Here is a 144,179-nt window from a genome sequence, read left to right as displayed (position 1 = left end):
TTTACATAAAAATTTCCTTTAAACTGCAATTGTGTTTAAATTTAAATTTCCTTTAAATTGCAATTAAACAGCCAATTGTGTTGGCCTCTCTTTTCAGACAAAACCTCTATCAGAACAATAAAAATTGAAACAGATCCTTAAGCTGGTATAATCTAAAATAACTTCTCTAGCTGCTAGATTTTCTCTAGACAGATTCTGGCACTTCAATTGAGCAGGAAGCTTTGCTTTTACGATTAGTTCAGAAAACATATTTTGTAGACAAGTATACAATACTTATTTTAAAAGATATAGCTATGATCATCTGGTGTAGTTCTGGTAGTCCCCCGTGAAGCCTTGAGAGACATTTAGTCTGTTTCAAACACACCATATCCTCCTAAGGTGCCAGAAAACTTAACTTTGGTTGTTATTAAAAATCACTCATTCTCAAATATCCAATTGCTCCATCTCAAGTACTCAGTCTCAAATACTAAAATGGAGGCAAATATTACTGGTTTTAGTTTTTCCTGGTTGAAACTGAGGTTTGTACCCCTGTTATAATTCTTTGAACACATGTTAATTATTTGCATTTAGAAGTCATGCATGTGTTGATGTGGCTTTCATGTGAAACAGTGAAAGAAAACAAGTCACAGGTCCTTTATTTTGCTGAAAAGATGAAATTGACATTCAGCTATAATCAGACAACACTGATTTAATATCTTCACTCTATTTCCAATTTCACCAAACTTAACTGAGTTCCTGGCTGCTGCAAAGCAGCTGCATAATCTGAATAACTACAATGTTCAAAGGACTGATAGGTGCTGAAAAAAGTTCTCCCCCATGAAAGAAATGCTTTTGCTATCTGAATGACCAGTTTCTCTGCAAGTCCCACCCAAAAATATCCTGGATGTGCTTTGTACCTAACATCTGACTCACACTACATTTTCACCTTGGTAAAAATACAAGATCAAAAGAGCAAAGCCAAGGGGTATAATTTTCTCCTCCTTTGTCACATCCCAAAATGTTAAGTACACGTTCTTTTCCTGCAATCCTCATACAAAAGGATAAAATGAAGAGCAGTGAACTTCAGTCTACTAAATGTCACCCCAAAATAGGTAATTACCACATGAACATTAAACTGATGCACTCCTCTCCTTACAAGGTTCCTTTTTACAAGCTAAAGATATTACCAGAACTTAATTGATGTAAAAATGAAATCTCTTGGAGCTGCAATTTCAAAGACCTCCAAAACTTCACCTACCAGCTTATTCAACACAGAGTTGATAAACCTGGGCCAAAATCAACCTTTAAAAATATTCACACTAAGCACATGGACACAGAGCATGTGCTTGAGCCAGAATTGCATGCAGAACTTTGAATTCATGCCTATGCAAACAACCTCCATGGGTCACTTCTCAGGCAGTAACTGCTGGTCTGTCCCTCTGTGGAAAGGTTTTACTGCATCCATCTGTGTCCTTGCCCTTGAGCTTCCTGGTGAAGCACAGATACCTGAGTATCCGTGTGTTACAGGCTGGAAGCAAATCAAATGGCAGCAACAGGCATCAGCTGAGTAGTTCAAATCAAAAGCTACAGGCAAATTTAGACTGCACATGAACTTAGCACTTGGTTCATTCACTCTGGGGAAAACAGCCATGCATTTCAGGTTTTCTGCAAGATTTATCTCTAAAAATCAGAGTTATGTAGAGAATCTGATTTAGTGTCTCTTCCAATAAGTACTTAACAGAGAATCTCTTTTCTGTGATAGCTCCTTCATCAGCACATTCCTAAAGTACAGGAAAGGGAGAGAAACCCCTGGGAGCTGACAGGGATCACAAGAATGGTTTCATTCATGTTACACCAGGACAGCCACGAGAGAAGACTTAAAATTAGGTATCAAAGGAGAAAAACTAGAAAGCACTCCAGTCCAGAGAGGCTAAAGCTTGAATCCATGGTACCATTATTTTAGTTCAGGATGTCCTGGCCAGTTTTCTTCCTAGATGAACTGACACAAAAGTCATTTTTCTGCTTATGTAGCACGTAAAGCAGAGTTCATATAAAAATACACTGATGTTGAAAGGCTGAACAAACCCTGGCATGTTTGAGACAATGTTCTACATTCACTTTCAAATATCCATCTACACCCTTCCAAACTAAAGCTGCTAATGTGAACTATGAATGAAAAGTTACTTTTGTTTTTTTTCTAGAGGAATTGAAGTCTGAGAAGTTACTTCAAAAGGAAGCAAACATTTCAAAAGCTATACAAGCACTATGATTTTAAGGTAATGTCATTGTTGATCAGTCCAGGTAAACTCCACATTAACATGGAGATGTCAAATATGAAAATATACTACTACTATCTTTCCAAAAGATCTCTGATAGAGCCATATCCTTCCATGGACTCAGGAGTGTCTTTGCTGCTCCATACTCAAAAGCCACAGTCTATAAAATATTTTCCAAAACCCACAGCCTTCCACTTAGCTACAAATTTTCCTTAACAAGTCACTGTGAACACCTCTGTGCTCACAGTGATAAATGTGTTTCCTTGTTTCCTCACTGCAGGTTCCATGTAGGAAACATCACCAACACAGCACAAAGCTGTGAAGGAGGCATGTCACAAAGCTACAGCTTCCAACAGCTTTCAACACAGAAATGAGCTTTCATATTTCTATTCCAATTTGATGGTTCTTTTCTCAGTTTGTGCCAAAAGACAATCCTCATCCAGGCCAGCAGGCCAGCCCAAATGGCACTGCTGAGCTCACACAGGCTTGATGCACAAAGCTACCAAGTCTGACATGAGTTACTGTCCCTGTTCCACAGACTTCCCCTCTACCAGAGCAGCCAGGGGAAAAATAACAGGGCTCCAATCTGCTTGGAAGGGTTTTATTTTTTCACTCCTCAGTATTCATCACTCAAGCATTCATTTGATACAATCACAGTCATCATGCTAAATTGACAGAAAACTGATTTATTCCCATAGCAGGAAGATTCAAAAGCAGGAAGCAGCACAACATACAATTCAACAGCAGCATGTAACTCCTGCACCCAACATTTTATGGAGAGAGTTGTGTCTCATGTGACCTCCCTCCCAGCTGCTGCAGTGCTCCCCTCTCCAAGCTCTCTGTGGGCTCCTGGGCCTCCATTCCCTTCCATCTGCTCAAGCCTGGAAGTTTACCCTGCACCAGCACAGCTCTCAGGAGCAGCAGTTCCACACAGACCAAGTTTTACTGCTGCTTTTCAGCTTCTGAGCCACAACTCATTGACTGGTTCATCTGAGAATACCTTGCCAGTTCCTTACCTGATTCTGCTTGAGGAGAAGAGCAGCAGCAAAAAGGGTCACAACTAGCACTGTTCAGGATGCACTTTTTATATGCTGAAATAGGTTTTGCAAGAACGAGTACAGATGGAAAACAAAAAATCCCTGCTCCAGGATGCTGGCAAGGAAAATTGTTCCTTCTACCAACATGTTGGCAAGGAATTTTTTTTCTTTTTTTCCCCCCTTCTCACACCAACACTTTCATATTGGAAATTCTCCCTACAACAGGATGCTGGCCAGACTAACACAAGCCACAAGCATCCTAAAGCTGCCCTTTTTTTTTTATTTGCCTGACAGTAACACTGAAATCTTCCAATATCATCTTCACTGACTGCATTAAACATCAATAAGAATTACTTTCAATACATGAATTTTTTCCTCTCTCACTATAATCCTTATAGAGACAAATTCTTAGGTATATGAGCTGTTCTACCATGAGGTTAGGAGATAGCTACATTTTGTTTTGTGCTTGTGCAGAGAGATTAATTTTGTACAGGGTCTGTCACTGACATCCTGTCTGTTCAGATTAACTTTCCTGCTTAATCCAGATCCCAAACTCAATTTTGAAGCAAGAACATTCTGAGCTTTGCTGCTAACATGCTACAAGCCACTAGATCAGAGAAAAACAACCTCCACTTTACAATGTACTTGAAATAAAGGAGGATTTGTTAGAGCTTCCTCTCTCACTACTCAGACATCACCTGGCACAGCAGATACAGCTTCTAGTTTGTAGTCCATGCTTCCTGTAACATTAGACAAGCCACAGCTTCAAAATCTCCACAGTCACATTATCACATCCCTTAGTGTGCTGTACATCTCTTCACAGCAGGGTTTGTTGGGTTATTTTCAGTAACAACTGAGTGACTTTTAGGCTGCAGACACAGGTCCAGAGCCTTCTGCCTGTGACAATGCTAACTGATATCTGCTTTATAGGCCTTGCACACTGCAACATCCACCAAGGCCTCCTCTGACTTCAGACAAGAATCATGGTGATTTTAGCAGCAGCATTTCACAATCAAGGTCCTGCACAAACAGCTATTCCTGCAAGATGAAAGCAGCCTCCCTGGACAGGGAGTAACTGGCTCCCTGTAAAGTTAGTGCTCTATGCCCTTCAGATTAGGAAAACTGCACATTTGTTTTCATTATGGGAAATAAACTGATTAGCAGATGGCTATTCATTTTCCCCCCTCTGTCAACTCTAATAAAATATAAATGGAAAACATAAATAGAAATCTTACTTCAATTAACATTCAAAGAGCACTCAAAAAAATCAAAATTCCTGAACATTAAGTGCATGGTTTTTTGTAAATGAAGTAAATTAATCTTTTAGAAAGGAAGTTTGCTTTTACACTTGACTGATTAAAACACATTGATCTCCAAGCTTAAAAAGATGACTGAAGATTCACTTAGCCATTGGACCCACTCAGCTAGATTTTACCAACTGAGTGAATATTCTTCAGGCTACACAAGTGCACTTTCTTGACTTTTTTTTACCTTAGTACCTTTATCAACATGGCAAACCACAAAAGGGTGTTAAAGGATAAAAATGTCAAGCAAGAAAGTCCCACTTTCAGCTTGCCACACTCTCTTCAGGGCCAAGTCAGAAGCTTTTGCCTAGACCTTGGTTTCACATTTATGTAGCATGCAGTGGAATGTGCTTTTGAAATAGCCAGGAAAGAGCTTGTGCAGGAGACACTCAGGTGTGTGCTGCAACAAGAGTCAGAGATGATTTGCCTTTCTAAATTTGTTGTTCCATGTCTTCCATCTCCCACAATTTCTCTGCCTGCTCTTCTTTGATTATAAAAACTTATTTGGGGCTCCTCACGACAGACCAGGGAGGTCTCAGCTCCCAAGGGCCTTCCCAAGGGCAGCATGATGTGAAAACAAATAGCTCTGCAGGGGATTTACAGGACTAGAAAAATACATAGAAAGTATTTTCTCTGTAAGCTGTTGGTCAGAAATCACTGCAAAGGACAAAAATCACCATTACACTGGTGCCCTTTCCTCCAGAACCAGCAGATGCTACTTTAATGACAATGTGATCCAGCCTTGCTATAAAATTGTATGAAAAAAACCCACAGCATTTCAGTGCATTTGTGTTCTCACAAAATTCATGCCTTCTTGATCCCCAGCTATCACCTACCCAAACTACCATCAGCAAATACATTCTCCCAGACTCAGAGAGATTAGGGAAAGTGTAGGCTACAATAATTTCCTTCTCTTCCTAAACCCAGCAGCAGCCCATCAGGCTCCAACAGACCAACGAAAAAAGTATAAAAAAATCACTGTACTGCAGTAGCAAATACAGATTCAGACCAAATAGGAGGCCTGTGGAGCAAGGCACATAGTCCATCAGTGCCCACCTCTCACTGGGAATTTGCCTCTGGTCAAGAAAACACTTTAACATATGTGTAAGACACATTGCAATCACTGAGCCCTAAAATTATTAAATGCTTTCCTGAACAATAGCTTAAAGAAGAAATAAAATATTCTCCTCTGTTTTCATAGTTTATTTCAGAAAAGGCTTCCTTGGTTAAATAAATACTGTTTGTGTTATAACTATTTGACTCATGGATTGAATTCCCTGCCATATGGAGTTTCCCCAAAGAACACCTGGAAATTATGAAATAAGAATTTGTCTAAATGGCCATTTCAAGTCTTGCAGCAAGGCAAGTTTCTCTCAAAAACACATGATAAATTGGTATCTGTACAATCTAGTCAGCTATTAAAAACACATTCTGTATATAAGAATATTGTGTATCTAGGCATTTCATTCCAACCCCAAGGTCTGGAAAGGAGCTGGACATGAAGTCCACAGGACCTGCCACTTCCCCTCATTCCCAGTGTGTTCCTGGCCTTATTCCTCTGATTCCCTGCTTGGTAATGCTATCACAGTGTCCCAGCTGGCAAACCCACACATCTGTTTTTCAAAGCCAGAGTTGCCTGCCATTCTCAAAGTGCTCAGCTCCGACCTCAGCTGGAGCTCCAGAGCTCTCCAGGAATTACAGAACTAAGGAAGGTTTTCCACCTTAACCCCATGACCATCCCCTGAGTGGTGCCTAAAGCAGGCAGGTCAGAGGAATCTCAGAGTCTGCATCACTCAGCCACAGGAAGAAGTGCCTGGTTATGGGACCTGGCTCAAAGTCCATACTGCCAAGTTTTTTCCTCATCATATAATGCAAACCCTCCAGGGCTGCTTTATCACCACAAGACACCCTGCAACTTGCATGGCTTCTAAACTTTTACAACTTCTTAGTTATTTCACCTCAAAAGAAAGCGTTAAAGCATTTTAAAGCCAAGAGATTGGAGTTTTACTGCATGAAATGAATTCAACCAAACACTGCAACCCAGTGGAAGATCCAGACCTCTTTAAATGAGCCCCTACAGCAGATAATGCCTTTTTAATCAGTATGATGCTCTGATAAATTGACTCTTATTTCCTAGCAGGGGGAATAAAGGAGCAACTGACTTGATGCTTGCTTGAAACAAAGTATTTTGAGATAGAATCTATTTGTGTTCGTAAATGCCAGAAAGCCTAATTTAGAAACACAGGCAATTCCTTTCTATTTCAGCTCCATAAATCTGTTTGTCTAATCCTGGGATATTTTGATGGATTTTATGATAGCCCATGTGCATATCATTCCACTTGCCTCCACAGCAAAATTTGGTTGAGTACACAAAACATATAGCAACTTGTTGGGCTGAGTAATAGTAATAATCCATCTAATCACAGTCAATTCAGCTGCTGGTTGCTTATGGGCATCCTTTACACATTAATTTAAAGACTGAATAAGCAAGATCAGAGCAGCTATTTAACAAAAGCATGCTCATAAAGCTCCTCTAAGCACCCAACACTCATTTTCAGAGGCTTGTGATCTGGGAGCATGCTTTTAAAACAAGTTTACCAGCTTTAACCTTTCTGCCTGTCATCAGAAACCCTCACAAGTCAGGCAAATTTTATTTCATTTCTTACTAAATGATACACATTTCTGAACACTAATTTGGGCATCAAGAAAAAGGACATGTATACACAAACAATGTAGTGGGGTTTTTGCTTTGTGGTTTGACTTTTTTCTTAAATAAAACACATATTGTGTCCAGTCTCCAGTCTCAACCTGCATTATTTTCAGTCAAAATTACCCCAGTGAGGTAGCACAGAAGGTCTAGGGAGCACCATCAGTCTTTCATTAAGAAATATTTTTTGTTTAAATACCTTTGAGCAGGAAAACCACACATATTGAGTGGCTGAGGTTTTGGCCCATAATGAGTGCCCACTTTGTCAGCTGTTTTCAGGTGCCACAGAGGTGAATGGCAGCAGAGGCCACCATCTCAGAACAATTCATGACCCACTCAAATAGGTCACCACTGCAAATCCCCACTGTTTAAACCTGCTGATTTGTGTGCCTTACATTGTCACAACAGGGGAAAAAAAGCAGTGCATGATTTTGTGGCTTTAAGGGTGGATGTGCAAGAACTAAGGGTCCAATTCCCCCAAACAGGGGAGTACTGTATTTGCAGGGACTCCCATGGCAGGGAGGAATGATGAATCTGACTCCATGTTCTCAGAAGGCTAATTTATTACTTTATAATGCTATATTAATGAACACCATACTATACTAAAGAATACAGAAAGGATACTTCCTCAATGCTAAAAAGTTAATAAGTTAATAATGAAAACTTGACTCTGGAAAGAGTCTCGACACAGCTTGGCCAGAGAGTCAAAACAACTCACACCAGAATCCAATTAAACAATCACCTGTGGGTAAACAATCTCCAAACACATTCCACATGTGAGCACAACACAGGAGAAGCAAATGAGATCAGAATTGTTTTCCTTTTCACTGAGGCTTCTCACTTCCCAGGAGAAAAATCCTGGACGAAGGAATTTTTTCAGAGAATGTGAATGCTACAGGGTGGACATTCCCATGTGAAACAAGCACTCCCTGTATGGTGTGTCAGGAGGAGCTATTGCAAAGCACAGTTACTAAACATGAGTCCAGATTTATGCCCAACCTTTTGCCACAGGCAAAGCTACTGAGATCAATTGCCTTGCCCCCAAGACAACAAAACAGCAGTTTGGCTCCAGGAGAAAGTGCACTCATTTCTTCAACTCTAAAGATATTAGAAATGAAACATCAGAAGTCCCCTCTTCCTTTCCAAGGGGAACATCAATAATAAATCAGAAGTGGGCTCTGTGAACACTTGAGTGGATCTATGAGGGCCTAAGAAACACCACCCACTGAGAAAGAAATCCCAGCATGTGAGAGAAAACAATTCTTTCCAAGTTTTTCCTGGTTTTTTGCTTTAAAGGCTGAGACAGTGAGTGCAGACAAAAATTACAAGAATGAAACCAGATACAGTGCAAAAACTGAGTGGAAGTGTCGGGGACCACAGAGGACTCTGTGTGACAGCAGCTCTTCTGCAGAGTGGCTGTAACAATCCCAGCAAAATGCCATTCAAGGATCAGGCCTTTTTGTGAGAGAACTGTTCTGATCAGTGAATTGTTTCCCTGCTGACCACAATACCATCACAGCAGGTGGTTCAGGAAATCAGAGATCAATGGGAGCCATGGTGTTAAATCACTGATGGAAGCAGGGTAGGGTAGGTATGCATCACAGATGGAAGCAGGGTAGGGTAGGTATGCATCACTTGTTCAGCTCCAACATCACATGCAGAAACTAAATTTCAAGATTTCAGTTGGAAGTTGCAGCTGTATGCATGACTTTCCTCTTCCAACTGGAAAAGAGATACTAGAAAAACTCCTAGCTCCTCATAGAATGTTACCTTCTTTTAAAAACACTTCTTTACACATGCCTAGGGATGTGTTAAGTTCTTGACTATACTTCAAGTTAATATAAGCTTGGCTTGTCACTGTAGCATCCAAACTGTTGGTTTATAGAGCAGGAAAGTTTCTGGGCCATGAACTCTGCTGCAACTGCCTACAAAAATTCAGAGTCTAGTTATAATAAATTAAAATTTATCACCTTTTGATCAGTAGAGATACCATTATTACATCATTGCTATGCTATATTGCAACTGGGTTTCTCAAGGAGGCTGATTAATCACCACAAGCTTCATAATATTCCAGTTACTATTACTGTAGCAGAAGTAAACAGAGATTGAGAAACCAAGTATCTTGCCTTCAGATCCTTTAAATAGTCTGTGGCAGATTCAAAGTGTTCTTTATAGCAAAGTAAAGGAAGGCAGTTTAATAGCTAAGCACCAGATTGATACTTGGGAGATCTGAAGTCACTTCTTTCCCATACACCTTTTGTTTTGTGTCTGGCATGCTTCCAAATATCTCCAGGTTCATCCTTAGTACAAGTGGGTGAAACTAATTAAGCAGGAGTTAGATAAATATAGAAAGAGTCAAAGAGACCCAGCCACACACAGCCAAGCCAGTACTGTTTGTGCAGTAATGTTGTTTTTCATATATAAGAAGGGAAAAAATATTCCTCTTTTAATTGCCAACTGCTTAGTCCTAGACAATAGGAACTAAAGCACAGGTTAATCCAAGGAGATTACACACCACCCCCAGTGCAGGTACACAAAGCAGCTTATTCCACCTCGCCTTTCACAGCACAAAATGACTTCACATCAAGGCAGTGTGGGAGCCCCACGAATGTGGGCAAGTTTGTGCTAGTGCACTGCAACTTCACATCATGACTTGCTGCTTGTGCCTCTCAGTGCCATGTGGACTGTCCTACACCCCTTGGTGAGTGTGCAGCTGCCTCAGCAGCAGAGGCATTGGGACACACAAGGAAATACACAGAAGGCTCTGCAGGAGGATTTGTAAATGCTGGTGGGACTCAGCTGACCTCTGCCAGCAGGGAGAAGCTTCAGGATAAATGTTCATTCCTGTGTGCTTCAGCAGCAGTGCCACCAGCCCACCTCACACTAAAGGGGGAAAGAAACTACAGAAGCAGAAATATGGATCTTATTTAGTCTTATTGAATTAAAGATGTGAAAGTAGAGACATAACAGAGGGACCTTGGCTTTGACTCCACAATTCCTTCAGTTCCGTGCTATCAATAGACTTATTCAAAAAACTTGCTAAATAGAGAACACACCTCATGCGTGTGGGTTCCTAATGCACTGTTTTGGTTTCAGCCTGTCTTTGATACCTTCCCAGGGCTGCTGCAGCATATATAACACATTAGCTTCAACCTTTTCATTCAATCAGCTGTCAAATACATACCAGACATTGAAATACCTTTCCCTCTCTACAAGAAAAATTTAAGATTAATAAAAAAGACCCCTGGGTCAGGCTTAGGAAAAAGGTACAGGAAAGATTTGGCTTTTCAGGCTTTCCTGTAGATGCAGGAAAGCTTCTTCTGCAGCTCTCCCAGTATCACTAATTCTGTTCATCCCAGGGGAATTACATTTGATAGCATATTTAGTTCACAGGACTAGCACAGTTACATTAAACAGAGGCTGCTGATGAAACATTACATCTCCCTCCCCCTGGCACTCCATTTGCTGTGATGTAAAAGGCAGACACCCCATAGAGAAATTAATCAGAAAGGGGAATGAATCTAAAGAGTCAAAATTAAAGACCCCATGACATCTGCATCCATCTACTACATCCAGATAAAACAGTGTCCCAAAACTCAAGGATGTATTAGATCCTTCCAAGAGATGGAAGGGGTTACAGAATTCAGCATATTATCATCAATATAAATTATAGTTATTTTAATTGAAAGACTTCTCTTTGCTCAGCGCTGAAGCTCCACAGAGAACACAAGATCTTTTAGAAGAACACTTGTTTTTCTCTGCAAACTGATTAAAAAGACTTCAAGTTAAAAGACAGCTCATATAGAAGCAGTATCAGTCTAACTTCAGTAAAACCACACTCCTTTACCATCAAAAAGGATACAGCCTAAGTATCTACATTTCTCCCATAATGGGAAATCTCAGAAAGTATCTGTGTTCAAAAAAAAAAAACAAACTACAAACCAACAAAACAACCATAATTATGTGTCCTCATATCCCAGTTCTTCCCCATTTGGTCTAATGCTCTCATGCTCTCAAAGCTTTTCAACACTAAAACTATTCCAACATAAGGAATACCTAAAACAGTTTTAAGGACATCCTGATTTCCCTTTATCCCTTAACCAGATACTCATCTGTCACAATCCCTACAAAGGCATTTGCAGAATCAAATGTTGCCCTATAAGGGAAGGATTCTAAACACCTCAAGTAACAAATTTGGCTGAAATAGATTAACCTGGATAGAATGTGAAAGAAGCAACCTTGGCTTTAAGCACACATGAACTACCATACCCTTTGTAGGCTTGAACTACTAGAACAGAGAATGGATTTAACCAGCTGGGAAAATCACAAGATGTGGACAAAAGTGAATGGATTATGCAGCCTCTTTTAAACCACCATGTAGGTGAGCAGGTTTTGTTTGCAACACCCTAACTAAATGCCAGGGTTTGAATTTGTGATTCATGAGCAAAATTATATGCAAGAAGAACCTCATGAACTCTTGCAGACAGTACCATGTTTATGAAGCAATGCTCAGATTAGAGCTTCTTCACAAAGGAATTTAGTAGAGCAGGGTTTAAAATGCTACTTTCAAATCTGTTAGGCTTTATTCAGGTAGACCTCAGCTTGAAGTGTGGAGCAGGGAGAAAAAGACCCTTAAATTAATCACATCTCTTCACAACACAGGATACAGAGTAAATATATCATTTTTCCTGTAAAGTTATATCACTTCAGGTGTTTGCAGATGAATAAAACTGAATCAACCACACAAGCCTACTTATTTTACAAAAATCACAACTTAACTTCATTTTAAATTGAAGATCACTTATTCTAGAGACACATAGCAACCTTAAATCACTTTAAGGGAGACAGTAAAAATGCCTGGAGGAGAAGAATTATAAGTATAAAACTGCTTCTATTCTCAAAACACCAGTATTACTCTAATCTTGGCAGTGCTGGGTCAGAGTTCAGAACTGGGCCTTGAAAGATTATTAAACAAGTATTAAAGTAGAAGAGGACTATACTGCACATTGTTGCTAAGTCTTATAGCTTTTGTCTCTCAAATGCTGTTTCTTTGCAGGAAGTGGCTGCACAGCAGAAGATAGGAAATTGTAAGTTTAGTCAGAGCTGACTTTCAAACCACATCATCATTTATTCAGAATGAAAACACCTTCTTACCCCCTGCTGTTGCAGACTGCTGAGATGAGTAGAGTACAATGATCTCCTCTTCAGAAAGGATGGTAACATCAGACTGAGGGTGGGAAGAGACTCCTCACACACTAAACAATCTGGTTCTCAGCCACACTCCAGTGAAAAATTTTTTTAAATTGTACCATGGCAGGGACTGCAAGCAAATAGCAAGACAGATAGTGCTCCCATTAGTTGCTATCCATTCAACCCCACTACTTGACAGTAACAGCTTAGGTGAACTAAGCAGGACTGTGCCATTCTCACTTTATCTCTCCAAATTCTCCTGTTTCCTTCACTTTCACAACAGTTTCCTTACCTTTCTGCCACTGCATATGCAAAAGAAAGAAAAACTCACTGGCTGTCCAGGCCCTGTGTTTTTCAGAAGAGCCCCTCTGAGCTTAAACACCCCCTGGAATCATAGAATATGCTGAGTGGGAAGGGACCCATCAGTATCATTGGTTCCAACTCCAGCCCAGTGCCCAAGCAGTCTCTGGTAACAACACCACAGACATTTCATTTAACGGATTCCTCTAGATCATAAAATCATTTAGATTGGAAAAAACCTTTAAGATCATTCAGTCCAGCCATTACCCACCACTGCCAAGCCATGTCCTTAAGCACAACATCCACACATCTTTTAAATACCTCCAGGGGTGGTTACTCCACCATTTCCCTCAGTAGCCTCTTCCAATGCTTGACAACCCTTTCCATGAAGAAATATTTCCTAATATCCAGTCTAAACCTTCCCTGGCATAACTTGTGGCAGTCTCCTCTCATCCTATTGCTTGCTGGTTGGGAGAAGAGGCCACCTTGCTACACCCTCCTTTCAGGCAGTTGAGGAGGGTGATAAGGTCCTCCCTGAGCCTCCTTTTCTCCAGGATAAACACCCTCAGCTGCTCCTCATTACAGTGGTACTCCAGACCCTTGTCCAGCTCCACTGCCCTTCTCTGGACTTGTTCCAGCACCTCAATGTCTTCATTGAAATAAGGAGCCCAGAACTGGACACAGAACTTGGGGTGTGGCCTCACCAGTGCCGAGGACAGGGGGACAATCACTGACCTGGTTCTGTGGCCACACTCTTCCCAGTACAGGCCAGGATGCCACTGGCCTCTTTGGCTCCCTGCACACACTGCTGGCTCATGCCAACAGCACCCCAGATCCATCTTCCAGCCACTCTTGTCCCCAGCCTGTAGCACTGCAGGGGTTGCTGTGACCCAAAGACAGGACCTGGCACCTCACACATCTGGCCTTGGGCCCATCAACCCAGCCTGTCCAGAGCCCTCTGCAGAGCCTCCCTACCCTCCAGCAGATCAACACTCCCAACCAACTGGGTGTCATCAACAAACTGACTGAGGACGCCCTCAATCCCCTCATCCTGAACATTGATAAAATGTTAAAGAGAACTGGATCTCCACTTACTAATAGATGAGACACTTGAGAGCAAAAATTCCTTTTAGCATTAATAGACTTCCAACACCACCACCAATAGAATAGCAAACCACATGAAAGCACCATGACTGTGACCAAGACTGTCCCAGAACTTAATTTTTCAAAGTGATGAAATACATCTCGGGCTGTGCAACACCTGTGAGACCAAGGTATCCTTTCTACCACTGCAGGGACAGCAATGTGCTTCCTGGATACATCAAAGAAAAGAAGAAGTCAAAAATAGTGCTCAAGTAACATCATTTAGTAAAAAAATATTTTTGCTACAACTTCTGGGAGTTAAGAAATATTCCAGATACATCCATACAACATACAAATGTTATTAGGCTGTCTCTGCAAAAGCTAGGAGGGGAAAGGATGAGAACACTTGTAACAAATGTTCATGACATATTAAGCCAAGATTATTATCTATGCTTAAATATTCTTTGGAGGATGTTGGTTTATTTACCTTATGAAAGGCTTCCATGGACTAGATCTTAGTTCAGATCAGCACCACACATGAGAACACTCTGCAAAACATTAACTAAAGCAAGCTAGAAGCTTTCATATGTTTCTGAATTGTGTAATGCCAGGTTTTTCTAAGTTAACTCTCACTGGCTTACTCTTGCTATTTCCCTTGATTATTCTCCACTACAGTCTTACAAACCAATAGGAATGATTTCATTTCTATGTTCAGTACTATGGTTTTCTCTCTTTTTATGTTACCATCACAAGGATAGTGGGAGGAGAGCTATTCTCTCTATATTTAAAATGAGGTTCTGGTGCCATGGGCACTTGCTGAATTGAAATGCTTTTTGCACTTGGCACATTAAGCCATTCCCTAATACAGCAGCAAACAATAATTAAGATAAAGACTTAGGTATATGAATAACTTTCACTGTGCATTATACTTCACTCAAGGGTTAATAATCTGCCCAGGGTTTGGGTCTGTGTGAAATGTCAGGATTTATCTGAAGCTATAAGGGGGGGGGGGGGGGGAGTCTGTCCTAGCTTTCAACACCAGCAAATAAAACACTTTATTTTAACAAGATCACAAAGCAGAGCAATGCAATCTTGTTGCTACCACAATTTTCTGAGTAAATGTGTGTCTATATATGTATAATAAAATTAATCATTTTGTCCATATCAACTTTCTTCAGGAATGTGACAATATCCAATTGTAAAAATATCAGTGAATTCCTACCTGAGGCAAGTTGAGGAGAATTCAGATTTGTTAGTGTTTCAGTGATAAGCACACTTTTCTCAGAAGCACATTTTTGTCCTGTAAATAACATTTCTGTATTTGATTCAAAACATCTGGGCAGGTCCAGGCAATATTAGACTGGAAGCTGTGGGAAATGCTGTATCTTCCAACAGCCAGAGTGAGGAACAAGGAGACAAGACATACTTGCCCAACTAACTTGTATGCCTTTGCTTTTCCTCAGTTTACCCTCAATAGTACTCTCCTAATAATAGCTTGCTTTAATATTTGCAAAACATACTGAATGCATGCCAGAAGGCTTGACATACATGAGAAAAGGCTTAACTGAAAACTTCTCCTCAGACTAAATGCTTCAGTTCAAATTAGCAATTTGCATTAGAATACTTCACACACACTTCAGGCTAAGCTGTATTCCAAACTAACATAACTTTTAGCACTATGACGAGAATAAGAGGACTCCAGTAGGAAGTACACACATCAGCACTTTCTTCTCCCTTTAAGCACAGTGCAGGCTTTGAAATAGCAACAAATAAGAGCAGGTGTATTTTGTAAACAAATTTCTATATCAACTTTCAAGACTACCCTGCAAAAGTGGTTAAAATATTCATCTTTGTTATTGTAAAGAGTAACATAAACAAACAATTATTCCCTTTTTTTTTTTTTTGCAAAGATATTAGGTTGATCAATTAGGCCTATTGCAGAAAGGCTTGAATTAGTCTGATTAGTCTCAGCTACTTAAATTCAGAAGCAGATGCCTCACTTTGCAAGAGCGGTGATTAAAGGCTGCATTCACAAAAAAAATTGGATTACGCACACTTAAGACAATACCTACCATTTTTCAGCTCTCCCCCTCACAGCAGATGGCCCATACAATTACTGACTTCAAAAAATTCTCACTAGAACTCCTCCAAGGCTCCCTTCACTTTTTGAGACAAAGGTATGTGCAAGTCAAGACTTTTTTCAAATGTTCTCCTCATATTAAGATTTATCACGCAGGTCAAGAAAACCATTCACAAAGGGCTGTAAGTCAAAACACAGTGCCCACACGTCAGAAGAGTCACCCATATGGCTACTAGCGGCAAGGGAGAGGCAGAATAATAACATAAGAGCCTTGGCAGCAAATAAAATCCACATCTCACCCTCCTAGCACTCCAGCCAGCAGAAGCAAGTGAGAAAGCCAGGACTGAGAGATACAAAATGGCTCATTATCTACCCCAGAAGGCACAGCACTGCCAAGCTGCTCTTTATCAAGTCCTTAACAGGTGTAAAATTAGCACTTGTTATTAAAGACAATGGAGTTACATGTATTGCCAGCAGCTGAAGAAATGTGCTAGAATTGTTTTCACCTCCAGTTAATTCGGTACCATTCAATAATGTGCACGAAGCCCGTAAATTAGAGAAGTGCCTCCTGGAGCATGGCAGGGAGCTAAGACTGTGTGAGCATCCTTTCTGAAACACAGGTGATTTCCTGAATGAAGAAATGAGGACCAAATCCCCTTTTCATCAATACTGATGTAATTTCAAACATTTACCTGAGTGTACTCTCAGGTAAACCTGTGCCAGTATAATCTGTAACCAGAATCTGGAGCTGTCAGAAATCCTTGTAAGCAAATGCCAGGACAGTGCTGTTTTCAGCTTTTCTAATCCCACAGAGCACAGAACGACTGGCTGCACTGATATTCTCTCTTCTCAGCTACTTACAGTTCATTCCTGGGAATAAAGCAGAGAAAGGTGTTATTTACTGAGAATAGCAAAACCCTATTCCAGATGTATCTCATTATAGGCAGATCTCATTATAGGCAGATGACCTCAGGTTTAGGACAAGATGTCACTGAATCACTCAGGACTGTGTAGCTTCATTGTGTATTTTTCTGTTCTAATACCATGCTCAGCTCTGAAAGCAAATTATTTAGAAAAATACTGCACATAAGAATGCATCTAACTGCTGATCCCTATTATTCAATAGCACTGCACATCTCACCACTCTCCCTCTTTCTGCAGTAACTGGGAGAAGGGTTGGCCAACATCAAACAAATCTGATCAAGGACAGAAATCTTAGTGATAATTACATTCCCACAGGGTTTCATGAAAACTGGCAGTGAGATAGAGAAGGAAATTAACTCCTCCACCAAGGGGAGGCAAGTCAGGCATCTCACTATCCCTGTGGCAGCAAATTGGCCAGGCAGCCAGCACACAATTTGCTCTGCACTAGCCAAGGCACACGTTACCTTTTGTCTGCTGGGACTGGCACTGGGAGCATGTCAGGAGATCAACTTTAGTGGGAGGGGGTTTTTAGTCCATAAGAAACCATGCTATTCATGCTACATCTGCTCCTCCTGCCAGATACCATGCACAGCCTGAAGTGCAAGCCATAGGACAAAGCTCTCTTGCTTTAAGATTAATATTGAGACTATTACTGGTGTGTGGGAATGGTGCTGGTCTAGTGCAGAACAGTCAACTCAGAGAGAGTCACTAATAGGCACAGGGTCTCTTCTGCTCTACTGTTCTGCAGTTTTTCTACTGTCATTTCATGATGAAGTCAGAACATGTCTGAAACACCCAATATAAAAAGCAAACTGTGTTTCTATTCAAAGTCTGCTGGACAAGTTCAGGTTTGGACAAAATGGGTGCCTGTTTGCTAAGGTATGAAACATCTTACCACCGTCCTTGGTTCATCATGCATCTTAGAGGAGGGAAAAATCAACATAAAGCAAATAAAAAGAGCAGTTTCTTTTTATACAGAGCAAATCTCCAGCTCTTGTTGGATTGATAGGTGTGGTGAGTCACCAGCACATTGCCAGGGCTGTCAAGTTGTCACTTTAGCTGGCTGAAGTACAAAGCTGAGTCCTTCCACATGGTCACCACTCCCTCTCTGCGTGCAAATAAAGACTACAGCCTTTTCACTCCTTTTTCCAAATGCACAGGGAAATCTGTTATTTCTTCATCAGTCTCGCATCCCCCGGGCAATGGGAGTGCTCATCATCTGATGCATGTAAATGCTAACAAAACTCCCATCTTGACATTAAATGGCTTAAAACCTATAAAATGGCAAATGCAGCGTAGTAATGACAAAACCTGGCAGGTTTCAGGTGGCCTACAGGGTTCTGCCATGCTGGCACTGACATCTGTGACATTGCTAAACTAGCCCCGGGACTTCCCAAAGACCAGGAACTAGCAGGAGAGCTTGAGTTATGGTCTGGTTGCCACAGACATTTCTGCCAACCAGTGGAGCTGCTCAGTCATGCACTGACCCTCCCCAGCCTACATGGGTGCACTTCAGAAAGGAAAAGGAGCAGCAGGTTCCTTGGAAGAGTTCGTGCCAGTGTGCTGCAGGCTGGCAAAACTCATCACTCATTCACTCTGATAAGATGATAGCACAGCAAAGGCAAGGCTGATGCAACACACCTTTGTAAACACAGCACCATGCTGGCTTTCTTGAAGCATTGCCACATTTCAAACCTGCATGCAAACAGCAGAACTACTGCAGCGTGTTGCTGGGGGTAGGCTGCAGCTAAACCACCCCCTGCAAAGCAACACAAGTGACAGCCACTCGAAATGCATGCAACAACTTGCACTGGTCCTCGAGTGCTGCCAGCAGCCTTGCACCTCAGTTACCATCAGCTGGAGAACTATTAACCAGCTGCATCCGTGAAAAGAGCAGGGAGAGGCTTTTGCCAGGGAGAGGGAGGCAGGGCCCTAGTGCTTCCAAGGGTCCCAGTGAGTTTGCACACAGTGCTCTCAGCCTGCTGTGCTCCTTTCCAGCCTGATTATTAACACTGCTAATGGGGAGAGGCCTTGGAGGACAAGGACTGTAGAGCTGCATGCCTGGTGCACACAGAGCCAAGATTCCTGGCCATATTCCCAACATATACAGACCTACCTACTACATTAATGGATTTTATAACATCAGTGATTCAAACAGCACATGCACACTGTGGAGGTGTTAATTTTACAAAAATATTCAATCCTATATTAACAATTTACACACCTCAAAAGGGATCTTTAGTTGCTATGGTAAGCTGGTCAGTGTATTGTCAGTATATTGGAAGACCTTCCTTACCTAGAGCTGGATAGATTTCCTAGTTCTCATTTTGGAGGAAAAATAAGAGAGACATGTCATTGAAATTTAATGCTTTAATGCTGTTTCAAATCTTGCTTTGTGTTGGGTCACCTGTCTTTCAAGGACAACCCCATTAAGAAACTTCAGTACCATTGCACAACACCTAATAGTACACTGCATTTACAACAGGATTATTAGTAAAGAAAAGCAGGAAGAAAAGGGAGAGAGAGTTTAGATACTAAAGAGCAAATCAGAGACCAAGTGAGGCATCCAAAGAGGAAACCAAGAACTGACACTCAAACACTTAAAAACTGGGAAAAGGAGAAAACAGGGAAATATGGTGTTTGCAAAAGTGTTTAAAAAATTTCTACATCAAATCTATATATGGGGGGTTTGCAAATAATTTAGTTGGTATGGGCTGAGCAGAAATGTGACCAAGGATATAAACAGGGGACTCCACTCCCCTCCTTTGTGCTTGCCCAGAATGAACAGCTTTGCAAAGAAGGGCACAATCCATGTACTGGCATTTTCTTCCATTATGGATGTATTTGTATACATCATTACATTTTCCTCCTTCTGTTTCTCTCCCCAAAAGCCAAATCAAAGCTCTCCCTCATTTCCTGTTGCATAAGTAACTAACATTATCCTCACTTTGAAAACTGAGCAGTTTGAAAGTGGCAGCCCATTGGAGCCTGTCTGTAGGGTTTCAGCTGCCACAGCTGAATGTTTTTCTCTGTATTCAGCAAAGGACATTGGAAGAGACATATTTTTAAGAACTTTTATGGGCTCAATTTGAAGGCAAACACAGTAGTCCACTTTGTCCTTCCCTCTCGTTCCCTGTCTATTTAGGCTAAAAAATTGTGTTTGTACAGCACTTAGCCCCATGAGACTGAAGCCTTTAGGTACAAATGTAACTCATTTAAATGGTAATATACAGCAAAATGAGTGGCACTCTTCAAAACAAGCAGCATTTGTAAGTGTATCTCTGCCAGGTGCTGACAAATGGAGGGTCATGGTTGGAGGCAAAGGGAACGGTCTCAGTGAGACAATATTTAAAAGTCAGTTTTTCCAGTCAAAGACCAAACTCTAAAATGTCTGCTTATTTCTCTACTGCCTATGCCCTGAAGCACTGTGCCTGCCTCCCAGAGAGCAGCACACGAGGACTCCAAAGGTATTTCCTATACAAGGTCAGATCAATTAAAATGTGCTTTAAATAGAGTCATGTGAGCCATGTGCAGGAACTCCACAGCCTCATTAGATCCCTGACACCCTGAAGGGCAGAGTCTGAGACAATCTGCTGACCTCAAGTAGGAAAGCCAGATAACAAGGAGGCAGGACCTGCTTTTTCCCTACCCTGGGAATGAAGGCGTTGCTCCCTCTGGTCATCTAATATTGCTTTAACACCAGAGATGCTAGGAGTTAACTAGTGACCTGGTTCTTTTCCTACTGAAGTCAGCAGCAGATCTCCAAAACCTAGTCTTTCAAAAGTGAGGGCAAGCTCTTTTAGCTGTCCCAGCAAGACAAGCAGGAAAGGAGCTGCTGCTGTCCTTTTCCAGACCTGATAGGAAGCTCCTGAAAAAATGTTTACATTAAAGAAATAAATGAAGCAAAACCTTGGCAGAGTGAAGTTGTAATGGTTCATGCCAGGGCCTGAGCTGTCCACTTGGAAGACAAAGCAAACAAAACCTGTCTCAGAGAGACCTCCTTACAATCAAGATTTGAAAGGTCCTAGTCTCAAGAGAGAATATTAATATAAAAGTGCAGCAAGTGAATTATGCCTCTAAATAAGTGCTGATGCAGTGGAGAGATGGCAGAAATGTTATTTGTGTCTGCTGTAAGAGCACCCCTTTACTCTCCACCCCACAGTGAGATGCAGTCCAGTGATACCTGCCCTTCTGTCTCATATGGGGGTCCCAGGAAAATACTATAACCAGGAATGACCTGTCTCAATCTAAATTCAGAAGCAAAAGACATATAAACAAGGTTAAAGGGAGTGCATCACCTGGGTCCCTGTGTGGGTTGCCCTTGGCTCCATGCTGCAGCTGTCCCACCCACCCTCTCCTTGTGGGGAGGCTCTTGGGAAGGGAAACAAGGAGTGAAGCCATTGGCTTCCCTGGAAGCTACTCTGAGGTCACCCTCATTCCTAACACACCCATCATCCAGCAGCTCCCCTCAGGTGTGATCATAAATCTCTGAGCATTTACACTGTCAAGGGTTATGTCTTATTCTGTGTATTCCACAAGCATATTTCTGCAAGTCAAATTCTGCATGAAGCCATGAGATGCTGCATACAGGAACAGCCTGGAAGGCAGTTTCTGCTTTCTAATTTGCACTTGTGATATCATTGCACATCAATATCCTTCCTTTCTCCTAAACACCACTGATAAATAAAATGGTTTTAGTAGGATTTTCATCTGGTGAAAGTCAGGGTAGCTCTGCTGAACCACTGCTAAAGGAATTTACACCATCTGAAGCCCTGGGGCAAAAAAAAATATCCAAGTCAATGGGACGTAAGCCAAAATTGGAGTGTTTTGCTGGATGCGGACCAGATTTACTTGCTTGCTTAAACAGGTGCCTAAGTGGTGTAGTGAACTGGGTCCCAAATATGAAAGCATTTTTTATTTATGTCCACTTCTGCCAGCTTGGACATCTGATACAGAGGTCATCTTATAGCTAACATTTTTGTCTTAAACCCTGCCTATAGCCACACTATAGAACAGCTGCCTGTGGAGTTATGTTCCACACATAACTTTAAAAATAAAATGCAAGTGACTGGAAAACATGGGTTTATAACTAGAAAGAGAATACAAGGGTACCTGGAAATAGAAATAAATGTAACATTTTCTGCGTGCTGAGAAAAGAACTCACAATCTTATATTTCTACTGCATTCTCTTTTAGTACTGATGTTTCAACTTTTCAACAGTTACAGTGTCCTAGAAGTGCCTTAGCTGGAACTGGTTAGACCAGAAGCACTGCATGGGAAAAGGGTTTACACATACATTAAACAAGTTTTTGTCTACAGAGCATCTTATTTCTCTATAGGGAATCTATGTTTGCACTAACTGCAAGTCCAAACACTTAAAACAATATCCCCAGCTGAAATCCCATCTCCCAGGAATAGTTTTATGTATTGAGCCATGATCATTGAATGGAAAAAGTCAAAAGTAAGCTAGGAGTCCATGTGCAGAACACAAGTTCCTCCTCGCTTTCTCCAGTCCCGGTCACCAGATGAGAGTCCTGCCTTCTCACTTGATTTCTATCCCTGTCCATACTTCATCTCCTCCTGAAACAGGCCTGACCATGTGGGGACATCTCCTCTCCTTGTCCCTCACACAGAGGTATGCTCACCTCTGGCCTCCTTGTGAAACCTAGCGAGATGTGAAGTTTGAGGAAAAGGGAATTTGTATCCCTGAAGTTTAAGCTTTGAATCACCATTGCACTGGTTCCAAAAAACCCAGCAGCTGTTAATACTATTTTTTCCCTTTTGTTGAGAAATATGTGTGATGTGAGCTGCTTGATAAACTGGGCCATCAAGGAACCTAGAAAGTGTTGCCCCAGAAAAGAGAAGGTGAGGGATTTCATGGGAAGAACTGCAGGCAAAGGAGAAAGAATTCCAGTGTGAACTATCCCTGCCAAAAGTTATTCAGGTTGCTCTCCAAAGCCAGTGGATTTATAAAGTTTTATTTGACACCATAACAAGTTCAACACAATCAGGTGTTTAAGTGTGCAAGTTAATGGCTATTTGAAACCATCAAATTTAAATAGACAAGGAATGAAATAACGCACCCAGTTTAATTTTGAAATTATTATTGGTAATCTGATATAATTAAGTCTTTGTAAAATAGACTCAAATAACGAACCAAGCGTATATACGTGTAAGTTTTAGCTGGACAGAAGTGCAACAGCTGAAACAGTAAGATAAAAGATTATCTCAGGTCTTGAGATATGAAAGAAAATTTGCTACCTCCAACTACCAATAAAGAATTGTATTTGCATAGGGAAAACTTTGTATTTCATCCATCATAAGTGCCTCGCCTTATTTTGCATCTCAGGCTTGCTTTGTGCCACCAAGCCAGAGGCTAAATGCATTCAATATGCATATTATTGCCATGTTGACATGAAACTCAGTAGCCCTGAAATGTCTCATTTGTTTCTTTGTGGCAAACATAACCATAGTTAGAAAAGGAGAAAATAGCAAAGGATGGAAGTCTGATCACCAAACGCTATACAGGGGAATATTTAAACAAATTATCAGGTTTATCAAAACTGGGATGGATGATTAGCAGCTTGATTTTTATTTCAGAAGACGGTAATATTGCCAGGATGGGGGAGAAACAATGAAGACCTCCAAGGAGAGGATGAGGTGGCTGGCAAATAAATAGAAGAAACAAAACCCCTTGGGTCCATTTAAGATGGTGTTAGAGGCTACCTTGAAGAAGAATGTGTGCCCAGCCTTGCTGTGCCCAGGGCTCAGAGGTCCCACAGGTCACCTTATCCTGCCACAGCCCCACTGAGATGTGCATCTCCAGAGGACAGAGCAATGGCACCAGTGCAGAACCAAATGCCAAGTGCAGAGCTCCTCATCAATACATTCTCTTTTTGCCATCATGTTTGTGGAGGTTTTCGCTTTTGCTTATAAATATTTGTTCCTCAGCATGCTGCTCTTTTTTTTAATTTTGGTTGCTTTTATTTATCTAATCCTTGCTCTGAAAAGCCCACAATGTATTGAATCACTACATGGTTTTGATTCTATATTTGAAGAACTGTGACTTTCTGCCCACAGAAATTAAATTTAGATGGAATTTACAAGTTAGTAAATATAGCTGGTATTCAAGGGTATCAGCAAAGGGATCCTCCAGAAATTCTAGATGCCATATTCCCTTGCATACAACCAGACACAGTGCAAAATATCAGTAAAGAAACATGGTGCACTCTTTTCCAGGGATAAATCAGAGGGATAGAGAAGGGCACTCTTTTTAACCCATGCAGTCAAAAAGCTATTTAAGCATCAAACTCCTGCTCTGACTCTCCCACTTCTCCAGCTGCAGAATGAGGAGGAAGGAATTTACCCCACCTCACAGGCCTCTTGTGAGGGTAAGCAAACAGTGCATGGATGCCATGCTGTTAGGGCTACCTAAGGAGAGAAAAAGAGGAGGGGAAAACTTCCCACAGATCTGCCTTTTGGCCAAATGGCTGGAAAACAGAGATGGTGTCACCAGAAGCACAAGCTTTACATGAACCCTGCCTGGAGGCTCCAGCCAGCACCAGGAGCTGAGGACCAGGCACAGCTGCTGTCCAGCCAGGGAGCAAACACAGAAGTGCCACAGAGAAATGAATGTAGCAGGTTGCCATGATGGACCTGTGGGGCCCAGGGCTTGATTCCACTTCCTAATATTCTTGTGGTTTCAGACCCATCTTTAATTGCTTTTTCTCATCAGGGAAAACAAGTATGTGAGCCGCATGTCTTTGTTCTGTAAACTATCAAGTGCTAAGAGAGTGTAAGTATTATCACTGCTATTTATTTCACCCTTTGGTGTTTTGTCTCTCTTTCCTGATTGGTTTACGAATGTCAGAGCTCTGTTCCCAGTTACACACCTCTTGGGCAAAGGGACAATGCAATTTAACACGGTGTACCAGAGACCATCCTCCCTCTTCTGAATACTAAAATCACATACACAGCAAAAAGCACTCGTAACAATAGATGTATCTTTTATTCACAGATAAAAACTGAAGCAAGCTGTTATAATACATATTTATACAAAGGATTTGAAAAAACCATAAAAAGGAAGATGATTAGAAAATATGATTCATTATGAAATGTGGTATTACATACACTATTAAACCTTTTCAAAAGTATTTGTTTGGCAACAATTTATCAATAGTTTCCACACTTAAGTGGCCTCCTTCAAAAAAGCACAAATCTCATGCAGCATGTATAAACTTGATCCTGAGGGTTTGCCTTCCTTAGAAAAACTGTAAAAAGATATACTATTTGTCTTAAAAGTTCAAAATGCAAATGCTATATTTATAGTCAAAACTATATAAAAATATGGACCTAACTTAACATTTACAAAAACTTTTTGCTCCTTTTTTTTTTTTGCTTGTTTTATGGTTTTGGTAATAAACATAATTCTCAATTCCTGCAGTCAGAGAGGAAAAAAGAAAACCAAAACAAACCACAGTGCCCTTTGTAGACTTCCTCACATTAAGTTTACGACTCCAAAAAAGACCAGGTCTGTGAAAAGTGAGGTTAGTAACCAAGGAAGTAGGTAAGCAGTTAATATATATCTATATATGTATATATAAAATGGAAAACAAACATTTATTTTGATCTGGAAAAGTAATAATACAAAACCTGAAGGTAAAACAATCATTTCAAAATGCCATAATACTCCTTCTCAATAGATAAATGTTCATAAAAATATCTTGAACCCTAACCAAGAAAACAATTATAATACAATTTTAATTCTGCTACATAAAACAGCTTTTCTATGAAACAAGAAGGCAAGTTCAGGTATGAAAACATAATTTACTTATTGCTTTTGCTACAATGTTGTTTGTTTTTACATATAGTCATAAATACACTATACAGTATAAAATATTTCGTAGGAATACATTTTGTGGTCTGCTTAGGTTTGCTGGCTTTAATTCTAGCACCAAATACAAAAATGAAAATCAAATGAACTTTAAAGGCACTTCCATTTCATGTTTGTTTGTTTGTTAATTAAAACCAGGGTTTGTACTAAATTTCTTCACTTCCCTCTGGTAGAAGCAATTCTTGTTCCTACTTTTACCTTTGTACAGCTCAGGTCACGTTGAGGCACCAAATGATTTATTAACATTCCCACTCCTCAGCTGTTTCTTTCTCTTACAACATTCATTGTTGCTTTTTAGTCTTCACCTTTCCTCCTTCACTTCCCAGCTACTTTATCCATTTACTTCTTCATGTCAGACGTCCCAGCCTCACTTCCTTCAGTCCCTTGAGAAACCTCTCCTCAAACCTCCACCTCCCGCACGGCATCCTGCGCATCGCTTATCCCGATGTCGAAACACGTCACTATCATGATGTGTGACTTGCACAGGTTAACACACTGCTCCAGCTCCTCTGTCACTTGTTCCAGTGCCTCTAGGTACTCCTGTGACTCCTTATCAAGATCAGGATCCACTTCAACTGTCAGACAAAAGAAGTACTGAGTAAGAGAAACAGCTTACAATAAAACATTATTCTATCACATAGCAGCCAACATGGTAAAATTTAGTTTCTCTTGAACTAAGACTTTTTTCCCCCCTTTTTTCAGCAGATATGAAACTCTACCATGAGGCTTCAGTTATGCACAACACTAAGTCTGGGAACAAAACTCATGCCTCAATTTCCCAGCTATAATATGGATATATGGAAAGATTTTTTTCCTTCTTTGGAAAGAATAATAAAAGAATAATAAAAATTACATTTAATATTAACAGCCCCATTTTAATGTTCTCTTCTGGTTTGTTTGGATGGGGTTTTTTTGTTCAAATAGCATATTACAGAAACATAAATTGAGTCACAGAGTATTTTAGGACTCAATTCAGCAAAATACCTTAGCAAGTGATTAAGTTTTTTCAGTGGGATTGCTGACATGCTGAAAATCTGTTAGAGGCTGATCATATTGCTGTTTTTGCAAAATACTTACAGTCTTCTTTCCACTTATTTGGATCCATCATCAACCTGCACTTTGTCTCTTCCAACTCTTCCTTCAAAAATTCGTGCTTTGCCTTTATTTCTCTGATTCTCTGCTGGCGCCTCTCCAGTATCTTCAGCTTGGTATGGAAATACATCAGACCCTTTTAAGACACAGAAAGACCATTCCATGAATTTTCCTGTTGTGAGCCAGCCTGTAACAGCCTGACAAAAATTGCTCCCAGTTCACTACTTGTAAGAGTGAGCAGGTGGGTAGTTTTATTTGGTTGTGGGGTTGGTGGGGTTTTTATGGGTTTTTGGGGGATCTTTTTATTTGAAGTTTACATTAATGGATTCTAATCTTGAGGAACTGCAAGCTACATCACTTGAGCATTTGTTGCACTTCTCTGAATTAGCAAACATCTCTTAATACATTCTGAAGTTACTACTGTTTGTAAATAATTCTTTTTTCCAGTAGTGAAAATGATAAACACAGCCTAATGATAATGTCAGAGTTATAGTTAATACTAAAACATGAATTCTTATTTTCTAAAAAGCATTCCTACCTTCTCAACATCCTGGAAAGGCTATTACAAAAGAAAGGGGAAAAAGGCATCAGTAGAACATAGAATTCTGGTCCCTAAAATAGAATTAGCTGAAGTGTTTTCCAATTACAAGTCAAACTCAGTGTATCCCTGATTTAATAGAATCCTATCATTTACATAAAGAGTTAATGACCCTATGGTTGAGGGAGACTGTAAGGTTCCACCAGCCAGGCTAGGATTATGAAGTCTTCTCATAACGTATTCATTGGTAACTTCCATTTACACCATCAGTCATGTTAGACACAATTAATTTTAGACAGGAATCATTTTCATTTTCTGTGTTAAGGGTACCCCAACATATGAATTGTAAAATTAATAATTATAGTACTTTAATTGCACTCAATTTCCTGAACACCATTCTGGCATTCAAGCAAGGAGTTTGTCTGTATATTGTAATTTAAGTTGTCTACAGTTGTAAAATATGTGCTGACCTCAGTTTCCTCTTGTCTGTGTCGCTGTAATCGTTCCACATCATCAATCTCATAAACTTTAATTTCAAATGGCTCTTTCAAAGTGCCTGGCAAAGGTGGTAGATCAACCCATTGGCCAGTGACACTGGGTTTTCTTCCTAAGGAGGCAGCATCTGGCAATGGAGCAGGAATCAGTCTGCGACGCTGGAGACCTAAAACACAAAAACAAACATTCCTCAGGCTCTAGGAGACTAACACACTGCAGAACATACTGCAGTGAATTAAAGAAAGATCTAGGTTCTCAGTATACTTAGGAAGAAATGCTTTTCTTGATCTTTTCCTTTTAGTAAAATACCCTCAGACTGCTAATTGAATTACTGCCTTGACAAAGTAGGTTTCACTTGGTTCCCAGATGGAAGCAACAGCAGTTCCTCTCCCAAAGCAGATGTCTGAACATCAGTTCTTTATACTCTCCTTGCAGAAATATTTTTCCTGGATTTATTTTTCTTTGGTGGACTACAATGGTATTCATTACCTTGCAAAGGCAGTGAAATAGTGAATAATCTAAAACTAATACTGATAATGACTTACTTATCTGAAAATCTTCTGCTCCCCCAGTTAAAGCCAAGCAAGGCTATCTAAGATCCCTGTCACTGCACTACATCTTTGCAAAGCTCAAACAGTTCCCTCCAAAACTACTGCTGCTATTTTAGGGTGCTAAATACCATCAGTTTTCAGTGATTTTGTGGGATTGAGAGACATTCAGAAGGCATCAACCAAGCTGCAACTTGAGCACTCCAATGTTAAGACATCTCACACCTTTGCACCAGCACCCAGAAGCTCAGTGCATAACAAACCTCACCAGTTCTGGAAGCCTTCAAGAGTGCTCCCAGATTTTCCAAGAAAATTATACTGCTCTATTATCCTTCTGCTAGGGTTCCAGTTTCATGAAGCAGAGACTGACTTATATCCTTCAGAAATGCTGATGCTTTTGATTGCAAGAGTTGGCACTCTGGTGCCCAGCATTTTTTTGGTGATTATTCTCTCACCATTCTCCAAAAATCTGACCTTTACAGTACATGACTCAAGCATGAGTACATGCATAGAGCTGCTCAGGCAACATTAACAAGCCTGCAGCCCAATCCTTAAGAGGAGGGCTGAAGGCCACCAGCAACAAGCTGGAATGACACAAGGCAGCAGTAAATTTAAGCTGGCTTTAGGTGGCTGGTGACAATAAATTTAGTAGTTAATTGCCTCCTCTTATTAAAAAATAACTCAGAGGTTAAGATTCTTGTTTCTTCTGCTCTTACCAAAGGGAGCACATCAAACAGACAAGGCAGCTCTGCACAAAGGACAATGCTGCCAAAATAACTTCTGGGCTAAGACCTCTACAGGAGATGTGAGCACAAGTCAAGGCTGTCAGATAGGCCCTGTCATGAACTCCAACATCAAATTTGAAAACAAAATCCCAGCAGGCACCCCCAAAGCAAAACACCTCCACTGATATCCCAAAAGTCACCTGCTTTACATATTCTTAAGAAAAACATCTCTCATTCTTAATTGCATCCTTGCTGATTTCTAAGTAACAAGAACAAAACAGGAATGTTTTCAAAAGGGGAAGACTTGATTCCACTTCTACAAAACCATTCTCACAACCCCAATGCATTCAGCCTGAATCACCACTACTGTCCTGTGGGACAAAGGCACACACTGTAACCCTGACCCTGTAACTGCTGACAGGAGATCCCTCTGAGGAGGACACCAAACAGATGTGGTCAAACACATGCAATAACCAGGCAAACTTCATCTCCTTCCACTGTACAAGCCAGGGCCAACATCATTTCTCCATTACAGGATAAGGAGACAGGTTTACAGTGACATACATAGGAGTAGGATGTGTCCTTAAATCCAGAGACTCCAACATAGTCAGGTGTTACATAAGTCACTCCAAGAATATCTAATAATGTGAAAAGATTACAATTTTTTTAGAACAATAATAGGTCTGAAGCAAACATTTCTCGTAAGAAATATTTGATGCACTTCCTGGCAAACTGCATTTCATGCATAAAACACATTATTTTCTCAAAGTCTACAGCACTCCAAAAAAGTAATACATAATTTACTGATGTAGAGCAATTACAACTGGAAAAAGAAATAGTTTGTCATTTTTAAAGACTTTATAAGTATTTCCTGGGGCAAAAACAAATACAAATCCATCAGTGGGTAATGCCTTCTCAATATGTGTGCAACTTACACAGCTGTTAATATTGATTTGTGGGAAAGGTTTAAGAGGCAGATATGCTATAGAAAGAGAAGAGCAGCAAATGTTACACTAAGTTTCCAAAATGATTTATCACTTGCTGAAGCAACTCAGTTTCCTTGACCAGAAAGCCCCACGAGATCAACTTCATTCATTTGGTTTTACTGCCAGAACTGAGCATCATTGGTATCTACAGGGATTGCAGTAATTGCCATGTTCCAATCAGAAATTCAGACCCAGCACATTGCTGATATGAGTTCCTCCTATATTCCCAGCAGCCAATATGCCCAGGCTGCTGAAGGAGGCTGCTGGTCATGATCTACATGGCACTGGTTGCCACTGGTTCATTACAATACCACAGGATCTCAACCTAGATCTGAGAAATAACACTGTAACACCAACCACATGAGCCAGATTTTGAAGCTGACTACAAATACACTTGGACTGCAGCTGCCCTCACATGAGCACCAGCAGTGAGAGCAGTAAGAAAAGGCATGAGAGGGAAGGAAAGGGGACCTGGCCCCCATATGCCCACCTTTACTTGGTGTGGTCAGACACAGTGAGCCAAAGTTGCCTCTTCTAAGCAACTCTCCCAGTCAGTTTCCTACTGTGTATAGTATCCACACACACAGCCTAAAATTTCTTAATCTATACTATTAGAGTGCAATTTAATAGTGTTGTGCTTAGCTAGTAGCATTAACCTAAGAGTCACTGCATCTTACACATACACCCTACTGCTCTAAGCCTTACCTTTGGGTAATCTAACGCACATTTAGCAATCCTCATTAATTCACATACACTCTTCCCCCCTCCTGGCCTATTCCTTTGTTTCTAAATTACAGTCCTAGCCTGTCTCTCTGGCATTCCCTCACAGACACCTAGCAGCAGAGCTCCTCCTCTCCTCTCTTCACTGCCCTTCTCTCACCAGTTTTCCAGGATCACTCGATCCTCACAGGAACTCATCAGCACTCAGCCAGCACCTCACTTTTCCCAACCCACCCATAACACCCTCCTGTTTGGGCCACCCTGGCCCTGGCCCTGCTGAGGGAGGAAGGAATGTCCCCCACCTGCCGGCAGCCACCCGCTGCCTCCTCCCTCGCAGGGAGGCTGCCGGCACCCCGGGGCACCCACACCTCTCCTGCCCTCTCCACCACAGCACCTGTGTCACACCTGCAGCTTTGAAGTAAAATAAATGACAAGTAGCTGCTGTCACAGCAATACACATGCACACACAAGCGCATGCAGCCAGTCCACCTCCCTGCTTTGAGCTTCCTCCAAGCCTCCTCTCCTCTCTGTCAGAGATGCCACAAAACGCCTCCATCCTCAGGATGCAGTGCAGCACCAGCGAACACCTGGCACCAGCAAACACCTTCATGTCTCACCTGTTGACCGTTTCTTGGGGGATTTAAGGCTCCTCATCCGGCCCGGGGAGGACATCCCGCTCTCGCTCATGGAGTCGTGTGCCGAGGAGGCGCTGCCGGTGGCCTCGCTGTCCCGGATCATGCTCTCATAGCCGCTGCTGCCCCCGCTGTGGTAGAAGAGAGCCGTCCTCCCCATGGCTGGCGGCAGCTCCCCGCTCAGCACGCTGCTGTTGTCGCTGCCGTGCCCGCTGCTGTAGCGCTGCGGCCGCCGCGGTGCCGTGATCTTGCTGTAGGGGGACGGCAGCACCGGCATCTGCGACTTCTCGTCGCTGAGGTTGATGCCGCTGTCATTGCCGCTGTCAGAGTCGGTGGAACCTCGGAAGTGTCCTGCCTTGGCAGAGCCGCCCGACACCAGCTCGTTCACGCGGCTGTTGGCGGCCCTCATGGCCTGCTTGGTGCCCATGATGGTGCCGCGGCCGGGCTTGCCGCTGACGGGCTGCACAGAACGGGGGGCTGCCTTCCCACCAGGGGCCAGGCCAGAGCCCTTCCCCGCAGGCTGTGCCAGGGACTTCACAGAGGAGCTGAGAGACTTTGACCCACTGGCAGAGAGGCCCCGGGTTTTATTCCCATTGGCTTGCACCTTCTGGTTAGCTGTAGGTTTGGCCTGATTGTTTTTACCAGGTGCAGGGGCGGGGAAGGGCAGTGGTAAACCCATACTGGAAGCAACAGGAGGGACCCCCAGCCTGGGGACAGAGCGCCCTGCACGGCTGCTGCCAGTGCTCCCGCTGTCCCTCACCATGCTTGCTTTGGATCCAACTGATGTCAGGCTGTCACACCTCTCCAGAGACATGTGGCTCCCGTATCGGTGCACAGTTTCACTCTTTGACGCCTTCACCTTTAAGCTGGACGTCATCTTGGGCAAAGAGTGGTCACCCTTAAAGTTCATTTTGCAGCTGGCGCTTTCACTAAAGTAAGAGCCAGCTTTCAACCGCAAATCTGCTTCGTCTTCAGCCTTTGGCATGGCAGCTCTGGCAAAGTCCAGGCCGGAAGCTTTCCCCCCACCGTTACCCAGACCAACAGGTTTCTGCTCCAGGCTCGATTTACGCACAGGAGGTGTTGGAGGTGTTGGCCCACTTGGTCTGGGCAACATGGTTGATTTCTGTGGTGCGTTCTTCTTTCCTAGGGATGATTTCAAGCTACCAGTGGCCAGGGGAGCATCCGAATTCCCTCGGGTCACACACTCTGGCAAAGTACTGTTAGCGTGTGACACTGGCGTCACTCCCAGTGTGGTGGCTCCTCTCTTCAGCTGTGGCATCTTCATGGCAATTTCTGACTTCTTGGCAGCTCCGCTGGAGGATTTGCAGGCCATTTCACAACCATCCACAACCCTCTGCGAGCAGGCGAGCATAGTCTGTGACTTTGTTGGCCTGGACGCTGTGCCAAAACCCTGGGCAGCTTTTTCTGGCTGCTTTTCAGTACCAAACGTGTGAGGTTTTGGAGACAGCAGCGACTCTGCAGGTTTTGCTTCCAAGTGATAATCGGTGCGTAACAGCCAAGGATCTTCAAATATACCATGTGGATTCTGCAGCTCTTTATAGCTGAGGACAGTATTATTGTGGATTGGAGAAGAGGTAGTTTTTGTTTTCCTAGGAAGACTAGAGTGTATTGTTTCTATCACAGGCGCATCACGAGAATTACTAAATTTGATTTTTACTGGCTGATCAGTGACACAAAAAGCACTTTTTATCTGAGATGCTTTGGTAGTTTCAGAGGTTTGAGGGCTTTTACTGATGCCTGAGGAAAGCTTGCTCGAACTCAAGCTCTCACTCTCCAGCTCAGAGAAGCAAAATCCACTGTCATTCAGAGCACTTTTCAGGGGGACACATAAATGGGATGAGTCCAAGTTGAAGGGTTCCTCGGACTTATTACAGTTGTAAGATGACTGTGCGACAAAACTGTCACTAGACTGGGCTCCATCACTTTCAATTGTACAAATGCTGACTTCACTAAGCCATGAACTGATGGAGGAACGTCTGCTGCTGGTAAAGGGATCCTTAGCAAAGGGCACAACAATATCAATATTTACACCAGTAGAAGTCTCCTGTGAGGTATAAGCATCAAACTCATCATTTATGCTGCTGATAATACTGACCGGCCTCGAACCCGATGCAAGGGCCTGAAGGGAGCAGTCACTGTTAAAGCTAATGATACTGGAAGGTCTCCCATTATCCATAATTCCACTGATAGAGAGCTCTTCCACCACTGTGAAAACAAGCTCATCCTCTCCATTCAGCTCAACAGGCTGCTGCAAAGTCACTGTGGTGGTCAGTATATCCCGATCAAAACATTTCCCTCTGAAAGCTGACCTGAAGCTGTGTACCTCTATCGCACCTGACTGACTCTGGGTGTTGCTACCAACAAGGAATGTGCTTCCTAGAGGGTTTTGCTCAGGTTTGTTTCCCATCTGTTTGCTCATTCCCACAGGAGGAGTCCGAACTGCATTGCTATTGTCTGGCTCCAAATTCTCAGCTTTGGAGCTTGGGGAGTGTTCTCTCTGCTGTGGAGGGGGAGGTGCTGGGCTTGGCAAGGGCCTCTTCACATACAAGGACTTTTCCTTAGTGACACATTCAGCTGTGGCCTTATTATGCTCTGGATTCCTCAAGGGGTTACACCTTGAAGTCTGCAGGGAATCAGTGATTGTCTCTCTCTCCCCCTCTAGGATAGAGTCTATTATTTTGTTGTCAGCTCTGCTCTGCAGCTTGGAAATCTCTGCTTTCAAGTGAGGTGTGCTATTTTCTTGACAGTTGCCATTGCCACCCCTTGGTGTAACAGCCTGGAAAGGAAGGTTATATCCTTTTTTGGGAGATGCAGTTTCTTGTGGAATCGGTTTCTTAAATCCTCCAGAAGGAGAGGATACTTTTTCCTTTATCAACTTAGACTGCGCATTCTCTGTACTTCCAGGAACAGGACTACAATTGGACCCAACAGAGATTTCTCCACAAGCAAATTTCATGGGTTCCTCACTTCCATCAATGCACTCTAACCTTTCCTGCAGTTCAGCAAAAGTGTTGCATTTGAAATGGTCCTTGTCAGAACTCCTACTAATAGCAGAATTGTCTTTGTTTCTCTTCTTATTTAGGGACGGGATAATAGGAACAAACTCTGGTGGGCCTTCGTTATCTGTCAATTCCCTGTCGGACAAAGCTGCACCGTTGGGGCCAACATAGATGACAGTATCACAAGACTGTTCACTGCTGGAGGAATAATCAGGATCACTGGATATATTCAGGACAGGAAGGTCAGGGTCAAGGGCAACAGTTCGTGGGTGGAATGGTCGCAAATGGGGCGGTCTCCGGACGTGTCCTTCTTCACACGAACTCTCTCCTCCAGACGAGCTGGATGCATACTGCAAATGACAAGTAACAGTAAATTTATTAGTAGCAATTCATAAATAAGCATATACGTGTACAGAAATTGATTAAAAGGTCAGGTTGCAATATAATCTGTGCTTTGTGTATACTATCACAGCTACATCTAGTGGGAAAATATCAGAGGGAGGATAAATTAAAGTAACATGCTACATAGATTTTACTGTATTAGTAATAATATAACAATCACACCTTTTCAGATAATTTCCAATAAATATTATGCATTATCTTTCTCCTCAATAGTTTTCTGTTCCTCCTCTATTGATTTTTAATTAATACTGATAGAAGCTTTTGAGATAGTTCCACATGTAAGCAAAGAAAGAATACGTGTTTGAAACAAAAAGAAGGGAATTTCAGGATTAAGGATAGGGGGCAGGATGATGGCTCAGTGCCAAGTCATTTGTCAGTTCCTCTCCTGAGATTTTATGCATTTTGTATTACTTCCTTCCATCGAGAAATCCCATGTTCCCCTACTGAGAGGTTAGGAAAACTCATTTTCAAATGAATTAATTTCTGCTTGTTTGTGAACCAACCTTGGATTTCTTCTTTCTCATGCGGTGGATTCGTGATGCGAGCTGAACAGTTGTGAGAGTCTCTGCATAATTGGCTGGGGAGTCAGAAATGTGTGCAATCATAGTAGTCCTGCAGTTGATATTCCCAAGTGATTCCCTCAACAACATTGTCAACTTGTTGTCCCTGTGCAAAAAAAAAAAATGAAAACACTAGGATTATTTAAAGAAGCCACCACTTTTTTTTTTGCAGAATTTTACACCACAAGCTGTGCTTTCACTCTCATGCACTCATGATACATGTAGATAAGAAATATGCTCCTGTTATTGACCACATTTAAAATGTGTCTAAATGTACACATACCAAGGTACCAATATTTTAATTTATCTGCCTGTCTATTTACAGTATGGTAAGTCATTTTGTTGCTTAGAAAGTTGTAAACCAATTGACTGATAACTAGCTTTCTCAGGTTTAGGTCATACTACCCAAAGAGCTCATGACTGCTGTATTTTCAGCTGAACAGACTTAGAACCTGGATAGTTACACTCTGTGAGCTCTATGCAAACACTTTTAACAATAAGAAATAAAAGAAGTCAACAGAAATTGTAAGAAATCTCTAACTGGACATAACAATGTTAGGTATCAGAAATTCAAGTGTCACCCCATCTAATCTACTTTCCATTCTGCCACCTGTGGTCTGCTCTGACATAGCAAAAGGGAAGCAGAACTTATCTCTGAAGGCTTTCCTGGTGATGTAAAGCCTCCACTGTGGACAGCAAAGCTGACAAGACAAGTGACATTTTGTCCTCCACTGGTCTCCCCACAGCTCCTTGGAGTAGGAAGCTCCCAGCTCCCTGAGCAGTTCCAACCTGAGGGAACTCCTGTCATGTCTGGTCACTAAACCACAGTAGGTGACCAAGTTGAGGATCTGCCCTTCCCTGTTCTAACCCATCCATCCTCTACTCCATACACAAACCTAGCAAGTAGCCTGAGGAAAATATCTCTCTGCCTAATACAGAAAGAAAAAAAACACCTGTTTGAGATGCATCACTAGATAAATATGTGAAATGACATGATTGATAATGCATTATAACTTTGTGCTGTTGTTAAGACAAGCAGCAATTAAATTTAAGGACTGAAGGCCAAGTTCTAGTAAGGGTGCTTACAATGTGGCTGTTGTTTTTAAGCTGGGCTCCCCACAGGTGTGTTTGACACAAAATTGTTGTCACAGACACTCCACAAAGGAACAGACCTAAACATTCACTTCTGCTAAACTAATGTGCAACATGGTGGTCTTTTTTTTTAATTTAAAAGATGCATCATCCAAAAAGACACACAGAAATAACGACCTTTGATGACCATACTTGAGCAATACTCAATTATTTTCCAAAATTTAAGTACAATTTTTACAATTTCAAAAAGAAGAAAAAAATCCTATGAAATTTGGTTTCAATTATTCACTAAGTCCAGCTGGCTGAGATCAGTCAGAAATTCCAGACCCAGGAAACAAAGAGAGAGAAGGAAAGAAAACATTAGCCATTTTCCCCTCACTTTTTTTCAACAATCAAACCCTCCCCAACACTTCACCCAAATTCAGTAGACCAATATACCATTTTTGGCCACCTAACTAAGAATTTCACGTTATTTGAACATTTGAAAACCTGGACAAGTAGACAAAAGATATGTGCATCTGTAGGAGTGGCCTTAAAAGAAGGCAGACCCCTCTCTGACAGCATTTCCTTCAACTTCATATTAGGTGAACAGTAAATTGTTGATGCAATCCATTTCTCAGGTAACACCAGCCACAAATTTAAGATAATGCAGACTTAGAATCCACTTACTTATATGGCACATGCTTAGCACCATTAATTAAGGCCAAAATTACGTTGCCCAGGGCAGAGAGAGACAGACACAGAGAGCCTCCTCCATCTCGGCTCTTGCTCAGCACTTTTTCACAGCTCCCCAGATCAATGAGATGCAAACGACTGCGTCCTCCAGACACTAAAACAAAAAGGGGAAAAACAGTTGTACATCACGTTCTTGCATGGACTCAAGCCAAACCTGGTATTCAAAATGCATTCAAATGAGGAGAATAATGAATACAGCATGGATAATGGCTAAATTAATATTTAATTGTAAGGAAACCAGTTATTAGTCACAGCTACAAAAGTTAAAGGTGACTCAACTGGCTTGAGAGTTCATTTTTTTCTTTTTAAGTTAACTGCAAATTATTATTAAAACTAATGCAAGACCACATCATTTAGAATTAAACAATAAGGTAAGAACATTCATACTTCCTCCTTTGCCACTCTTCTCCATGCGATACTGGTATATGTGAAGAGTAAAGAGCATGTGTGAATTCCTCCTATCTTCCTCCTCACATTCAGGCTTGCTGGTGCTCCTGGCAGCAATTGCAGCATCAAGGAAAAAGGCAGCTTTCTCTGCTGTTGGGGCCCTTAGCTCGCTTTGGTTTTGAAGCTTGAATATAAACAAGAAAATGACTAATTAGCACAGGGGCATTTTTTTATTATTTTTTTGCTGAACATGCTAAATCTCCAGGGCACTAAGAGAAACAAATATGTACACCATGGGAGATGAGCTTATAAATTAAAAGCAATAAATTTTTTTTACTGGCTTAAAAGTTGTCATAATTGTTGTCAGATAAAAGGAAATAAAAAGTAGAAGAAAGTCAGGCTCAGAAAAATCTATGTTGTGCTATTCATTATACCTGGGTTCCACATATTGGATCTTCTCTCAGATAAACCCCAGGAGACTGGCCATCCTGAAGGCTGCCAGTGGCTACTTCAGCTAACAAATCCTTAAGGTTTTCATCTTTGCCACTGATCTCTACAGCAGATACTCTAATAGAGAAACGAGTTCCAGTTTTTTCTTTACGTTCATTGATCAATTTGAAGAGCCAAGAAATTGCACAGGGGATGATACCAAGGCTTTGTGTGGAGTTATCTTTCCCAATCATGGTAAAAGATTTTCCTAGAATGAAAAGACAAACATAAACACAATTAACCTTTCTTGTACAAGGCAGTATGTCTTCATATTGCCACCTGATATCATCATCATGGTACATTACATGTGCCATGTGCTGCACAGATAAGGGAAAGAACAGATGAAAAAATTCAAAGTATTTCATTAATAATCCATTACTATTTATTCAATTAGGTTTGCAAGTTTTGCAAGCCAGACCCACAGCAAATTAATGTTAAAAACATCTCTGATCTTTTGATTTTCATCACAATGCACCTACATAAACTTGCTCTTCAATAAGCTAATCTGATGCTACATTTTACCTTTTCAAATTAAAACTTACAATCACAGTGTAGAAATAAACCGTGATAAGTTTGCAAAGCTAATTAAAAAGAAATTCTAATCTATTCATATACTCCAGGTTTATTGTTCCAGGAGCTGACAGCATGTAATTACCAGACTGACATAGTAATTAACTGTAACGAATTTGGGAGCTCACCAAGCTTGACATGACCAAAGCAAAATATGCAACCATCTGCACCATTCACAACAGACTGGATTACTTCTGCTACTGTTCCAGAGCATACCTCAGCCTGAAAGAAAAATTGGAGACAAATAAGTGAAAGAGCATATACTGCTGTGGATTTTACTGTTCTTCTGTAATGAAATGAATGACTCAATATTTTTGAGGCACAATATTCTCCCCATTTTTATGGCATCGGTCCTATTATTTTAGTAACTATGCTATCTCAAAAAATAATAAAATATGCTACTACAGCCTAAAATAGTTTTCAACTCTATTGAACCTATTCTCTTGGAATATTGATTCTATGACTAATGTAGCAAACTGAATGCTATCCAACCAGGCTTCCTGCTGGTATAATAGCTTAGCCAAGGCTATTCAGTAATAGTAGCAACCTCACTGAAATTAAGCTACTCAGGAGTGCTCAGAGGAATTAAAAAGACATCCATACTGGAGAAAATGCATTAAGATCCCTGAATAAGATTTCATAGTATCACATTTTCCTCTTCCAGTGGAAACATCATCATCAATAAAGAAAATTTGCTAAAATACTTGATTGTGCTAAAACCAGTTTATCCATGTCAGGGAAGGTTTCAAATACACAATAAGATGATCTATTAAGTACAGCAACTGGGGGCAGGGGAGGGGGCTGCTGTAAATATGTAACTCCAGTGAAATGATAAGGCTCTGTTTGCAGGTGCATGGCAGCAAGCTTGCCTTCAGCAATAACACCTCCACAGAAAGAGTTGCAGTGGCCAACGTCACCCAAAAACATCACAACAGGCCGCCCAACAGGCCTGCCACAAGGACCTGAAAAGCCAACCCAAACCAGGGCTAAAGAGCCTGAAGGACTGGTGCCAAAACCAGCAGACATGCAGGCTGTGACCAGCCACCTTGCAGCAGTGGGGGCAGCACAAGTAAGGAAATCTCACTTCTGGACTCGTGTTGAGGTCACTGTTGCATACTTCTGCACAAAGACCCTGCTTGAACTTATGCAGGATCTAAAAACAGCTTTCGGATGTGGCCACCTGTGCTTTGGGCACTGATGTATGGGGGAAGCTATTCCCCATCTTTAGTGCTTGTCTAGAATTTAGACTCAATAGATATTTTCTTATCTACAGTCTGGGACCCAAAAAATTAAACAAAACCCTAGGAGAAGATCTGAGGAGGGAATGATGAACCAGACCTTGTCATACTTTGTCAACATTAATAGACTTTTTTCACCTTACACTATATTTTTCACCCTATTTTTTTTCCAGCAGTTCAGACTTGGTATAGTTCTTCCAATGCTGCTGTATTAGTTCTTTTTAAAGCTGTTCTAGGATTTTATTTTCTGAACTAAAGATTTTTCACAAAAGGACTTATCAGATGTCCATGAGTGCAACCTCACTGAATATACAGCAAAAACCCCAATCCTCTCAAAGACCAGCCATCCTGTCTATGTTGCAGATTTCAGGTCTGAGGCTACTACTGAATAAATGCTCCCTTTTGCAGGCCAAAAGAAAGACATGCACCTCCATCAGCACAACCATCAACATAAAATAATCAGCCAAAACCACAGAAAAAATAAACTGGAAAAGGTGCAGATAATATTAAAGCTCCCTGTTCCAGTATAACAATCCCAAGGGGTTAGCTTTATCTTTCCTCCTAACAGTATTTAGTTTAACATTAAGCACATGTTTATTTCCCATTGAAAGCTGTGGGGAAGGACTTTATTTCAGTCCCATCAAATGGGTTAAAACCTAGCTGGATGGAAACTGGATTTCAAGCTGGATGTGTGCCTTTCCCTAACAAGAGAATCCACAAGAAGGTAATTTTGTCAGCAAATCTATCTCCCCAGCTATTATTCCTTAATTTTACATCTCAACTAAACAGAAGATGTAAGAATTTACCCACTTGTACATTAATTACCATGTTTTTTCCAGGCATTAAGGCAACTCATTCAAATAAAATTCCCCAGAAACAGAAGGAGCTCCTCAGGCAATCAAATGCAGTGGCCAAGACTCAAGAGGTTTACGTGAGTGACTCCAGTACCTGTGAAGCATCCTGGGGGAAAACTGCATCAAAGGCAAACATCTTTGGGACAGCAACAACACCTCTTCTGTGACCTGCATTGGAAGGCCCAGTGGCTGCTGGATCATAAAATGTGATTTGCTTTTTTCGTGGGTCTACCTTTAGGAAGGACATGGATTCAGACGTTTCGTGTGTCCCTTGAGAGGAACAAATCCTCACCATCACTTTCACCTGCAAGGATTCAGAAGAAAGCAACAACTTGAGTTCCCAGCTACAGATAAACATGCGCAAAGCATTCCTCCCAAACCCACTCCCCTTCCCATGATGTGTTTGTTTGCCATGTTTAGGTGTGTCAGAACAACCGTGGGACAAAAATAGAGCCAGATTTTCCAGCCTGGGGTCTTCACTGAACTAATTAGGTTTCAAAGGTGCACTTTGTCTCTTCAGTTGACGCTGTTCCAGTTTTACCAATTCAATTTATAAATGTCTGATCTGCAAGTATGATCCACTGTAGGTGTAACACGATGCCAAAGAAAAGAAAATTCTATTCTCCTGCCTTTCAAGTATTCAATGTGACCGAAGGGACACTTTGAAAACCAGTCTGAATAACACAAGGCTCAGACAGCCCCTGCATTTGAAATAAGTCTAGAAACTTTCAATTTCTCATTCATATTATTCTAATAAAAAGGTGTCTCTCTTACAACTGTCCCAGGCAGTTGCCTTTATGCTGTCATTGCTAGGCTCTTCAGTGCTTAGTTGCAGATTTAATGGGGGCAAAAAAAGAAGGGAAAAGAAATCAAACCAAAAACCACTAAAAGGTTAAGAAGCTTGAAAAGAAACCTCTCACAAAGGTACACTTCTATTGCAGCACTACAAATTATGATATCCTACATAGAGGTTTTTAAGACAGTATCTTTAGAAAGCTCCAACTTGTTGGCTGTGATTTCCAAAGCACCTTAAGGGAGCCAAGACTGGGTCTCAGGAAAATTCAGCAATATCTGCACACCTGCTTCATTTAAGCTTCCTGGAAATCATACTCTTAACTTTAAAAACCTGTGAAATACTGCCTCACACCCACTTACAACCATCTAGCCTTATGAAATACTCCCATGTCAGAACCAGCATGTTTTATATACCTTGCACTGAAGCAAATTACTATTACAGGTGCAACTTTAACTCTGAACTGTCCCACAGATCAGATTTCAATGAAAAGCAATGTTCAGTGAGAATTACTTTTTCCATAGTGTATGAAACATTTTGGTAACAAGCTGAACAGTACAATCTCCTTATTCAACTACCAGCAACTCTCACAGCACCAGAGTTAACCAGGTGATTGAAGAGCCTTCATGGCTGCAATATACCACAGCTGGAGCAATTTACATATGCACTGTCCACAGCACCCATCAGCACCTCCATCTTCTGCAACACAGCTACTGAGCCAGGGACATCCACTCCTGTTAAAGAACATGGGTTAGGGGTGGGCCTGGCTGTGCTGGGCTAAGAGCTAGACTTGATCTTGAAGATCCCTTCCAACCTAGACAATTCTGTGGTTCTATGAGTCAGGCTCACTTTCAGCTCTCAGCTGGATATTGCATGTAGAAGCTGGTTTCAAAAGCACTTGTCTCTCATGAAGAATGATTCTCCATTTCAGTAAGAATTTTGCTAAATGTAACCTTAAATGTGCCAGAACAATTTGACTCCTACTTACTTCATTTCAAGAACATTATGCCATTAAAATGGTGTGCACTTACTCCATGAACACATTCTTTGTGTCTTTACCAAAAAATGGACTTTACAGTCAGCACTTCCCCTTCACTTCTGTGTCCACAGAGATACTGGCAAAGGAAGAACCAAAGCTGAAAATCTACTTCAGCAAAGCACAGCATGTGAAATGCAGGCAACAAGCAGAGACCAGAGCAGGCTGAGCCACCCTCAGGGACTGAGGGACATTCGTACCAGACAAGATGAAAAGGTGACAGCAGACACATCTGCACCCAGTGTGTGCAGTGAAATGCAGTGGCCAAGCCAGGATGATCCACAGCAGATGTGGGAGCAGCAGGAAGCACCATGCTGAACTGTCCCTGCCTTTACCAGCTGGGGAGGGAGGTAATTCAAATATTTAAGTTCTCAACTGTCCTATTCTTCCATCTTCTTTTCTCTATGGGGGCTAAGCTGCACACAGGCATCCCTACACAATTCCTCAAGCACCCTCAAAGGAAATATCTTCCACAAAGCAGCTCTAAAAGCTTTTCCCCAACATTTCTTCTAAACAAAGAGGTTAAGAAACAACCAACCCTTCCCATAAACGCTGCAGGAGGCTCCATCAAACATAGCAGCAAATTCTTCTACCTATTGACTAAGCTGTCCCCTGATTCAACACTTTCTTTTCTTTCACCTTTCACAGTAATACAAATATGAAAATACAGTCCCAGAAAACAAGCAAACCTTAGAATAAATGAAACAGCTGCCTCAAAAGCCAAGTGCATCAGAGGTGACACACTCAAGGCTGTTTCCCCATAAAAGCTGCATGAAGCCAGCTTTGTGTATTAGCCTGTTAACTCAACCTTGACATGCTACCAAGGTGCTCATAAAAAATAACCTCCCTCAGGGCAAAAAAAAAAAAAATGAAACAAACCCTAAATATATAAATATATGTAAGTATAAATGCCCACTTCAGGGTCACTTGATTAAAATGAATTTTAAAATATATGCTGTTTTCAAAGCACTTATCTAAACAGTCCTTTCTGTTCTCTCTTCCATCTATTATTAGATTATAGCAGCCAGAGCTTGGATAAGAGGAAAATTGGCTTGCTCCTGACCTAAACAGCAAGTTACCTCCATCAGAGCATTGCTCCCCCTAAACACAATGATGGCTTCACCCACAGAAAATCCTTGTGTGACAAATTAGCTTTTTAAGACCATCTCTCTGAATCAGAAAGATACTAAAATAGCTTCTCATAATGGATCAGATCCCATAATGGACCAGATCCCAAACTTGGCAGGACTCAAGGGTCATCTTCATGTTTACAATGGAAGTGAGCTTTCAAGACAAATGTGAGGGGGAAGAGAAAAGCAGCTTGATGGACTTCCCCCTTTAGTGTTTTGTGTATAAAAGCTGGTTTGCAGAGTAGAAAAACAGATTTCACATTTAGTTTTCCTGCCCACTAAATATATCTGTATGTGATATCTATCAGTAATTGCAGAGTTATAATGTGCCACACTCATTCATGATGCTGAGCCAGGCTCATTTCACTCAGAAATAAAGCAGAAATGCTCATGGAAGAGCCATCAAGCACAAAGATTACTCAAACATATCCCCTCACAAGAGCAAAAACTGAGAGCAGGCAGATCCTGGGTGCATGCACATGCTTCTGTGTCTACAAAGAAAAGGTTTGGTGTAATACTGTTTATTCTTCTCACACTTCCTGCATGCCTGTGGTTGAGGACCAATCTTAAGTGACAGGTTTAAATTCTCAGCTCCGAAGTTCATCCCAGTATTCTTCTGGAGTCAATACTGCAGGAAAACAGTACAGGGTGAGTGCTAGAGAGCCAGCCTGGAGCAGCAATTTAACTGCAGCTTCTCCTGGGTCTCTTTATCTACTCCTCATACAAAAGGCATGCTCACCTGTAGAGACAGCAAAATGTGGTGCAGGAAATCATCCAGAAACAAGAGCTTGCAGGGAGGGGAGGATTCAGGATAACACAGGGCCTATAAACTTGAAAGTAACTTTGGCCCATGACTAGGGAGCAAATCAGCAATGACTGCACCCTAATGCTTTTATTTGCTTATGAAAATGAATTATTAGAATTAAGTAAAATTACTTTCAGGCCCACTCAAGATCACACCTTTTTTGGGCAATTATTTGACAATATGTCCAGGTTTCTAGGGTCAACTCCAACTGCAGTGGTACCAGCTACTGTTTACATTTGTACAAAGCAAGGAAACACAAGAAAAGAAATTTAGAGGAGAATGAATCGAGAAATGGAAGAATAAGACAGGTCTAAAGGAAAAAGAACAGGTCAGGGGGGTGGGAATCAAAGAGAGCCAAAAGATTGGGGGTGAAGGGAGAGAGAGAGAACACAATAAAGGAAAAGACAATACAAATTTGGTTTCAGAAAAGTCATCTCAGGCGGCACAAGGCACCCCACAACTTTAGCTCTCCTTAAGGAGAGCTAACACAGACATCCATCCTGTGATGGGAATGACCCTTTTTGCTAAAAGTCAGTATTATTACTACCTTTTTTCCCCCTTTTGTTGTTTCTTCTTCAATGCAGAGAATGACGCAAAGTAAAAAATAATTACCAGTGAAGGTTTATAAATATGAAGTATGTAAGACTTTATACATAGACATTCATGCAGGCATTGAATACTGGATAGAGGCTTTATTTTAATGAGGATGTTGATGGAAAAAGAGGGTAGGTTTGTATTTGAGTTCAATTTCTGTAAATAAAAATAAAAGAAACATAAATATCACAATATTTGCACATTATTAATATTTTTCTCAGTGCCTGAAGACAGCCTAAGTCATGGAAACAACTGAAGTATCTCATTAATTAACTAACTCTAATCTGGTGGGGTTTGTACACTGAGGGTTCACACTCCATTACTGAACTTTTCCAAATTCCTGTATATGCAGAAACCAGGAGGTCAGCAGAATTGCTGAAGGAAATCCTATTAAAATCAAAAGTACTTGGGAAAAGAAGATGGTAAATATATCTTGAATATGTCATTATGAGATAAAGAATTCAAAAAAATAAATAAACTAGCATCTAATTTGGAAAAGCTCTAGAAATGGGTGGCATAAGTTCAGAGGCTCCTCACCCAGCCCAACAATTGGTGTTATTTTAATCTTCACTGCCAAGGGTGAGAGAGAGTTTCCAAGCAATCAAAGAATTTTATTTTTTTTAAAGTTTATCTGTCAGCCTACAGTGGAAGCCAGGGCAAAGAAAGGTGACAAAAGAAAGCAGCTACTAGAATTCATTTGCTCCAGCTATGCAAGGGCAAACCTAAGGGATGGATGCTGAAGCATAAAAGCAAAAATCACCAGTTTTATGCAAACATATGGGATTTTAAGGAGATAAATCGGCAAAAGGGTGAATTAAAAAAAAAAAAAAAAAAGAGGGGAAGAAAGAAAAGTCCTCTGTGTGGAAGACAAGGCTATGTGGAGGGCTCTGGGGCAAAACCCCATAAACTTTTAGATGATGAGATCACTAGAGAATCATAGATCCACGCAAATATCAGTAACCTGTTGGAGTCCAGAGACAAAACTCTAGAGATCTTTAACCTTTATGAAACTCAAATCTAGATGGATATTTAACAGTTTTCACCTGAACATCAAAATATCTCAGAAACTGAGGGATGTACATCCTGGCTGGCACCAGCCTTTCCTCCCCTTGCAGCACTCCTCCTCCTTTGATACTGGCCACTCCATTTCACACCAAAGGGTCACAAGGAGAGACTTTCTGCCCCACTGTCATGTGGAGTCACAGTTCCCATGCTGTGATCTTCTCCAGCATTGCCACGTGACCCATTGGTGTGGGCTCATAATTTCCAGATCTGCCCAACACCCTGAACCAGCTGGAGTGGAGGAGAACAGGACAGAGGAGTCACACCAAACAAAACAAGGGGCTGGCTTCAGGACTCTCCAAGACAGTGCAGAGCATCAGGAGTATGTCAGTGCCAGAAAGCAGGTCTGGAAAAAGGAAGAGACAGACCAAAAGCCTGTGAAACCCAAAATTTGACACAACTGATAGCTGAAGGTGAGATGGATGGTCAGAGGCAAGCTGGCAATTTTATCTAGTGAGGCCCATATATTTTGGATCCAAACTGAACGGAGGCATCGCAAAGCCATCACATCAAAAAATACAAAACTCCAAGACCAGTGAGGCATGTGTTGCCCCAGAAGAAATCATGTCCAAGCCTGAATTTGCAGAGAAAAGAGCCAATGATCAACAGAGAGAATGACACAATCCTACATAATTCTAGATAGAAACAGCCAGGAGATTGACAATCAGGTTCTCATAGATTATTAACACATAAGTAAGTGAGACAGAAAGGCTTTAAACTCTAAGATCAGAGAAAGGGGAAGGACCATCTCACACTTAAAGAGCCAGATGATTTAAAGATTTGAATTCTGTTCCTAAGACCATCATGGACCTCTACTACATGTTTTAGGCAACAAATAAAAAAAAAATTATATAGATATATATATATATCTCTTAGAAAATTGGTCATTCATCTTTCAGTGGAGAGTGCCAAACACTCTACACAGTTGAACTAGGGAAAGCCAAGTAGACAGAGAAGACTCCACTAATTCACTAGGTAATGTCTAGATTCCATGGCATTTTGAATGTTGAGGAAATTAGGGTCCTGACCCAGCCAAGTATGTTAGTACAGACATAACTGTAACATATGGTACCTCCTTCAAAATCAATGGATGTGCAGTGTTTATGTTTTTGTGGTGATGCTTTGTTAGCATCTGATGCTTATAGAGTTGTCAAGTTTCATATTAGACATAATGAGAAGGAAAAAATGAAAAGGAATGGATTAAAAAGCATGTAAAATTTTAAAATACATGTGCTCAAGCCTTTTTTACTAGAATCAACTCTATCTGTATTTTGGGAAGGTGCTGGCACTATACTGGAATCCATTTTAAAAATGCTGGTCAAATTCTGCAATACAGCGGTATCATAATCCCTAAATGAACAAGCAATTTGGTCTTTAGCAATAAATGTCATTATAACAAATTTGAATGGACACTAAATATTCCCTAGAAACATGTATCCTTGACAGGCATTGTGGAGCCAGGAAGTTAATTTTGTCCAATGTTCACAAAATGGGGTATAACAGCAGGTTAATTAAATAACTACATTAAGACACCCACCACTCTGAATTAAGATTTCTCACCAAGAAATTAAAAAGAATTCAGATTCTGTTGAATAAAGACCATTTTCCAATGAAATCACTTATTTTTCAACTACAGTGTAAATCAAATTACAAAAGTCCTAGTTCAGAGCCAATATTTTGCATGGATTTAATTGTAACTGACAGATATATAACCCTTGCTAAATTGTTTTACTGTGGGTGGTTCTTACAAGCCTTTCATATACTGCCACTACCAATGGATGGCAAATTTATAGGCGAAATTGCCACACTAGAATAGACCATCTAGCTCCCCTGGGAGAAACCTAAAACAATTTTTTTTTTTTAAATCACTTCTATATAGTACTCTGCTAAAAAAGAATTGATTCTATTTCATTTTTTTCAAGGTGAAAACAGAGTACAAGAACTTATGCATTTCTATCTCACTTTTCCACATTTTTGTTTAAGCAGTTCAATGTGTTTTGGCAGGGATGCAAGTACCTTGGATGATGCAGTGGGGTACCTACATGGATAAGCGAGTGCTTACTGTGATCCATGGCTTATATCAGAAATAATGCTTCAGTCATTAGGGAACAAGGAGCAGTAAAGATGACAAAATTAAGTACCTATTTGTTATCCATCATCAAACCACTGTTAGAACCAGTGAATGGGACACACAGCACGTTTAAGACAACCCTGCACGATCAGTAAATCATATTAGCAGTACCTTAGCTATGGCTTAGTAAAGCATAAATGGAAGTAAATGTCTAAAACTCATAAATGGAGAGCAGTATGCATATACCTGTCCAAGAAACATGTCTGACAATTCAGGCTCTCTTTAAATGCTCCACTTCAATTGTCTCACATAGGAGCATTCTGTCATTCTAACATTTAAAAAATTGACAGAATCCTTGGAAGAGACAAGCACTTAAAGTTGCTGTTGTAAGTGATGCAGTATTATAAAGCATGAGCTGAATAGAACCCCAGAAAATAACATTTTGCATGAAAAAGGCTTCCCACCATGCTAAAGAAAAATAGCCCATTAGAATGCTATACAGCAGCCACTGTAAAAAGGATGTCTTTCTTAATACCACAATATGATAAATTATCTTAAGTAGCACATTAATGTCAGAAATTGAGTATAATCTAACTTCTTTCCAGTGACAATATTAAATGGCTTTCAGACGTCTTTCCTACTATTCTGACATTAAATTTAATAACACCCAGAGAGACCACAAAAATGATTCAGTTACAAGAATCATAGTGCACTGGATCATTGCCTTTTAAGTAGGATTCAACTAAATGGTTTGGACTCTGATGCTTTTGGCACATTCAAGAGAAAGGTATGAATTTTGCTACGTAACATTTATCAGCCAGTGTGCAAAATTCCTTTCAGTATCCAGTTTGAATTGATAGTGGGATCTTCCTTTGTGCAGGAGTTTGATTACTGTTGATTATATGAAACACAGGTCCCAAGGCTGTTCTAAATTGTTGCTTTTTTTTCAACTTTTCCCTGCTTGGTATTCCTGTGTGTTGACAACCCCAGCAAGCACCTGTGAGAGTGTATAACATTTTGCAATCCTACTAAAGAAAATTAAGCAAAAGGCTTAATTAAAGATTTGTATCACAGGACAAGTCCACACACTGCTGCTGAAATTATTATAAGCAGAAAAATTGGTATTTCTGAAATGTAAAAGAAATTAATAAGACATTTCTTTTCCACCATCCAGAAGACTACTTGAAACAGTAAGAAATTATAAATACAAATTGCAAAAGATATTTAAGGGCTCTCTGCTGCAGTAAGTCTCTAATAACAAATGTATTCAACCATAAAAGCTGTATAGCAATTTCACCACAGAAGAACTGGATGATAAGCATGGAGATGATGATGTGAAATTAAGAATAAATTTAGATCTTGGGCTCAAATAATCAATAACTGAGTGCAAGTGCAAGAACTGGCCATCACAATCTCTCCACATTCCTGCCTCGCCCAGCAGCGCTCACAATGCACAGTAACTGCACTTGCTGCAGCCATGAGGCTTATGAAAAGCAAGAGCTCAAGCCTCTTCCTTTCCCCAGACGTCTGCTCAGAGGTTCAAGACAAAGTCTCACAACCATTGGCAAGACCTGTTCAGTTCTTGACACCACAGCAGAACACAAGAGATGCTACTTTCAATCAGTTCCTTAGATTCAACTGTCCCATCACCCTCTTCAGAATAACTTTTAATTCTCTGTTGGCTCCAAAAATTATATCACATTTTCCACGTTGTTTCTGCATCTCTTGAAATGTATTGAACCAACCCTGAGTATCACTGAATGGAAAAAATGTTAAGAATTACCATTGCAGAGACAATACAGAAAGCCAGTCATATTTCCATTGTAAATGCTTCAACATGTATTTTACTCTAAGCTTCCAGTGTATTTATGAGAAATGGGACTGCACAGAATGTGTCAGTACAAACAATAATTAGTCACTGTAGTATTCAGGCACTACTTATGTAGAATAAATAGTATTTTGGCACAGTTGGCATATCATTCATCTCCTCATTTTTTTCATAAGGGGAGGCACATTCCTCTCATTGAAACATCCTGAACACTGCAAGGGTTTGTTGCTTGTATTTTTCATTCTCACACAACAACTTCTCCTCAGAGGTGAGGGAGGAAAAGGCTGCCCCACCAGCTGTTTAACCCACTGTAACCACACAGTGATAGTGAGGGACACTGCTGACAGGGGAATGATCACCCAAACCACAACACAGTACCAACCACAGCCACAGATACTGGGGTAGGAAAAAGTGACTCCAGAATTCATCACTGATTCTGTCCCATATGTGTATCTTATATTCATTATTGGACAGGCTGCAAGAAGAAGGTGAGGAAAATGACAACCAGGAGGAATTTAAAGTAAAAAGCTGTTAGAAGAGAGACTGATGTTAAGAGAGGACCACAGCACAACTGCCAGTGTTTACTGATTATCCTCTCCATTGCTGTGATACTTAAAGCAGTGAAGAAGAAAAGTAATTGCTTTATTCCTGTCACCCCTCATCATGAGACACCAGCTGAGTAAATCTTGATCAGCAGAAGCCAATGAGTAGAAAATAATGGAGAGTGCTAATGCATAGTGAGCTAAATGCCACCAAAAACTGTTTGGCATTGCTCAGAAAAAGTGGAACTATGAATTTTTAGTACTAAAGAACACCTATAGAGGAGTGACACTTCTTGGATCACAAGTTCTAAGAATTCAGACACATGAAATTTCATCTGTGCTGACTCAATTTTTAGAAAAAGCTGTATTGCTGGAGGGTTTTTTAAGGCATACACTGATATTTATAAAGTTGTAAAAGAGGAATGGGTTAAGAGACATTTAGCAGGTACTGCACTACACTGTGTTTCAGAGATGGCTACTTTGGGTTTTGAGGAGCCTTAAAACTGGTAACTGGCATACTCCATCACCATTTGGATGCTCTAAATCTCAACTCAAGAGCAAAAGGGCTAATTCAATTAACAGAGAGCTCTTATCCTCTCCAGCAAAGCACAGGATTCTTCCAAATTGTGGTCAACAAGTACTTGATGAGAAGGAGCAGCTGGAACCCTCACAGATTATGCTGAGTTGGAAGGGACCCACAAGGATCATTGAGTCCAGCTCCGGGCCCGGCAGGGGACCATCCCCAAGAATCACAACAAACAGAATCTTCAGTACTCTATGATCCTTGTAGGTTCCTTCCAACTCAGGATACTCTGTGATTCTATGTTTTTCATGTTTTCAGCCAAGAGCTAAATAACACATTTTGAGGGTAACAGACAGACACATCCTGTGCTGGAGGAGAAGCTCCCACAGCTGAGCTGATCAGGCTCCTGCCATATCCTTGGAATTCTGCTGGAGCTTTTCCCTTCAAAAATTCTCCACTCTACTCACTAATGAAAACAGTAGGCAGAGCACATGACCCAAGGCATATCATCTCCTGTCCTCTGGAATCATGCACTTGATCACAGACTTTGTTAATCTGTTTGAAGACACCAGATAAACCAGTGCTTTCCATGAGGTACAAGTCATGCTGGGAAGTTCCCCCAGCTGCCCTCAAAGCACAGGAAAAAGGCTGTGGTCTCTTGGCTTCACACAGCTGCAGGCACACAAGTGCAGAGGCAGTTTTATTGACCTGTAGGCACAAGGAAATACAATCATACTTTAAAGGTCTTCCTAAGGCAAAGTCCCTCAGAAAGGCCAATGCTCCCTGCTATTCCTGGTGCCAAGTACTGAGTCACACAGAATAAAAATAAAAAAAAAACAGGGACAAAAAATGGGTTTCGTTAAAACTCATACAAAGAAAGGACATTCCTTTGCAAAACCCTCCTCTACCTGGGCATGTCTAAATTACTATGCCAGGTTTACTGTATTCCATCATTACATTCTCTTTTCTAAGACACTGGAAAAGCAGGAGGAAAAAAAAACCAATCCATTTTCCTCTGTGAGTTTTCACCTTCTTAAAATAGCCCAGATTTCTCCTTTATTTTCCATTAAGCACAAATTCAGTTAGGAAATACAGAGTATTCTCTGTGAGCAGGTGTCAGCTCCAGGTATTTAAGCTGACAAACTCTTTATGTTAATGCTGATTTGTATAGTCACTCTAGGTGCATATTTTAGCTCTCCTGTGCACACTACATACTTCAATTCTATCTTCAAACACTAATCTCTTGTACCCTATGTAAATAAGTATTCAGACTCTGTTGTGTGGGTGATTAAACAGCTATAAATATGAATAAAGCTCCAAGTAATTGGGTTGTATTTTAATTAATTTTAGATAAACTTAGCCCAAATTGTTCATTTCAAAGGTGCTGCATTTCTGAAGTTGGTGAGACTGCTACTCCATTTCCATACTCTTACAATGACATGTGAAGCAGAGGGAAACAAAGCCCTCTCAGCATATCCCCTTAACTTCAGCAGAGAGACAGCAGCAGTGCCTGAGTCCTGATGGCAACACAGAGCCTTCTTCCACAGCTGAAGCCTGTGTGGGCACCCAGTGGGTTCAGACCACTGGCTTTGGATGTCAAGGGAAATTTTGTCTCTTACTCTTTTCAAAGTCCACAGGAGGTAACAGCACTCAGCACAATCAAGTGGATGAGGTGCTCTCTCTATCACAAGACCCTTTTCTTGAGTCGATCCAGCTCTGTTCTGGGCTGGAAGCTTCCACCCCAGTTAAAATTTTTCTAGAGAAATATTTTAAAATATTGAAATCCAAAGTTACCTTTCCAATGCCAGGGTTGTCCTTGATTTTGGACACAGCTCTCAGAAGGCAAGGTGGTGCTGGGGGAGGACAGAGCTGCAGGATGCCACTAAAGTTAGTAGCATAAATAGAGAAGTCGTGTGTGTGTGGCAGGGGTGGATGGTATTTCTTTCTCTTCGAAGACAGGTTGAGCTTCTGTGCTGCTCTGTATAAAAGTAATAGCAAGAAAGGACAGTGTTACTTAGGTGTTAACAGGAAACTGAACCAGACAAACAGATGCTCATTGTCATCACTGCCTGCTTAACAAATCAAGTCATTGCATTCTAATCTGATTTCAGAAGGACAAGCCATCAGGACACTAATAAAGGAAATATGGGTAGAAAAATTACTGGCAAAATATTCAGTTAATTTCTCCACCAACAAAATGTCAATTATAATCTAACTTGTCTTTCTTTCCCGCAACAGCCTGACATCTGAATCCTAAAAAAACTAACATCTCACTGATGTAATAAAAAACTGAAAAAATCCCCTTGTCACTGGCAGAACCAGATGGACTTTGCTGGTAATAACATTATGAAAGTGGTTCTTTGTACTCTACAAGTTACTCAAGGCAGAGGATAGCACTCCAAATCAGTCAAGCTCAAGATCCTCTCCTGTTGGCTGCACAGAAAATCCTTGGATAACAGGAAATTTCCTTCAAGACAGATTGGTTTTGCCTCCCCAATTCCATTCTTTTGCATTAAAATGGAAAGCTATTAAAAAGACACGCTTTAATGTGCTGAATGATAATGATCCTGCTTTTGAAATGTAGAATTTCAAAACATAAAAGATGGAGAAGGAGCAAAAATTAGAACATACAATTAAAATTGTAATATTCTTCCTTGTGAGTAAAAATAGGAACATAATCTGTTTTTTCTGCTATTCCCCATCAGCAGCACCAAACAATACAGCAAGAAACCAAAACAGAAACTCTTCCCTACATCAAAACCCACATGAGAAAATAAAATTCACCCTGCAGAGTGATTATTTTAAGCAGAATAAAATATATATGTTGGCAAGCACATGCTGGGCAGCTGGGCATGGCAATGAGGGTGAAATCTCAGTTCTCTCAAAGTCAAGGAGAGCTTTACCACCTGAAAAGACACTTGTGATCTGACCCTGAGACTGTCAGTAGACAGTCCCACCACAGAGAAATATCATAAAAGCATCCAAATTGTTACCTTATACCATTACTTTGAATGACTCTTAGGGCAGCAAAAGCACAGGGTGTCCCACTGCCAGCATCTGGGGACCTGCTGAGACCACAGTGCTGATGCCAGCAGGTCTTTTGGGGACAAACCACTATTCTGCTCCAAACTTGCAGTGTAAGGGCTTGTCACTTTGAAGAAATTAGTAAGTATCTTGATAAAATGACTACTTTATATTTTCATCAGGTCTTTCAGCCCAGGATCTCCAAGTGCTTTTCAGTGAGATCAAACTGGCACTAGCATCTGTGAAGTATTCTAAGCACAGACCCATGGAGGAACCAAGGCAGTGTTTTGCTGTCATAATGAATTAAGGATAAATCTAGAACCCCAACCTTGCCATGTATCTTGTCATCATTGTCAGGCAGCCTCAGGCTTAGTCAGCTTAGTAAACTGATCAGAGAGGGAAACTGCTCCTTTGTTTGTATTCATTGCAGGTGAGAAATTAACACCAAGATTAAATGAAAATATTAATACCAAGAACAGAAGGACTGCACAGTTTCTTCCAGATGCACTATTGGCTTCAAGTGAGCATCAGTACAAAAAACTGGCTGTGTCTGAGGAGCAAAACTGGACACTTGAGTCCTTGAGTTAAAATTACACAGCTAGTTACAACAGCAGGACCCTCAATACAGATCTCCAAAATTCCCAGTCCTTTTCTCTATATTCCAAAACTCATGTGTGTGTTAAACTCCTGAACCTTTTTATTTCAACTTCTGCAGATGCAGACCCCCCTACATGCTTCCTTCTCCCTATATAAACACTACACTATTTAGAAAAAGACAAAGATTCGTGTGATGAAAAAATGAGGCTCTAGTTCCAAACTCAGAGGGAGCCCAAAGCCACTGTCTTTTGAGGAACAAGTTGGACTTTTGCCTTTGAGGAAAGAAGCAGCTTTTGACTCTTACTGCATCCTGAAACCAGCAGGAACTGCATCCCACAGTGAAGGAAAACACCACAAGCATGGGTTTATACAGAACCTCAAGAGTTTGGTGGCAATGAGAACTGATTTAACTGCCTAAATCTCAAACCCTTGCTAATACTTCATTCAGTCAGAAAACATATGCTGAAAGAGGACACCAGGAACACAGTTGCACAGCTTCACTGTGGTTGCAGCTGCACATTAAAGCTGTAATGCCTCCTAAATTATATGCAGCTTTACTGTGCAGAAAAGAGTCTCTACCTGTTGGCACTGTCATTGTGGAACTCAAGACAGTCATTAGCATCTATCTCCAAGTACCAATTAACAATCCTGCTTATTATTTAATTGTCTTGTTGATTAATATGAAAGATAATGTTTATTTTCTTGTTTACATGCTATGATCCCTTGTTGAAATTATAAAAACTCCTCAAGAGAATGTCTTCAAAGTGCAATCAAGATATACATTAAATCCTGATGAAATAATTACTCCTGCAACAGATCTGGCTGAAGGAGCTCCTCTGGGAAACATACATGAAAGAGAATGAGATACAAAGGACAAATTTACTCAGGAATTGTGTGTTCAAGCAGCTAACTGCTGTTAAGCACTACACTCAATGAGTAACTGCACCCAAAAAGGCCAAGCTAAGCAAGGCATATAAAAAATGAACAGAAAATGCCACTTTTTAGAAGTATAGCATTTCTCAAAATACCTCAGTAGCACATTTGTGGAACATTTTGATAAACAGATCCAAGATACTGAATCTGTTACTAATTGCCTTAACTTCTGCACCAAGACAGAGCCACTTTCAAACTGGTTCACTTTGACAGTGTGTGCAACCTTCCTGCACCTCCACTGTTCAAAGGACAGTGGCATATGCTACCTAAAGCAATTAACTGCTGTAGTGCTGATAAATCCTCTTCCTGTGAGTCTGGAGGGCGATGATTCTACTAAGAAATTTGGCAAAGGGACTGTTGATGTCCATGTGAGATAACAGGAAACTGAAAGCAGAGGAACTGGAGTAGCTGTTGTAGAAAATAATCAGTGCTTTGATGGGCAACCAGCCAACTGCACTAATAATGATGTGTGTGGTTCACACTTAAAAAGCATCTCTTGTCAGGTAACAGTGCACAAAGCTTAATTACAACCTCTCTGTGCTTGAATGCAAGAATGGCTTTGCCTGACATTAAAACAAGGTTATTTCTGGAGTTGGAACACCACAGACAACTTGCAAATGCAGTATCAAACAGCTTGCTGGGTTTGATTTTGTTTGTTGTTTTAGGGTTTTTTCCTAAAAGGGAAAGGGTGAGGATCTAATTGAAAGCATAGGGCAATTTAGGAAAACAAAACATCACTATCAAACTGTCGACTATGAATATGAATTCAAGTAATAGTCATCCTCAGCTCCTATAAAAAGCACAGTCAGTTCTTTACAGAGAGCCAGTTGGGCAGCCCCTTTCACATGCTCTGCTTGGGCTCCTGGACAGGTCCAGGCAAAGAGCACAACAGAAACACTCATCAATCCCTACGTGCCTCTTGCAGAACAAACAATACACTTGGTGGCATGCCAGCCACCTTACTCATTAGGCCAAAATATAGGCCAAGCTGGTCTGGACATGGGCCCAAATAAATCAAGCAAAATCTAACTTCAGAAACCACTTTACTTCAGTAAAATTCATGAGAGGATGCATTTACATGGAGCCAGTCCTGAGACACTCCAGAGTGCCAGACCTTCTGCAGTCCTTATCCAACAACACATTTCTGAATTTACACTTAAGTTTTCAGTTGTGTCTTTTCTCCAGAATTCCTTTTCTCAGGGGGAGTTTGTTCCATGGAGAGGTTGTAAAAGCTCTCCTAAACTGGGCCCTTTTTGCCTAGCAGCAGAAAGAACTCAAGCTCATTCCAGATCACTTTCTGTAGGGAGCCTAATTTGGTGCCATGTCCATTGCCTGACCTTCTTTTTCTCAAATTTAATCTTGCACAGGAGGCCCTCACACACACTTTCAGCACCACAATGGGCTGCCTGACCTTGTTCACTATCAACTTCTGTTTCCTCAGGGAAAATTATGTCCTTTAGGGAATTCTGCACAAAACATAAGCATTACAGTCATTTCTTTCTCCGGGCATGTGCCAAACATTTGTCATAGCTAGAGTTTTACACTTTAGAGTTAGAGTTTTACACTTTCCACCTATCTTCTCTCTCCCCATTCAGCCTTCACAACCACTCTTCTACAAAACACTCTTACAAGGGAAACCAAACCCCACACTCTCATGTTTTTCTTCCAATTAAAGCATGAGAGACATCCATGGATATTGCTTTTGCCTCCAGCTGTGAGATCTACAGTCTGCATTTTGCTTAACTCTTTCCCTCTTTAATAGAAGATGTCTTTTAAGACACTCTGGAGAGTTCTTTCCTCATAGCTAGGCGTCATGGTAGAAAATAAAACTAATATATGGCACATGCAGGGGCACTCAAATATCAAATGACAAGGGACAGTCTCTAACCTGCTCTTTCCCCCACACGATTTACAGATTTCTAGGTTTTCTGCCATGCATGGATGAGACCAGTGAGGAAAACCACAGCCAGATCAATTACATAATGCTCAGCACCTAGGGAACAAGGCTGTGCAACAACAGTAGCTACAAAGCCTGCTTGTTGAAAGAGCCATGCCATTTTTAATTTTAAATTCTGCCTCTGTTCTTAGCATGACATTTCAGATATTCTGATGTACAGAAAGCTGCTTCTAGCTTACACTCCCTGCACACATTCTGCACATTATAGCTGTGAAAGTAAACAGCAAAATTTAAATCCCTAAAGCACTCCTTCTAGCATAATTTCTCCACCAAAAAAAAAAAAAAGAAAATGAGATTTGAAAATTTTATAACTATGCAAAGTTATAAATTTTTTTCTTCAAACTTTGTGAATTTTATTATCCTTCAGAAGGAAGAGAGCTATGAAATATACTTTGGGACATACTACAAATCAGGCAATTGAGATAAAGGCTGAGGACTTAATGGACACAGTGCATTTATGGGCAAACTGCCACAAGTCAGAAATAGAACTGCAACTCTGCTTCCCATTATTAAGCTCCACTGACAAGAATAATAAAAGAAAACTTCTGCACATTCATTTCAACATGACTCATTAAATATTAACAGTTTTAGTGTTCTTGGCCAGTCTTATCTTTCAGAGATCACTATCATTATTCACATTGTGAAAATGCTGAAGGGCTTCACTGAAAGGGTCAAGGCCAAACAAGTGCACAGTCCAAGCCTTAAATATCCTGAACTCTGGACTTTACACAAGAGTATGCTTACACAAGACTTTTGGATTGACCTTGACAGACACCATGGAAGTGATTTTTATCCTGATTCTGAGCCATCTCCTAAGTTTGGAAAATTATGGATGCAGGCTGAGAACCAGCCGACTTTAAAGCAAAGCTTTCCCGAACTTTCCCAGTTCTCAGCTCAACAAGGCATAAATCCCCCCACATAACCCATATCCCAATCTTTTCCTGCTGCCAACCAGCTCCAAAGGAAGCAGTGGGAAAGTCACAGCCTGTCATCCTATCTGCAGTTCCAGTTATTGTTTCCTTATCACTCATCAAAACAGGCAACAAATAGACGGATGTCCTACAATACATCCTCCAGCACCCTGTCCCAAGCCTTCCACAACTCACAGGATAAACTTGGTTGGTATTATTATTTTTATTATTGCTATTGCTCTTTGATTTGCAGTTCAAAAATTAGAAAGGTAGCACAATGAAAAAAAAAAGCAGTTGCTACCCAAACCCACAAGCAAAACTAAAAAAAGCCAACAAGGTATCTGTCTCCACTAACAGCATTCACCTTGGAAAACATAATGAGATCTAAAAAACATAATTTTAAAGAGAAAACCAGGAATGTCTAAATACATCATGAAGGTTTGGGAAGGATAGGCACCATCTGTATTTCTAGAGTAAATTTTGTCCAAGACACCACTTATAAAGGATATGATAAACTTTGAGGGTATGGTCTCTTCCTCCCCCAAGCTTACCAGCTTCCTGTGATGGCTGTCCAATTTCTGGAGGACATAACATTTTCCCCACTCCATACCATTACACAAGTTCTGCACCAAACCTTTGTTTGCTTAGCTGTCCCAGCAATGTTGCTGAGAAGCACTGCCAGGAAGAACAAACAATTAATATTCCTTATTTCTGTGTTTTGACTTCCTCAATAAATAATTAGTTCATCTGGATCACAATGCACAGCCTCAAACAATGGCATTTTTATAATGGGTGAGGGTAATAAAGTTTCAATAGAAACCCATTATTCTGAAACATTCCAAAATGTCAAACCATATTTAATATTTCGAGGATGTTACCTCACCAACACTGTGAGAGCAAGTCTCTCCAATTCGAGACAAAGTTCATGCCTTGCCTCATGCACATAGCATAATCTTGCAATTCAGACTTGAATTTCAGCCTCTCACTTTGACCTTGCAATTTTCTCTTACTATCTCTTATTAAAATCAGCAAGGCAGAAATAGAAATCAGCAGTGTTGACATATTAGGAACATCACCGTCTCACAGTTTTTTACTAGACAGTTTTTAACTACTCTTACTCTTAGAAAATTCACATCTTGTGTCTCTCAATTCTTATTTCCCCCCACCTCACCAGCAGGCATGTAGAAGAGCTTACTTCCATCTCCTGCAGCAGCTGTTACCTGGATGAAAACCACTACCACACCATAGTTGGTCTTCTCTTTTCAAATTAAGAAGTCCCAAACCTTCCAACCTCTCCTCACAGGTCAGGTTTCCTTGATTTCTGACCATCCTTGTTGCCTCTCCCCAGCTCTATTCACAACTTCATGAAGTATGGAATAAATTGTGCACTAATTGTGCATCAGTGAGCAATAATCAAGGCTCACCTGAGTTCAGGCACAATGCAGACCAAGCAAAGCCACTTTGGGATAAACTCAAAGCAATCTCCAGAAGATGAGAAGCCAAAACAAATCTGCAAGGTATTCCTGACATCAGAAGAGCTCCCTCATGCTGTAGAGACCCAAGAGGTGCTCCCTCCACTCAGCTGTTTTTTAATTTAACAGAAGCAGCCAATCCGGCCCATCTTCAAGCATTCAAGCAATTTGCATACAGGTATCCAAGAAGAAATTTTCACCACACTTCTCTGTAATTTTTCCCCAAGTTTAAGAAACACCAAAGGGCAGATCTTCACAAGCACTGACAATTGCACTTCAACCATTTTTCCTGCTCTCCCAAACCAGTGGCTTCTGAGGTTGCTGCTACAAAATTGTCACTTCAGCTTGTAGATTTAAGACATTTTTCTGGCTAAAGAACATTGCTTCAGCAGCCAGAATCAGTGTTCAGGAACTGACTTATATATATATATATGTATCTAGATATATCAGAATAACAGCTAGTCACAGCAGCCTGCCACATACCATTTCCAGCTCTGTTCACTAAGGATGTTAAACAAAGCAAGAGCAGATGAACATATTGCTGCACTTCCACACTTGCTGTTTACAACTGTACCATATGACAGACTGCTGAAAACCTGGGTAGGTTAATCTTTAAGTAAGCAAGGCTGTCAACACTTAATACAGAAATATGTCAGTTCCTGGGCTGCACACTGCATGGGTAGCTGTGCACTGAAAATACAACTACCTGGATGTCAGCAATATTTCCCCACTCTGTTTCATGAGCTAACTGAGCTAAAGCAGGCAGAGCCACATCAATCTAAGCTCACTCCTTAGGCAAAAAAAAAAAAAAGTTGGACTTATTTGCCAGCAAGACACAGATGCATGAAATAGTCAGGTTGAGCAAAATAGAATTCTAGTCTCATTTGTATTCTGTCAAGAAAAAGTAAGAAAGACATTTTTAAAACTACAAAGTAATGCACCTGAAACAATGGTGTTAACTACTGAAATAACACAGAAATCGATTACTTAAATTTTGCTTTGCAGTATTAGCTCCTGGTGTACAAAAATCATTCTGCTCATTCAGGCTGCTCCAGGGAAGAGGTAGATGTATTTGCAAGTGGAAAAGATGAGAGATTAAATACATGACATGGCTAACAAGGGCTCATCTGAAACACCAGATTCAGACAAATATCTGACAGGAAAGAGGAGAACCAAAAGAGGGGAAATTCAGTATCTCCATGCTCCTGACTGCATATGGCAGCCTGAATACAAGTTACCATCTGTGAATACAATGCCTTCTTTACAATAAAAGCTCTGAGGTGGGTTCCATTTTCCTGTTACCTTCCTTTGACCCAACACACCATCCCCACAGATATACCCTTCTCATCAATTCCAGATCCCTCAGTTCCATATTTTACTGCACATCTAAAAAATCCACAAAGGATCCATTCCCACTTCAGCTGGGTTTTATTTCAGATGCTTAGTCAAAGGCTTGACACCTATACTGCCAAGCAAATAACTTCTCAGGGGGGCATTTACTTATTCCTACTCTTAGTGAGTTAAATGGTCACTGACAGCACTAAATGATGCAGTGGAAATCATCCAAGTACAGAAGTGGTATGCCTACACAATGAGTATTTTTAAACAGAGGAGGGACACATGGGCTTCTAAACCCAGGGTTACTATGATTTATTTAACTGACATCAGTTCTGAAGTGATACTTCTCAGAGGTATAACAGGCTGATACTGCAGTGCCCTTCAAAATAGCACTTAGCAGGAAAATTTGAGATGCATATTTTTCCATCACTGCAGATGGAGAGATCTGAATATTTCTGACCCAAAGATGGTAACTTCAAATTTCAGTAAAAATGAGCAATTCCTGAAGACCTGCTTGAGACCATTATCAAATGACATTCTGAAGCTTGCCCAGAAGTCCAGAAAGCTTCACTAATAACATTTAGATTAGATTTATTATATGCTGATTAACATCCACTGAGTCCTTTCCTCCAGAGGCCAAGTGTTTCTTAATAAGTGAGCTCCAACACTGAGGACACAAAAAGCCAAACAAAGCAGAAAGCAAACACAATAGCAGCACTAACTAATGATGAGCGAGACACTGGCTAAGCTTTTTAAAATGTTGTGCCAAAAAAAACATCTTCCATACTCCAGCAGGAAGGATGAAAGGAGTTTTAGAAAGCCAAAATTTAGTATTTCATAGAGAATTAAAAAGTAGCATCAGAGTAATCCTGCAGCTGATCAAGCACTGCAGCTATAGTGCTGGTGCATTGTTTTGGCTTGACATTTTATTTTTGTAATAAATGATAATGTGGGATGTCTTGATTGGCGACAAGCACAAGCAAGCAAAGCAGTTTAGCTCTGAAAAGACACAGTGACACTTCAAAGTCCATCTGCCCTGCAAACCACATCCTGCACACCATAAACTGAACGTTAGAGTGACTCCAAGTTAGCCACAAAAACGAAATATGCAATTAACTATCAGTCTGATTTAAAACTATTTCACCTGCTAAGTCTCCCTGTCTTAACAATGGTATTAAAATAGTTAAATATGCTATTGGAAGAGTCTGAAAGTCACTAATAAAGTTGTAAAAACAGGTGCAAACTGTCAAATTACATCCCCACAGGAAAGTCACCATTATCATTTTACCTATGGAATGCTCCGTTCCCACTGCAGAAAAACCACCAGTGCAGCTGCCACTGCTGCCAGGCTGAGGAGCCCCAAATAACGGAGTCAGAGCAAGCGCTGCTGGTCAGGAGTCCAGGAGCCAAAAAAGCAGGCAGACTGGGAGGGCTGGGCTGAGGGGGAGGCAGGAGAAGTGCTCCTCTTGACAAGCTAGGAAGGGCAGAAAGAAAGGAAAAAATCCAAGGGGAAAGAGAGATGCTGGTAGCTAGGCAGCGGTGAGATTCCATACACTCAGGAAAACAGAATAATCAAGTGCATTCAGCTAGGGAGGAAGGAGAAAATAAAGGGTCATATAGAAAAAAATGGAAAAAAGAAAAACAACCAAAATTAAGGGAGAAAATATTAAGTCCAGGTGAGCAGAAGATCCAAGAGAGGACAAAATAAGAAGAAATATCTGCATGACTCCAGTCAAGTACTTCAGATCTTTTCCTAGTTTAAAATCCACTGACCACCATTTATGCTCATAAATAAATGTAAACCTTGGTAGCTCTGAAGGCATAGATTCTCCCCTACTTATGGGCACATCCGTTTTAAATTACTCTTCTTTTCTCTTCCTCATGGGCATCAAGAATGCCTCAGTATATAGAGTTAATCTAAGACCCAACCACTGCAACCACTGTCTGCACTGAACCATCTACAGCAGCTCAAAAAGTCACCACATCTCCTGGGAGGGCTGCCTCTACTGCTCCAGAACCTCTTGTACTGTCATTCATCAAGGCACTCAGGGCTGACAAAAATCAGGCTTCCTTAGGTGTGGCCTCAAATTATAAAGATCTTTAAGGTATTTGGTCAGCAGAAAACACTGGAAGTGCTTTGCTGTGCCCCAATTCTGCTTCTGCTCTCAAGCTGAAGTTAAGACCTAGAACATCCTCTCCAAAATCCTGACCTTGTTACATGGTCCCCACATTACTAGATCCATTTTTCCCTCTCTTTTCTTTTCCCCCTCTTTTCTGCTTCTTCCTTTTCATATTTCTTGCCAATATGGTTGGCACCATGTTCCCTCCTTGCTTTATTATTCTGTCATCTCCTGCACAGTCCAACCTGCTCCCACACAATTCCTAGAGCCTGTGCCATCCAACAGAGGCTTCTCCTTCCAAACATCTCCTTAACACTGCTGTCTTAACTGCATATCTCTCCCATACCATGATCTCTAACACTCCATACAGGAGCTTTGTCTTCCAAGGCAATGACTCACAGATGCCCAGTCCTGCTTCACCACCCAGTTCCCTCTGAGACTCTGTCAAACCCTCACCCTGGGCTCTCCACCTTGGCTGATCTTCAGTGCCTCCCCTCTCTAAACCAACAGGGATACCCTGACCCCAGATCTGCTGGCCATGGGGACCTTTTCATGCTTTGCACAGCGTTCTAACTCACCATGTCCAAACTCCACTTTCCCTCTTCTCTCAGTTCTACTCCAGGTTCCTCACCTGTCCCTTTGCTGAAGCCCAGCTCAGTGTCTCAGCTCTCAGCACCACAGATGAGCTGTTTCTAGCAGGGAGCCTGGCTCACCACACACCAACAGTGCAGTGTGTAAATGCATGATGCTGCATTAGCAGTGATACCAGTAATGATGTTCTGCTGTTAAACACGCTGTCCTGAGAGTCATTTGTGCTTCCAAGAACAAAGCCTAATAAATTCAGGCTTATCTCCTAATTTATCCTCCTCACGGGCTAACGTGAAATAGGATATACCTAAAGCACACTCTCTTTGTTTGTCCTTAATTATAGGCAGTATTATGCTGCCACAGCAACTAGGAAAGCTTAAGCTGCCCTAAGTGATACAAGATACTGCACAAAGCCTCACACCCTGCCCCATCCCCTATCCCCACAGCACACTGTGAGACCTGTGGGTCACATCTGCTCTCTGGGGACAGGGAGCAGCCACATTCCAGCAGCGTGGCAAGGCCAGCCCCTGTGACACCTGCTCCCTCTCCATCTGCACATCTTGCTCTCCCTGGCTCCATGCAGAGAGGAAAAGGGGGACAGGAGGGCATTGCCTCTCCAGCCCCACACATCCCCTTGCAGGGATCAGGCTGCTCCAGTCCTCCACTCTAAATCCAGAGTAAGGACTCATTAAGAAGGAAACATTAATTATGTATCTGGCTGCCCATGAAACAGCTGGATGCTCCACTTCATCTGCACATCTACAGCTCTCCCTCAAGCTGCAAATTTCTCAGCCACCATTCCTGAGCAGTGACCAAATGGTAGCAAGAGAAAGTGGGGCTTTTGGGGCATTTAACAAGGAAGGGATGGTGCACTGAGGGGCTGCTGGGCTGCATTAATGCCATCACATCCCTGAGGAGCCCTGCAGCTCCTACCATTCTGCTATGGCACTGTGAAATAGGGACAAACCATGCACAAGGTGTGAGTGAATCTGCCAGCAAAGCAGCCCTAATCAGGAAGGGTTTGTACCCCACTTTCTAAGGTCACTAGTTCAAATGAAATTTTCCCACATCACATCAACACAGGATTTCTTGGGTGGGGGTTATGTTTATTGAGGCAGCTTTAACAAGTGACTCTGCTTCTTCTCTTGACCCATGATTCATCAAGAATTTACTGTGGTTACCTGCAACTACAGCAGGGATTTCTGTTTCAGCCTCACAGACTAGCTTAACTACCACAGGTCAGCACAAAAATCTCTAACTCAGGATCCAATGAATCACAGATTTTCTTCACCTTTTGATGAACTACTACTTATTCATACCCCAGTTATTCATATTATCTGTCAAAGAGGTTTAATTTGTGCCAGCTCTGCACAAAGCCAGCATACCTGTACACCCCAGCAGGGTACTGAGCAGAAGTTTACAGCTATTAAATCCAGGGAATTGTGAACTACATCATGAGCTTAGAAGAAATATAATTCTTGCTTTTAACAGGACAGAGAATGACAGGCTGAAGTGATTTACCTAGAAACATCTTAAACATGGCAACTTATTAAAAAAAAAATGTTCATCTTTTTTTTGCTTTTTTCCCCTGCATTAAATTCTGAAAGTACTGATAGTCATGGAATAATCAGGTTTAACAGGTTAGCAGTAATATATGCCTCAAATGTTCCTAATACATCATAATCTTCTTTCACAGAATTTGCATCACTGTCAAACTGAACTACTGATTTTCAGTTGATGCTTTTAACATGTTTCTATGGTTACTTTCCAAGGTCGCATCAGAGAAGCCTGAACAGCAGCTCAGAAAGACAAAAGGCATTTTGCATCTTTCACCATATTAAATAATTTATGAAAGTTAAGGCATCCTCAAGGAAAAAAAAAATCATAAAAGAATAGGTTCTGAGGTTATTTTCTTTGCAACAGTTTGAAGCACAGCAAAATCAATATCTCTACAAAAGCTTTCAAGATGGGACTATTTGACTAATGTTCCATATGGTACAAAATGCTAAAGAACACATTCTAAGTTTAGATCTATAGGCAAAAGCCTACATGAACTGCACGAATGGACTTTAAAGCAAAATGTGGACATCTAATTTGCTGCCAGCAGCTTCATCTTTTAAATCAGGCACTGAGACATTGTCTCAGTATGCTACATTTAAAAGATGCAAAAATAAAACTGAAAAAAATGAAGTAAACCTAGTAATGACAAGCTTTATTATTTCCACCATTTCTTATTCAAAGCCACACAGATTTCATCTGTCCCCTAAATGTTACAAATTTTGACTATTATAATGAAAGCTTGTACATAAAATATCTGAATTCTCTGCCTACCACTACACTAGATCAGAGTTTATTGGAACTAATTGAAGTGTCTAAGGCTTGGAACAAAAACACATTAGTCATTTAGTGGTTGTGCTAATATTGCTGTGCCTTTCCTGCAGTTTCATTAGATACAAACTGCTTCAATACCCTAATCATATGCTCAGTCACAGCACAATCAGGACACTGAGTACTGACAAGCTGTCCCACCATGCCTAAAGCTGATAAGGTGTCTGCTCTATGAGTAACCTCAATTATTGACTGTATTTTATGGTCAATCTAATGACCAAATGCTTATCAGTGAACCATCAGGTGCCTGTAATAGGATAGTGACCCTTAGTTTATATGTACCATTACTGCTCATTAGTGAATAATTAGATTCTTTAATCCAAATTCACAGGCATTAAAATATGATGGAATATCCTGACTCCAGTAAAAGACAACTACGCTTATTTTAACTCTTCAGATGTTCAATTACATTACTCAGAGATTGTATATTTTGTTAAGAAAATCTGCTTTCAAAAAGCATATCATGTGCAATGTTTTATATCATGCCTAAATTGACACAGCTTTCCCAAACATGCAGGAGGATGACGAGAGAGGAAAGATAATGGGTGTGATTCACCACTGTGCTTCTCTGATTTATTATCTTAAATGGTTCTAATTCTGCAAAGCCCAGCAACATCACAAATAATTTAGAAACCTGAAAACCAGTGAGTGCTATGTTTGGAAGATTAATTTTTCAAACCAAAGCAGGTGGATACAAGGGAAAGGAGTTGTAACTATACAGTTATTTTCCCACTTCAAAGGCAGCAGTTCCACAGCAGCAAATGCAACCCTGTCAGCAAACCAGTTTGAAAAGATCAACATCAAACAAGGTGAGAATTTTAGAAGAGGGACTTAATGCAGTTTGTCTTCTGCTCAGTGCTGCTCAGGGTTGCTAGGTTAGATACTTATTTTCTTCTAACCAGTTTTGATTCCTCCTCACTGTCCTGTCACTGCTCAAATCTTCCTTGCAGCCTGTGCACCGAGGACCGGTAAAAACACCACAGACACCACACCCCAACCAGCAGCACAGCCACTGCTGCCACCACTGTCACCGGCCACCAGCACGGAAATGGCACGTTAATGGTGACAGCTTCGATTTATTGGGGGTCTGGATTCTTCTCCCAAGGGAGTGGTATTTTCTTTTTTGTCAGAGAGCCCATTAACCTCTTCCCAAGTGCATGCCCATTCTCCTCCTTGCTGCCCTTCTCCTGCCTGATCTTTTACACCATTTCCTGTCTTCCCCCCGCTGTTCGCGTGACAAGAAAACCCAACTTTGCTATAAAGCTTATTACAGCTTTATAACAAAATATGCCAATATTTACTTAGCTGCAAGCATAGCCCACAGAAGGGTCCTACAACTATCTCACATATTTTCCCTTAGTAATATAAAGTTTGTTCAGGTTCCTTATACAAAAAACCCACCTGGAAACAGGTGTAAAGTGGGGAGCACTAGGCAAGGCACAGTTCATGCCCCACCAAGGGACAAAGCCAGCTGCATTCTTCTTAAATCTGAAGAATGCAAGAATAAACTTTTTTTTTAAATGTAAGGGTGAACTGGGAGTCTCTTCACAGCCATCCATGAATATAAGCTGTGCTTTTTGCCCTGGCTTTCTCGTTCTGCCAGTGACCTACTGAGAAGCTCCATTTTCTGCTAAATCCTCTGGTAACACAACCACTGAGTAATGTCTGGCAATTTGCTTACGTGACACAGTCAGATGTTAATCAAAGCTTTCCTCCTTCTGTGACAGATCACAGTGAGGAAAAAAGCTTAAAACTGATTTAATTTCTTAATACGCTTCTGTCTGCTGTCTTTAATATTTGGCTTTGATTTCGAATACTTAGTGCTTCTCTGCATTTCTTGGTAATGAATAAAATACTTTTTTTTTAAAGCAGAACATAATTAAGCTTGAAGAAATTAAATATGACATTCAAATGAGAAAGAGCTTTGGATGAATATGTAGATTTGGGCTGCACACATGCTTAAAAAAAATCAGTGCATTCCCTGCAAAGAATATCTTAAAGATACTCATTTTAACCATGGAGACCTCTTATGACCAGGTATCCTTTTTCTTGCATCTCTTAGCTATTGTTTTCCAGGTGAGGACATGAACTCTCTGTCCTGTCTTCGGAGTTTGTGACCTTACAAACACAAAACTGATTCTCATCAAGGAACAAACTGGAGTAAAAGAAAAAAGAACTAACCAAAAAAATCCAGCATGCATCTCCCTTCCCAGGCACAAACAGTCCACAAGCAAGAGTGTAAGGGTGTTATTTCAGCAAACAGAAACTCCAGTTTTAATGTGAAAAAGGCATTTATATGTGGCCAGGAAACCATGTCACAACCCAAAAACTAGATGTGCTAAGACCTGTACAAACACAGTGAATGCTGTTTTATGAAAAATAAGATTGGAATACTTTATTCATGTGGAAAAAAAACCCCGTATCTAGTGTTGCTGGGGCCCAGGAAATCACAGATGCAGTTTCCACAAGCAGCCTATGAAGTCTTTGTCTTCCTAAGTATCTTAGCCTGCACCCAAATACACTGAACATTAAAATATAGGCATATTTTTGCCTAGAGACTTTATTCCTAAGGCAAACCAGCCCTTTTAACAAGCCAAAGTTTCAACCACAGCTCCTCTTACAAAAGGAGGATGTAAACAGTTGAAGATCCTCAGAAGACTTGGTCAAAGAGAGGCCAATGATTTCCAAAAATTAAATATATGTGTGTCTGTGTGATTGTCAATATATTAACTGCATTTATTCCAGTAGAGAACAAGAACAAAATCTGCCAGGCTCTGCATAATGTGAGTAACACACTGGCCTTGCTGTGAAGTTCAGATTTCAAGTGGCTGAGGAGTTTCAGTACGGCAAAAAAAACCCAGCAAATACAATGAATGGGGACTACAGCATGACACTACAGCCATGACTCTTCTTTCATCTCCAGGTGCTTCTTGAGAGAGGATTAGCTGAACAGAGATGAAGGAGAGACAAGTGAATGCTGCTGCAAAAGCGTCAAGGCAGGGATGACCTTCTTCCTCAGCAAGTTCAAGGCTGGATGGTGCAAAGGGAAGGAGCCAGGAGTGGGAGGGTTGAAGCAAAGAAGCCTGAGAGCCCATTTACTGAACAAAACCCCCCAAAGTGGGGTTATCCTAGTATCTGTGGTTCCTGGATAAGGCATTTCTGCCAGTATCTGTGTCATCTCTCACTCATCCTTGAGGATTTCCACCTCTTCCTTTCCCCTCCTGCTGAGAGGACTGCATGGCTTGAGGGTGGAGGACTCAGCATGGAGACTTTAATCCATTAAGGTCCCAATGGCAGAAGAGTCAAAAAAGAAGGAGCAATGGGAACGTCTCCTGAGGTTATTGCCAAAGCTGGGGGAGCAGCCTGGCCATGCCCTGTACCCTTCTGAGAATCTGCTCAACCTATTTACAAGTGCCAGAGATCAATGATGGATCTCTCTCCCCCACAAAATCATTGTGAGATATTCTTTTTCTTGTGTTTCAACAACAACAGAATAAGAAACAAAAGTGCTTTGTGCACAAAAATTTCCATCAGCTCTGTCCATCAGTTAAAAAATTCAAGAGAATCAATTTTGAATATAGGAAACATGGGTAGGGAATAAGCAACGTACTAATGGGGTTTTAAAATGTTTTAGCTAGCACAGAGCTGCTAAAGCTATAAAATTCTGATTCACTCAAGGCAAAGACAGATTCATGAGAAGCAATTAGGGCCTGATCCAACATACAATGATGTCATTTGCAGTCTTGCTGCTGACTTCAAGAATCTTTGAATTAAGTCAATGACACTCACTTCACAATAAAAACAGAACTGAGTTTTGCTGACCAGTGACAAAAGCATCACTGAGAGAAAATATTTTGGGCCTTCTTTTGTACTATTAGGCACTGATTTCTTTCTCTCAGTTTCAATGAAGGTATTTTATTTTCTGGCTTCCCCAGTGAAAGGGAAAAATCTTTGCATTCTCTTATGACATACAAATTAACACTGAAATAAATCCAAAAGTAGATTAAGCTAAAATCATACCCACAATATGAAATACAGTAACAAAAGCTGTGCTGCATCCCATTTAAATACTTTGGAAAGGATGCATCTGTCCTTGCTTAGGTAACTAAACAAGAAAAGAGATGTCTGAGCTTCTCCCTGTACCTTTTTTATCCATTCCCACTGATTATTTCAGATACCTGTCTTTGAATGAAACAAATCATCCTCTGCAGGCCACCATTCCTCTGTGTTGATTTAAACTCTCAGCACAGAGACAATCCCCTAACTTACACACAGTGCTCTTGGGGCAGTCATTTCCCAGCCTCCAGTGTACAGACAGACTGTGACATTCAGGCATTTGACACTTCAAATCATTGTACCACGTTCTTTTAAAAAAGCAGAACTTGGAAAGTCAAGCTCTTTCTGAGGTCAGATTGCAACTTATAGTAAACATCATTTATTTAATGGTATAAAACATCTTAAATACCAATGAAAAGGAAACAATACAATTACCATTGTGATTACATTCTGCAAGGGATTCCCAGTGCATAAATTTTACTTTAGTGCCATTCACAGACATACGCTTTTCAATATTGTCTCAAAATATGTTCAGCTCAGAATCAAAAAAGGAGTTGGAATGCAAGTACAAAGCCCTGAGTTTTGTTGTTTTAAGTACCATCTGCTTGACAGTGTATTACATTTAATCAACATTGCTAATTACAACAAACATCCAAACAAAACTAACATATTTTTGTTATAAGACACCAGAACAGAAAAAAAAAAAAGATTGTTGTGGGCTATTGCTAAAAGAAGAATGTCAAACTGTTTTAACTGTTTCTACCAACCATGGAAAAACTTTTATTTGGACACATAGGCCATACTACTGCATAAAAAATACCTTTTCTTAATCTAGATCTGAGAGAAAAAGACTTGTTACTTCAGCTTTTGCTCCAAGGAAACCTATAGAATAGCAGACTTGCGGTGAAGATGGCCATTAAGGACTGGACAAAGCCCAACAAAGGTTTCCCTGGGTTTTTGGTCAAGTGACTTTTTGGGTTTTGGTTCCAGGTCCCCAGAGAGAGAATCGGGGCGTCCCCATCCCATCCCTGCTCTCCGGCAGCAGTAGAAAGCCACAGCCATGAGCAGGGGACCAACTCCACCCCTCAGCAACCAGCACCTTGGCAAAGACTGAATAACATTTCCCAGCTGTCTGAAGACCCACGGGCAGTTATGGAAAGCAGGAAAAGAGGAACTACCTTATGAAGAAGGAAGCAGCAGCCGAGGTACCCGCCGAGACCCCGGCCGGAGCCACCGCGCTCTGGGGCGCTGCCGTGCCCACGGGGTCGGAGCTGGGCTGCCCTGGGCTGAGCTGAGCACTGGGAACATCTCGGCCACTTTCTGCTGCTGCTTCTCCCTGATGAAAATAAAAACATATGTACAGGTTAGTACACTTTAATCCATGGCCACGACAGGGAAAAATTCCACACAGCACTTCCAAAGCGACTCTTTGCAAGGGTGAAGGTGGAGATCAGCAGCAGGTGAGGAGTGATACAGGTGCACAAGTGTACTACAGGAGGTTCAGCAACAGAGAAAGTAAAAACCATGACCACAGAGGAGGAGCAGAAAAACACAGAGAACCTTTGTGAGGAGTAATGCACAGTTAAACAGTTTGACAGGCATGAAGAAATGGAAAACGATAAGCAGAACCCTTTTGTTTTACAGTGCTATTTGGGAGCTAGCAGAACTGTTTATCTGGTTCAGTTATGACTGTCAAGAATTATTTCTCAGTGGCACATCACCTACAAGACCTATCTGTTTAAGAGGAACTAACCAAACAGTCACACTTGTAATATGTTTCCACATGAACAACCCCAAGAACTAAATAAAAGAAAATTGATTTTTTTAGAAAAATATATACAGCCCTCTTTTTCATTATTATTTTTCTTAGCAACACAAGTGTACAGCACTTTTCTCCTGCAAACCATTCCAGTGGAAGAACAGGAGAAACGGGAGATGCATCTTCTCCACCATAGAGGATTTGCAGTGTCTGAGACACAGTTTGGAAGGAGGTAATTGTTTTGAGATTTTGCCAAAATTTCAGACATCTGTATTGTGAAATTGTGTCAGGTTTATATCTTTATGTTTAGGCCTCCAACTCTTTCAAGTACTGAGTTCAATTAAGCCCCATCAGTCAAATGCTCATTGACAGTGCTGGGAAGGCTCCTTTTCGGAATAACCTGCTCTCTGTCTGCAAGTCCTGAAGATTTAATTAAAGATGACACCACAATAAATATTTGTCAAAAGAGTTAATTGCTTCATGTATGATAATATATGATGTTTCTGTCATCTGAAATACTACTTTGACATTTCCAGCTAATTAGCTAAAATAGATTCCAGGAAAGGAGACAGCCTTGTAATGAAGCGCAAGCACAATTAGGTACTTCCTAGGATGCTACCAAATTTTAAATTTTGAGCTGCCATAGATCATGTTTTACAACTATAGATATGCAGACATGGCAATAGGGCACTCCCAGTTACATACACACCCTCAATTTTCTCATACACTGACAATACAAATAGAGATTTTCTCATGAGAACTGAGGCAACCCGGTTATTAGGTACCAAGGAAAAAAACTTTGCCAACCAAGTAGTGCTCAACTGGTGCATGTCTGGAGTTTCATCTGGACTCATTCCTATAGGTTGAGTGCTGTATTGCCAGTTCCCAACAAAGTCAACAAGAAAAAAGTGCACCCAGCTCTTTTGAAGGTCTGTTCTTTCAAGATTAGTACTATTATCAGTATTATGGAGTGGCTGAGTAATGCTTTAGCATAGAGTGCCACACAAAAAAAGTACTTTTATAGAGCTGACCAAAGAGATCTGAGGCTGAGACACAAAATTCATTCATGCAGATTAACTTAATCCTAGTGAAGCTACTCATGCTAGAAGCCAACCTGGAAACTTTGAACAGCCCTCTGCAAAACCCTTCACTTTGTAATACAGGAATCTCACAAGATCAGATTTCTCTGTGATGAAAACAGAAAGACCAAGCACTGCTAGGGATCAAGACAGGCACAAAAGAAATTATGCGGAAGGAAAAATTATTTTAAAAAGGGAGTTTGTCTGTCCATCCTATCCATGATCTACTGGCAATGACAGCCAGGAACAGAGAAGCTTGGAAAAGGATCAGATCCACTCATGTGGTTAATTGCTTATAACTAAGTGATGGAGTAATGAACCTTGAGGGGGTCAATAAAGCAGGTATTTGATCATTAATGCACTGAAGCAACAAATGTGTGGTCTTGACCTGTACCAGTCACAGAAAGAATATGGCACGTGGAACAACATGCAGGTGGGTAAAATGCAGCGTGACATCTGAAATTCAGAGTTACGTGAACTGACACCAAGTGCTGACCAGCAAGACGAGCTTATATGGATTCAGCAATTTATAAACTAAAAAAATCTACACCACAACCTCTGGAGGCAGCACATGGAGCCCAGAGAGTGGCACAGCAGGGACTGCCAAGCTCAGCAGCAGTGGCATGGTGGCCAGCAAGAGGAGGACCCAAACTGGCAGGATAACATCTGTGTCTGAAAAGTCAGGGAGACAACCATAACCCTCTGCCACAGAAGGTGCTGTCTCAGATTCAAAATTACAGGCTCAAGTCAAATTCCCAAGACAAATTTTTTCATTCACTTTGAACAGGGGCTATACTACGCAAGAGACCTTGATATAAAGAAAATTGGGTTCAAGTAACATTTTGAAAAGAAGACAGGAACAGCAACATGTTTCTAACCAATCACACTAACTAATGTATAATCTAAATGATGGCATGATCTAAATCTAAATATGAAATCTTTAGAGTTAGCACAAAACTTCATTGCATTTTACAGCAAAGTGTAACAGACTTGTAGGAACTGACTGGAATCTGTTAATAGATTAATTCCTGTAAAAGCAATTCACATTTAAAAATATAAGCCATGTGTAACACACATTCCTTTTACACCACTTTTTATTTCTATGAGAAGCTAAAAGCCTACATTTCCAAGAGACTGATGATTGTGGACATATCAGGCATGTAACTTGAAATAGCCAAATCAAACCTGATATTTCAGATGGCAGATGGTTAATATGCTTTCCAAATCAACGTATCTAAGTTGGATAAATTGCTATTCCCACATTAAACACATTTGAAAATTCAAACTGTAATTTCTTTTTCTGTAAGTTTTATTCTCAGTTTTGTGTGAACATAAAAAGAGGATGAGGGGAAGCCAATAAGAAAGCATTGATTCTTGTAAAGGAACAAGAAGTGAAGGTATACAAGATAAAATCATCAGGAGACTACTGCAGAAGACAACCCATTTAATATTTATGGTTTTCAACTACCCAATTAATATTAAACTCAGAGGTAACATCAGTTTTGCTGCAGGATGAGAAGCTGAAAAACATCAAAAGTTCTTCCAAGTTTAGGATTCGTTTCAAGGACTGTTTGCACCATCCAAAGGTGACAGGATTTTCCAGCACAGCCACATGCAGCTCTCCCTTAGACGTTACATCTCTCAGGTGATGAGGAAGGCTCAGGTATGAGGAAATTTGTCAGGTCCAGGTCATTTACCCTGAGGCAAGAAAACTAAAGGCAAGTAATGGGACCCTCCTGGGCCTGGACACTCCAGTGTGCCTCACCACAAAAAAAGAAAGGGCATTCTTTTTAACTAAATGCACCTCCCTCATCTCAACAAATATTTTTCTGAGGACTGTGTGTGGAAAACGGAATTTTTTAGAGGAATTTGAGCAACTTTGGCTTTCCCAAGTATTCAAGTCAGCACAGAGAGAAGGCTCCAGACGGCAGCTGAGAGGGAACTGTGCTTCTCCATTTAATGAATTTTCATAAATCATTGATGATCAAATGCAGAAAGTACAACCTTGTCACTATAAAATGTTACTGACCGCACTGAATATTTAAAATGTCATAGGGCTCCACATCCAAGAGCGATGTTTGTTTCAATTTTCTAAGAAAATATTTGCTGGACAAAAGCCATTGGAAAAAACCAAAAACCCTTTGGAAAGATGCTAAACCTCAAAGGAAGGCTTTCCAAAACTGCTCTATAGGACCCCTTCCCTCTACTCTCTCCAAAGCCACATGAAAATTGGCACCAGTAAGAGCACAGCAAGGATGACATTTGAAAATGTCACACCAAGCATTTTGCACGTTCAGGAACGAGCAACGTCTTGGTGCTTCATGTCACTGCTGTGCCATGGACAGGAGGCTTTGGGACCAGGTCCCAGCACCCATCCTGAGGACATGGGGGCAAGTCAGCCACATTGCATTCCCAGCTGGCAGCATCCACACACACAGCTGAAGCTGGCAGGGCCACAAGAAGCAGTTACAGCAGGAGTTGTTCCCAGCTGGGAGGGCCAAAGGCTGGGGGCAAGGGCGGGATAGATGGAGGTGACCTGACATGCTCAGGCTGTGGAGGTGGAAGTGTCCTGGGCAGAACAGGGCACCCCCTGCCCCATCCCTGATTCCCAGCACACGAGCTCACTGTTGTGACTAGATGGCAGGAAACATCTGCCCAGGCTTAAGCAAGTCAGACTAGTCCAAAATTACACTATAAAGAAGTTGGCCCTAAATGAAATTTCCAGATCCACAGGACTTTGTCTGGCCATTACCATCCAAAGGACAATTACAATTCTAACAAGCTCTTTACACATTTGAAGTGCAGAGCCAGAAACTAAGCCATACTGTTTCCAGTTTTCTGAATATTTCCATTCTCTGGACATTGACCTTTGTTCAGAGAATGTCCAGGAATCCAAAAAAGCCAAACGAGGTCTCTGAAATGCATGCAAAATATGTGTCTGGTGACAGGAAATAAAAACACAGGACTATAAAAACCTATAAAAATAGATCAGTCCCAGGATAATACTGTCATGGCTGAAGAAAACCAGAAGGTTGGATAGAGCTGCAAAAGAGTATTGAGAACAGAATCACTAATGAGGGAATGAAGAAAATTACAAGAGCCTCTATGAATCTGACACACATCTGTTGATCAGAATCACAACTGAATGTAATTTATTTTAATTCAAAAAATTGGTCCCCTAATGAAAGCACTTAACAGGGTAATGCAGGTGAAGCACTAAGTGCTCTGGGACAGCCTGAGTCTGTAGCGGTGATTTTTTTCCCCCTAACTAATTTTTTCTAACTTTTTTTACCCCTTTCTGACTAGCAGGCAGACAGAGGATTTTGAGAATTTGCTCTAACTTCCTATTTTCCCCTTTCTGACTAGAACGTCACAGTCAATTAAACTGTAAAAACTGCTTCGTGCAACGATTTTGCAAAATACTAAACCTACTGTTTATATATGATAAAACAATAATTTTCCACCTAAATGATTCATGCAAAAAAAGGCTCTTATGACCTACTAGCACTGACTGGAACAAATGTGACGTAAATCTGGAGCTGGATAATGCTCACATTATAAACCCTTCTTTCCCATAAGCGTGGGCAAGTCCTGCATGCATCTCCTGTGAGAAAAGTCTCCTCCTGACTGACGAGCACCCCATAAAGTTAACAGGGCAGCATATGCCAGGCTGAACTGAAACGTGTTCTGGATAAACTTTTTACTGCCACTTGGCATTGTTTCTGCCAGGGCTCATTATAAAATAAGCAGGGCATTTTATAACTACAATACGCTGCTGTAGTCATTTATAACCTGCAGCTGGGATGTGGTAACAGGAATGCCTAAACCTGTAGTTTCAGACTTTTATATGCATCTCGTGTTCAAAGTAAATCAACTGCAGAGCATGATGTCCCTTCTCTCAAAGAAGGTTTTTCAGCTACAAGAGTTGCTAATGCCTGGCTTATGATCAATCTCTGAAGATGAGGCAGAAGGAGAAAAATTATAGAGAAGTAGAATTAAATAGAAAGAGGAGGCCCATCTGCTGTCACAGACTGGAAAGTAATATAGGCAACCCAAAGGAAACCTCAGAGCACTTGCTTTTTGAAATAATTAAAGCAGGTTTAAGGTTTGGATCTTTACCACCAAAAATCAGTAGCAGTCTGTGCTCCATGCAGAAAGGACCTCAACCTTTTGGGCAGGGCACACACCCAGCTACATCCAGCATGGGCGTCCTTGGCAGTACCAGGATGGAGAATCAGCAGCTTCTCCCTTCTGACTAATGGCTTTTGATTTCAATCTGACCCAGATCTCTCCTAAACCATGCTACTTAGTCCTTGAAAAATGGATTAGGGTTCTGGGCGGGCCTCAATCTACAAAATGAAACATAATTCTCTCTTTTCCTTCAGATTGAAAATGTGGGCAATCCCTGCAGGCAGGGCTCTGGTAGTGCAAAGATGTCAGCAGGCAGTGACAGACCAATTCCTTCACATTGCAGCCATTCAGGATACCCATACCAAAGACACAGCAAGAAATGCTCTTTTTTCTTTCCCTTTTCACAGCAACCTGACCACCAGTCACATGAACAACATCCTCCTATCTGCACATGTAAACCCACTGCCTGCAAAGTCAGGAGGGCATGAAATGAGCTACCAACAAGGACATGGATCCTGCTGCATATTAACACTCTCAAATCAGGACCTTTCACGTGCAGTGCATTTAAAACAGCCAGGCTAGAGGGAACTGTTTCTTCTAATGCCTCTAGGCAAGCATCAGAAAGTGTTGCCCAGAGCCCTCCCTGTTGACTTCTATTACAATAGCTACAGCCTCCAAGGCCAAAAAATCTAGCTGTGTACTTCCCTGAGTACTTCCCATTGCTTCAAATGGACAGATATACAGTAAAAATCCCTGCTTTTTGTCAAAGGCTGATAAGAGCAAGCAAAAGAATTCATTAACAGGTTCATAATAATGCAAATTTCTGTCATTTTAGGATTGGGTTTCCTACAACAAGACAAATCCTTTTCCATTAGGACTGACTTCCATGGGCCAGATGTGTTTCTAACAGCCACTAAACACAGGAGACATGCAGAGCTTTGAAATGGGAGAACTTGTTTCACCTTCCTGACTCCACAACAGCATTTCTCAATGATCTGGGCAACTCAACAAAAATGTCACCATATCTTGATCACTCTCTATTCCGCAAAAGAAATTACCATGTTCCCAATTTCATTAAAATCACTGTATTGTTATAATGATTGACATACAATGTCACCAAATAAAGCAAAGGTGGACGGAGATTGTCATACATAATTTCTATCTCAATCACAGTTGAGCTGCTTATATTTTAGATGTAGCTGCTTTAAAAAGAACATCCCTTGGGATCAATTTGCCTGACAGCTACCACATGGAAGGCACCCACTGACTTGCAGCTCTCTTGAAGAGGTACAAGCCCTCATTATCTGAAGGGAAAACTGGCTCTTTATTACACCCCTATTTAGAGACCAAGGCTCAGTTACAGGCAAGCTCATGAAGCAGCATTAAGTTTGCAAAGACAAGGACAGCTGTGACCATTGGGATCATTGTTGAAGGACACCAAGGTCCCAAATTAGGGATAGAGCTGTGCAGATGACACTCTCCTTGTGGCTGTTTCTGCTGACCCCACTGTTTGCTCCCAGTGTTGGGGCCATGTAACCCAGACATGATTCACCATGACTACAGTGAAATCTGCAAGCCTGCAGATGTCCCAGAGCTCTTTCAAGTAACAAAATGCCAATAAGAAGGAATTCCAGAAGAAATTCCCAAGTGTGACTGTGCAAAGCAGCTGTCCCAGAAGGAGAGATAAAAGAGGCTGGGAGCCTTCTCTTGCTTGGAGAAGGGAAGATTGAGGACAGCCTGACTGAGGTTTACAAAGTCATGGAGGTACTGAATAAATGGAATGAAAGCAAATACTCTGTACTGGGGTAGTGAACCCATGGAACCTGCTAGCATACAGAAGGCTGTGGAGCTAGAGGGTGTTTCAGGGTCAGAGAGGGTTTGGATAAATTCCTGAACAGCAGGTCCCTGAACAGATCAGACAGGTATGTGTCCCTGTGAATTCTCCAACTGGGCATGAGCAGACTGCAGAAAGCAGCCAGGCTCCACAGCTCTCCCTAAATACCATTTCCAGCTTCACTGCTGGAGACAGCCCTGGGCTAGACAGGCTGCAGCTGAGACCCAGCAGGATATTACTAATGTTCTTATCATTCCCATTCAATCTTTTCAAGAGAATCTTAGCATAACTAGCAACAGGAGGTTGTGCTATTCCCACATCCCCTATCAGTACTTCAGAGTCGTAGGGAGAGGCTGACAGGCCTCAAGGGGATGTCCATACAGCTACCTTGCATTAACAACCTCAACCTAGACCTTTCACAAGGCATCTCAAGGGCCACTCTCCCCTTCTTTATCCTTCCACTGCCACCTGACACCTAAAACAGCCTTGTACAACTTCTTCACCTTGTACAACTTCATCACCTTCTTTTTTAAGAAACACAAGAGACAGTTCTGAATGGCAGATCCATTATCTAACAACACCTAAAACACAGCAACAGACTCATGCCTATAGCACCTTTCAAATTCTTCCTTTGCATAAGGTATCACAAAAGAACAAACTCATACAGATTTGAAATAGAAGCAGCCATGCAAATTCAGAGGAGTTAACTCAGTTGTCTCTTTTCCAGGCTAAAAGGCACAGCTCCCTCAGCCTTGTCTCTTAAGAGAGATGCTCCAGTCCCCTCACCATCTTCACAGCCCCTCCATGGGACCCTCTCCAGGAGCACTGTGTCTTTCTGGAACAGAGGAGCCCAGAACTGGACACAGCACTCCAGATGTGGTCTCACCCAGGGCTGAGCAGAGGTCACCCGCCTTGATCTGCTGGCAATGCTCCTCCTGATGCAGTCCTCAATACCATTGGCCTTCTTGTTCACAAGGGCAGTGCTGGCTCAGGGTTAGCTTGTTGTCTACCAGGACTCCCAGAGCTGTTTTCTGTAGGTCAGCCCCCAGTCTGTACTGGTACATGGGGTTAAACCTCCCCAGCTGCAGAACCCTGCACTTGCTTTGGTTGAGTTTCATTATGTTCCTCTCTATCCACATTTCCAGCCTGTCCAGGTCTTGCTGGATGGCACAGCTGGCACTTTGTGGTAGCAGCCATTCCTCCTCAGCAAGCTTCCCAAGGTTGAGCACTGTCCCTCCATCCAGGGCATTGATGAATATGATGAAATAAACTGGAATCAGCACAGACCCACCCCTGGGGAACACCACTGGCTCCAGGGTTCCAGGTACTCTGCATCACTGATCACAACCAAGGCCCAGCACAGCACCTCTCCTCATTGGCTCTTCTGTCACTTGGAGAAGAAAATTATCATTAACACATTCCAGGAACCTCCTACATTGCTTATGCCCTGCTGTGTTGTCCCTCAAAAGGACCAGGACTTCTGAACATGAGGTTGTTCCTGCCTGTCTTTGGAGGACCTCATCCACTCAGTCTTCCTGGTTGGGCAGCTCACTCTCTATAATGTCACTGTGAAATTATCTCATCGTAGTTTTAAAGTTCTATTTATAAGTCTAGTAATCCCATCATTGATTACAGTGACTGTATTCAAATTATAAATCCATTAGCTGCTCAACAATGAAATAAAATCAATAATGCACGTAAATGGGAAAAAAGGAATTTAAATGCATACATTAATGTCACTTGAAGTAGTGCTATTTTATGCACCATCTCTAACAAAACTGTGTCACATCATTAGCAATAATGTGAAAAATCTTTTTCAATTAACAGAGCTGATTTGATGCTATGTTCACTAAAGTGGCAATCCATTCCATTAAACACACACATATGAAATGCTTGAAATATCTATGAACTCTATCCATACATCATAAATTCTCTCCTAAGTGCTGAAACACAAAAATAGATACATCATTTTCTATTTATGCTTTTCAAACCTCCTGTCAGAAGCTGCCAGGCAGGGCCCTTCAGTGACTCTAGCTGCAAGTAACAAAGAGCACCAATTTTTGCCCCACGCTCAGCCACAAAACAACAGGAGATGCTTTCACCAATGCTTGCACTGTGCACATCTCTCAACCATCTGAAGGCCCACACCCTCAACATGCCATCATTCCAGTAAACAGCCTGCTGAGAAAATGTCAAATTCAAAGCACTTTCCAAAAACAAAAAATAGATGATGTTCAAATACTATTCTACACAAGCAGGACAACTGGGCAGTCCTACCTGCATTCATCTGTACAAATCAGTTCCTTTCATGTACTATACAGACACCACTGCAAGACTTTCCCCTCCACCCCCCCTGCACACAACTAAGGTCTGAGCTCAGCCTGAATTTATTTGGTTTCTCTGCTGCATGAACTTCTGAAGCCAGAGGCATTATTCATCTGCAGCCCACCCTTAACCCATGTAGCCCATGCAACAGTAGCCTTGTAAAAGCTGTTCAAGCTGTTCTTTCTCAAATCTTGGATGACACCACTTCCAAGCTTCAGCCAAAAAGCATGAACCTTCCCTGCATGGCAACTTCTAGTCCTGGGGTGGCATGGGATGCACTGATTATCAGTTCACCAGAGGATTTATAGTGGAGCAAATTTAGAGCATAAATGGACTAGAATGAGGCAAGAGAAGCTGAAGGGAGCAAAGTGAACAGAAAAGGCCAAAGAAACAAGTTGAAAGGCAAGAGTAGAAAATTGAAGTATTTGGGGTATTTAGTGTAGCTTATGATACATTTGCCAGATGAGAGAATGCACTGTGGGCAAAGGTAAATCCAGTGGATTACCATTTCCACATAATCTCTGAAGTCTGCTTGTCTTAAATCTATCTCTGAAGAGTTACAGGTGAAGTCTGGGCAAACATTCCTTATTATTGCCTGCTGACTTCAGTTGTCAACTAAGGCAAGCATGGACTTGTTTCCTCATGAGAGTTGTAATAACAACTGCTTAGCCTGGAGGGGTGAAAGATCAAAAGAACTGCTTTCAGGTGGTAATGTGAGCCACAAGAGGGTCTGAGTCCTCAAAGAGTTACCCTGTCCCACAACTGTAAAACCAACACTATGGTGGAAGTGTCAAACACAATAAAAAGAAATGCAATCCACACCCTCACCCAAGAAAGGTTATTGGCTACAAGGTGGAAATGAGCCTTTCAGTTAACTCTTAGTATTTTTCCTGTATCACTCTGATGCCTGGAAATTTGTTAAAAAGTAACCTCATTTTCACCTTATCACCCTACACTGGGGACAATCTAGAATAGGACAGCACAAAGGTCCCAATAACTACACAAAGCAGAGGGTTATGCTTCCTGCTGCACGTTTAAGGCTGAATTCCCAACCCACTCTTCCCAAGGCAGTCTGCTCCCTGGCCGCTGGGGCAGGGTCTCACTGGCAGGGGCAGTGTTGTAACCCCACATCACACCCCTCCCTTTGCCAAGGCAGCAAAGCCCAAGGCAAGGCATGACTGCCCAGCTGACATGCAGCACCACAGCAAAGGTCTTTCCACGGGAACATAAATTGGGTTAGTATGAGAAAGCATTTAGTAACCTGGACTGAAAGGTTTCCTTCTGCTGCTGAGACTTGTTATGGAGAGTGACCAACACTAACTTTGAAAGGTAGTATTTTTTGCCACCCCCTTTTCCTTTATTTATTTACTTCCTCTACAAAAGCAGTGACACCAACACTACTGGAGCTAAAGAGAAAACAGAAGAGCCCCTGTGCAGTCCCTGCCTCACCATCTGTCTAACATTGACTTCTTGAGGATCAAGATGTTATACATGGAGTCCGAGGAATGTCCCAAAGCTCAAAGACATCCATATGTCTCACGGACAAGATTTATGGTCAATGCACTGTATTTTAATTGTTTCATTACAAAATATATTTCCCACATTGTATTAATAAAAGGTCACTGAGAAAGCTATCAAGTAGGGTTTTAAAAATTAATTTAAAAATCCATTTGGCATGACATTTATCAAAGTAAAAAAGTAAATGCTGGAAAGTAAATCTTGTCATTGTTCTGTTTTCCACAGTCAGCTTTTTATTGCATCTTTTAAACAAAATGTAAGTCAGCCTTGCTATAAACAAACAAAGAGGCTTTAAGGAAAGTCAACAGAGGCTGAACTACTCTCAGACAAAACCATCTGGTTTAGATTAGGGTAAGCAGAAGACTTACTCAAACTACAGGGAAGTTTGAATTGTGACTAAAATAACTCAGAGGTTTTTCACGTAAGACAAATAAACACAACTTCTTTAACTTCAGAGTCTATGCACCCATTTACATGTGCTGTGCTGTGGGTGAATCCTCCCTCTCTGAACTTCACAGACCCAAGCAATAAGCTCATACCTAAATTTAAATTTGTGAATACTCTCAGGAACATACATTTGATAATTTTACAATTTTGCATATATAGGCTTTAGAAGTTTTACTTAAGGCTCTTCAAATTTTTTAGTGCTCCAACTTTTTCAATTTCTTAATGGTGTGTTTTTAATATATTTTTAAATCCACTTACAAATTGTTAAGTGTTCAAGGAGCCACAATGCTTTGCCTTATAACCAGTGCCAACTGTACATGTTCAAGTAAGAAATACAGTGTGACGAGGATCTCATTTTGTGTAAGATGAAAGAAAATGCAATTTGCAAATAAGCCCTATTTCACTGAGAAGTCTTTATAGCACATGGCATGGCTACTTTAGCACTTTTATGCAGCATATAACACTGCATAATAATAACACACTCAATTTAAAATGTACAGTAAGACCTCTTTCTTTCTACAATACCCAATAAATGCAGATATTTCTAATAAGCGTACAAGGTATTTTCAGTGGTTTTAATGTTCTACCTCTCAGCCAGATTTCAACAACAGTTGAAAGCCCAACAACAGTTTGGGCTTTCTGGGAAGCCCAAACTCCCCTCAGTCCTCTCCTTTTGCATTAAACTGGATGTCAGTGCTTAGCACTGCTAATGGGTTTTTTTGATTTGAGTAGTAACCTTACAGTCGCTTGTCAGGTCAAGAACTGAAAACATCAATACAAAACTATTTATTAATTACAGTTGTCAGGCGTCCAGCACAAATCAGCTGCTTTACCCAGAGTTACACCAGCTCCCTCCCCTCCACTGTGTTCACTGTCTGCTCAGACAACTTATCACTGCTACTGATGATTATTTTTTGTAATTTTTCACAACGGGCCACTTGGGTAAAGCAGCTGATTACATCTTCACCTTTTGCACCTTGGTTGCAATCCTAGTCTTCCCCTCCCTGAACCTTCCTCCACATCCTTAATTACTGTTCCTCTTTACAGCTCCCAAAGCCCATGGTTATTATTTTCATTTGAGCAGCACCCACACTGCGCTTCAAACACACGTTCCTGTTCAAAAAATTTATAATCTATATAATGGATTTTTCACACTTGAACTCCAAACACATATTAAAAATTTACGATGTCCTGCACTTCTGACCCCCAACGTTCAGCCCAGAAGTGTTTTCACAACTGTAAGTGACATAACAAGGTAATACATGCTAGTTTGGGGAGGGAGATGAGAGGAGCAGAAATCAAATCTTTTTTTTTTCTCTCCACAGACAATTTCCCTACTGCCACTATTAGAACTAACCACGAATAAAAAATACAGATCCTGGAGAAATGTGTGCGGCTGCAAGGTCCCCTGAGGTTTGGCAGATGTACACTGGGGTGTATTTTCACACCTAGAAGGCACTGGGGACACAGTAGGCTGCATCCAAAATAGGATTCACTCCACATGACCTACCTGGGCTCCACCAGCACCAGCTGGAAGCCACAGGCACCCTTGGTGGACAAGGCAGGCCAAGAGAGACATCCAAGATGAGAAGGACAAAGCATCTCTGAAGTGCCTGTTGGTCTTCCACAGCCCCAAAGGAAGCCTCAGTAATTATGTTATAATAAATACCTGGGGTTTTGACAATTAAAAATACTTGAGATGAACTCCAGCCTTTACTTTTGTCTTCCCAGATTTGTAAAATTAATCATGCCCACTTCATATGCAGCAGTGAATTAAATCACTGGGAGGACGGGCATTGGGTAGAAGCCTCCCACCAGGGAGTTCAGCACCTGTTTCAAGTACCCTTTGGTAAGGAAAAAAGGTGCAAGTAAATACAGATTTCCATGGAGTATTTACAGGGTGGTCAAAATTACTGGTGTCACAACCAAGAGTGGAAACTCCCTGAGAAAAGAGCCATCCTTTACTTCTGCATTTGTGCAGTATGTTGCCTAAATGGGGGCTGAAGTCTTCAAAATCCAGTCACACTTAATAAATAGTACATTCAGTGCTGTTCTTTCTACTGCAGTAGTCCTGCTCCAGAATTTCTCTAGCCAGACCAGCTTTGCTCCACAAGACAGGAAGTATTACTAAAGACAGACATCACTAAAAGTATGTATAAGAACAGTTCTCTTCTGGGTTAATCTGAAACCCAAACTCTGTCTCTAACTTCAGAAAAGAAAAGACAAAATTTTCTCTCTAACCAGTAAAAAAAAAAAAAAAAAGTAAATAAACCAAATAAACTTTTCTAATAGGGAAGGAAGTTTAGATGTGAGAATTAATAGAACTGGGAAAATCCCAGTCTTTGAAAAATTGCGAAATTATGTAAGATAAGCGTTGGACAAGAATGTCCTGCAGTGGATACTATCCTAGACAAGGGCCAGACTAGCTGTTTCCTGAAATCTCTCCAATCCTGTTTCCTTCAACACCTGTGATTTCTCAGGGGAAGAGCGCAGGGGAAGCACTTTCTGCCTCACCCACCCAAACAACTTCATCAGACACAAGGCTCTTAACAATACACAAGGCAGTGGAAGAATTCCGACAGACACAAGAAGCACCATCAGGAAAGAGATGCACTCACAGTCTTCAGTAACTACATTTGGGTTTAAATGAATAAAATAAATAAAGAGAGAGGAGAGATAAAACAACTGAAGACTAGCTTCTCTCCAAAAACTGCTTATAAATCTAAATGATCCTTGCAGATGACTGGATCACATCCAAGCTGCCTCCAACACTCACAGTGTTTGTCCTTTCGTTAAAGGTCACTGTTTTCCAGGCTACTGAGTTTCTTTGCACATTTCTAAATCACACTTAAGCTCTGCTGCATGATACACATTTTTCCTTCACAGGGGTTAAATGAGGCAACAGTTTTATCTTAGAATAGCATAGTGGTTAGGGAAGACCACATCTATCAGTCAGCATGGTTAAGCAGGAAGAAATCTGTAGCTGGCTGTTACTGAATTATTTAGGACAAGAATAAGGGCAGGCAAAGAATGAGCAGACAAATGGAAATACTTCTGCTTTCAGAGTGCAGGCTTCTTAGCCTAGCAGCTTTCCCATTTTTCCTTCTCTATTTCTGTGATATACAATGAACTTAGAAGGCAATTTAAAGGTAACATCAGATACCATACATGGCCAAATTGATCCCTAATGCATGGAGCAGCATTTTAGAGAAAAGCTCTTATAGCAGAAGTTCCTTATAAACCATGAAGAGCTGAATGGGCCATTTTCCCTTTTCTTAGTGAGTGACCTGATGTCAGTAGAGATTCACTGGATTTAAATCCCTCAGAGGTGGAATTTATGTGAATTCACACGTTTCCTTAAGAGAGAAAAGTATGGGAGGCAGGAATCAAGTCTCCAAGCCTTTTCTGGAAGGAAGCACAAGTCAGCCTGAAAAAGTAATGTTGTTACACAGCAGCACTCAAATATTTATCTCTGATGATCTTGGAGCTCAACCAGCTGAAGCTACCAAGCAATATTAGGTAGTGTTTACATACAACAGCACATAAGGCATCATGTAAAATTTAAAGCTGCTTGGCACCAAAATACCTAATCTCACAAGGTCTGTCAGGTCATCTTTAAGTGAAAACCTTTACTTCAAATTGTACACATTTCATTATTACACACACTCCCCCATTCACTACCTGAAAACTGGTCAGGAATAAATCTCAGTCAAAACCAGCCATGTACTGTATCCTCCTTCTTAGCACAGTCCCATAGATAGGCACATCATGAATTTGCTTTTAAAGGTAATGTGCACCTCTACAAAGCTTTCCCATTTCCCACAAGAGTTCTTACAATCACAGAGAATACAGGGAAACAACATCAAGGCTGAAAATCCAAGTGCAGTGACATTTACAGGCATGTGGCTCTAAAGCAACCTCCTGAGCCCCTTCCTCAGCAGCAAAAGTTGTGCAACACATCTAAGCTGCAGATTAATGCTGTGCATCACAGTCCATCAACAGCAACTGCTGAACTGCACACAGTCTTGGAAGCTCTGCACTAGACTTGAGGGTCAAGTTCACCTTTGATATAATCCCATGAAGCTCCCAGAGCTTCATGTGTGACAAACTTGGCCTTTTGTGTTTTTCTAAAGGAGTTACCAGGTACGTGACAGACAAATAGCATCACCTGCATACATGAAGCTAAAATAGGTGCAAAAACATCTGAGGAAAGGATTTCACCATGTGAGATAAGAAAGCAAATTCCTCATGACATCTGATAGAACATCTTCCAAAGCTCTTTAACTCTCTTTAGCTCTTGAAACACGGCTTAGAATACCATTAGCTGATCCCCACAAAGATAAACATGTACAGATCTCAAATTTTATCTGTATCCCTCTGTATGTCCACACACATGCAAACAAAACCAAGGCAGCTGAATTATCACTACTTACTAGACAAGCCTGAGGCAGGAAGCTGTTCACTCTGGAGATACTCCACATGCCCTCGAGGTACTGCTGAGCTTGGATGGTGACAGAGCTCAGGGCACCACTGAGGCCGCTGGGGGCCACCGTCACTTGAACGCTGGAGTTGGGAAAACCGCCCACGCCTTGAGACCATCCCAGTCCTTTCTTCCTCTCTGCAGCAGAGAAGAGATTGGGAGACTTCCCAGGCTGCCTGCCCACCTGCCCAGCAAGGAGGGGCAGGTCCCTCTGGGAAGAGACAGTGACCATCCTGGGTACCATGCTGGTCACGGCCCCGGCGCCGGGCGGGAGGTCAGGCATCTCTGGGTAGCTGGTTTGGCTGAGGGTGTGCATCATCTGAATGGCTTCCTGCTTCAGCTGATTCAAGTGAGTGGCACAGGTTTCACATCTGCTCTCTCCTTCATTCCTGTTTTTCTGTAAGTAGTCAGGCACTTGAAGCTTGTCAAAAATTAAAGCTGATAATCGTGGGTCCTAAAGAAGGGGAGAAAGGGGGGGAAAACATAGTCAGTTGAAGTGATGCAGAAGGATAAAAACAAGAGGAAAAATGAAAGTTCTCTGATTTGCTCTCCACTCACGGAAGTACTTTAAATCTGTTCTGTAACTCTCAGCATTTTTTCTGCTGAATACCCTAACAGGCCCACAGTGGATTAATAAACCAAAAGTGAATTCATTTGTATTAGACCCAGCATGAAAATTATCATCAGAATTAAACAGTGGAGCTGCGGTGTTCTTGATAACTGCTCATTCTTCTAATTAACTCTCCTTTGGAGACATCTACAGCACCCGTGTTTCCCATGCTCAGGAACAATGTTAGTTGAGATGCTGAACCTACAAATATCGTAACTTGATTCAAAGGCATACCACCATCAGAAACCAAGGAAAATTAGACTGAAAGTATTTTGAAAAATTAATTCATGACCTGGTAAATGTCCTGCTGCCCTTACCCTCAGAAATGATGAATCAAGGGGCATAAAAGCCAGTTTACATGGTGCTGCCCACAGGACTGTTACTTCTGATCTTTGCAACCCAGATCATTGCAATATTCCCTTCTGCTACAGTTGCTTTAATGAGAAATAGATTTGAGCCTACAGCCATGTGTGAAGGTGTGACAATGTGCACACTAAGACGCTGATTTAAAAGCAACACCTATTTTGTTTCCACAGAGCAATTCCCCACCAGCCCTTGGCTAGTTCATTTTAAGGCTGCTAAGACATTTTAAAACCCAGCACTGTGTTTCCACTTCAGAGATAGAGTTACCTATCTCCTGCAACACACAAACGCCCTCCCATCCCAGGCCTGCTACTGAAAAGATTAGTCAAGAGATTAAACCCAGCCCTGTCGTAAATCTGCTATCGAGCCTAACACCAGGCAGTAAAACTGACCCAACTTCACACACCCTCATAGAGCTCTCTAAACAATTAAGGTTTTAATGAAATCACAGCACAGCCAAAGGTTTATTTGTATAATTATTTTAAATGAAAATATTTAATTTTCTTGTTAATAAGTAGGACACACATAGCTGGTAAATCAGCCATCCAACATATGCTGGGGATATCCCCAGATTGGCACTTGTTTTTAAAAATGTATTACTTTATGCCAAGCTGCAATTGCTCTCTAGGAAATGAATGTGCTATTAGAAAACTCATTCTGGTTTTAATTACAATGCACATCAATAAAACTCTTTAAAGAAGTCTTGGCACTGGTACTTTGGCTTTGCTCTGAATTCAGAAAGTACTAAAACACTGCTTAACTTCTGCAGCAGCAGTACAGAATTTATCTCATGTTCAGCTGTTGGACTACTCCTGCAATAGTTTCAATGATCTCACGAGACACAGTACAGTGTGGATAGAAACCACTGTAAGTATATCTAGTATCACATTATTCCACAGCCAAAAGCCATTAATCAAAGTTGGTCTTTCTGCAATAATCTAAATTATTGTTTATTGACTTAAAATTAAAAATACTTCTGAGGCTAAGAAAAGCTTCTCCTGGCAGTGGCTGAACAATAAATTGATTCACAATAGTGAATCAGCATAAAAAGTGAAGTGAAAGACACTGTTTCATTTTTGTCTCTTCTCTTTATTGAGGTTTAGATCCTGCTAAAAATGCCTTTGAAGTTGCACCATTTGCTTACCCTCATGAGGAAGAAAATTCTTTCCCACCAAACCTCCCAGAAGATGGTAATACTAAATTAAGAGATATTAGTCATGAAAAAAAAGTAATTAATATTTTAGAAACTTTTTTCTATCCCTTCAGCAGAAAGTGCTATTGGTTAGACTTTAAAAAAAAAAAACACAGAGACTCAGTTCTGCAAGCTTTATTTAGCCTCGGGTAAAACAAAGGCCATGCAGTCTATCTCCCAAGAAAAACAAACAGCACCGTGCTCAGTGCTCCTCAGAAACTCCTCCAAGGGAAGAGAGCCCTCTGAGCAAATACTTGCTGAGGCTGACACACAGCTTCTATTCACAGAGCCCCAAAATACACCACCTTCCAGCACTGGGTGCCCCATCTGCACCAGGCACATCCCTGGGCTCGCTCCTTTGAACCAAGCTGGGCACACAAGGAAGCACCTGCACGTCCCCACTGCATGAGCCTCATCTGGCAATGCTTAAATTGCTATCAAATGTCAAAAGTTTCAAATAAGCAATTAAAGCGAATTACTAGGTGAAACAGGCTTCTCATTTAAAAGAAATTACTTCTTTTGATGTAAAGAAAATTAATGACCCCAATTCTAGCTCCATAAACACAGTTTACAGCATAAGGCAGATCAGAGTCGGGCTTGTCTCGCAGTTACAAAGAAATCAAGTTGATGTCATATTAAAGGGGGGAACAAAAATAAATTTTAAAAAAATATATATTTAGAAAATTGCACAGAGCAAAGCTTATAGGCACATAGCATGCCAAATTTAAACCTCACAGGTTATTTATAGTAAAAGAAAAAGGCATCTCATTTCCAACGCTTATGTTTTGCCAAGCTTTACAAGGAGCCTCTTAACCCACACATCCAGCCTCTGTGACCCGCAGCTGGCATTGTGGCCAACCTTCTCCAGTTGTGGAGAACCTTCTCCACCTCAGTAAGGGCCCAGCTGGATAGTTAGATTACTTTTATTTTTCCACTCTGAGAGACAAAAACACCTGGCTAATGGTTGGGCGTGAAGGCCAGAGGAAACACAAGTTACTGTTAAAAACATTAACCATAACTTAAAAGTTTAGCCAGCCCCATTAAAGAGGTTTTCCTGCCCAGTGACAATGCCTGGTGCTGGGGAGCCCCTGCTTCAGCAGCTCACACCCTAACAAGGCTGGGCTGGGAGTTACACTCTCGTGTTTAACAGAGGGAAGAAATAAAACCTGAGTGACCAAATGTGTGACACACACGTGGGAGGGGTGAAGCAGCCAAAGGCATCCATCCTTGCTGCAGCTCCAGCAGCAGACAGGCCAGCCAAACAAAGGGGGGGTGCAAATTGCTGAGGGCAATGGCACAAAAATTAAACATACAAAACACAAGCCTCTGTTCCAAACACTGCTCCAAAACCTCTTTAGTCTGCTGTGCTACAAAGAACATGACTCTTTTGTTCCTCCACAGCATAAATAAACTATGCTGTCTTTGTCACACCTACTTTCCAAATGCTCTTCTTTCCTCCTGAACAAGCAGGATAAGCAGAATACTGTGATGCTGTAACATTCACAGCTTCCCCTCCCACTGCAGAAACCAAAACCCTAATTTCAGACTCAGCTTTTAACTTTTGCATACAAATTTTAGATATTCAAACATCACAGACTGTTAGAATAGTAAAATAAATGGTCCCACTAGGAACTGAGGAGCCCAGCAGCCCCCAGCAAGGTCAGGGCATGAGATAATTGCATGTCCTTATATGAGGACAAATTTCCTGAATGCTTGAATGTACCACTGCTTTTCAGCAAGCAGTTCTTACAGACACAAGCCAGCTGCAAACTGCTGCAGGGAGCTTAGAGACACACATGCAAACTGCCCACAGGAGAGGGGCTCACAGAAATGGTCTGCACGTTCAGCATGGCAAACTTGGAAAACCAGGACTGTGCTCCCGCTAGAACACTGGCAAAATGCTCATTTCCTTCAGCACTGGAGCATTTAGCCCAAAGCCTGCCTCCAGGCTTTACTCTGAAACCAGGAGAAGGGAAAAGGAGCACAGACTTGAAAGCACATCAGAAGTTGCTACTTGCAACAGCGAGAAGGAAACAGTCTGTGATGGAGGTTTCCCTCTCTGATGTAAGAGCTCAGCTCTGCTGCCTCCACACGAAAGCAAGGAGGACCCTGCAGGGACTCAGCTGTGGGGTAGCATGTGGGGCACACAAACAAAACCCACATTTCACAACTGCAAAATACCACATGCCCAGACCACTGCCCTTGAAACTACAGACATAACTCACAGCAACTGGGACGTGGCCAGAGGCCAATACCACCAAAAATCCCTGCTACAGCTTAGACACCAAAGTCACAGCCAGGTTTTCAAAGTACGAAACATCAAATAACCTTCCTGGACCTGAACTATTCTGAGAACTTGAAGCAGTTTGTAAGTGAAAACTGCACTTAAATTACTTTGAAATCATAGCTCAATCTGTAATTTCCCATATACTTAGAGTTAGCAGTTACATTTTCTGTTCAACTAACAAGAATGAATAGAGAGGTTTTTCCCACTGAAAAAGAGAAACAAAGATAAAAGCTTTGAATCTTACCTGCAGCTACTGACTTCTAACTCCCCAACTAAGCAAGAGAAGAGGAGGCAGCACAGCATCTGGATTCTCACTTAAGAAGTCCCTGAAGTAATACCCACCCATCTGTAACCTAATCCTTTCAGAGAGGAACTATGCACAGAGTGTGAACAAACGATGACGAACAAATGATGAAAAGTCAAATTGCCAACAACCATCCTCAGTAATTACCCACAATTTTGCCTGGCACTGCTTTCTGCAGTGAGAGTGTATCCAGAGCAGTATTCTGAATTGAATTAAAGTCTTGATATAAATATAATTTAAGAGAAAGAAGAATCATTGAATGTCACATTGAAATATATAATTAAATACAGATTGAGGTGAAAAACATATTAAAAAGATGCTTTTGGAGAAAGGAATGTACTATCCCAGTGCACAAGAATCAATGTTAATGATTTTTTGTCTTAATTGTCCTTCCAGATCTCTGCCATGCTGCTTACAAATTAGTTTTTATCTTACAAGACATTGTGAAATATTCCCTTGTATCTTCTATATTGACAAATACCTAGAAGGCTGATGCCTGCTTTCAACTATATAGCAGTCATTGTGAAAACAAACAAACAAAAAAAGCAAGCACTACATTCAGCAAACCCGGAGAGTGTTCAATGCAATCAAGGGGGGAAAAAAAACAATTCTAATGATTTTTTTTTTTTTAGAGAAGTTTCCAACTATCTGACTAATCTCAAGGGATTGAAAATATGAGCTTTAAGTCTTCAAGTAACCCATGTTGTTAATTCATTCAGTCACTGACCTCATCTTATCAGAATATAAACAATCAAGGAAAAACAAACACATGAAGCTTTCACAAAAACAGAATTCACCTGAAGTCCCAACTCCTGGGAGTTAAGGGTATCTGGAACCTGCAGTGTAACTTCACTGTCCTTGAAAACATTCCTCTGAACAAGCAGGAAAGCAATCCACATTTCCAAAGTGAACAATATGTGCAGGAATTAGGAAAAAAGTAGATACATTTTTAAGGCCTAATTCCATTCGGTCCCCTTACAGTAATGTCTCACTACCTTTAGGTGGAAGGTTAATTTAAGCCAGTGGGCTGTGGCCATCCTCCCATTCTATCTCCTAGCAGGATTTCTTTAAGTCTCAATCCCATTATTCTGTTTCCAGCCACAACCTGAGGTAGTGCACACAGACATATCCCCCTGACTCTACCCAGCTGAGACTCAACCCAATTTCTTTTCATCTCTGGCATCCCAAAGAGTTTCGGGAAAAAAAAAATAAAAATCCAAGCACATCTTCTTACTTATATAAAAAAAATCACAGGGTATCTCTTTTAAACAGGGCCCATCTTTCTAACAAAAGCCAGGCAATAGGATAAATCTGCTCAGAACCGCGTGACCCCGCACTAAAAACGACTGCGCCGTGTTCAGTTATTGGGCAGCTCCACTGAACTCTATTTATTTCCATTTCCTGCCCACTTTAATGTACTTCAGTGGCCTGCAGTAAAGTTAAAGCAATAGGTGTCTGTCATAAAGATGAATGGTGCTATTGGAATGCATAATACAGTGGAAAGAGGAAATGAGAGCAATCTGGTTTATTTACATCTCAGGCTCCCATCAGCACCTCAGCCCACCTCCCAATGGCCTCAGCTGCCTTTCCTGTTATCTTGCTGTATAGTCCCCGGCAATGAGTTGGCTTTTAACCTCTCAGAACCAGAGGGGATGAGCTGATCTACCAGATTTGCTTTCATGAGCTGGCAGAGTAGTGGAGCAAACAGCCATGCAGTGTGTTCAGTGCAAAGAAAACAACATAAAGGTAGTGGTTGCCATTTAAATTAATTAAAAGACACAAGCAAAACAAAAGACCCCAAAGAGATCTGCTATCACCGGTAAATTTAGATCAACACACAGGAACCTGACTACTTCTGAAAAACAGTAATTACTGTTTCACAAAATATTACTTTTAATCTTCTTTCTTTACAATCTAATTAAACAGATATTTTACTTGCCTTTGCAAAATGTTTTTCTTAATTTCATCCAATTTTAACATTTGGTGTGTTCTATAAACTACACATCCAAACTAGTATGCAATTTTATGCTTATTTTTAATAGTGTATGACTTCATTTAAAATTTATGACTTTTAATTTGCATGTTTATTGTTGGTTTTAAGTAATCTTTTAATTTTCCCTCTTGGCTCTGAGGCTTACTATAACTTCACAATGTAAATTCAGTACTAATTTTGTTCATGTGAAAACACCATCTTCCAGCACACGTTGTGTCTTTTTTAATTTCCCTCTTATTTCTTTTATAAACCTTCAGAAAAGTATTATCACTTGGAACAGCAGCAAGTATGTGTAGAAACAGTTGCATATCTATCACCACACAATACTTGGTGTCTAAATGCCTTTGTTTGATTCTACTTTCAGAAATAACCACTTGGATGAAGCTGACTTTCAGAAATTCAGACAAAATCCTCTTACAGAAATTAGACACTTTTGTTTAAAAGATAGAGGTTTCCATCCCTAATTATTTTTTCTTTGAAACCAGGGAATAAATTTTCGTTAGCCTATGAGCACAGTAAACCAGATTATAAAAACTCTGCCTGTTAGAGTCACAACTGCATAAAAAGTCACAATTTCTCTTTCCTCCTCAAAGCAACCAAGGGCTCATGGGTTAGAACAGCTACTTGGGAAATTAATGCTGATTTCATCACACTGAATGCCACCAACCCCACATACAGTTTGAGCTCAGTGAGGCTGCCCAGATAATAGAACAGCTCTAAATTTCAGCAAAGGGATGAAAATCAGAGCAGAGCAGCACTTCACAGAAACATGCTGCCTTGTCAAAATGCCTCAGAAACACCACCTCTTAATATCATTTTATGGGAAACAAAAGGCTCTTCCTACTATTAAAATTCAGTCAACACATTCTGTGTTTCCAGAATTACAAATTGCACTGTGAGCCTGGTGAAAAGGACTCCCTCACTGATGAACTCTGACCAGCAACCCAGCCCAGCCAGCCCAGTGCACTGGGAGAGGAGTCACGCCCCAGATGAGACCTTCAGCATCTCTAAATGATCATAACTTCATTGTCCCAGGAGAACCGTGCCCATTTGTATCAGACAGACCTCTGAGGAGGGAGGTCAAAAACAGCTGGACACCAGCCACAGTGAAGGCAACTCTAACTTAGAAAGACTGCATAGGAAAAAGAAAAAAATTGCTTGGAACACCCCTCTGTGTATGAACCCTACCACTGCTTCAGCCCAACCATCTGAATCCAATTAACAGAGCACTGAGTGGCAGAAGTTAGGGAGTGGACACATTTTCCAAATGAACATCATTAGCATAATGTAGATTTAAAATCAACTATGGAAACCAGCACTTGGCATTGGATCACACTCTCTTAGTGTCTCATTCACTTGCTCATTTTATCAATTATTTGGTAAATGAATACTTGAAGACCATACAGAAACGATTTAGCCTTCACAACCAAAAGGCTGCCCCATTGTGCACTCCTTGCAAGCTAGAAATTACTGCATACAGTGCACAGTTAGCACACCAGGCAGTTTTTATTATTACAAAAGTGGATTGCACTTATTCTTCATCTTAATTAAGTTTCACTGCCTCAGTTTGCTTCACAAAAAAAAAAAAAATCTTGTTGGCTGAAAAATTTTGGGTTTACATCTGAATTTAGGACGTACTGTAATGGAGTTGGGTTTTAACTTTTTCTCCTTGACTGGAATTAAGCAAGGGGGGAAAAAAGGAAAAAAAAAACCTAACAGGGATGAATAGTCAAGGAATGATGAAGAGCATCTGTAACTCCTCAACCACAAGCTGCCACACTCTGCCTGAAGAGTCTGCTCCAGTTCCTTTGCTTACTAGGTAGCATGGATGAGACACCCCCTCCCTGTCCAAGCTGTTCACCCAGCTTCATTGGTAAAAAATTGCCTTCTAGATCCACTTGGGTAAGGAAAATAGGAAATCATCCTACTTTTAAGCAAAGGTAACTCAAAAATTCTCAAAGGTGAGTGAGCACTGGCAATTGCTACAGATTGGTGTTGAGAATGCTCTTCAGAAATTCTCAAAAGAAGAAGCTGGTGAAAAACACCTGTGGGAGGTGATCAAGAAATAGATGAGCCCATTCCAGTGGAGAAAGCTGGATTACTTTTTAAAGATCTGAAGATCATTCCCCAGCCCTATGACACTAGTTTTGGAAAGATGGGTAACACATCTGTGCACAGACTTCCTGCTTGGGTCCAAGTGCCACAGACTTCACACTACTGCTCTACTTAGATGACTACTAGTTACTATTAGTAACCTACACTATATCTTCCTCACAGCAAGCTTTCCAATTTGCATCATTCCTACATTAATTTCATACCTCTTGTCCTAGTTGTGACCTTCTATACACTTTGAAAAATTCTTCTGTCAAATACAGGGCATCATCACCATACCCAAAACTATCTTTTATCATTAATTAGGCTACATTTTATATCCCACTTTCAATCTTTCTTTACAGATACAATGTATAGAATTGCTACATTTTGTTCCCTAAAATTTCAGGGATCAGCTCTTCAGGAATCCAAATGAGATGCCTAAATTGGAAGGTGCAAGTCCAGCTACTCCCATCTGTCCATCTCAATGGGCACCAGGTACAAGTGGTGTCCCTCAGGGTCTGTATTGGGACCAGTGTTATTTAACATCTTCATTAAGGCTGGTGGAGGGCAGCCTCAGCAGATTTGCAGATGACATCAAGCTGAGTGGTGCAGCTGACACATCTGAAGGATGGGATGCCATCTAGAGAGAGCTGGACAAGCTCAATTCAATGTGAATCTCATGAGATTTTACAAGACCAAGCGCTGGTGCTGCACTGGGTCAGGACAAGCCCCAGTACCAATCCAGGCTGGGGATGAACAGACTGAGAGCAGCTCTCAGAAGGGCTTGGGTAAGAATTGCCTTTACCAGCCCAAAAAATCACGCTCACGTGAGTGGAATGACAACAGTCAGGTGATCAATATCCACCTGTAACCCTCTTGTTAGGAAAACCTGCAGTGGTCCTGTGAAAACTGCAAGATGTGCAACCTCTCACCATACAAAGGACTGGTGTAATCAAGGAGGAGCAGCTCCCTTTGCCCAAGGTCTGTATTCTACAAACATAAATCCATGGGGCTACGCTTGCAGGCAGACAAAAACCCACTCTGCCCATTTATAAACTCTGCTAAGGCACGGGATATAAACATATTAAACCCAAGGGCAAAGTGAGCTTATGTCTGCCTATAACACATGCACACGTAGACATGCCCACAGATGATTGGCAAAAATACCTCTGCAAACTCTCTCAGGCTCCTCACACACACACACAAAACAAGCCTTGTCTCCTGAGACACAAAAGCAATCAAATACCTGGCAACAACTTTCAAAACCCTTCAAGCCAGATCCTATTAAAACTAGCAGCTAAGAGATGAAAGGCTCTAGCTCTCCTACCAGTCACACTTAACAAGGCTCTTAAACATTTACTGTATCTTACATTACCTCTATAGAAATTCCACAACTGTAGACAATGCCTAACATCATAGGATACATTTATGTTTCCGTTCAATTGAAGGTACAACATAAAAGGATGTTTTTATTTTAATTTGTGTTCTGGGACCTTGGAAAAGGAGCTGCCTCATCACCTGCTGGAAAAGGCCAAGTACAGAGGAAGAAAGGGTTCTTTTAAGAATAGAAATTACAGCCCCAGAGTGAGACCTGGGCCCTAAAGAAATCCATGGCAACATTCATACTGAATGCAAAGTCATTAAATCTCCCTCTAAATTGAAACATCCCTGTTCCTAATTTCAAATTAGCAGCGAACTCTTTCACCATTCTGCCTCTCTATTTCATAAAATGCCCATGAAATGCATGTTTATAGTTGATGGGTGATGACTTAAGTTAAATCTTGGTGTGAAACCCCCCCCCCATTCTTTTTAAAACAAGGATTTCCAGCATTATGTGGCAAATTTGCAATGAATCATTAAAAAAACTCTGCCACCCAAGTTGCCTTAGTATTATCATTACAGATGTAAAGACACATTTAAAACCAGTTGTGTAATCCTTGCTAACATCCTTATAAAACCTTACAGTTTGTCAAATAGCCCCCATTGTGGACAGCACTGAAGCAGTTCTAGAGATCATCAGAGTTAAAGGGCAGTGAAGAAAAGTACCTTGTCCCACCTCCTGCACATCACAGCTCTGCTAATTTCCATCATGAGAAGTAGTGAAGCTGACAGGCTTCTTTAATGAAAATAGATGCTTTAATATTTTAAGAAACATTCACTTTTATTTAAACCCATGTGTCTTCCAGACCCACAGTACTTCTGAAAAAAAATAATGTTTTTAAAGTACACGGTATATGAATAAAAAACACAATCAAGCAGGTAGGGACAGCAATTGAGGACATAAATCCAGAACTGACACACACTACTCTTTGCTCCTGTGACAGTTTATATCAGCCAGGCCAGAAACCCTGCTCCCAATGGTCAACTTGAAAAATCCAAGTGGCTGATTCCAGGACCCTCAGCACCATTCCAGGCACCACCTGTGCACTGTTAATATTTGATGTATGCTTTCAGCTCCAGTCTCAGAGAAAGCCATTATGCAGGACATGCTCAAAGATGTGTTTTTTACTCCACATGCCTGATGCTGTGATTCACAGGGAAAACCTGCACAGAAGGCACAGGCTGGGATGTTACTGCTCCAAGCTCCATCAGCAAACAGTCACTGAAATAAATTAACATCAGCATCTCATAGAAGTTCCTGCATGAGAGTGTTAGGCAAGATTTATTCAAGACTACAGTCTCTGGAGCAGTTGATCAGAATCAAAGGTAAGCCAAAAACCAAATAAATGAAAATGGGACCAGCTAGAATAACAAAGCAGCCCAGCCAAGGCAGCAGCCACACGACAGCCAGAGGCATCTCCAGAGTGGTCAAATCAACTGTCCACAGAGCTTGCCAATGAGCCAGATGCTGCTGGAAGAAGGGTAGTGTTGATATAAACTCAGAGATACGAGATGCTTAACACCAAGAGCAATCAATCTTGATGGTTCCCACACAGCTCCCAAGCTTTGCTATTATGCCACAAAGAGATGAAAACAAACTTCATAAAGCACATGTAGATCCTACATGAGAAACTCCCTCCACCCTCCCCTTACTACTCAGAAACAAACCCACAATTTGGGTGTAGCTGTAAATGACCTGATGCTTTTCCTGAGTTAACAACAGAATCAGGAAAGAATATCGTTGGCTAAACAGTGCACTGTACACACCCTGCCAGAGAACCAATGAACTTGTCATACTGTATAGGAAATTCCTATCTTCCACATCAATTAGTGACCCAAGAGTGATTGATTTTATAATCCCAAACTTGACTTACAAAGTGACTTCCTCTGGGGCCAATTTTCCATTACCCAGCATGTGGAAAATTGCATATGGTCAGTGCACTATGAAAACCAAGGAAAAATAAGTGCTATTTAAACCCCAATTCTACCATGCCTCCACATTCTTGCTTTCCTGAGGGAGATGCACTTTTGACAGTTACTTCCTTTCCCTGCCCCAACATCCTATCTGCACCACACACCAGCTGGGCACTCAATCAAAACAGAAACAACAACAGGAACTAGCAGCTACTCATTACAATAGGATCAAAACATTTCTAGGCACTAGTGCTTTGCCAAGTTACCAGCCTTGAAGACCTGCCACAATCCTCCTCCTCCTCCTCCCTTCCATCACAGACACCACTGCTGAAAGTGGCCTCACTTCAACCTAAAGCACCACATTTTGAAGATCACAGCTTTTGAGTCAGAAGCCACATCTCAGAACTGCAGGAGCCAATGGAACTGGGCAGCAGAAAGGTGAGAAAACTACCAGGCCAACCACACAGGCCTCTGTCCTTTATTCCAATCAAGTTAGCATTAGCTCCAGTCTATAAAACCAGGATTGCACTGCACACTAACTGCCAGGGTAATCACAGAAACAGCACCACAATATGATTACTGGGTGCTAATTATATCTTATAAAGAGTTAAAGACAATCAAGTACATGTAATAAAGATTTATATGCAGGTTTTCACTGACCTGAAACAGCTTCATACATTAGTAGGTTAACATTACTGCAGGAACAAAGCAAACAGTTACATCTACATGATCAAATACATGAAACCCAAGAGCCAGATGTTGGGTCCTTTCATCCAGGAAGCAATTATTTAATTCCTGGGAAAAGATGATCTCTCTCATTCTTTCATCAATACATAATATACCTCAGAACCAATCCTGGCACTCTGGCCTGGTCTGGGTACAAATCTGCAGGACTGCACAGGGTCATGAATCAAGGGTCTCCTTTTCCTGCACTGCCACTGCTTCTGGGCAGTGAACACAGAGCAACTGGAGATATCCTCAGTCCATATCTCTATCTCCCCATTCATGCACAACAGCACAGACCCCAAGGAGGCTGTAAAGAAAGAAAGACTCTGCTTCCCCTCACAGCCCTCCAGCAAGGCCAGTTCTCCATGGGTAAGCACAACAGGGAACGCCAAGGAGCTGCCCACCCTCTCCACCGCAGTTGCTGGTGTAGGGTCCTGTGTAATCAAGTACTCTGTGATCTTTGGGTGGGTGCTAGTGTGGCTGTTTCAAGTCAGTTGCTGACCTCCAGCTCTGAGACCCACAGGGTCCCTCAGCCACCAACTAAGGGCTCCCTGCTCCAAGCACCATCAAGAACTGCTGACCTTTGGTGAGTCATTTTGACCACACCATCCTCGTCCTCCTTGTCCATCCTCCCAGATAACAACACTCACCACCTCTGGAGAGGTGGACACTCATCAGCCACCACCAGCACCCACCCAGAGATCACAGAGTACCTGATTACACAGGACCCTACGCCACCAGCAATTCAGCACTTTTGCTAGCTACACTACAAACAACACAACTGAAAAAGCACATCCCTCTGCAAGGTTACTCCAAGGCTGTCACTGGATAAACCAGCCTGAGCACACCACATGTAAGGTACACTCCAGAACAAGGCACAACAGATAGGAGCACTTAATAAACACAGCCATTAACTAGGAAACATCCCTGCAGCAATTAAAAGTTTGCAAAGTACTACAACGTACACCTGGTTATTGCTCTGACATCTGCTTAGGTTTTCTGTGTGTTTGTAAGTGGGACCAAACAGGAAGATAATTGAGTTTATGGGCATTTCATGACAAAAATGACAACAAGGTACTGCTAATTGTTCATGAAAAATGGCATAAAAAACTCAAATGAAGCACATGTGAAGTGCTCAAAAGTTACCACATTTTATAATGAACCATATATGACCAAATGGTGTTTCTCCTACTAAAGAATAAAATTATTCTAAACTAAGGATTTCATCATAAAATGAGAGGAAATTCACAGTCTGAACAATTGCAGTTGTGCTGAGCACATTTTAAGACATATGGCAACTTTATAATGCTCATCGGGGATGAGGAGCTAGAATTCTGTTGCAGATTTTGAATTTAAGACATTTCACATAAAATTGCATATCTCAGGAAACAAATTAATTGTTAAGTGTGCATCCTCATAATGTTGCAGACGATATTTGGCATATGCAAATATGACTACCTCAAAATATGAACACTATTTTCAGTAAAATTATCCAATTGTTTTAGAAAGGCTCCAAATAAGTTTTTAAAAATTGTGTGGAGGCATCATTCAAAGTAAACAAATATAACAAGAGCTACTTTAACTTTATACAGAATTACTGCAATATTATTCAGCTACAATATGTTATCCAGTGTTCTCAAGTAAATGCCCCAATTACTATTGTAAGTCTGTCACTTAAATAGTTCCTTCCTGTTTAAAATGTTGAGAGCCAAATGCATTTTCCCACCACTAGGTATTGTGTAAGACTCCTTTCTCTTCCAGCAAGCTGGCTGAAGATGGATGAGCTTCCAAACTGATATCATTTTTAATTACGTGTTTTTCTCTCATTACTAATTTCCTAAACATGTCTCTAATCTCACAGCGAAATCTCTAAGCACAGTAGGTGTATCCACATACATCATGCTCTTGAAAATTAAAATGAGATAATGATCAGGACTGCCATCACAACATAACCTGAAACAAGCAAGATACATGAGTGGTGATACACACTCAGAAGACTCTGATCTCGAGTGTTTCTGGAAAGCAGCAGCAGTTGGATGGTTTCCATCCTTCCTGTAGCCCCTCTTGGAGCCAGTCCACAGCCAGTGGGGTCTAGGAGAGGGAGATGCTTCAAGCCCCCTCCCACCTTGAGCATTCCACCAGGCATTTCCACCAAGCTCATGATGCCAAATGTCAGAATTCAGGACATCCCTCTGGCTGTCCTGGATTGCCAGGACCCCTGCCAGGGGGCTCAGAGACCCTGGCACAGAGCCCAAGACACCTGTGGTTTTGATTATGACCCATGGAGCAAATTACCAACCTTATATGAAGCTCTGCAAGCCACAGAAGTTTAAGTAGAATGATAGCGAATTTATCACGGGGTGAAAAAAATAGATTTTTGGGGTTTTCAGAATGGGGTTCAGGGGGCTAAATGGAGGAATCTGGGCTTGTCCAGCCTTTCTCCTTCCTCTTTTTGGCTTCCATCTTCTGCTGTGATGTTGGCACTTTTGGATTGGTTTAGAGTAGAAGCTCACAGTCTAACATAGGTGATAGGTATTGGGAAGTAATTGTAAATATTGTACACATAGTTTTTAGTATAAGAAGATAACACTTCCCTGGGGGTGGCCAGAGTGCCTCTGGCTCTGACTGTTGTGCTGAGCGGACCTTGGCAGGCCAGGAGAAAAAATTTATAGATAAGATACAATAAACAACCTTGAGACCAAGAAATGAAGAGCTCTGACTCCTTCTTCAACCACCAGGCTGGGAAAAGAGACTTTCTACCTTATCTCGGGGTCACTCTGACCAACCAGAGTGCTGAGAGCCAAATGCATTCCCAGCCCTTCCCTCCCTTCCCCTAGACACTGCACAGGAGCCCTGTGTGCATAAGGGAGCCAGAGCAGCTGCTCCCCTACAGAAGATGGGCTCAGGTACCCCAGTTCCCTCGGGGCTCCAGCAGCTCCTTCCACCCAGGCCAAGGTGTCTGAAGGAGCTGCCTTCCCCAGGAGCAGAGGAGAGCAGAAGTGCTGGAGGCAGCCTCACCCAGCAGGCAGGTAGGGAGCTCATGCCCACGCAGCAGAAGGGGTCACACCCCCAGCAGCTGCTCCTGCTGCTGCACCAGACGCTCCCTTGGCAGGAACTGGGGCTATGTATAGACCAGATTAGGTCAACCAAAGCCAGTCAGGCATTCCCATGGGATCCCTCTCATTCCTCAGATACCTCTCACTACCTGAAAGGCACTGCACAGCTGAGTTGCAGCATTCTTTAACCATTAAACCAGCAGGGCAAAACCGAAGCTTTTTAGGGGTTAGGGGGAAAGCAAAGAAAACAAAAACAAAAGGGTAATTGTCACAGGGCTTTCTTCCCAGCTAAACACTTCACACACCAAATTCCTAAGGGAGTGATGCTTTCAGCACATCAGCTGCCTTCTCATCAATTGACACTTCCCAAATAAAGGGGGAAAATCCTAGAACTGTTCAGAGTGGCTGACATTTAAGGAATCAACTAAAGCGAAACCAGATAAATCACAAGCACTTAAATAAGTTTATATCTTCTAAGCAGTCTTAAAATATGTCACAAGTATGATTCTGCCTACTCACTCAAAGAAAAGGGATCTCTGCTGTTTTGCAGCCAAAAAGATAAAGATAGAGAGGGACTCAAAATAGGCTTGAAGTGCACACACCAGATTAATGCTAATAAAACCAGTGCATGTCTAAGGAACACCAACGCCAGGGCTCTGGTACAAATGCATGCAAGCCACCAGTCTGTAATCTCAGGCTGATCAAAATGCATGTGCTAAATGGGGTAAGCTTATCTAAAAATGTTATGCTAGCTGAATTGCCCTGGGCCCCTAGGGAGGCCTGCAGCACACTGTGAGTGGGCTGGAGCTCAGATGTTTTGCTGTATTCACACATGCTGCTGTGGAAGCTGGATGATGGAAAAATGACACAATTTCACATTTTCTTCTCAAAAAAACCCAGTCCACAAAATTTCATCCTGTTTTTTTAAAACCTGCATCCATCCACTGACCAGGATCAGAAGCTCTAAATCCAGCCTTAACTTCCTCAAGAACTTGATGAAGAAATTCCTATAAGAACCCTGGTTCCTCTTGAAAACAAACATTTCTCCTAAACTTCACTCAGCAAGGGGAAGGAAAAGCTGGGAGACGCTGGGGGATGGTTTCTCCTTCCCACAGCATCTCAGGAGGACCATGAAGAGGACACCTACAGACCCAAGCTCCACCAGATCTCTGCTCTGCACCACCCACCCCTTGCCTGGAAGCAGAGCCCACCTGGGAGCCAGGGTAAGGCTGAATGCACAACACAACCTCGACCTCAGGTAGGAGCTCACTGAGCACCAAGGGCAGGGCCAGCCTTTCCTGTGACTCTGCTGGGCCATGACTGGGCTCCTGCTCCTCCTTATTCCTCCTGAACATTTGCTGACACCTCCTTCACAACCAGAGGGACAGGTTCTTTATGAGGAGCCCTTTCACCTTCCCCAGTTAATGTCTTAATCCACAGACTGAGGCAGGTCACATTATCTACACTTATCAAAGACAGCATTATGCTTCATAAGCTATTTTTCTGCTTCAGTAAGGAACAAGCACGTTTTATTTCTTGCTATGTTTACCCATGACCTCACTGAGCTGCATTATTGTTAGTCTTTCTGGGGTTCTCCTAGAATAGGAACACATAAAACAGGATTTCCTCCAGCTCTGCATACCTACTTACTCCAGAGTCATTAATGACATAGGACTGGATTGAACAAAGACTTAACATCAAATGAGCATTGAAAACAGCTGGGAACAAAAATATATCTGCCTGGAACACTGCATGTGTGTTTTGTCTTTTGAAAAATGCCAATGAGGCGAAAATTCGCTTTCAAGACCACTTTTACAGGGACGTCTTCCTGAGAAAAAAAGGACTTGCAGAACACTTGCATGTGGGACGTGTATCCCAGTGGGCTCCAAATTAAATTTATAGCAGTTTTTATAGATAAATCTGCAAATCAGGTTGTCCTCTTTCTGGAGATCAGATGTAATTTAACTGCTGTTGAAAGGAATTCTGCAGAAAAGACCCAAGAGCTGCACAAGAATCCTCCAAAACCCCAAATCCAAATTGTCTTCCATATGATAACAAGCAATAGCTGAAATACCCAAGGGTAGGTAACTATCCTCAGAACTCAACTCTGAGGTTTTTAACATAACTATAACCATTATTTTAAGGAAAACTTAGAGAGGTATACATGTAAGAAAAATACAAATGATACTGTTCCAGGATTCATAGAAATTAAGGATACTGCTTGGGTTCAGTGTTTAGCACCCAAAATTACCTTGGCAATCTCTTAAAGGCCTCTGTGTGGATGGAGCACACAGAAGCAGTGGCAGCCAGCAGGTTGGGAGGCAATGCAGGGATGCAGGAGGAGAAACACCACGGGCTCTCTGCAATGCTGTCAGCTCCCACCTGCCCCAGGACATTCCCTACCTCTGCCTACAAACACAGCGATTCCCCAGCCACTGAGTAAACAGCCTTTGAAGATAACAAAGCTTATTCTAATCCCTCACTGATGTCACTCCTGCATTGTACTCAGCTGAGCTACAAAACTCCTGGGTTAACTCACTGGACTGACCACTCCAAGAATCACTCCTGGGTTAACTCGCTCTGTAAGATCAGGATTACCTTAACTCCCTGTTGTTGCACAGACTTCAGAAATCCTCTTCAGGTACAGAAAGAAGTATGTTAAGTATGTTTTGCACTCAGTGAATCTGTGTTTTTTCTTGTTGAATAACCAGACATTTTTCAGCTCACTTCCTTAGCAGCAGGGGGACCATTTCTTACCATTATGCTCAGTGATACAGCTTTCCCAAAGAAAGCACAAGCACAACCTCTTGGAAGGACAGAATGCCATGGACAATTTTTTAACACTAGAAAACAGGACTGTTGCTCCAATCACAAGAAGGTAAAATCAGATTGAGCCTAGACCAGTGTGGTATGATTCTTGGAATGGTCCTGTCCAGGGCCAGGAGTTGGGACTTGTGGGTCCCTTCCAACTCAGGATATTCTATGATCCTAGCAAGAGAAATTAAAATAAAAATTGTAAAAATAAAACAAAAAAGTAGAGACTTCCAATGAATCACCTCAGAGGACAATGTCTTTGTGTTCTCACTTGTGTTCACTTCCCAGGGTTAAGTGTTCTGCAGTTCAGTTCTTTAACTATCTACTCCACACTTCTCACCCAATCCTCCAAGAGCCAAACCCTCCCAAAGGAATAAAACACTGAGTGAAGAACTCAGGGTGAGTCAGGAAAGCCAACCCCGTATATAACACATCTTCCATGTCATCAAAAGACTTGGCAATAAGAAGCTTAAACCCAACTAAATTCTTACAGCACAAACAGAGCTATTTTGCTTTTGAGCTGCATGTGCTTATGATCAGCCATGACCAGAATAATAAAAGAACACACAGCACAAATCTGAGAACAGGAGTTCAAGTTGTGCCTGAATGTTCACACTCCCTGTCAGTCCCAAAAGCAAGTTTCTTTTGGAAAGCCTGAATATTGTCAGCCAGGGTTTTTTGCCTCTTCAGTAAGCTATATCTTAGTTACAACAAATAGATCCTGGCACTACTTCCACACACATACACATAAACAGGTAATAATGTTCCCACTGAACAGAAAAATGAAGGGGACGTGCTGGAGGAAAGCAGACGGAGGTAATGATACCAACACAGAGAGATGGATTTGGAACACAGGCATTGACCAGTTCTGCAGTCTGGCTTCCTCTGCAATTCACCCATCTAAATCAACTGGAACTGCACAGAGCAAACAGGCTTCATTTTCCACCTGTTAACACAGGTTATTGATTCCACTGTCAATAAAAGAACCATGATGCAAACTGCTATGAAATGAAAATCCAGTGTCGCACGCGACCGGAGACAGAAGTAGGGAGATGTACATTCAGGATGATGTATTGCTGGAAATACTCTTCCCTAAAACAAGCTATGGCTCCCCAAAGGGTTGTTACCAAAGACATGACTACTTCCCAGTGCCAAGCTGCCCTCAGGAAGCCAGTAAGACTCAGCCAGGGTGTTGCTCCTCATGACCAACTGAGCAAATGCTGAGCACAGACTCCACCTTCCACACAAAAACCAGAGAAACCCATTCACAGCCTGTGTTTCACAACATGTCAGCATGAGAAACTCTCTCCAGCACACAAATTATTCTTCTAATCATTTAGCTCTTTGTGGATGTCTCAGATTTTAAACTTGAATAACAAGCACTTCAGCAGAGGTCAGTCAAGCAGCAGTAGGGCTGCACGAGGTGGAAGGTTTAAAGCATCTCATGTGTACAAGAGCACAAGTATGAAATTCAGAAAGGGCCCCCAGGGATCCCAATGCAAGACATGAAGATGTAATTAAAAACCATAAATCCATCAAACAAAAAATATGTAAACTTAATGTATTAACTCATATATTTTTCTTCCTTGAACACATTTGTCTTATTCTACACTCATTTGGAGCCTACAAATAAAAAAATTAAAAGTATCAGAAGAAATATTTTTTAATATGTAAAAAGCGAGTATCAATAATAAATGCTTTTTACTTTATTCTTACAGGTAATTGCTGAAAGAAGCTCTCTCAGCAGTCTGCTCAGATTCTGTGCATATTATGAATTATTTCAGCTGTATCTCCTCTTTACAAAATCCACAAAAGGATGGTATCTTACACTGTTTCCATGCCACTTAATCATCCACACAAAATTACCCTTGTGAGAGCTTGTTGGAGGAATGTCAAATGTATTTGCCTGCCTTTGCAACAAAATCTTCAGAGAAAGACAAATAGTTCACAGCTTGCAGTTACACAAGTTACACTAACACCTGAACATTTTAACTGCACATTCTGGGTTCAACTTTGAATTTCAAGCTACAGGCAAAATAGCTTTAGGTCAAATCCTGCCCCATGTTTGGCCCACAGCACAGTTTTCAAGATATCTTACAAAAGCTCTGCAGTGCCTGTAGATCATACTAGGTCTAAGGAACATCTTCTAGAAAGGGTATTTGGGACAAACCAGCCCTTCCATCTTCTGCTCACTGACCAGAGAAGCAGCACCAAGTATTGCCCAGAAATGACAGTGGCAAAGACATTTGTCCCTCACCTCCATCCTTCAAAGGCCAAATTTTGTAGAGCAAATTTGTCTCCTGTATTTAATGAGTTTCCTTGGAACCAGGTTTCCCAGGGCAGCACTATGGGAACACCATGGGTGACCAAAAGGAGCAGAGTGATTGAAACAAGGATGGCCACATTTCCTGATCATACAAGCCACGTGTTCAAGTTCCTGACAACTGTAGAGACTGTCACATTACAGAGTCTCTGGAGACAGCTCCTGCTGCCCTGTTTTGGGGTGGGAATTGGACATGTGCCACCAGGCTGGCAGAGTGCCATTGATCTCAACCACTTCAGCAGTGTCACCTCCTCCAAAACACTCAGCAGCACTCTGCTGAGGGCCATGTGATGTACCCTGGCCATAGACACCATTCCTGAACTCCTCAGGAGCCACATAAAAGCCATGCAAAAGCAACAGGCAACCCCTAAAACGAAATTTTTACTTGATAAAGCCATATGCAAGCTGTAGGAAACTGCTCTAGTCTGGGACCTAGGAGAAAAGCAGCAATGCCAAAAGGAGTAAATACATGCTACAACATACAATACAGTGAGAACAACATAAGGCAATAAAACCAGAATACAATACAAACTGAGTAGATTTAACATCCCAAATGAGTTCAAACACAAAGCCAAACGCTGCCTGCTTACAGTACAAGCAGCACTGATCAATTTATACACACAGACAGCAACACAAACTGTATTGTAACAAATTATGTGTTGCAATAAAACAGGAAACACATTTAAACATAACCTTTTGAATGCTGTGAGAACCAGGACTAATGCTTCTCTTTCACCTTTCATGCTGAAAGCCAACTCAATGCCCAGCCTAGCCAGAAGTATTTCAGTTTTGCACAGAAGGCCTCCCATCCCATTCACCCAGCATTCTAAAATCCCTCAGCAACATCAGGGGGAAGATTTGCTAAGAGCAAAATGAAAATTTATCATCTTCTCACAGCTGTCCAGTGTTCCAGTCAATCCTGCCCAGGTATTGATGTTTGGTAAGAGCAGCCCAGCCCCAGCCAAAACTCTGAGCAGCTTGCAAGCTCCAGGAATGCTGACCAAGGACAAATTGTAAGACTTGACTCAAAGAAGGAGGTTGTACTCACCTAAGCTTCTTTTTGTGAGCAAGAGCTGAGACTTATCTGATTCACTATACAGCACTCAAACTCTTGGTGATAAAACAAGCACACAACAATGGCATTATGCTGCCTAAAATAGGTGGATATATTTATACTAAACATTTTTTGTCCAACATGAGAATGAACATCTGCCAGCTATGTCTTAAAGGCTCAAGCAGCTTCAAAGCAAAGTCAGTCCAAAGAGCTATATGCCAAAGATGTACATTCCCTTTAGACTATCCTAGAGAAGAATACATTGCTCCTGCAAAGTGACATATTCCCACCATATTCCAAATGAGAGCAATAATAATTTGAAACTTTGCTCTTAAGTTCCTCTATAAAATTTAGGGGTTTTTTCCATTTAAAAGTAAAACATTTTTAAGGGATAATACACCTTGGCATAAACTTCAACAGCAGTAGGAGGGACTGAAGCCGCTGAGAGCCCCCAGTTTACAAGGCCACATCACATTTCCACAAGGCAGCTTTCCAGTTCCATCACAGGGAGGCATCATGCAGAAAAAAACTTTTTAGGTACTATCAGCACAGCTCTTACCCCTGCTCCCTGAGCTGATCTGACTCCTGCTCCTTACTGAAGCTCCACTTCAACTGAACACACACCACAGACCTTCAGTCTCCTTCCACAGCCTCACCACTCCCCTCCTGGTGAACTAGCAGATTTCAGGACTACCTGTTACTGCCTTGACAGTTTACCTGAAGTCCCCAGATTTTTTAGCTCTTTCTGCTGTTGCAGTGACCCCAATTCCAGAAACCCTTCCCTGACACCTGACCTCTAAGTTCAGTTGGAAGCCACAGAGTCCACTATTTTCTGTGTCCCTGTGCTCTATATTCTTATTATGTACATTACAGGAGCAGTCAGCTCTACTAACAGCAGTTGATGATACTTAATGCCATACAAGCAAGAGAGAGTCCCCACCACAAAAAAAAAGTTTTTACTGCAAATGAACAAAAGATGGAAGCTTTTTCTCTTTACTGAGCAAAGGAGAAATAAAACTGCTTGCTCAAATTCACAAACTCAGTGGCAGATCCAGGGATTAATTCAGATTTTGCATCCCTGCAGTGGGACAATTCCTGTTAACAGAGGCAGCAGCAGGTATGATTCTCCTTGAAATAAGGCCCAAGTTTTCTCCCATAAGCCACTATAGAAAATTAGTAGACACTTGTAAAAGAAGACAGGCAGGTCCCAGTCACAAGCACAGCCAGCAATAGACAAGATTTCCACTTCCCAATGATGCCTTCCCCTTGGGGATGGACTGGACACGTAAATACAAAATAACTATTCCAATGCTGCAGGTTTGCGGCCAGAGGACAAGGAGGCAAATCCAGACAAGTTAAATTCCACTGATTTCCAGTAAATAATAAAGAGCAGATACAGTACTTCCAACTGGACAGCTGCCTGTACTCAGTGTGACCAATATCCAAATATATCTAGCTCCTGAAGGCAATCCAATGCTGAGAAAGGAAACAGCATTGGCATGGAAAAATATTCCATAAGACATGCAGATGCTTTCAGAGAGGCTCTCCCTGTCTAAGCAAGGTGAAGCAAAATCTCTGCTCACTTTTCATGACAAAACGTTCATCTGCCACCTGAAAACCCAGGGACTAACTGGCTGTTCCCTACATCAGCATCTTCACTGTGGCAAGGACAACTCAGGCCCAAAGGGTGCACCTATTTTGGGGCACCTGAGCAGCAGGAGACACATGCAGCAGCTGTGAACATTGTGGGTAATCCTGGTGATGGAGGGGGAAAAAAAAAGAAAGAAAATCCTGGTGGTTTCAGTCATCCCCACTCCTATACCCTGCAGTGCCAGGTCCACAGCAGCAGCCACTATCAGCTGCTGTGAGCCAGGGATGAGGAGGAGGATGACTACTGCCTCCAACAACCTCATTGTTAACAAGTCAGAGGTTGGGATCACTGTAGGTGGAAACTCTTGGCAAAAACAATAAAGCAGCTACTACATATTTCAACAGGTTCAAAGTAACCTCAGATGTTAGCAGCAGATGCTCTTTTCCACCCCCTGGGATTTTGAAATGGTTTATGTATTTCCTCCCTTTCCCCTAATAGGGCAGGGTGCTGAAGGAATTAGCCAGAGAGAGAGCCAGAGAAACACTAATTACCCTCAGCTCCCCGGGAGACCACAGCACCTTCAGCTAATTGTGCAATCCCCACTCCCCCACTTCAGATCCCCCAGAGAGAAGGTCTCTTGCCTCCAGCATCCAAACTGCAAGATAATCCCTCTCACCTGTATTTTAAAAGGGCATGCTTGAAAATCCTAAGTGTCTAAAGCAAACTGATTGCAATTGGTTTCCTCAGCCTGCGCTGTCACACGGGAGCGCCTGCGCCCAGCCAGAGAGGGAACTGCTGGTGTCAACACATCTGACACAGGGCTGTCACTAACCCTGTTATTACACTGCACACCTACCTGAAATCCACATCTGAGCTCATTGCCTCGAGCACTCCACGGCCAAGTCTCTGCAAGAGTCTCTCGCACAAAATTAAATATTAAATGTGCATCTTAAAAAAATGCCCCATAGTTTCATATTTATTAGCTAAGACATCGCTTTTCCACTTCCACATTTTTGAGATGTTAAATATAGAACATTTTAAGGCGCATTTAGTGCTTGTGAAGAGCCATGAAAAGTGGATTCCTCTAGAGAGCGATCTTTAAAAGACAGCTCTCCCACTCAATTCCCCTTATCCATACCAACCCAGGTGCAGAGAGACCTCCTCATGAAAATAAAAGAGCCCCTAAGTAACAGAGGACCCCAAACTTAGCCAAGACTCAGCTGTGTCACCCTTGTGACTCCCAAACTGCAGGCAGTAAGGGCTACCCCAGTAGTAAGGGTTGACACACTAACAGAAAACAATGGGCACAGGCAGGAAAACCCAGCAGGGAAAGCTCCTAAAAGCTTAGACCAATTCCACATGCACCTCAAGTGTTGCAAGAAGCCCCCATATGCTCTGAATCCTTGTTCTTTCAGGGAAGCACAACCCTGCAGGCAAACACTGAGGACACAGAGCCCTCTCCCAGGGTCTTCACATGCAGCACAGGCTCCTGGAGCAGCCAACATTGCACAGTGAGGAGCAGCCAGGGATCACATGAGCTCTCCTTGCCTCAATTCCTGCTGGTAGCAGGCCATCAGAGTGGCCATGGTGGGAATTACAAAGCATCCCTGACACACATCAAGACTACAGCCCTCAATCCCATGCCTGTCCTCTCAGCCTGCTTTTCCAAAGCACTAAGAACTACAGCACAGTCCTTCTTTCCATCCTTCTTACTTACAGCCTTTCTTAACAGCTTTTGAACCTGTCAAATGATCTAAAGTTGAGGTAGAAGGCTCAGAACAAGTTCCTACAACTTCCACAAACTATGAGAGAAATTGAGCAGTATCCATGTGTTATTGGTAGCTTGGCAGAAGCCAGATGTCCAAGCACCAGCTTACTGCCAACCAAAGAGTGTGTGCAGCTACAGAGAAGATGCTGCCTCTTATGGAGTCAGCTGGGACAAGGAGGGAACAGCTGGGATTAATGCAGAAGGATGGGGAGAACAAATACAGCCAACATCATCCTACCACACCCTCCTTCCCTATTCTGCTGCTGGTGGGAACAGGGGGGAGTTATTTAGCACACAGGAGAAACCCATAACAAAGAGCCTGCCCATCCCAAAACTCTGTTCTTCATCTCCCCTTCGGGTGAGGCAATCAGCAGCACACACAGGTGTGCCACCAAGAGACCCTCACTTTGACAGAAGGAGTGATGGGAGTTGAGTCCAGCAGCCTGCCTGCCATTTGCACACATCCATGCAAACAGCATGTCTAAAGCCACTGCCATCTTCCCTTTTTTCCAAGAACCCCAGCTCTTGGAAAAGCTCTTCCTCCAACTCTGGCTGGTGTAACACTGAGCCCTGACATGGATACAGCAGGCTAGGACTTGCTTAGCTCCCTCCAATGATTCATGGTTCATCAGCAACAAAGGCACAACCTGTCCTGGTCACTGAGGCTCCCTGCACACCAGAGCTGGCAGATCCTTTGTACCCAACTGCATTTACCTGGGCAGCTGGGAATACAGGACTTTTGAGGTATTGAGGAACAAAAAATTGCCAATTCCATCAGCAATAGAGCCACAAATAGAGCCACACTCTCTCTTCTTTGTCCTTCAGGCCCTTGAAAGCTGTTCACTGGTGTGCCCCACATAACACACAGTGTAGATAATGCAGTGGGGGTAAAAATTTAAAACAAAACAGAACAGGGAAGAAAAGAAGCTCCTAAAAACTAAGACAGCAAGAACTTCCTGAACTCAAGCTATAACACAAAATTAATGTTTCTGCCCTGTTTAATGTTGCCTCTAGAAGCACCTGCCTGCCCTAGCAGTAGGTACAGCATAAACTGCTCAGACTGGGGGTGGGGGTGGATGGGGACAAGTGAAATGTGGTGTCTGAATCCCTGGGCTGGGAGGAACATGATCAAAGCCAACCCCTTTCAAAGTGAACTTCTGCTGGTCTTGGCCTCCTTTCAATACCAATAAAAAATTATTCCAATACAGTATACCTGTGCACAAGCATTACTTTTCTAAAACCAAAATATTTACACCAGTATAAATCCCTTCTGTGGGTGTAGTTGCATCCATGTGTGTATTCCTAACACCAGGAGAGCTTTTTTCCTCTACTCATAAGGGATTAGCTAAAACCATTTTATAGTAGCTGTATATCCTTAAGGCTATTGCCTGTGCCAGAGGCACACAGAGTTTACCTCCAGAAATGCAGCTACAGGAGCACATCTCTCATATTGAACAGTCCCTGCCTCTCCATTTCCTTGTGGAGACACACACCTCAGTCTGACATACACCTCTGCAGAAATGACAGCATGTCTGGCTTTTACCTAACAGGGGCAATCACACAAATTGATTAATTAGCATTTGTGAAACACAACTGAAGAATTTAGGTGCTAAGAAATATTATTACTAATTTAATTTACATCCCATTCAGCCCTCAGTGTCTCCCTGAAACTGCCAACAATGATGCCAATTAGTGGTAATTGTGGTTTGTGACAAGGCTATTTGCCAACTGGGAGTGAAACACAGACCACCAACTCATTTCCCATGGATTGTCCCACAGCTGCCAACAGCAACAACTTCCAGGCACAGCAACCTGCTCTCCACTCCAGCCAGAACTCTGGCAGTAGGAGATGCTGTATCCCATTACCAGTCTCCAAGGACAGAGCCTGCAAAACTTTCAATTAGGGATAAACCAAGACACCTTGTTTTTCCCTCCTACATTAGTTCAGTACATGACCCAGTAACTGATGCCAACACTGCAATACCAAAATGTTAATCTGGGATAATTTCAAATTAAACTTCACTTGGCCCCATCCACACTTAATGAAAATCACATTTTGATTCACACACAGGCCTCACTGTGGTAGAAAGCTGTAAAGGCAGCAGCAGTAAACTGAAGGGAATTGAGAGTGTAGGACGCAGTAAATCTTTTGCTTGGGAGACTGTTTCAAGAGTTTTAACATAAGCAAAGAGGTGTATCTTTTTATCAGCTGTCCACAGAGATGTGGAGGACTTTGAAGAGACACAAACAACTAACAGTATTCTGTAATCAATGCACATCATCTGAGCACTGAAACTTTAAATTATTTATTTATTTTAAATACGTCTAATTGAAAGGATAGCAACACAAACTGTATGAATCATAGCCCTCTCAAGTAATTAGATTTGTTATCCCTGCAGACTGCAAACAGTACCTTGGTTTTCTATTCTAATGTGAATTCAATCCCTTGTCAGCTGCCCCACGCATGAGAATACACCTCCACTCTTTCATCAGGAAAGATATCAACAGCAGGAAACTAGCCCTTCTTTCATCTCTGAGGCACCCACCCACCTTTCCAAAGGGTTTTCAACCAGGTGTGGAAGCCTTTCTGAATCTGTGCTGAAAGATCTCCTAATTATTACGGCAAAGGAGGCAAATCCTTTGAGAACAGCACGCTCCAAGCAGTAGCCTTCTGCTGTTTACTCATCCACTAGTTGCTTAGTTTGACAGTGCATTAGAAGAGCCTGTAGGAAACTTTGGGACTTGCATTGTATGGGCATGAAACTCTTACAGAGAGGAGCTGCTTTTTCAGATGTCTTGTTGTATAATTAAACAACAAGGGGGAGGGGGGGATCGAGCAAGCTGCCTTTTTGGCACAAACATTACACAGTGCTCACCCTGCCAGCATATTGCATCAGATTCCCACTGCAAGGCCAATTCACAGCAGCTGAGTAGCCGAACCCCTGCCTATTATCTCCCCCTAAGCTACTTCACACTCACAAGGCAGTAAGGACAACTGTTTATTGCATCTTCCTTCCTGAGGAGCTGCTCACCACACCAGCATTAGAGGCAATCTGAGCTCCCAATTAGGCTCCAGGTCTCACAAGTGCCAGAGAATGCAGTTTTTAAGAGATTTCAACCACCAAGCCTTACTGCATGCTGCACAGTGAGTAAACTCCAGGTATCTGTAACTGTGCTCAGGTCTGCTGAAGGTCTGACACTGTGATGATTCCTATTTTATTACGTTCCTGGGCATGCTTTGAAACCCTGCAGAAAAGGAGGATTCATTTAGCCATCATCAAGTGCTTATCAAGGAAGTCCCCTGAGACCTGCAGGAAGGAGACCACACAAACAGGCCTTTGCTCACAGCTCTCCTCACCTGAACACCTGGCTGAGGCCCCTCACTCTCCTACACTGGGAATTTTTTTTTCCCATGGCAGAGATCCGCTCACAGATAGGACCCAATTCTTTATGGCAGAGGCCCACCCCAAGACAGGAACAGGGGTTTCTGTGCCCCTCACTGAAACGACCTATCTCAGGCACTTCACAAGGGAAATTCAACTTCTTTCCACCATCTGCAGCAATCCAGAAAACAAAAGGTCCAACAGTCCTGAATCCAATGAGATAAGATATGTGACCTTTTACACCACAGAAATAAGAGCCTACTCCTAAAGCCCAGCAAGCCAAAAGAGAGACTCCTGTCGATTTCAAAAGGCTTTGGATCTGGCCTGAAAATGCAAACCTCACTGTACATTTGGACACTGCTCCACAATGCACTTCCAAACAAAACTATATTTAGATTCAATGGGAATTCTGTAGATCATACAGGAACTCTTTGAATGAAAACGAAGGTCAGTAGGGTTTGGCTTCCTCTTCAGACCCTCCCCCCCATTCTTGCAAACATCCAGATAAGCATTGTTTAGAAAACAATACATTACTTCCAAATGTTATCAAAACCCCAACACAGGTTTTGTGTGTCCTGAAACAGAATCTCAGGGCTTTCTGTTGCATTTTGCCCTATCAGCTAATTCTCAGGATCTCTTCAGATGTCTGTATCAAGACTGTCTGTTTTCACCTATCAAAATCTTTGGTCTGCCTGCTCTGACAAAGGAAAAGCAACAAGGGTAATAAAGGCCTTTGATAGAAACAAAAAAAACAAACACAGAAAGGAAAAACCGTGCAGACAATTACAATGCATGCTAATAAAGCTGTACCTGTGTAAGAGGGAAACTCTTGGCATCCTCATGCACTTTCTCCATTCCCTACCAGGTATTAGGTGCCACCGTGCAGCACAAACTGGAGGAAAATGACACAGCCAGTGCTTGCCCGGGGGACATTAAGGACAGGAGTAAGCCCATCAGCCAGGCAGGCACTTTCAGGCACCCAGAGGGCAAAAGCACAGCCCACTCAAAAATCATCCATCCCACTCAAAGTTTGCTCCAGCGCCACAGACACAACTGTTTGATTCTCAGCTGCACTTTGTGGGCTTCTCGGAAGGAGGAGCTGAACGCCTGCCACCGGCAGCTTCTCTTACTAAGGATGGAGCCAAATCCCAGCCGCAACAGCGAGCCGGCATCCCCGGGGCGGTGTCAGCAGGGCTGGGCTGCCCCGGGTCCTGCGGACCGACACGGGGAGCGCCCCCGGCACCCGGCTCTGGGTGCGAACCGGACGGCACCTGCACAGCCGCCTCTTCCCGAAAGAAGAGCCTCCTCTTCCCAAAGTCCCTATTTCATTTTTCACTGTTCCTGGTGGCTGTAGCAGCGGGTGACCGTCCAGCCGCACAGTTTCGCTTTTTGATAAAAAGTCCGGGACGGAAAATCCTTGAACTTTTGAAGAACCCTCCCGGGTTGGAAATCTCCGGCTTTGCCGTCACGCTCCCCTCCCAAATCCTTTGGGGATGTACCTGTGACCCCGCGCGGGCCGGGGCCAGGCTCCAGCAGCCCCCCGCCCTCTCCCCCCGGCCCCCCGGCGGTGCTGGGCGCTGCACCGGCACTTACCGGCGGGGCGTTGGGCGGGCAGCCGCCGGCAGCCAGCCGGGCCGCCTGCCTCCTCAGCTCGGCCAGCTGCGCCTGGCAGCTCCGGCACCAGCCCCCGGCCGCCGCCCGCTCCAGCGGCCGCGGCTCGGCCCCCGCGGCGGCTCCCGCTCCCTCGGGCGGCGGGCGGCTGGCGCAGCGCTCCTCCTCGGCGGCGGCCGGCGGCCTCTTCCGCGGGGAGAGCTCCCGCACCCCGCTCCCCTCCGCCACCTGCGGAGACAGCACAGCTCAGCAACGCGGGAGGACGCGGAGGCAACGCTGCTCCCACCCTCCTCGCGAGGAAAAAAAAAAAAAAATCCAACAGTGGAGGTTTAAAAAAAAAAAAAAAAAAAAAGGGAGAAACTAAGGAAAAGCTCAACCGCGGGGAGGAGAGGAGTGTGAGTGAGTGTTGTAGGAACTTACCCCCGGCTCCCGGGGATCAGGTCCCAGAGCCTTCCTGCCGGCGGCCGCGATCATGGTAGCGGGGGATGCTCTCCTGCCCCGCTCCGTTAGTGCGGGCGGCGCGGGGCCCGGCGGCGCGGCCGGCCCGGGGCGCCCATCGCGGGGCGGGGGTCAGCGGTGCCAACAGTGATCGCGCCGGGTCCCCGCCGCCCGGGCTGCCGCGCTAGGTGATATTGCCTCCCATATTGAGACGGGAACGAAGTTTGGGATGGGAGAGGGAGGAGTGAGCTCCCCACGGCGGCACGGGGAAGGACCCAGAGCACGGGAGCACGCCGGCAAAAAAAGCTGGAAAAGTGCTCTGAGGGCAGGGGAGGAGGGACTGGGCTGGGCTGGGCTGGGCTGGGCGGGGTGGGGTAAGCGGGGCGGGGGAGCCTCGGCCGGAGCGGGCTGGGGTTCGGGTTTAGGTTTGGGATAGCGGCGGGGGAAGAAAGATGCCATTTCATAGTGACCCTACGGGACAGTGCCAAAATCAGTGTGACTTAAGTCGTTGCTTCCTTCACACTCTAAGACCCAAGTTCCTCGGGAGTCGGGAAAAAAGGGCTGGGCGCGGGGTGCGGTCCCGCCGCAGGGCGCGGAGTCAGAGGAGCGGCGCTGGGGCTGCGGATCAGCTGCCAGCGGGGCTCAGGGGTCCGGCCGGGTCCGCTCCCCTCGCTCCGCCCCGCGGCTCCGCTCTCCTGCGCGGGCTGGGATGCGGTGCCCCCGCTCCGCGGGCAGATGCGCGGTGCCGCGGGGCACGGGCCCCCCGGGGCCGAGTCTCCCGCCGCTCGGCGGGCGCGACGGGATGCTCCTACACGCGAAAATTGACCTGACAGATGGAGAAATTAACGTTCGCAGCTAATTGTCTACTTAGCTGCCGCTCCGGCTCGTATATTTAGCACTTTTCTCCTTTTTTTAGTTTTCCCCCCCCGAGAGCGGAGTGCGCGCCGCTCTCTGTCAGGGGCCGGGCCCGCGCGGGCCGGGCCGGGCCCGGGCTCGGCGCCGCCGCCGTCCCTGTGACCAGAGCGCCCCCTGCCGGCGCTGCGGTCCCGCCGGGACGGAGCGGCCCGAGCCGAGCCCGAGCCCGCGGGGCCGCGCCGGGTGACGGCCGCCGCTTCCCCGGGGATGCCAGCGCGGCTCCTGGGCCCCTTCCCCGCCACCGCGCGAGTGGGTGCTGGTGGCGCGTGAGGTGGGGTCTGTGGTGAAGTGGGCATCGCCGAGCACAAAGAGTGGAGAAACACGTACATAGGGGGGGAAAAAATAATCCCGCCCCAGGAGGCATCTTTCCGCCGCCGCTTAAACTTTTCTGGCTTCTCCCGGCAGGCGTGTGAAGCGCCCCACCGGCCCCACCCCTAAGGGTGCATGCCCTGGGGCCGTGGGCGACAAGCACAGCCCCGCACCGCGGGCAGAGAGAGCCCCCTGCACTGTGAGCGCTGCCCCCGCCCGCCCGGACCGCCCGCCGGCAGCCCGGGAAAAGTTGGGGTGCGGGAGTAAAGCGGAGACACGGGGGACACGGGCTGGTACCCGGCGGCTGCCGTGTGCCCTCTTGGGGCTGGCGGGGACCCGGGGCTGGCACAGACACACGCACCAGGGCGCCGCGCCCCAGCTCCCTTCTCCCGCCTGCTCGGGGTAATGCTGCTGCTCTCCGGGAAGTTGCTCCGAAATTTCCTGTGCCCAAACAACGTCTGCAAAACCCTCCCGCGGCTCCAAGGCTCGGGTTGGACGGGGCGGGGGGTAAAGGGGTGGGCTCCCCGGCCGACGCTGGGCTGAGCCGCGCTACGGGGCTGAGCAATTTCCTTTTCTTAGTAAGTACAAAACCCTCCCAGAAATAGCGGGACGCGGTGCCACCACTCGCCCTCTGAAACCGGGGTCACATAAGGTGCCGCGGTCCCCACGGGGAAGCCCAGGAGGGGTCCGGCAGCGCGGTTCCCCCGCGCCCCTCCGCGCCGCTCCGCGGAGCCGCCAGGACTGTTCGTGGTGCTGAAACCTGCCCGACACCGCCGCCCGCAACTTCGCACCGCCAAGTTTGACACCCCCTTCCCGTGAGCCGGCTCTCGACCCCCTCCCGGGCCCCAGCTGCCCCGGACCGCGGCAAGATGCCCTTACCCTGGCTTTCCTCCGCAGGAGGTGGCTGGTGAAGCCGAAGATGATCTCCGAGTCCAAGCACAAGGCTCCTATCTCCAAGAGGCTGGGATTTTTCCTCGTGGCGTTGGAGGCATCGGGCGATTTTTGAAAAGCCATAGTTTGGGGTTTGAAATATTCCTGCTCCCTGAGCGGAGGCGATGTATTTGTATACACACACGCACACAGAGGGAAAGAAAAAAAAAAAAAAAAAGGATAAAATAGCAAACACCTCCCACCCCTTAAAAAAAAAAAAAAAAAAAAAGAAAAAAAAGGAAAAAAAAAAAAAAAGCCAGGCGCGGGTGAGTTACTCCGTCATCTGCCAGGATGCGCCGCCGGGGTGAGGTAGCCGGTAGCCAGCAGCCGGGCAGACCCGGCACTCTCCCTGCCGCTCTGCTGCTCTCCGCCGCTCTCCCTCCTCCCGTTTTATCCCCCTCTCAGCGCACCTTGCCTGACGAGCGAGCGCGGGCGCGGAGCCCTCAGCGCCCCGCAGGCGCCGCGGCCGCGGCCGGGGCCGCCGCTGCGCGGGGTGCGCGGGGTGCGCGGGGTGCGCGGGGCCGGCAGCGCGCTGCTCCCCCGCCGCCGGCCATCAGCTCGCCCAGCGAGGGGGCTCCCACCGCCCGCTGGCCAGGAACCCGCGCTGCGAGCCTCCTGCCTCCCCCCATCCACTGCTGGGTGGGTTTAGTGGCTGGGTTGGTGGGTTGTTTTTTCCCTCCTCCTTCTCCTCCTCCTCCTCCGGGGTGAGCGCAAGGAGGGAAAAGCTGCCAGTGAAAGTCAGTTTAGGAGGGAAGAAAGACACGCACAAAAATAAAGGAAAAAAATAAGGGAAGGTAAAAAAGGAAAGCCTGAGGGAGCAGAGTAAAGCACTTTGCGGAAGGGACTCGGTCTTTCCTCCAAAAAGCTTCCCCCTCTTTTCTCCCCACTGCTTAATTGTATTTGCGGTGGGTGCGGACGGCAGGAGGGAGCGAGCTCCTCCTCATCGAGGGGCCGAACACAGGTGCCCGATGGCTGCTCCCGGATCGGGCAGCCCTCCCTGCAGGCCGCCTCTCCCTGCCTGGGGGCCGGGCAGGGCTCGGGGGTCCCCGCCGAGGCGCGGCCCATCCCGGCGGGCGGGATGGATGGATGGAAGCGGGGAGGGGGCTCCGGGCAAAGCGCTAATCCCTTCCCGCGTACTTTCCCGCTAAACAAATAATCCCCCCCTGACAAAAGCATTATCCCGCTTCATATGGCCTGCAGTGAAAGGGAGGTGAATAATCCATTTATCCCGGCTCCGCGCCGCCCGCCCCGCCCGGACACCGGCTGCTGCTGCGCGGGGGCGGGGGGCAGCCGGGCCCGGCTCCCAGCGCGGCTCCGGCCGGGGCAGGGCTGAGCTCCTGCCCCGCAACCTGGCCCCGGCCGGAGCCCCGCACGGCGGGAGGGAGCTACGGGACGTGGCGGCTGCTGGGGAGCGGGGGGGGAAGGAGGAGAGGAGGGATAGAAACTAAGAAAGGGGAATTGAGGGAAGGGAGGAGGGGGGGAGGGAGGGAGAATGAGGAAATAGAGGAGAGAAGAGACAAAAGAGAGAAGTCTTAAGTCTCTATGGCCATGAAAGGACACCGTAGTTTATTCTGAATTTGCTCAGTTGTCTGTTCTGGGCTTCCCAGCTCATGATGATTCTGTGTGTTAGATGAAGAAAGTGGGTTAATGGGTGTCTCTGTAGGATGGAGGTGTACAGATGTAACAGGCAGGCACTAAAGCAGTGCTGGGAGGGAGAAAGGAGGGTGGGGGTGGTGAGATGCTTACAGGAAAGGTGCAAGGATTTGTTTGACTCCTCACTGCATTCCTTCCTGATATCCAGCTATCAGACCAGACTCATGCCAATGTGTTAGCTGGTCCCTGAATCCATCTGGGAATGGTGTCTGCAGGGACTCAATCCCTGGGCCACCTGGCCCAGACTCATCCTCTCACCCCCTGTCTCAGCCTCCTGTCTTGCTGTGCACCACTATGCATTCAGTCTTCCACCCCCTCCCCTGCACAAGTGGAAGGTTTCATATTGCCAAGGGAGTAGGAATAAGTGGGTGCAGAGGAGTCCAGGAGGAAAAACCATTCAAGCAAAATGGTGGTATGGACATCAACAGTCCAGGTAAAAAGTGTCCCCACCCAGGCACTCGGTGCAGGTGTTCAGCATGAGGTAGAACAGTGCCCATCACCAGAACCATGAAATGTCATTTTCCAGTCACTGGAGTCTTTCCCACCTTGGCTTGGGAACATTCAACAGCAGAGAAAAACTCAGGTCAGGAAGGCTTGTTGCCTGCTCTGGTGAAGGCCTGAGGCAACTGTCTCCATCCTCCATGTTTTCAGACCAACCAAATTTAAGCACTCAGACCATGCTCAAAGGCAGCTCAGGCCTTCCCTGTCCTCATGCCACCTACAGCCCACCATGACTTCCTTCCCCAACACAGTTTATCCCTCTTCCCTGATTCTTGGCAAAGTTCCTAGGAAGGTCTGGGTCTAAAATATGCCCTGAATGTCAGGCACTGAGGGTCCCTGTGCAACCCCAACCTCTCCCCTAATCCTGGAGAGTCTCCCTTTAATCACCCCTATTAAAGCAAATATCTGCCCACCTCACTGCCCTCAGGTGTCTTGCCGATAAACAAGCTGAAGGGAAAGTTATTACCTTTTATTCATGGTGTCTAAACTAAAGTAAAACATCAACAGGGTGACTGTACATAATAATATACTAGATAAAGTCCATTTTTCTTGGGCCCTCTGAAAGCGATCCCTGAGCATTAAAACGGGTCTCTTAATAAATATCTTATCTCCCTGCCACAGAGCCCTGGCTGCAGATAACCAGACAGCCATTACTGTACCTCTGAAATAACCCCATTTCCATCAGGGCCACTTCAAACAGGCTTCTCTTTAAAGACCCCCTCCTTTTCCCCCAGGGGAGGTGGGAAAAGGCTTGAACCTCCCTGGGTGGGGGATTTCATCCAAGTCCCCAAGCACAGTGTGGGGTTACTGCATTGCAATGCATTCCCTTCCACAAATAACCATGGAGCAAGGCATTCTGCCTGTTAGCCATGAGCCTAAATCCATCCGCCTTGTGCCCTGCTTTGGGGTGAGCAGTGCTGGGCTCCCACACCTGCTCCCCTGGGCCTGCTCTGCAAGCAGAGAGAAAGCTGGGCAGGAGAGGAGGGATGTGGCAGGCAGCTCCCATCTCTAGGGAAACTGCCTTCCCAGTGTGTGCATCCCAGGCTGCAAGGTGATGCTGTACAGGTTGCACTGGAGCCCTTTATTAATACACCATACAGGTGATAGTGGATTTATTAAGTATATTGCTGTGATTTCACATTTAATTTACTAAGAATACAATGGTTTGGGCTAGAGGACCCAAGGGAAATCTAGGCAAGAGTGAGCAAAAATCCATGAAATTCAATGTAGCACACTAATCATGGAGGCATTATAGTATTAATTGCTATAATGATATACTTCTAATCCTATCTTACACTGCACCACATAATTTCATTGGGTAAGAGAGGAAAGGAATTAAATTTAGTTCAATACAGGCAAGCGTGTAACTTAATAGAGTAGTTTGACTCCAGCACACTCTGGGGTTTAGGGCTGATGTCACATAACGTGGTCAGCAGCAGGGGAGAAGGATGGCACAAGACTTTTGACACCCTCACTGAAATCTGGAAGCAATATGGAAAAATGTTAGAGATCTGCTTTTTGAGAGGCAACCTGGCCATATAAAGGATAATTAGAATTCCTTGCAAAGATGATTTATCATGTCTATCATTGTGCTTGAAAAGGCTAGGTCACCCATGAATGCTGATGAAATTTCAAAGATCTACTCCCTAAGGACTTTCTGCATCTGCTGCCCTCTGAGATGGGGAAATAGCCCAGGGCAAGCTTCTCATTAATACAGCAGGAAAATATGAGCATTTTGTCCAACATAACATTTTTCTTCAGTATTATACCTGACACGATCAGACCTTTAAATAACGTGGTAATAGGGCTCACTTTAAAGTTCATGTACTTGATGTTGTGCCCCCCCTTCCCGTTCTCCCCTCCCTCCCCGGGTTTCAGCCGGGTAGTACCTCTCTCTAGCAAGCCAGCGTTCTGACCCGAAACACACTTTCTCCCGTAACAAATATTGTATGAGGTGGGCGGAGGTGGTAAAAGTACCTTTTGATCTTGTTTGTATAATATGCAAGAGGACATCAAAGCGAGGGAAGAGGAGGAGGGAGAGAAAGGAAAGCAGAGCAGGAATAACCCTAGTCAGTGTAACACCAAATAGCTCATGAATAGCTAAATAAAACATAATTAGGAAAACACGATAAATGAGTGGTTCTTTAAAGAGAGCGATGGCGAAGCGGGCTGGGACGGTGGCCAGGGGAGGCGGGCACAGCCCGATTCAAAGCCGGCCCCGAGGCAAACCAAGCGGGAATTTGGAGGGGGCAGCAGGACCCCTCGGGGACCCCCTTCCCCTCCGCCCCAGAGGCGGCTTCCCCTGGCCCCGTCCGTCTCGGGGATCCCGGGGGGCAGCCGGGGGGCTCCGGGGGTGTCCGGACCCGCTCCCTGCGGCTAAAGAGGAGCTGTTTCCCCGCGGGGCGCTGCAGGTTTCGGGGCGTTCCCGACGCTCTCCACCGCGGGCGGCCCGGGGGGGCCCTGGGAGCCGCGGGGGCGCCCGTTTGTTTTGGGTTGGTTTGTTTGTTTGCTGTGTGGCCTCCCCTTTATGTTGATCAGGCCGGCTCTGGGTTTAATTGATCCGCGGGACGGGCAGCCGAGACCATCAAGGGAAACTTCAGCCCTTGCAGACTGCGGAGAAAATAACGATGGTATCGGTGAAACCGGCGTGAGAGGCAGACACAGCCCCCCGCCTTCCCCCGTGAGTGAGTGTTCACAGCCCGGAGGAGCTGGGGCTGCTCGGCTTAAGCTGCAGGGCTGGACCGACTGCCTGGGACACCCCTGGGGCCCGGGGGGAGGGTGGTTGGAGAAGCCCCCGGCCCTCTCCCGGTCACCAGTTAGGAGGATGCCAGCACCAGCTGCGGGGTGACTCTGCAATGGCTCAGCACTGACTCCGCAGGCGGGATATGCCTGCAGAAGGGGCGGGGGAACACACGGGGAGGAGTGGCTGAATTCACACCCAAAGGCAGATTTCCTCTCTGTTCCCGAGGTGAGTAGGGCTAGCCAACTCCGTCTCTGCCTGTTTGGGTGCCTCTTTCTGGAGCTCTGCCCATCTGCTCATCACTGCTCAACAGTGCTTCTCACCACACCTGTTGTCCTGCAGGGCCCAGCCCAGCCTACAGAACCCCTTTTCAGTTCCCACCACAGTAAGGGGCTCCCTGCCACGCCAAGACCATGTCCCACCTGCACTTAGGGCAATGCAGGCCTCAACATGGGTCTCACAAGTCTGGAGCAAAGCAGGGGCTTTAGTAAGCCCCAGGTGGTGACCTGCATCATAGGCTGGCTAAAACAGCTTGGTGCAAGGGCTCTCCTGTCCCTGCCTGGGCTCAGAGCTCATCTCAGGTCTGCTCTGTCTTGCTCTCTTGCCTCTTCGTGACCCTGCTCTCCAACGGGAGATGGAAAACCCTCCTGGTAAACAACTGGTGAAGGTCAGGGGAAGGAAAGCCTGACACTACTTAATGAAAGACAGTTACAGACAATCTTTTGCTCAGTTGTCCGTGTCTGGGAGGCGTGGGGATCTCTGTGTTCAAGCTTTTTAATTTCCATTCTAATTTGCAAGTCATAAAGAGAGACAGTATGCCGTCCATGGTCTCGCATTTAATTTCTTGTCACCCTAATCATGCCAGTTTAATCCTCACTTGCTTGCCTACGTGTTTGTTATGCTCAGCCCCATCTCCTCTGTGCAACAGCCTCCCCAGGCACATTAGTAGTGTCCTGCTTGCATGGTAGATTTGGGGTTCTAATACTATTCCATGAGTCCTGCCCAGATGCCACAGCCCGTAGGAAGAGTGGAAAACAAAGAAACAACAACAACAACAACAAAACAAAACAAAAAAAAAAAAAAAATACCCAAAACGAAAAATCCCAAAGCCCACAACTGCCTCCTTTTCAATGTTTGGTTGGGTGGTTTTTAAAGGGGAGGGTAGGAGTGAGGATTACTTTTTCCGTGCTCTGCCTGCCACTTTAGAGCCGCCTTTTCCCCCGGTGCGGGACACGCTCAAGGGGAGTCCCCGGCACGGCCGTGCAGTACAGGGGGGTGAGCACAGAGGCTGCTCCCCTTCCCGTGCTGCCGGCAGGGACGGGAAGCCCGCGGCGTCTCCCGGGGCTGGAGCGGGGTTCAGCACCCTGGAGAGCGGCCCCGCTCCGGCCCTGCGCGGCGGCCGCTCCCCCTGCGGGGGAGCAGAGGAGATGCGAGCAGCACTGCGCCTCAGCGAGGGACAGATGCCAAAGAGAAAAGAGGTTTTGACAGCAGCTGGGCGCTGTGGCTCAGTGTCCTGGCGGCTTTGGCAGAGGGATCGCGGGGCTGCGAGGGCTTGGTGGTGAGGGAAGGTCCCGCAGAAGTGGAGCTCAGAGGATTGTTCTGCTCCGCCCCGGGACAGGTTTGTGTTACCTGCACCAACAGGGAGAGAAGCAAGGAAAATCACCTGTTCCTTCAACAAGGGAGCAGCCCCGCGCTGCCCAGCTCCAGGGTGCACGGGCTAACTCGGCTTTGCTGCAGGGGTGTGAACTGGCATTGACCAAGTGTCCTCCTCTTCCTCCTCCTCACATTAGCAGAGTGACTCCGGATGGCCGGGAGACTCTCCCGTGGGGCTGTGAGAATCCTGGGGAGCAAATGGGAACTAGGGAAGGCTTCATGCAGGGGGGAGGGCAAAGAAAAAGGGAACAAACCAGCGCTGACTTCTGGCCTTAATCAAAGAGTTCCCCATCTCCTCAGTAGGGTGCACAGAGGCATTCCCAGGGACAGTTTGCTTTGTGCCAAAGACTCTCTTTAAAAGCAAGCATCTACACAACCATATTTCCATCAAAGGTAAAATAGCATCACAACAAACATGAGAATATCCAAGGAGCTGCAGCAGAAAGATTCAGATTTGCTGGCCATGCATAGTCTGGAAGTGAAGCTTCCTCTTCTCCCTTATCCTCTCCTACACAATGAAGATTATATCCCAAGCAACAAAGTCAAAAAATGTGCTACAGAGAGCTCGGTGTGGCCTCACCTTGTATCTCTTCTCAGGTCACATTAGTGGAGCTTACTGGAGAGATTGCTGATTTTATTTCCTACACCACATCAAGTCTTGAGTGCATTTTTCTAACAGCCCCAACCAAAGCCAAGCACATTATTAATCCTTTAACCAAGCAGAGAGACTCAATTTCCCAAAAAGAATTTTAAAATATATTTATTTGAAAAGAGAAAATTGTGTCTCAGCCAAAAAGAGGCTGGTTTGCCAGTGAGAGGCACAGAACAGGGCAGGTGATTATATTTCATCAGCCGAGTGGCTCCTCAGAGCAGATACCACTTGCTGCAACAGACAGGACCTTTTTGATTGAAAGACAGTCATTACTATGATATTATTTGAAAAATCTCTTCGCCAGGATTTTTCTCCTGGAAATATGAGAAGCTTCAGCTTCTCCTTGTTTTGGTATTTTGGAATGTGATTTGGAAAATTATTTATTTAGTATGTGAATTGTTTTTCATTAATAGCCAATCACAGCCAGCTGTGTCGTACTCTCTGAGTCAGTCACAGATTTTTATTATTTATTTTTGTCTAACTTTCTGATGTATTTTTTCTTTCTTTAGTATAATTTTAGTATATAATTTCATAATAAAATAAAATATAAAATATATCATATATCATATAAAATCAGCCTTCTGAGAACATTAAGTCAAATTCTCATCTCCCACCTCGTCCTGAGGACCCATCAACACCACAGACAGTGGCAATCTTGAGAACTACACCGAAGGCACTGGATTCCCAAACCCAGGGAAAGATACATACCAGCGCTATCCATCCGTCCATCCCTCTGTCCGTCCGTCCGTCCCCCCGCGGCCGCTGCGGGGCGCTCCCGGCAGGTGGCGCTGCCCCGCCAGGAACCGGCCGGGCCGCGCTGAGCGGGGCGCGGGCGCTCGGGGCTCCGGGACACGGCACGAGGGACACCGGGAATGCCGGCATGGCACTGCGGGAACGCAGCCGTCAGCCCTGAGCGTTACAGAAGGTCCTCACAAAAAGCTCATTTCACAGAATCACAGAACGGTTTGGGTTGGAAGCGGCCACCAGAGGCCATCTGGTCCAACCTCCCTGATCAGGCAGGGTTCCTTGGAGCAAGTTCGTCCACATTGTGTCCAGACAGCTTTTGAGTATTTCCTGTGAGGGGGATTCCACAACCTTTCTCAGAAGCCTGCTCCAGTGCTCAGTCACTTGCACAGTAAGGAAGTTATTCCTCAAGTTCAGGTTGGAGTTGCATTGAACTGCAGTTCAATGCAGTTCCTGCATTCCAGTTTCATCCTATGGCTCAGCGGTACCAAGAAGAGCCTGGCTACATCCTCTTGGTACCCCCTCCCTTCAGATACTTACATACATTGGTGATGTCCCTTCTCAGTCATTCCTTCTTGAAGCTAAACAAGCCCAGCTCCCTCAGCCTTTTCTCATAACACAGATGCTCCAGTCCTTTAAACGTTGCCATTGCCCTCCATTGGATTCTCTCCAGGAACTCCATGGCTCCCCCGTACTGAGGAACCCAGAACTGAACACAGCAGCATATTCTGTGCCACTGATCACAATCCTCTGAGACCTGCCATTTAGCCAGTTCTCAATCCACAATGGCACAATAAATAAACACCAGATCATCAATAGTTCTTTCCCTCACCACCTCACCACACCCCATCCTGCATGAAGGTGCTTTGCAAAGGAAGTTTAAAAATCAAGTGGCTAGATTAATTAATTAATCAATTAATTGATTTATCTTCAGAAAAAAAATCTTCTTTTTCTAGTTATTAATCTTTGGCACTGAATTTTTGGTCTTTTCTCTGTCCTAGGATAGAAAGGGTGAAGACCTGAATCACTGTCAGGGTGCTGACAGCCTGAGAAAGAAAAGGAGAATCGATGCAGTTTTCTGTGAAACAAGGCAGAAAGGGGTGTGAGAGAATCAGTCTTGCACATGGAAAACATTGCTGGAGAGCCTATGACACAAAAAGCGATGACAGGTTCTTGCAAAATATGACAGTTAAACTACAAATGGTTCCCTAAACTGGAAAAGCACTCCCTCCGTACCATTCTGACCCAGACATTTTCAGGCTACAAATACTCTACTGGCACATGAGGCTCCTATGGCCTTACCAATGTATCTCTGGGCCATCTGAGCCAGGAGTCAGCATAGTTGGGGGAAATGAAGAGCAGGACCAGCTACAGCCACTGGCAAAGCAAGAAGTTGTCTAGAGCAGCAGGCAACCAGACATGGCCAAATGACCACGAGCTCCAGTGCCTCTATTCCCTTTGCCAACGCTCCAGCAAACCAGGCCAGAAGGTAAGGACCCTGCTGTGGAAGAAGAGAAGACCTCTTTGGTCCTCATACAGGCACATTTCCACCACAACTGTAGGGACACCAAGCCAGAATGGCCTCCCCAGTATTTTTCTTTCCTATTGCAGAAGACACCTGGCCAATATCCTTATTTATAGGACAACGTGTCAAATTTTCGTTCTTTTTTCCTGCATAGCAAAGAAGCTTTCAGCCAGCTCTGCTAAACACATCGAGACAAAACAGTCCATCACATAACAAATGCAAATTGATCATTCAAACAAAGGAAAAGTTTGTTTCCAGTGGGGAAGGACAGAATTCAGACACATCTCCAAAAGACTAAAACAATAACTGGGAGAGGCCATCTCCCTGGTTCACTGATTCTGCTAACTAAACTATAACTGGGTCTAACCTGGAAAATCTAGCAAGAGATTTGAGCAACAAAGGTTACCTTCTCCTCTGATGATCCTTCTGGCAGGTGGGAGTGGAAGAAGAGGTTAGAGTGGAATGGGATTTGGGGAATGCAGTCACAGGAAGAAGAGGCATGAAGATGAAAGGAGACAAGAGGGAAAGGAGAAAGAAACAGAAAGCAAGCAAAGATGAAGTGCAAAAAGTTAGCATTGCCACACAGAGGAAGATGCCTCACTGGGGGAGAGAGATAAATCTTTGTTGGAAAAGACCCCAAAATAAATGAATACCTAAGTCACTTTCTTTTCTACCCCTTTGCTAACAGATTCATCCTAAATCCTATACCATGGCATCCATCCCCTTCTTGCCTTTCTTTCACCTCTCTTATCAAGCACAAGCTGAATGCAGCACAATAAACACATTGCCTGACTGTTTCCTGGGCCAGCACCTCCCCACACCAATCCTGCAGAGAGATGCCCATCCACCCACTGCCAGGCCACCATTTATCTGCTCCACAAACAGCAAGAGCTTTCGGCTGCTCTGGCAACACAGCAGCTCTCCTGGCCCCACAATAACCTATTATTTTCAGCTCTCTAATAGATCTTGCTCAATTTCCAGTACACAGTCAGGAACAACCCCAGTTTACACAAGGGTGCACATACTCTCCCAGACTGCCAACCATTCGGGAGTCATTCACACCTATCAGGATGGTCACAACAGTGAAGTCTTTAGTTATACTGCTTATTTACCTTGGCAAAGATGATGATAGTTTCCATTTTATCAACATCAGGGACCCAAAAGTCACGATTGAAAGCACTCAAATGAAAGATCTCAGGCATCCAGATTAGAGCCTACAGCACTGGGACTTCAATGGTTCCATCTTCTCTCCAGCTTATACAAATAGGGTGACACAACACATGCTACCACCAAATGGCCCTTTGCTACTTCCTTTTTTTAACTAACAACCCACATATGAGTAGGAGAGGCACAGGAGTGGATGGTTTGCCATTACAATTAATTAGGTCAGCTCATAATCTGGGGTTTTTTTCCTTAACTGTCTCAGTTATATGGCTGCTGGCACAGCCGAATGTGGCAAAGCAGCTACAGGGACACAGGGCTCACAGGTGTCTCCTCCTGTCTCTGAGTGAACTTCTGTCCCAGGACAGAGCAGCTGCTACCAGCAGCAAAGGGTATCTCTTGCACAATGCTCAGCCACGCTGAAAAGTCAGCTCTTAAAGGAAGATGGGCAGCAACTTATTATTATTATTATTATTATCATTACATGTAGAAAGTTTCTCAAGAGACATTATATAAAAAGCTGACTATAATATTTTTGCTCTTTCTGGAACTTGTGGTACACGGAAGATTATCTCAGTAGAAAGCCACCTGAAGCCAGATTAGTTCTCTCTTTCTGGCAAAAAAAATACACTTTTATGCAAACACATTCTGGATTTGTTTCTATTGATCAATAAACAATAAGTAATGATACTAAATAACTTCATGGAGCCATGTCCACAGACTGTGTGATAGAAACACTGTTTACTGATCACTATTGCATCACTAAATAGCATCTAAAGTCACAGTTGTATGGTTCAGACGGACTCCAGCCCAGATGTGATCAGTATTGGACAGCCCATGAATACTGGAAATGCCTGTGTTCCTGGATGCTGACATCAGCTCCTGGAGGCTGAAAGATGCAGTATCTTCCATGTTGACTTTCTAGACCACTTAAAATTAAGTCTAAATACTAATTTGGGAGCTTAGTTTAGTCTTTGGGTCTGGAAAGGCAGAGGCTGGCCTCTCCTGGAATATTAGGTCCTTAATACACAGTCTGCACAAACATTAAAATCCAGTGCTTGTCTTCAAAGTAGTGTGGTCACTCTGTTTTTTTCTTTAAACCCTCATTACCAAATGGAATGCATAAGAAGAGCCAGGAAAAATATGTTTGTATTTACTAGGGAAAGAAAAATAGAGGGAAGACGTGAACAACATTATTATATGTGATGAATCTCCTGTTTATTTTAGAGAGTCTGGAAATTGCCTCATTTTTTCAATTGGACCACATGTCCTTCTTGAAGATGTGTTCCACCCTAAACCATAAATATTCCAAGGGCATCCTATTAGCAGTGTTATGAAAGAGAAGGAACTAGATTGTCCCAATGGAAAGCATTCACACTGCCTCCTGACATGCATTTGATGTAAGCAGGTCTTCTACACTCCCTCCATAGCGAAGGAGATTCTGTCCAGGAGCCTTCCTACAAGCCCTGTGTCCTCCCTTTGGAGATGCCTGGGAAGATAAGCCTCTCACACATGCCATCTAAAACTGGTGTCATGTGACTATCCTCTTCTGGCCTCACAAATTTCGAGTCTATGAAAAAAATAAAACACTATTCTTTAATTTGACATGAGCACAAAACAGCCTTTTATGACTGTGCATCTGAATCTGGTTAGAGGGAGCCTGGGGTGCTTTGACCTTTAGTCTTGGCACTGTGCTGCTCAGGTACAAAGCCAAAAGTGATCCCAAAGAAACCTGCACAGCTCTGCTGAGTCCACACCAAGCTGTGTGAATTTGGCACAGCAAAGTATGGCCTGATGAGGCAAGATTACATACAGGCTGCAGTGAGAGGGGAAGCATCAAACTGAAATAAAAATCCTGTCTGACCTCCTCTTAATTCTAAATCACCTTTTAGATCTTATCCTTCTATTGGGGAGATTAAAGGGAACATGATTCACAAAAGTCATCATACTCCTGAGGAAGCTGATCTTCAGGGAAGAAAATCCAGAAGGAAGCTCTAGAGATTGGAAAGAGAAAAGCTGTGGTGCACAGAGTCACTTATTCCTGCTACAAATCTACCTTTGCCTGGAGCCAGGTACTTATGAATTCTGTCCCCAGGCAACAGAGTCATCTAGGGAACCCCTTTTCCTATCTCTTGCTGCCAGAATTCACACTGCCCTTCTCAACAGCTCACCAAAAGTAATTTTTCCATGTGTCAATTGAGCTTCACAAGCCTTCTGACCTAGTAATAGATCAGCAAAACACAGACTGGGCAAGACAGAATTTGGGATTGGGAACCCCTGGTTTCACCTGAAATGACAAATCCACAGATGACTGTAGCAGTTTTAGCATCTTCTGTCTGTTTATTCTGTTCCATCAGTGTACACAAATAACTGGTGTTTTTCTGGGTTTAAGCCCATGTGAAAGAGAAAAGATTTGGCTTTCTGTTTGGATGTCATAATATTAATAGAGAACATCTTTAGAGCCTTATTACAATGCAATATTGCTGATTCCAAGTGTTAGGAAAATGAAAGAAAAAAAGAGGACATAATGAATCATTCATCCCCACCCTTCAACAAAAATCACGAGAGTAAAAATGGCTTTAATTCCATTTGTTTACCAGTTTCTGAGCATTTCTATGTCGTCAGATTACTATTTCAGACTCTTCTGCCACAATGGGAACTAGGAACTGTCTTAAATAAAGATTCTCATTGTCTTTAAATCACACAAATCTTGAAGCTGCAGTCTTGGGGGGAAAAACATCTAACAAAAATAAGCTAAGAAGGTAATAGGGATGAAAATATCAGAGCAATTAATGAACCATCAACACTGAGCAGGTTCATAAGGTTGGCTGTGCTGCAAAACCCAGAAAAGATGACATTTGCAAGAACAGATTTAAAATGCCTGAAGTGAAAAAAGGGCTAACATACTACATTTTGGGTATTAACCCAGATCAACTATGGACAATGTTCCTAGGGGAAAAAAAATTATCAGACAAAACCCACTCCCAAAAAAACCAGTTGGGGCTTTGTTTTTATGCCAGCTCTCCCAGTTCAGGTATCTTATGGAGTCAGGAAAAAAGCTATGGGCAGGAATAGGTCTGTGTAAGGCTCTCAAAATGTGGTATCTAAACATTATTATTAATTTATTTCATGTTGACACCAAAGCCAGCTCTACAGCTGTTTTATGATACTGTGAAGGTTAAACTACTATGGAACAAGTACTCCTGCATGTGGCTACTCTAAAAGTGTCACTGAATTATTTCTAATTTTAGTGCCTGTTGTTCTAAAAATTGCTTCCTGCTGCACTCCAAGAAGCAAGAAAAAAGGTGATTCACATAAACCCAGGCAGCTGAGGATACTAGATGGACATAACTGATGTTATGTTAGCAGAACAGCTACAGGGTTCACACTGGACTAAGGCTGAGGAGGGACTCTCAGGGGGTTTAAGCTGCCATGGTTCCCAGTGTGTAAATCTCATTACTGATTTAGTGATGCTTCCCCACTTTCTGGCAAACTAAGAGAAACAGGTACTTTTAGTGCAGAATGGGACTCCCTTAGTTCAGTCACCCAGTTTAAGATGATGAGTTGAATCACACCTGAGAATAGCCATTTGTCTGCACCAACCATGTAATTCGTTTGGGCAACTAGAAATTTTATTTACTTTTTTTTCCCCAGGTATTATTCAAGTGTCCAATAATGGGTAAATTGGCAGAACACTACTCCAGATACAAATATAGCTACACCTCCACCTCAGGGGACTCAAGTATGTCACCAAAAAAGGAGGGGAAGAAAACAAGCTCAAACAGCCGATATTATACCTTGCCAATATGCTTGGCAGAAATTAGTGCTCTCAAAAGCCATTTCCTTTACTGGTATTCCCAAATACCATTAAAAAAAAACAAACCCACAACTCCAAAAGCCATTGTCTGTGAGCTGGATCTAAGACATAAAATGACACAAAGCCATGGAAGCTAAAGGGAGATGTCAATCACTGGTGTCTGTCAGTGAGATGATCACCAGCACTCACAACATCACAGAATTGTTTAGAATGGAAAAGACTTTGAGGCCATTAAGTCCAACTGTTAACCCAGCACCACCTCTCTCATCCTGGACTCCCACAAACACTGTAGCAACTGAAAAATTTTATTCTCAGAAATTGCTGGATACCATGAATAGCCTTTAAATGGGCATCATGTGAATTCTAAATCACAGGTTTTCAGTTTTTAGTTAAAGAAAAGAACCAAAACCAAACCAGTTAGCAAAGAATTCATGCCTTCATTGTTACAAAGCACAGACTTTGTCACCCCATTTATCTTATGGGGATGCTATTACTGTTGATATGGGCAATTAACTGTATTTGGAAAATACATTTTTCAAAAATTATCTGCATTTTCCATCATCAGTTTTGAGCAGAAAATTACTCACAGGGAGAAATAATTTCAAGACCTGCACCTGAGTTGGGGTAAGCTGTTAGAGCTAAGCAGAAATAGAAGATCATACACCAATTTGTACAAGCTGAAAGAATGGTCATTAATTCATGCCTAGAGGACTGGAAGCTTCCAGCAGTGAGTGTCTTTTGTGTCCCCCAGGTCAATAAAGCAAATGGTGAGATCAGGCCTAATAATTTTAGATACTTAAAAGTAGTAGATGTGTGGTCTCTCAGCATGAAAGTTATTGTGTGAACAACACTGCAAATACAATCCCAGAAGTTAAGCATAAAGCCCCCTACCCCCTGTGAATGCTTCCTACTGATATCTATATACACTGTTTATTTGCTATTAGTTTTTCATAGAACTTTTACTGTTATTTTTAAAGAGTTCTAGAAATGCAACTACCTTGTTCAGAGATGCAACTCTTCTTGCTCGAGAATGTAAGAACGATGCCTAAGTGTGGTGCCTAGGATGCCCTGATTACTGCATTACTCAATAGCTAGCAGCACCAGTATCTAGATTGCTTCTGTGCAGAAGGGCATTATTCAGTAGATTACCAAGGAAGGTGTGTTCCAGGTTGCTCTTTCTTAATTCAAATGTGCATTTGATTTGAATGTGTACTTTACTCGGTGTTGCTACCTGAATCTCTGACCAATCAGCATCCCACCCAATGTATTTGTGTGTGCACTGAAACTCCTGGATGCTGCCAAAGCATTAAGCAGCCTACAGAAAAGGGTGGGGAGGGAGGAATGTGCTTCTACTTCCTCTTCTTGGGTAGAGCAGACAGAAAGAAAGACATCCTTAGTCCAGAGGTTAGTCCAAAACCAGAAGGTTTAATCCACCTAGCCTTCCAGTCTGGTCATACTACCTTTGCTAGTCATTTTAAAAGGGAGCAAAAAAATTAAATGTTATTATCCAAAGGCCAAGATTTCAGTGATAAGCAACTGAAATTTTGTCTGGGACTTTAATAGTAAGAGCTAAGAGCATGCTCTGCAACTGCGGGGCAACATTTTACTAAGTTTGGCAGAAAAGTCTCCTCCCTTCATTCCCTCAGGCTCCTGCTTAGCTTAGACAATATCACAAGGAAGGGCTGTTTGCCCAGAGGTTTTCATTGCGAATTTGTTGGGGATTTTTGTTTGTTTGTTTGTTCATCCACATGGCTTACTGCCAGCTTAAGAAAACTACAAGCCTGTCATCAGGAGTTCACCCAGTCTCAGAGAGGAAAAACAATGGTTAGAAGTCAACCTGATACCATACCTTTAAAATGTGACAGAATAAAACACACGTGGAAGAGACATTTCAGTAATGTTGTGACACTCCCCCGTTTCAGCAATGGACTACAGTGAAACATCAGTTTGTGTAAGCAGTCAGGAGAGGTTTGACATGGACAACCCAGTACAAGACATTAAGATCTTGTCTTTGTGTAAGCACAACCTCCCCCACAGGTTTGCATGATTAACAATATCCTTTAAAAAACAAAACTCTTTCCTTATCAAACAGGTTTCTTCCAAACTTTTCCAGGGCACATTGCACTCAGACACAGGAAGAAAAAAACTTGAATCATGTTGAGCTGTACTAAAAAAAGCAAAGAGGATTCCCTCAAAAGAGGAAATTCTACTTTGTACAGCTAGTATTCCTGCTGAAGCCAGTGGACAACTTGGATAGAGCCAGCTGAGAGGATCAGACTTACAACTGCAGATAGGCAGGAGAGAAAAACCACTGGGTCAAATCCCAGCTAGGGTAAATCAGTGTAACTCCACGGAAGTTAGGAGGGCTGTGCCGATTTAAGCCAGCTGTGGATCTAACTCACAGTGTGTTTTGCAAGTCCATTTTCAACTCTTCAGGGCTCTGCTCTGTTTAAACATCCACAACACCCACTGAAATTAATGAGAACTGTGTGTGCAGAACACTAGTATTACTTTTTAACTATTTGGGAGGTGCTCAGACACTGTGATAATGAGCATCATATATTAGAACCCAGACAGAATGGTATTGAATCATCAGACCCTTAAGTGGGACAGGTCATTAATCTTTTCCTTGGGAGAGCATTTCAATTTTTGCCCTGGCAAATAAGGATTCATCATTAATAGATGTTGGGGTTCTACGTTTGCCAAGTCCCAGACAAAATGTGTTTTTCCATTTGCCTTGGGCTTGTGTAAGCTTGCCTAAGGAGGCCAGCCTTGCAGTTTGAGAAACACTGCTAGCAGCCACCATACCCTCATTCCCAGCTAAATTAAACCCTATTATGCTGTAATTAACCTTGCCTAACTTGTTCTGAGTTACAGCAGCAGGTAAAAATCACGCTTTTACTAGGCTGTACCCAAGAAGCATTTTTACGTATCAGACTTGCCTACTCTTCAAGTATTTCCAGCTACTCTTGGAAGTTCTTCTCCTGAAGATCACAGCCCAACTGCAGACATCAAAACTCTTCTTGACTTCAGAGAGGGCAGAATTCCCTGCAAATTTACTCGTGCACCTCATGTTCCTGCCAGATGGCATGTTTTTGGAGGACATGGGAATTCCACAGAGGTGATGGCGAGAATACGTGTATACAAATCTTTAGGTTTAAAGGTTTAAAACATACACATAGGCAGGCCACTAAGTTTTCTTGGTCAAATTTAAAGCAGTAAAATTCGATTTTATGAATTAGTCTATTGCCCTTTTTATTTACCTGCAAGTTAAGAAAAATAAAAAGAAACATACTATTACATTTCTACTTTCAGTTTGATACTCGGGATACGGGTGAGAAGGATGAGCACAAGGTAAGAAGAACCTCTCATTTACCAAGCTAAAGTGGGTGGCTGCTACACTTCTATAAGAAAAATCAATTGTTGGAAGAATTGCAGTTTTCAGACTTGTTTCCCCTCCTCTTTTAAAAAAATCAAAATTCTTCAGCTGTATTTTGAAAGATCCAGGATTTTCTCTGAGGTCGATTTGATTGAGTCCATAGACCTTCAAGCCAGGCCATCATTGCCACAGTTCTAAGAGCAGATATCCTCTGAAGGAATTCAACCAAGTTAGGACAGAAAGTCGAGTTAGGACAGAAAGTCCAGATGTCCTTTAGCTGCCTGCAATAAGTGCACATACAGAAAATACAGTATAAAAGAGCACAAGAGAAAGGCTATGCTGCCCTAAGTAAAAAGGCACTCAAAGACAAAGAAGTGCTATCACTGAATACATCTTGCATATTATTACTAGTGGAAAGGTGGGAAGCCTCCGGAGAATGCAGCCTAGAGAGTCAATCTGATTTTTTTTTTTTAATCTGTGCATCTGAGTGTATGGTGCAGATAAAGGAGAGAACAGATGGTTATGCAGAAAGTGTATCAGCCTGCCTCTAGCACAGCCAGATGACAGCAGCTGCAGCAGCAGTATTTATCCTACCTGCTCCTTTTAAGTTATTAAACTCCTCAGTTCCCACAGGACACGCAATAATCTTTTTTTTTAAGCACTTGCCCTGTCTTTGCTCACTCCGCCATCCCCGGAGCGGGACCCGCGACCGGCGGTGGGTGCTGGCTCCGGCCCTCCCTCTCCTCGCCGCCCGTCCCAGGGGCTGCGGGGCCGGGCCGGGCCGGGCCGTTCCCGCCGGCTCCCGGCTCTGGCTCCGGCTCTGGCTCCGGCTCCTCCTCCCGGGGCCGGCCCGGCGGCTCCCCCGCTCCGGGGCTCGCTCCGCCGCGGGCGCTGCAGGTCTCCGCCGCTGCCGGCCGATGCCCGGGCCTCGCTGGTCAAGTGGTCCTAAACATTTCACAATTATGCTAGAGAACTGTTGAACTGTTAAGAACCACTGCACCAAGGAGGCTGAGGGTCCGCGGGGAGCGCAGCGGGGCGGGGGCGCGCTCCCCGCCCGCTCCTGCCCCGGGCTTGGCTCTTCCTTTCGCCGCGGCGGACCTGGGGACGAGACAGAACACACGGGACTGGCGGGCGGGCGGCGACAGCGCCCGGGGACAGCGCCCGGCCCGGCCCGGCCCGGCCCGGCCCCGCACGCCCGCCCCGCACTCCTCGCTCAGCGCCGCCACTTACTGATGGCCACCGTCCCGCGAGCATCCCCGGCCTTGCGCTGGGGCTGGGAGAGCTTGACGGCAACACGCTCTCTTTACAGCGTGGAAAGAAAAAGAAAACAAACCAAAAACAAACAAACAAAAAAACCCAAAACAAAAAAAAAAAAAAACCAAAACAACCAACCAACCAAGAAACAAAAAAAGAAAAAAAAAGTTTAAAAAGAACAAGCGAAACAAAACCAGCCGTTCTCCTGAGGGGCCGCAGCTCGGCGGCAGCCCGGGCCGGGCGCCCGCGGCCGCTCCCCGCCACCCATGTGCCGCGGCCGCCCCTCTGCCGCGCCTGGCCGTGCGGGGCCCTTTTATACCCGCGCGGTACCTCGCGGTGATGAGCCGTCCCCTGCGCGGCAGCCAGGAATGCTGCCCTCGCCCCTCACACGACCAGTTTTTCCAGGCTGCCTTCGCACTGACGGGGCGGTTTTGTTTCCAGCCATCATCTGGGGCGGCCGAACGTCAGCAGGTAGAGAAGGACAAACCTGTTCCGAGGCGGCGCGTTTCCTCCCTCCCTCTCTCCTCCCGCCGCCCTCCTGCCCTCCGCCCTGCCACCGGGGGAAACTGCTCGACAGGTTTCGCCGAAGCTGGAGGTGGCTCCGGGGGTGAGTAAGAGACTCCACCCTGCGCCCTCCCGACAGGCGCTGCCGCTGACGGGCCGCCTGCCCTCGCACCCTTGTCGGCCCCCCTCGCCTGGCTGGCAGCCCTGAAAAACAAAACAACAAAACAAAACAAAAAAGCCTTAAACCGGCACGTCACGTTCTCCGGGGGATTTCACCGCCGCAGTGTGAACGCCCGGCCTGGCCCGGGATCCGTGCTTGTGGCGTCGCGCCTGGCGAGCGTGGCTGCTTCCCGCCCGGCCGGCTCCCCACAGGCCTGAGCTCTGCTCTCCTGCCTGCCCTCCGCGGCATTCTGAGCCGGGATTCTCCTCTTTTCCCCCCGGCCAATATTCTCTGAGATGGGAAGGAATTCTATAAAAGCCCTCAGACATCCCTGGGTGAGCTGGCAGCGTTGCCATGTGCTGCCCAGCTCTCCTGACGGGTAGCACAGGTACCCATTTCTAATCTGGAATGTTCATTGTCAGATTGACTGTTTTGAGTGTAGTTTGAGGGAGTTTTTAGTAAATGACACGAGAAAACACCTGCTGGACATGAGTGACTGGGTTTGCCCTGTTTTCCCCCAGTATCCCCACAATACTGCTGCTGTTTCTTCAGGTGCCTTGAGGAGCCACCACTGGGAAACACCAGACCTTTCCGGAGGTCACTTTCTGCTCCTGAATGTTCCTGACCTTGGTTTCAGAAAGGAAGGACTAAGAAGCCAGAACTGAAAAATATGGAAAAGGTTCTGATGTTCAGAGGTGTTGGAAGCCAACAGGGAAGGAGGACGCCCTGAACTTTGACAGGCTAGCAGTGAAATCCAATTCACGAAGGTTTGGAGCCGTGTTGTTGGGGTGAGCTGCAAGGCCCTCACGCCCTGTAACCTTAGGGTGGGGATTATGCTAACCCCACAGCTGGCTTCCCCATGGTGGCAGTGGGGATGCTGGTTGCTGGTGGTGCCAGGCTGCCTGCGCTGCCTGACCACATGCTGCTCTCTCCAGCCAGCCCAGGAGACACCATTTCAAAAAGATGTGGATGGTAAACCTTGCTCTGCCAGTGACTCAGCCTCCGGCCTCAGCCAAGTTGCTTTACCACACCTTGAGAGGGAGATAATGCTTACCTACCTCATCTTATGAGGCTTCACTAATGTTTATATAGTGCTTTGAATGTTTAAAGAACTGAGTGATGTTTATGCATTTTGGTGCTCCAGATCCTATGATCTTTGGCCCTTTAAAAATACATAGGAGACTCAAGTGGTCCCAGAGGAAATGCCCGTACAAGAGGCATCCCAGAGCAGCAGAGCAGGGAGAAGGCCTTTGGCTGTGCACAGCTCATGTGAACGTTGTCCTGCACCAGAAGCTGGAGTGCTGGAACCAGAACAGGTTGCTCTAGAGCCTATGCAAACCTCATGCTGAGGAAGCTCCCTGGATCTAGGCTGGAGGCGTTTTAGTCTGCTTTGGTAAAGCCAGCTCCTGCTCTCCTGCTCTGTCCTCTCACAGTCAAACCCAGAGCCTAATTTTGTGCCTTCTTCCAGATAGCCCAAGCCATAGGGGCTTTCTAGACCTTCTCTTTCTCCCAAAAGGATATTTGCTTGCCTTGGATAGAGAAGAGGGCACTATTTGTGTGTTCACTCAAAGGACACCTCTGTCCTTGGCATCCATGGACATCTGTGGAAGCAAGACTGCTCTTTACACCCTGTAAGAAGAGGCCTTTGTGCTATGACACAGTGTTCTAGGTCATCCACTCCTGCCAGTGATGTGTACAGCATGTGCAGCATGACTGCATGGGCTGTATTTTATATATAATCCTTCATGGACTGCACTGGCAACTCTCACCTCCCTCTGACAAACACAAGCTCACACCCACACCCACAGCTCCACAATACCACCCAACTAAATAATAACCTGACTGTCCATACTGGCTTGGTTCAAGAGTCCTTTCCAGCCAAACCAGTCAGAACCTGCTCCTGCACTGGTGAGATATATAATCCCCAGGGATCTCATTGCTGTTCTGGTCCTGGGTCACACACACATGGCAGATGGTCCCTAAATGACTCTGAGACAGCCAGGCTTCTCTGAGATACCAGAACCTGTATGGTCTTTAGGCAGGATGAACCATCTCTTGCTTTCAACTTCTTTTTAATAAGTGTCAGTGGTTTTACAGTGAATGGGTAAATATACCTTTCTTTTAATTATATAAGCATTTAGTAGGTTCTGTTTCTCACCCATATACCCTCAATTATGGAAGTAAGAAAGTTAACAGCCTGCTTCCTCCCTTCACTAGGTAGAGTCTCAGAGAACAGGCTGAAGGCTTTGAAAGGTAGAAGAGTAGAGGTGCCCAAAAGTGGAAATGGACAGGCAGCACTAGCCAAGGCATGAGCAATGTTGTGTTCTTCCTCTGTGAAAGGTGATTGAAGCATTAAAATAATGGAATCAGTTCTGAAATTAGATAGGGAGGAAATGAGGAGTATTAGAAGGAATAGTAATTAGTCCATTGTTTTTACTGATGGTTATACTAAATATTGTTTATATCAGTGGACCCAAATGAAAAGGACTGTGGTACCCCCCAGCATGGCCTCCCACACTGGGTGCTGAGAGCTCTCTGACTGCACCAACACTCCTGAGACCTGGAGGAGCAGCACACTGTAACGTGGAACATGATGGCTTGAGCCCCTTGGACAGAATTTTCTTGGATGGGGGAAGCAAATACCAGTCACCTTATGGTGTCAAAGAGAGAGAGCAGCACAAAAGGAGACATAATGCCAGGGGTGGTTGCAGGAGACAAAGAGCTGGTCTGGGAGGAAGTGAAGATGAAGGGCAAGCTTGTGGGAGGACATAAAAGGCTGTGATGTTTGCATGGCAGAATATGGAAGATCATGAATGCTTGGTAATGAGAGGAGGATTATATTTCAGGGAGGTTCTGCTTTGAAAAAATGGACTTATGAAAAATGACTGGAAGATGCTATTACATTATTACCAGTCAATATCCCCACACTTCTTTGGCAAAAGCTCCCAATACTTTCCTGCTAGTTCCTTATTCCACAGGTAACATGATGGAAGGGCATACCATCCCTTCCATCATGTTACCTGTGGAATAAGGAACAAGGGCAAACCCAAAGTACTATTCCTTGTATGACATGTTTTATCTGAAAAATCTGGACTTAAATCCAGCATTAAAACTAAGCATGGACATGGAGCTTGTCTCTGCTTATTGTTTCTACGTTCCTCATTTTTTCCCCACCAATTTCCTA

At 43.2% G+C, this 144,179-nt stretch overlaps 1 protein-coding gene across 5 annotated transcripts; it reads right to left on the bottom strand.

The window, feature by feature from the left end:
- Positions 1 to 24,869: 24,869 nt before the first annotated feature.
- KIF26A (kinesin family member 26A) lies at positions 24,870 to 121,432 on the bottom strand. Of its 5 annotated transcripts, XM_077180764.1 has the most exons (17): positions 121,202 to 121,432; positions 118,643 to 118,888; positions 88,151 to 88,651; positions 71,803 to 71,960; positions 62,761 to 62,946; positions 53,035 to 53,218; positions 40,951 to 41,160; positions 38,893 to 38,986; positions 38,140 to 38,402; positions 37,706 to 37,889; positions 37,253 to 37,412; positions 35,435 to 35,597; positions 31,495 to 34,879; positions 27,874 to 28,064; positions 27,404 to 27,424; positions 26,851 to 27,001; positions 24,870 to 26,348 (listed from the first exon to the last, which is right to left on the bottom strand). In XM_077180764.1, the coding sequence occupies exons 1-17, from the start codon at positions 121,334 to 121,336 to the stop codon at positions 26,173 to 26,175; spliced, it is 6,408 nt and encodes a 2,135-aa protein (XP_077036879.1). In that variant the 5' UTR covers positions 121,337 to 121,432; the 3' UTR covers positions 24,870 to 26,172. The 5 variants fall into 5 exon arrangements, with proteins under 5 accessions (XP_077036879.1, XP_054490915.2, XP_077036877.1 ...); XM_054634940.2 differs by lacking the exon at positions 62,761 to 62,946 and having other exon boundaries at positions 121,202 to 121,428; XM_077180762.1 differs by lacking the exon at positions 27,404 to 27,424 and having other exon boundaries at positions 121,202 to 121,399.
- Positions 121,433 to 144,179: the final 22,747 nt, after the last annotated feature.

This window comes from Agelaius phoeniceus, chromosome 6 (assembly GCF_051311805.1).
Source record: "Agelaius phoeniceus isolate bAgePho1 chromosome 6, bAgePho1.hap1, whole genome shotgun sequence".
Classification (NCBI taxonomy): domain Eukaryota; kingdom Metazoa; phylum Chordata; class Aves; order Passeriformes; family Icteridae; genus Agelaius; species Agelaius phoeniceus.
Note: the sequence above shows the minus strand (reverse complement) of the source record. Positions and strands in the feature narration are given on the sequence as shown.

What these genes read in the sequence shown, in the direction of transcription:
- KIF26A (XM_077180764.1), bottom strand. Translation starts at nt 121,336, where the DNA reads ATGGCTTTTCAAAAATCGCCCGATGCCTCCAACGCCACGAGGAAAAAT. An exon ending in GCTGCTTCCTTCTTCATAAG is followed by an intron (nt 62,947 to 71,802) that starts GTAGTTCCTCTT and finishes TGCCCTTCCTAG; the next exon opens with CTTGTCAAGAGGAGCACTTC. An exon ending in GCTAAGCATGTGCCATATAA is followed by an intron (nt 35,598 to 37,252) that starts GTAAGTGGATTC and finishes TTTTTTGCACAG; the next exon opens with GGACAACAAGTTGACAATGT.